The sequence below is a fragment of the Mustela erminea genome, chromosome 4 (genome assembly GCF_009829155.1).
Source record: "Mustela erminea isolate mMusErm1 chromosome 4, mMusErm1.Pri, whole genome shotgun sequence".
In the NCBI taxonomy this organism is placed as follows: Eukaryota; Metazoa; Chordata; class Mammalia; order Carnivora; family Mustelidae; genus Mustela; species Mustela erminea.
Genome location: NC_045617.1, coordinates 13,332,091 through 13,476,269, shown reverse-complemented (window position 1 = coordinate 13,476,269; position 144,179 = coordinate 13,332,091).

Sequence of the window (144,179 nt, the reverse complement as noted above, 5' to 3'; positions counted from 1 at the left end):
GCTCAGGTCATGATCTCAGGGTCCTGGGAGGGAGCTCTATCTTGGTCCCCTTGCTCAGTGCCAGGTCTGCCTGAGATTCTCTCTCCCTCTCCCTCTGCCTTTCCCACTTGTGCACTCTCTTTCTCTCTCTAAAGTAAATAAACAAATCTTTGAAAAACAAAACAGAAATACCTCTACTGCCATCACATAAGATAAAATGATCACTTGTTTCTTTAGTGATCAAAACCTTCTGTCATCTGATTTTAACATAACTATTTCTAGTGGCATCTCTTTTCCCTTCTCATACCCTTCTCTCCTCTACCATAGTGACTTCGAGATTCTTACTGTCCCTGAGGTATAGAGAGATTTTGAAGCTGTGCTATTCCTTTTATCTGGTGTATCTTTACTTATCCCTCTTTGCTTAGAAAGCTCCTAATCACACATTCATCTAGCTTCTTTGTGAGAACTCATTTGATTTTCCAATATGATATTTGTGTGGCTCGCTGTCTTTCCCTTACACTTTTTTGAAGACATCATAATTCAACATACCCTGCTTTTGTGTTCTATGACCTGCCACTTTGTCTCTCTTACGGTCTTTTTTTTTTTTTTTAATTTATTTATCTGACAGAGATCACAAGCAGGCAGAGAGGCAGACGGAGGGGGGGTGCGAGGGGGGAAGCAGGCTCCCTGCTGAGCAGAGAGCCCGATGCGGGACTCGATCCCAGGACTCTGAGTTCATGACCTGAGCTGCAGGCAGAGGATTTAACCCACTGAGCCACGCAGGCGCCCCTCTCTCTTACAGTCTTATAAATAACCTATGACAGGACCTATTGCACATTAATTACACACTCTAGCACTTTCCAGAAAAAATAGAAATATAGTACAGGTCTGATGATAAGATTGTCATCACTGATGACTTTATCCCATGAAATGAAGAGTTTAGGGTTGATTTAACAATTACCATACATAAATACACATGGAGTTATAACATACTTATCTGTATATATCATCTATACAATACAGAATAACCAATATCATGGATTTACTTATTATAAGTTTCTGTTATTATATAATAGACCTTTTGAACAATTAATTGGAAAGGTTTTATCTCAGCAGAACTAAAAGAAAATTCATGGTTTTAACTCTCCTCTATATTTGGATTAGTCGATTTAGTCATTTGGAAAATGTCACTTTCTTTGTTTAAATATTGATATTCTTCAAGAGTTAGAGACAGTTGAGAATTGTTCTGTCCTTCCCCACAACCTTGCTACCAAGTGGTAAATTATAATGTCAGTAAGCCCTAAACCAAATTCTGCCAAATCATGAATTCATACAAGTGGGCACAAACACAGCCACACAGTGAAGTACAGGGAAGTCTGTCCCTATGCCCAGGCATTGTAACTAAAACCTTAAGCGGAAAACATATGAGGCAGGCATGATGATATTCTAATGGCCAAACTGGCCAGACTTATGATCAAACCTGATGACAGAACCTCCATAAAACGGAAGGATGTGGGGACTCTGAACACTGCAGCCAAAGGTAATCTGTTGTATAACACTTCCATGCTTGTTAGATTCGTTTATTCCATTCCATGAGTTAATATTAACAATGCTTAAAGATGTTGATCCAAACCAGGCAAATTTTATGCTATTTAGACACCCCCCCACCTTTATTGTAATTTCTGATTGGGTTCTTCAAATATTAACTAACATTTGTAGACAAACATCAAACCACTTATCTAGAATTATCTTTGAAGTAAACTATAGCACAAATGATATAAAGATATTCTCTTTTATTATCACTGTTGTAACCCTGCATCCTTTCCCAACCATTTCCCATTCCACTGCAGTCCTTGAACAACAAAGGGAGTCTGTTGCTTCAGGGCTGATATTAGAAGTAGAAAGATAGTCCCTCTGTCTTTTGCTTACAGAATTTTCAGTTTGGACTGTCTTTTGACAATCTAGCATTTTCAGATTACATGAAATCTTATTTTTTTTTAAAGATTTCATTTATTTATTTGACAGAGAGAAATTACAAGTACACTGAGAAGCAGGCAGAGAGAGAGAGAGAGAGAGAAGGAAGCAGGCTCCCTGCTGAGCAGAGAGCCCGATGCGGGACTTGATCCCAGGACCCTGAGATCATGACCTGAGCCGAAGGCAGCGGCTTAACCCACTGAGCCACCCAGGCGCCCCGAAATCTTATTTTTTTGAGGACTAAAAGTGTGGGTAACTTTTACAAATGTCTTTGTCAAGTCTGCAGACCAACTGCTCTAGCTGTCCTGACTATTCCCTCTCCTGTTGCTGGAGTAAGTGGCAAAAGGAAAGTTTCATCTCCTTGACAATCAATACCCATGTATAGATAAGCATACATTCAGTCTACCTAGAAATCATCCTCTACCATTACGGAGAAGTACTTCACACTCTGTAAAAATGGACTATTTCATAAATTATTAAAATAAACTACTATGCAGACAATAGAAAGATATTCTTTGCTGCATTAACAAGTTCCCAGTTTGGAATCAGTGTCTGGAAACTTGAAAATTGTTCAATCTCTCTCTTCCCTGGTTGCTATTACTATTATTTGCATTTAATGGCCATTTATGTCAATATTATGAAAACAAAATGTGCTTATTTCCCAAACTAAGTGTTTGCTCTTAATTCATTTGGCAAATATTTACAAACGTGATAAAAAAAGAAAAACCTAAAACTTTAGTAGTCTTTTAAAAAGATAATTTTGACACTGATAAAAAAAGCAACAAAACATTTTATCTGAGGTTTTCTGAAGAAAATGAAGAATTGAGTTTTAAATACATCTGTTTTTGTCCAATTAAATCCTTTTTGAGAAAGAAAAATATGAAATCATCAATGTTAGTTTTTAAGTAGGGAAACAGATTTCACTAAAAGGAAAATTTGGAACCATTCTCACAAAACTAAAATAATGTTTTTTAATGACATTATATTGTGAATTACTTATATTAAAACTAATAAACCATAGATTAAGTGCTCACAATGCTAAACAGAGTATGTCTGTTAAATAAAAGTGCTGACATAACCTGTTAAGTGTAAAATTTGACTGTGATAGATTGAATAATAGTTTATATTGGGAACTCAATGTTTAAAAACTCCCAAAGGATTCCTTTGTTGTCAAATTGCTTTATTTCTGACATACAACTTTAACCTTTAGAGCTGTAGTATTTCTAAAAGGGTGTTTGCTTTGTTTGGGAAAAAAATTATATTGAGCCATGACATGATTTTCATAAAGTTTAAACAAAGCCCTGAAAAAATAAAGCTGAGGGTTTATACCAAACATAACCTTAAATTTTATTCATCCTTTGACAGGTGTCTGCAGGATACCAAATTTAATTACCGAACATGGAGTTGGTATAGTGTATCTGATGCTTCAAAAACAAGCTGTTGTTAGACATCTCCATGCTTTTGAAGTTTTGAAGTTATCTGCATAGAATTAATAACTGAATAAATAAATGACTAAATTTGAAGAGGCAAAAAGCATAGACAGAGGAAGGTGTATAGGCAAGTAAAAAATTTCCATTGTTATTTCTTTCTTTTCAGATATTATAGAGTCATGTTATCTTACATATTTAAGCATATTAAATTAACCAAGTAATTATTCTTCTCTTCAAATGAAGTTTTTAGCTAATGCAAACAAATTACCTTCAGTCATATTAAGGATTATATAGCTATGTGAAGGTGCTATGGAGATGCAAACTTGAAGGCAGTGCTAAGTCAGACAATGATGTGAATTAAATTTATTTACTTAGATTTATGTCTTTACTTCATGAAATTAAATTAAGATAGCTCATATGCCTGTTTTTTTATTTATTTAAAAAACATAATTAAGGTATAGTTTCAGATGAGTTTTGAAGGAAAAATTTTATTTTATATGTGCATTTTAAATAACATGATGATACTTATGACTTAAGGCTAGAAACATTCAGAGGAGAATTTCAAGTTGTCAAAGTATATACATGATATGTATGCTTATGTTAAAGGCAAAGGGTTGACTTTGACTAAGAAGGCCTTGGAAAACCACCCAAATTACCTAAGTTTAGTTTCTTGATGTTTAAACTATATTAGTTACTGATTTCTATATAACAAATCACCTAAACTTCAGTGGCTTAAACAGTAAGCATTCATTATTGCTTATGGATCTTTTGGTCAGATGGCTACTTCTTTCTTGGTTGCACTCATTCGTACATCTGCATTTGGCTACAATGGGAGTAGATGGGGGTACTGGGGGTACTGGTCTTGGGTGTCCTAAACTGGGACAGCTTGGACCATGAGATATATCTCCATGTGATCTTTCATTCTCTATAATGCTCACCTCAATTTGTTTTCATGGTGGTGGCAGGTTTCCAGGACAGTGAGCAAAAATGCTCAAGTCCTTTTAAGACCTAGGTTTGAGATTGGTACTCTGCCACTTCCATGGCATTTGATTAACCAAAGCAAGTTAAATTCAACAATGGAAAAATAAATTTTACCTATGGTTGGAAAGAACTAAAAAAATCACATCTCAAAGAGCATGGATATAAACAGCAGTGAGAAAAATTTGGCCCTTTTCTTAGTCAATCTGCATGAATTTGTTATTGAAGAATAACAAAGTAAGAAAGAGATGAAAAACACATCGATTAATGCTTCTCAGACTTTAATGTGAAAAAAGAACTGTCTCAGATATTCATTAAAATGCAAATCCCTGGGCCAGATCCCCCATTGTTATGATTCCAAGTCTGGGATATAGTCTAGAAGTTCTTAGTCAAACGGAATATCTCCTTCCCCAGTGATGCTGATGGAGATAGTCTAATCACTACGAGAAATATGAAGTTAAATGATGGAGGAAGAACTTTGATCCCATAATAATGAAGGTTGAGTTACAACAGGATAAAATAATGAAGCAAATAAAAACTATTCATTTGATACTGTTCTAGTTTTTAGTGTTCAGAGGGCTTCTATATATGTTATCTAAGACTCAATAAGCCCATGAATCAGATAGGAATGGGATATATTTTGATATAGCCATTCAATGACATTTATGAGACTTAAACATCAGACTTCTATCATAATAACATCCTTCTCATGATTTCAGTCTTGTGACTCAGGTAAATAAATAAAGATGGTGAAACTAAAAGCAGAATCTATTGTATTTATTCAAATTTTGACCCAGTGCATGAGCATTTGAAAAGGGAAAGATTGTGCTTATTGAAAATTATTTGAGAGTAATTGATTAATTTGGAGGGAAGGGATTTTTCTAATTCAAAAGTGAAAGAAAAAATGTAAATGGCTAGCTATAACTCAAATTCTGTCTTTAAGAAAAATGGGTACTGATATTATTAAGCTATAATATTTTGAAAGTATAATAATTATTATAGTAAAGTTCATTATTAAGTTTTTGCCTAATTTCTGTAGTATTAAATTGCATTTTAGTTTTCATTAAGCACACAAAATAATTGAACTGAGTATTTCATCATGTGGAACTAAACTTGAGAACTGCATTATGAGTAGGCAAATTTCACATAATTGGTATATAAAGAGGTCACTAAAGCTATTCAAGGAGTCTCATAAGAAAATAAACATAAGCAAAACTATATTTTAAAAATATCAAGTATAATTTGAAGTTGGAATATTAGTGAATTACTGAAGAATTCAGTACTTTTTAGTATTTAATGGTCAAAAGATAAGTTTACTCGGTAAAAGTCTAAGGGTATACACATTTAAGCTAATCATTTTTGACACAAGGAAATGAAAAATTACCAGTGCTAAAGAAAAGCACTGTCTTTGTTTCAAAGTTAGTAAGCTAACTAGCTTCAATGAATCAGGAGAGGGGAAAAAAAAAAAAAAAACTAGCATACTGGGCGCCTGGGTGGCTCAGTGGGTTAAGACGCTGCCTTCGGCTCAGGTCATGATCTCAGGGTCCTGGGATCGAGTCCCACATCGGGCTCTCTGCTCAGCAGGGAGCCTGTTTCCTCCTCTCTCTCTCTCTGCCTGCCTCTCTGCCTACTTGTGATCTCTCTCTGTCAAATAAATAAATAAAATCTTTAAAAAAAAAAAAAACTAGCATACTTTAAAGAAGATGCTACATAAAAGCCAGAATATTTGAATGACTAAGTGAAAAAATATTACAATGAAATTGATCATCTTTTGCCGAGGAGACAGAGTTGAAGATTTAAAAAGTTTTTCACACTCCTCATAGTGAACTAAGAAATAACAAGTGAAAATTAAGATGAATAATGAGGAGAATATGTAAAGAGGGAAATCTTGTGGGTCAGAGGAAATGTCAGAGACGGATGACTTTTTTTTCTTAAGAAAACGACAGAGAGGGGTGCCTGGGTGGCTCGGTGGGTTAAAGCCTCTGCCGTCGGCTCAGGTCATGATCCCAGGGTTCTGGTATCGAGCCCTGCATCGGTCTCTCTGCTCAGCAGGGAGCCTGCTTCCCTCTCTCTCTCTGCCTGCTTGTGATCTCTCTCTGTAAATAAATAAATAAAATCTTAAAAAAAAAAAAGAAAGAAAATGACAGAGATTGTCTAAGGACTTATAGAATATTTTCAGGTAAAATTGTACGCTTATTTAGGCATATTTTTGTGCAAGTAACTGTAAGTCTTGACAAGTTCTCTGAACTGTCTTCATCTCAGGGTATTATTTCACAAAGAGGACACAGGAAATTCTAGTACAAAAACCCAGAGATTTCATTTTGATCAGAATTGTGTAAACTCCCTTCTTCGGAGAAAACCTAATAGATAATCTAGTGATAAAGTTATTGGTGGGGCTTGACACATATTTTTTTGAGATTGGTTCATTAACCATTTTTTAAGACCCTTGTTGAATTTTTCAGTCTATTGTTTTTTTTTTTTAAAGTTTTTTTTTTTTTTAAGATTTTATTTATTTATTTGACAGAGAGAAATCACAAGTAGTCGGAGAGGCAGGCAGAGAGAGAGAGAGGGAAGCAGGCTCCCTGCTGAGCAGAGAGCCCGATGCGGGACTCGATCCCAGGACCCTGAGATCATGACCTGAGCCGAAGGCAGCGGCTTAACCCACTGAGCCACCCAGGTGCCCCATATTGTTTTAAGAGGCAGACCTAATCCTGTCTCAGGATGCTGTATTAGCTTGCTAGGGCTACGTATGTAACAAAATACCACTGATGGCGCAGTTTCAACAGCCATTTATTTTCTCACAGTTCTGCAGGCTGGAAGTTCAGGGTCTTGGTGTCTGAGGGTTTGGTTTCTCGTAAGGTCTCTGCCCTGGGCTTGCAGATGCCTGCTGTCTTGCTGTATCCTCATGTGACGCGTCCTCTGTGTGTACACATCCTTCATGTCTCTCTGTGTGTCCCGAGTTCTTCTTTTTATAAGGACACGGATCCGATTTGATTAGGGCCCACCCTATTGACCTCATTTTATCTTTTTTTTAAATTAATTAATTTATTTCAGAGACAGACAGAGTAAAAGCAGGGGGAGTGGCAGGCAGAGGAAGAAGCAGGCTCCTGCTGAGTACAGAACCCAACATGGGGCTCCATGCCAAGACCGTGGGAAGGCAGACGCTTAACAAACTGAGCCACCCAGGCACCCCAACCTCATTTTACCTTAATCAACCTCTTTAAAGCTCTATCTCCAAAATCGGTTTCATCTGAGGTACTGGGGATTGTTTGGTATATAAATTCTGGGGGACCCCATTGAGCCCCATCTTAACCAGTTTGGGGAGCTATAACTATAGATTAGGTGGCTTAAACAACAAGAATTTATTTGTCACAGTTAGGGAGACAGGGAAGCTCATGATTCTGTGTCTGGCAGATTCTGTGTCTGGAGAAAGCCTGCTTCCTGGTTCATAGACAGCAGCTGTCTTCTCTTGGTTAAACACATAGGAGGCAGGTTGTTAGGTGTGGTAAGTGTATGCTTAAGTTATACGTAACCATCACATTGCTTCCCACAGTGACTGTACCATTTCTCATTTCTATCCTCCTCTAGGAAGGGTCTCAGTTATTGCACATCTTCATCAGCATGTGGTATGATGTTTTTTATTTTCAATTTTAAACATTCTGATGTGTATGAGGTGATAGATATACCTTAATTTGATATATATATGTATATGTGTGTGTGTGTGTGTGTGTATATATATATATATATATATATATATATATATATTTGGTTAAGTGACTATTCAAGTCTTTTGCCTACATTTAATCAGGTATTTTTTTCCTTTTGTTTTGTTTTCTTGTTACTGAGTTTTGAGAATTTTTTTTTTAAACATTTTATTTATTTATTTGACAGACAGAGATCACAAGTAGGCAGAGAGGCAGACAGAGAGAGAGGAGGAAGCAGGGTCCCCGCTGAGCAGAGAGCCCGATGCGGGGCTCGATCCCAGGACCCTGGGATCATGACGAAGGCAGAGGCTTTAACCCACTGAGCCACCCAGGCGCCCCAGAGTTTTGAGAAATTTTTATATATATTGTGTATAAGGCTTTTCCCCCCAGATAGGTGTTTTACAAATATTTTACCATTCTGAGCCTCCCAACAGTATCTTTCAAAGAGCAGAAGTTTTTAATTTTGATGAAGTCCTAACTTATCAAATTTTTCATTTCATACCTACTGATTTTAATGTCTTATCTAAGAAATGTTTGCTTAACTCAGGACTGCAAAGATCAAATATGAACCTATTTACATGATCATATATGCTTTTTTAATGTAGACCTGATATGGTAAAATATATTGATTGATTTTCAAATATTGAGCAAGCCTGGTTCCCTGAGATAGAAGCACATAAATTATATTCCTCTACTAATAAAAAGTTACTTGTGTAACATATGAATCCATGGAACTGAGGGCAGAATCAAGGCCCCTGCAGTACAAATGTGGTTGAATCATCATTTATTTATTAAATTATCTAAACTGGTGAAATTGGTCTGAATGTTTAAAGGAGATAATCCGGTAAAATCACACTTCACATGAACTGCTTTTCTGGACAGGATCTCAGAAGAGAAACTTATTCTCAGCTAGTATAGCGTGCCTACCATCATGAAGTGTTTTCTTACACACCTTGGTTATTTTTTTCTACTGTCAGTCACTGAGTTAGAAAATAGAACTCCACACTGCTTTACTTCTGTATATAAATATATCATCATTCTATTTATGTTCCCCTGATAATGCAACAATGTGTCTCCAATAAATAGATAAATTTTTCATTATCTTTTAGTTAGTTAATTTCTCCTTTTGAAAGGCCTAATTAATTAATTAATAGTTAATTATAATTGATTTATGCACCTAAGAAAATAAAAATAGTTAATTAGAAGTGTTGGCATATTGCAGAAAGGTAGGTTTGACTTAATTTATTTGGCTATCATAAAATGATTTAAAGTTTTAAACATGCAAATGAACTGTGTGATAATGACATGTGAATTTGGAAAAAATCTGGGTTTCAGAGAAAATTGATAAATGTTATTTAATAAAATATCATTTTATTGGGAAAATATTTCCATATGCCTAATGGAACAGCTGAGTTAGGAAAAATGATAACTGAGCAATAATTCATAAAATTAGGTGAGTACCCATAACCTAAAGCAGTGTTTGATGAGTTGGGGTAGATAATATGAAGAATTCCCAGAACAAGAACTGTGCCTCAGAAGAAGAGATTACCAAGAAATAGAAAAAAAGGACAGACCCATCACCTGCTGGTTGATCAGCTGGAAACAGGTAACAACTTTTTCCGATGCAGTGCCCGGAGACTGCGTAGAGTCCTGACGCCCTGTACCACCTGATGAGCAATTATGTGACCTAACTACATTGGTTAATGGCACTCAGCACCGCCTAGAAGTCTGGCAACGTCTTGTCTCTTTCACCGACTCAAACTTATCTCCAGCCTTCCACCCGCAATGTTGTTTGAAGATCTTGCCTCATGCTTCCCTGAACAAAACAGGTTAAAATCAGACAGTAAATTCCATGTTTCTTCATCTCCCAAATTTCCATATCCTTCTTTATCTCTATTATTTATTATTTTTCTTTCTGTGTTTCCTCTTATTTACATAGACAGGCATGTCCCCTTTTCTGGAAAAAAAATCCCTCCTCTTATTGTCCGTCATTCTCTTTCACTTTAAAAAGACCATATTTTTTGTTTTACCCACTTGCCCTTGAGTCTTCAACTTATCTCTCATTCCCATAAGTATTCAATACTCAAGAATTCTTGACTCATTATTTCCTACTTGCTAACTTCCATTACTTCTCAAAACCACAGGTAAACTTCCGAGCTGATTTGTTAGTATGTCATATTAATTTTCTCTATCTATTCAGTCCTGTTTTTCCAATGAAATATATTTCAGACATAAATATAGAGAAACATGTAATACATATGTTATCGTACACATTGATAATTAGTGCCTCATGGTTAACTGCTTTTCAACTACACTCCTGCACATGCACTACCCTCTTCTGTTATCTAAAATTTATTCCTGGGCATCTGGGTGGTTCAGTGGGATAGGCCTCTGCCTTCGGCTCAGGTCATGTTTTCAGGGTCCTGGGATCGAGCCCCAACTCAGGCTCTTTGCTCAGCGGGGAGCCTGCTTCCCTTCCTCTCTCTCTGCCTGCCTCTCTGCCTATTTGTGATCTCGCTGTCAAATAAATAAATAAAATCTTTGAAAAAAATAAAATAAAATTTATTCCCAGATGTCAAATAATTTCATTTGCATATTTCTATGCCTCTCTAAAAGATTAGGACTTTAAAAAAGATTTAAGATTAGGATTTTAAAAAAACATAACCACAATATCACTTTCAGATTAGATTCCTTAAATGAAACTGTGGCATCAAGCAGGAAACAGAGGTACTTCAACATTTGGAAATGGGAAGTCAGGATTAACATGACTTACAGAACCCTAAGCCCCAAAGACTTCTGTTATACTGAATTGAGTTCCCTTTACCCTAGACTGAGACTCCCTTGTATCTCATTCCCTCTAGGTCTTTTATAGTCTTATTCTCCCACTGGACAGAGCTCTTTTAAAGGAAACTAATAATCCCAACCTGTAAAGTCATGAGGCCAGATCTCAGCTCTCCCTGGGAATTAAACAGAATTAGAGTGGAGAAGAAAAATTCATACACTCAGAGTTTTTATTTTTTTTTAAGATTTTATTTATTTATTTGACAGATAGAGATCACAAGTAGGCAGGGAGGCAGGCAGAGAGAGAGGGAAACAGGCTTCCTGCTGAGCAGAGAGCCCGATGTGGAGCTCAATCCCAGGACCCTGGGATCATGACCTGAGCCAAAGGCAGAGGCTTTAACCCACTGAGCCACCCAGATACCCCCAGATAATGCTATTTTTAAAAATCTCTCTGGTCCCCAAGAGAATGGAGTCCTTCTGGGTAGTCTACTAAATGTCTTATGAATTGTGAAGTGTCCCTTCTGGCTGGTGGGAATACACACTAATCTGTTACCTCAAATCCTTGGACTGTTTCTTTCCACAGCCTCAGGTGGCTTCGAGATACCCATATGCTCAACAGGATCCCACTGATCTCCAGAGGGACACTCTGCAGGTATAAAGAGCTTTTTCTCGGAGGGGCTCTCTCCTCTCCTGCTCTCTGTCCTGTGAACTGTATCCTTGGTCTCCCCATAGTGTCTGCAAAGGTTCTATCTCCTCCACTCAGAATCTGAGGAGTTCTGACGGCTTCCACCTTCCACTACATTTTGACTTGGAAAGTCTCTCAAAGCAAAAACTGGGGCATGTGAAGAACCTGTCTCCTTCGTTTCCCATTTCTGAGAGATCATATTCTTTCATTGCCTAATGTCAGTGTCTTAAAACTTGTTTTATATATCTTTTTTTTTTTTTTTTAATTTAAACAAAGATATATTTGCCCTGCATGCTTGCTAGTATTTTTTTTTTAATATTTAATTTATTTTTTATTTTTTTTTTTTATTTCCAGCATAACAGTATTCATTATTTTTGCATCACACCCCGTGCTCCATGCAATCCGTGCCCTCTATAATACCCACCACCTGGTACCCCAACCTCCCACCCCCCGTCCCTTCAAAACCCTCAGATTGTTTTTCAGAGTCCATAGTCTCTCATGGTTCACCTCCCCTTCCAATTTCCCCCAACTCCCTTCTCCACTCTAAGTCCCCATGTCCTCCATGCTATTTGTTATGCTCCACAAATAAGTGAAACCATATGATAATTGACTCTCTCTGCTTGACTTATTTCACTCAGCATAATCTCTTCCAGTCCCGTCCATGTTGCTACAAAAGTTGGGTATTCATCCTTTCTGATGGAGGCATAATACTCTATCCCCAGGGGTACAGGTTGTTTTATATATCTTGTCAAGCTTTGTTGTTATTTCGGGGAGGAGGGCAAATTAGTCCCTGTTACTCCATCTCAGAAGCGGAAGTTTCTGTGGTTTATTTAAAAGTGGGTTGAGTTCCCAATATATGGAATTTCTCTGATGTCTTTCTGTTTTTAGCTTTTTAAATTACATTTGGTGTGTGTCCCACCAAAATTATTAAGAGAGAAGTAATGGAATATCTATGAAGAGAAATAGCAACAACATTATCCATTTCTTTATCTCAAGGTTTATTTGTGATAAGCTTTGAGCTGAATGAAGATTTGATGTAGATCAGACTGGGTTTCTAATATCTGAAATAGGATTGTTTATCAATATCTGAAAGTGACCTAGAAGCTATGGAACCTACTTGTGTTATCACCTGGGTGCAGAGAATGTAAATCCAACAGACTGGATTTGAGGATAAACTAAGACAAAAAATTGCCTATATCGTACTCAATCCAATAGAGTCAATAAACCTGGAAATTGTGTTCATTTTCCCATTATCTACTTAATACATTTGTTATACCTTTATAATTAGACAGTGTTATTATCTTCTCACTATTGTCAGGTTTTCAAAACCTTTTATTGCTTATTGTTGGGAAGAAATAGAGAATCTGTGCTACAGTTACCATATTCCTATTAAAATACCCACCAAGGCCTAAGAAAATAATGCATTAATAGATATAATAATAATATAAAAATTAAGACTCAAAAACAGTGCCCAAATGAAGATTGGCCACCAAATTTCTTGCCAAAATCTGGGCAAACATACCCATGGAGATAGACGAGGACATGTGATGAATGAACAGTTTGAGAATGGTCAAAAGAGAGATGGGGATTTCTCCTACCGTTTGCCTAATGTCCTCAAGAATGAGAGGACACTTGTATGTCCCGAGGTGGTGTTTATGAAGTGGCCAGAATTGGGTTCTCCACTTCTCAATCAGACCTCTAAATAAATACTTCATTTTGGGCCTTCAATAGGTGATTATAACTCCAGTAGGAAGTCAAGGAATTGGTTCACTCTATCTGGAAAATTGGTCCCTGTAGTAAAGTTATTTAGATAAAAATGAGGCCCATGAAAGAATTTCCAAGACCTGTAGGTGACTATGGCAGAGGCTGTCCCTGGAGGTGCTGGTCAGGCAACGGTCTGAATCAGATCGTGCTTTTCTCCCTTTTTGTACCGTTTTCTGTTTACTATTTATTATCAAGTATTATTATTTGATGTGCTATTATAAGAACTATTTTAGGAAAAAGCACTCTGTTCTCATCACCACACCTAAAAACTAACAACTTTAGAGGGCATGGGAATAAAAATAGTTGATAAAACCAGTAGATGTAGATTTTGAACTACAGTATAACTTATAAATTGTATTATATAATTTGTTAAGTATGAAAATTAAGAAAGTATATTTTTACCATGATAGCCATTTCCTTTCCCTTTATTGGTCTTTATATTAAAATCTCATATATTAAGTACCAGTAATACACGAATGCACATGCTATTAAGAAGCCCTTCAGTTTCCATTACTAGGGAGGTTAGAACATCAGTTTTACCTCAGTTTTATATATTTATTTTACTTTGTAACAAGATCTAAATATAGAAATAAAATAAAATCATTACTGATATATCAGTAATGACTTGGGTAATTAAATAAGACACAGGATGACCACCACTGGCTTATTAAAATCTATTTGCAAAATCTATAATGTTATAACAAGTTCACAGTGAGAGAGAGGGGTTACTATTCTGTGCTCTGTTCTGAGAGTAAATCTTCTTATGCATACCCACAACTCTATCAAGAAAGAAAGAAAGAAAGAAGTAAATGATAGGATAAAAGTGGGTTTTGCAAAGGGTTATCTGGAAACATCAACTGAAGGAAGAGACTAGAGGTGAGTAGAGCAGAATCCACACCAGAGCAAACAGGAATGATAGATTTGCCTCATAACTGCATTTAGGAGTCAAAGACTACTCCAAAATGGTGAATCTAAATGATCCATGGAATGATAATGCCATTGGTTGTTTTGAAAGATGAAGATGAAGGCCATATTCCCCAGCTTCCCTAGCTTCAATTTGTTCTCTTGGCCACATTTTAATGAGCATCAGATTCACCTGGGAGTCTCCTCAAGAATGTGGATTCCCTCGTCCAACATCCAGAGAGCTTATGGTTTTAGATCTTACCTCAATCATGGCAATCTGCATCTTGAATCAGGAACCCAAGGTATTTGATGTCAGTGGTCCATGACCCCACTTAGAGAAGTAGTGCATGTTCTGACAGAGTTTAAGGAAAGTCAAATGATCTGCTTGCTAAAGTTAGAAAGAGTTCATTGTGAGGCTGGATACGGGAAGATAGCTAAACAAATAATTTCATGTTTTTCTCTTATTCATGCATGTGTTTCCACAAGTCAATTTTGATCATCATTTGATAAATGATTTTAACTCATTCAAACATTCAGCTCTATTAACATAGATATGCAAATATTTCCTCATGTTTCTTCCTTTATATTTCTCACCATTAGTCCTAAATTTGTGACTATGTATGTTTCCTCTTTTTATCCCATGCTAGCTAGTGGTTTCAAATTTGATGGGTCTTTTTTAAAAACTAGCTCTTAAATATATTTATCTTTTCTTCAAATACTTCAATACTTCTGATATATTTTCTTCAGATATTTCAGGAATCTTGTTAAAGATCATTGTTATATTCTTTTTTTTTTTTTAAATTTGGTGTATAATGAGAAAGCCTAAAGAAGGAAAATTTTGAATTAAATTTATTCAATATCCTAATTCATCTCTAACATAAGTGATTTATACCAATGAAGTCTATTAAAATATTAACAAAATATTTCACTGTTAGAGCCAAACAAGTAGCTGAGAAAAAATTCAAAAAGAATGATTTCTCTGCTACTAGGCTCAACTCACACAGTGTTATATTTAGTTTTTCCTCCATGGCAGTAAGAGCAGAATCTTTAGGGTATTAAATCCCACTACCTTTCCTTATCTATTTCAAACAATCACCCAACATCTCATTTTGCAGTTATGGAAATGAATTTATCTTTAAAAGACCATGTTTTGCCTTTTCCCCTCCACTTTGCCAGTTAACGAGAGTTCAAAATTTTTAATTTGCCATGATTTATCTCAGTTGTTAGAATTTGGACTTAATAAATTTGGTCTAAGCTGCTTTAGGTATTTGACAAAGAAAACGTGATGAAATCTTAAAATTAAAAAAAATACAAATGGGAGCTGGGAGCCAGAATACAACTCGTTATCACCTGCAAGAAAACCCACAATCTCACATTAAATAAAAAGGAATAGATGATTAGCTTCCTGCATTCAGAGAGCTCCCAAGTCTATTACCATGTGTGAAGAAGGGAGGTAAGTGAAGAGTCAGGGAGGGGACCTGGTTTCCAGTGTCTCACAATTCTGCGAATTGTAGCTGAGATAAGGCACTTGCTTTACATCATTAAGGATTCTTTATAAGATAGTTCTTGCTTCACTTAATTACTGTGAACGCTTTCCAAAAGATGCATAACACAGAATTTTATATGTATGTTAAAACACTTTCAGTCAAATACTATTTTTTGAATATCTGCAAGTACACACATGTACATCTTCTAGATGCTGGGGCTGTATCAGTGAGCAAAATAGGAAAAAAAAAATGCTCTTGTGAAGACCGCATTCTAATGGAACTTAACATTGATTGTGGACACTGATATATGTGGAGTTCTTCCTGTGGGTGGTGCGTCCCACTTTCCATGGTTCTTTTTCGCTCTTCATCTTCTGTCATTCCTTCTCCCGGATTATCAGGTTTTCTTTCTTCCTTCATTTTCTCTCTATTGATTTTGAGTATTTTTTCTTGTTCTTTCAGTGATTATCACTTTCAGTGATATCTGACTGTGACCCTTGGTGGGTTGCATTGTTTCATTTCCTCCTTGCTACAGGGATTTCATTTTTGTTTCTTGCCTTAATTTGCTGCATGCTTCTCAGCTTTATAAAGCTTCCTTTTATCCACAGTTATTTAAATAAAGATGCTAAGTACAGTTAGAATGTATAGTGCAGGTACCACAGTACCCAAAGAAGTTGACCAGATAAGGAGTGAAATGATTAGCAAGAGGTTGGCAATATTTGTTAAGGAAATTACAAATTATTTGGAAGATTATTAGTATATGAGCCATTTGATTATTCAGTTTTTTTTTTAAATAGCTTTGGCTCCTATGTCAATAATTTATATGAATAATGCAATGTTAGAGAATAACAAACTAAGCTGCAATAATCTCTTTCCCACTGGTGTTAAGTATGCTGAGGGCAGGGATTTGATCTGTTTTGATGATCCCTGTGTGTCCTAAGCCCCTAGAATGATGTCTGAACCATAGAAAATGTGAAGATTTTTGAATGAATATTAAGCACTAAAAATCGTAGTTCATATTGGCTTTTACTATAAGTGTATAAGCTACACTGTAAGTGTAGCAGTGAGGATGGGCAAAAGAGGAGGGGACTGATAGAAAATCAAGTGTAAGAATGATACGACTTTACAATTGGTTGTGTGTAGATGTTTCTTGAGGAAAAAGAGTTTAAAGATAATTTCTTAATTTTTGCTTTGGGCAATTTGCTGAATATGCCATTAAGTGACAGAGAAAATGCTAGAAAATGGGAAACAAGAAAAAGGTCAGTTTACTACAGTTTGTCGTAGTTGTTACCAAGGTGCCTAAAAGACATTCAGTGGAGAGAACCAGCAAGCAAATATACTGAAAAAATAACCAGAGAGGCAGCGTCAATCCAGGAGTGTGTGACGTGATGGAAACCAAGGGACAGCTGTGGCTTGAGAAAGAAGGAATAATCAACTATTTCACGGGTCGTTAAGGGAGCAAATGATAAATAAAAAGTTTTCAAAGTCTCCTTTAGATTTTCTAATCCATATGTAATTGCTTGGTGAGAGCATTTTCATCCTGAGAACATTTTAGAGGATTGGAACCGTGTTTATGGCAGGTTGAGGAGTTGGTGGAAGGTGAGGAAGTGGAGATAGTGAGTGTTGTGTGTCACACACACACACACACACACACACACACACACACAAAAGTTTGCATGTGAAAGGAGGCGATGAGGGGGAGAGGTCTGAAATGAATTAGTTCGGGTTCTGTCAGAAAGCAGCCAGAGGGAGGTGTCCAAAAGTGATAGGACATTGTTAGGACAACAGTGAAGAAAGAGGATTGCATTCAAAAACAAAAGATGAGGTGAGTTTTAAATAATAAGAAGGTCATCAAATTATTTAGAACAGGAAAGAGAGACAGAGGGCTTTAAGCAGAAGTGGGGCTATGCCTTTCTAATGCTTTCCCGATTTTCAATGAAGCAGAGTGAGACTTAAGTAATATTATGTTTAGTGGTTAAATTGCTTATAGTCTGTGTCCTTCACCGCCCGCCCCCCCCACCCCCAAAAAAGATTCATGAGTTTGTGAAGTTTTGTCTGTGGTTTTCTCTATAGCATCTCTAATGCCAGGAAGTATATCTGGCATAGAGTAGAAATAAATACTTTTCTGAATGAATATTTGTGAATCTATTGGACACTTTGAGTCAGAAATTTAAGAGCAAAGAACTTTCTGAGTAGAAGAGGAATAAAGCTACGTAAGACTACATGGAGCTTTTCAAACTGTGGTTGGAGGTTGGAGAAACAAGGAACCAAATTAGAGTTTTGTGATTTTTTCACACAGTTAAAATTGCCTTATGTGTAATTAATCACACCTTAAAAGAAAAACTGATTTCTCTTCAAGGATTTCTGCTCCCACTACAATTCCCAAAACTAGAAGATACAGTTGCAGTAAAAAATTGGACTTAATATTCAAATAAAATGATGCTTCACTAGGCATTTTAATGTAAGTAAAGTTCAACTCTTCTCCCCTCTTCTTTAAAGAAAGTTTAATATAATGAAATTCCATGAGACTCTTCTTGAAAAACATGAATAATGGAGATTCAAAGTAATTTTTATAGTTATTATTCATGAAGCAGTCATGAATTTTTAGTCTAGTCTATAACTCTCAAGGATTAGGATGTTTGGGCTCATGTGTATTTTAATGATATTCTTTTTTATCATACATATCCCATTATAGGCAATAAAGGTAGATTCTGTGTTACATAAATATAAAGATGAAAATTAAGTCAGAAATGCAGAGCTTTCCTTTTTTTCTTCTAGTGGCTCACTCAGTTTTATTATCTATGAAACAAGAACACTTTCCAGTGAATAATAGCAAATGGTATAACAGCGTGGTATTTTTTTTAACACTCCAAATTTCCATTTAAATGTTTAAAGTATCCTTCTTTGCAGCCTGCACTAATGTAATGCCTTGAGCATCAAAATCTGCTCAATCTTAAGAATAGTAAGTATACTCTGACTCTATTATTCTCATTTGCAAAATTCAATTAATTGCAGAACCATCTATCTCATGAGGATGACAAAAATGACACATTTTTCTTAGAAAACACATATTGGGTCCCCTATAAGAGTTTTTAATTTTTTTTTTTAACTGATCTGATACTCAAAAATTTTCTGGTTCTAAAATTATGATCCTGTGTACAGATAAGAAAGGTAAAGGCATAAAAATAAAGCACATTGCATAAAGTCCATTGATATTAATTGGACCTAACCTAAATATGAATCTATCTCCCCACCCTGTGTTTTACCTTACTGTTATTTTCCATGAGCTGAGCTCTGACTTTCAGTGCTGTAACATGGATACAATCTTCAAAATCACCAACAGTATTTCTTTGGCTGCTTAAATATCTTTTGAGTAGGGAAAATAAGGAAAAGTTATCTTGGATTTTGAGAATGATAAGGGGTTGATGAAATCATATCAACAGATCAGAAGAACTAAATAACGATACATAATGTCTACTTATTAGTTTTATTCGTAAGTAGAGACCCTTTTCATATTGGAACATAACTGACTTATCTGGGTGCAAGTCAGCAGCACCAGCAGCATTGTTTGAAATCATCTGAATTATCCTCTACTTAAAAACAAGAATATTAAAATAGCAAGCAAAAAAAATTCACAATTTTAACATCTATAATACTTCAAAATGATAATGTTCCCTAAAAAGCCTGAAAAGTCAAAATACCAATAATGAAAAAGAAGAGAATAGCCAGGTTACAACTTTTTCTATAATCATTTTAAATGCAAATATCTCAAACACACCCATTGAAAGATAGAGATTATCAAATCAGATATAAAAACAAGATCCAACTGCATGCTGTTTACAATACCCACTTGAAAATAAAGATTTAGATACATTTGAAGTAAAAAGATGGAGAAAGAGGTACCACACAAGCACTCACCAAAAGAAAGATCGAGTAGAAAATTCTGGAGAAAGTGGACCTCAAAATATTTTTATTGGGTATAAGTAAGTTTCTGACCTATGTCATAATCATTCTGCATAAAGAATTTTCCTTCACCTAAGAGTGTTTATGAATCTCCAGCTATCAACATGCTTAATGGCAAGAGAACGAATACTTTCCTAATAAGGTGTGGAACAAAAGAAGGGTGTTTTCTCTCATCTTTCCTATTCAAAACAGCACTGGAATCTTAGCTAGTTCGATAAAGCAAAAATAAATAAATAAATAAAAGACGTCAGATTGAAAAGAAAGAAATCTCTTATGTCAACCATATTCCAATAAGACAACTATACTTCACAGACAACGTATTGTATATGTAGAAAATTCAAAAGCATCCATACACACAAACACACAATTTTAGAATTAACTAAGTGAGTTTAGTAGGTTCGCAAGATACAAAGTTGATAGTAAAAAGTTGATTATTTGTATTTCTATATATTAACAATGAAAAACTGAAATATATTTAAAAATCAATATTATTTACAGAAACACAAAAAATGAAGTAGTTGACTACATATAGTGGATTATGAACTAGAGAGGTATGAAGGGTTAAAGAATAGAAGACTATGTATTATTAAGATATCGCTTCCCCCTGATTTGATCCATAAATGCAAAGCAAACTTTGTGGTAGATACTGACAGGGTCATTCTAAAGTACATTGGACAGACAATAGAAATAGAATAGCCATAATCATCTGAGCTCACATGAACTGGTCTCAGCACTCAAGCAGAACTCACATCACTTGATCTAAAACTTATTATACAGCTGCCCTAATTGGGACAGTGTGGTATTGGAGTGCTTGGAGCTGACATGTATAAAATCACAATACAGAGAACAAATACAGACTCACAAGCATAGTCAACTGATTTCTGACAAAGATGCAAAGACTATGGTGATACAATAGTGGTGTTGTGACAATTAGACATACTTTATGCAAAACAAAACAAAGCAAAACTTTGACATATACCTCAAGTCGTACACCAAGATTAACCTCAAATGGATTATAGAACTAAAAGGAAAATGTAAAGCTACAAATGTCTAAAAGAAAGTAGAGGTTATATATTAATTAAAAAAAAAGAAGAAGAAACTGAAGGAGAAATTCTATATGACCTTTGATTTGGCATTTAGTCTGTACACAAAACACCAAATGCATGATTCATTTTAAATGAGAAACAAGAAACCTATTACAAGAATTTGGCAGAAGAATAATGGATAAGACTGCTTCTTAAACCAAGATTAAGATTTTTTTTGGCAGAGTAAGTACCACTCAATGTCAAAACCTGGCAACTTACAGCATGATACTGAAGAAACAGGGAGCGAAAACAAAATTATGCTTCAAAAGCCAGAAGAAACATGGGATGTTGTTTCACATACTCTGTTCAAAAGGGCATAGCTATATTCAGTTATGACTTTCAATAAAGTATGGTTATGATAAGGAAGTAACAAAGCAAGAAAAGCCTTTAGTTTGCCAAAAAATATTGCTAGTAATTAATCACCTATAGGGAAAATTCACAATATATGTGAGTTTCTCATTCCCTGGTTTTATATGGACCTTTTATTAAGATTTTATTTATTTATTTTAGAGAGAGATAGAGCAGGAGTATGAGGAGGAGCAGAGGGGAGGGAGAGGAAAAGACACTCAAGCAGGCTTCACACTGAGACTGGATGTAGCCTGGAGCCCAATGTGGGGTTCAATCCCCTGACCCTGAGACCATGACCTTAGTTTAAACCAAGACTAAGACTCTTTTTTTTTTTTTAAAGATTTTATTTATTTATTTGACAAAGAGACAGAGATCGCAAGCAGGCAGAGAGGCAGGCAGAGAGAGAGGGGAAGGCAGGCTCCCCGCCAAGCAGAGAGCCCGATGCGGGGCTCGATCCCAGGACCCTGAGATCATGACCTGAGCCAAAGGCAGCGGCTTAACCTACTGAGCCAACCAGGTGCCCCTCAGACTCTTAACTAACTGAGCCACCCACCCACTGCTTATACAGATTTGTGATCTGACAGTAGAAATCACAATACTTTAGAAAGCTACTCAGAGTTGGTTTCCTATTCAATCTGCTCGATTTAATATCTCCTACAGGAGTTTAACTTACTAGACAGCAGAAACTGTCTGATGAATTTCATCTTATTGATCAGCTAATTCGTTGCCATTAGCACAGCAAATTGAATGCTTTCTCAAAGATAACATCTGCTGATGTTTTTTTAAACAATATTTTTATCTCCATCTAATTCCTGATTACAAAATAACACATTCTTAGAGCTTTGAATGTAAACTGGATGTATAATTTGCATAAATATCAATAAGAATTTTAAAAAGTTCATTCTTGTGACCCTGAATTAAAAAGAGAGGGAAATATTTTATTTATTCCTAGTTGTTTCCATTGATTTACTTTCATTAATATTTTTATGTTATTGTCACTGAAGCAGATTGTTTAATTTTGTTACTTTTGAATTCAATTTAATTAATTCTGAAGTTCTGACTGGGAAGATTTTTTGATTCAGAAGGTGAAAGTATTTCTTCTATGATAGTGACTACCATCCAGGGCATGCAAAAGAAAATTCTTTGCATAATATGATATTAAACTCAGAAATAATAAGAAAGTCAAAGATTAGGCCTGAAAAAAAAAAAAAACAGCTGAAAATTCAGGGGAAACAGATTAGAAGAATTTAATCTCTGCCCGAGTGAATCTCAGTTTGTGAAGAAAATCATGCCAGACCTTGGAAATGAGACTTTTAGTAAATTTTACAAATTAGGTAAAACAATCAGTTGTCTAATATGCTTGAACAGGAGAAATGTACCAAAATCTAAAAATTATATAACGCAGTAATGCCTGAATTGGTAAAGTTGAGATTTTAAATCAAATGTGCTGTGTTCGAATAACGACAACAGTCTATGTAGATTGATTTGGGCAAGTTTTTAAGCTTACTGAGGTAGCTTTTATTATCTGTAAAATAAGGATATTTCTGATTCACAATACTTGGTGAAGTTTAAAGGAGGTAAAGTATGTGAAGTCTTTACAAGTAAGATAATCATATAAGTATTGTCCAAATCAAAACACTTTTGAAAGCATAAAGGGTTGCTATTCATTATTATCCTAGGAAACTAGATGTAAACCAAAAGAGTCCCAATTATTAAATTACCTGACTTGTAATTCAAACATCTGTGTCCTTTCTGGGTGTGATTCTATGGACTGGACTTTTATCTTGACCATGGACTGTTTCCTTACTCTGTTCTTACTTTTTTGTATGTTTCATACATTTTTATTTAATGTTGGATATTGCCTATGCATTAACTAATAGTAAATACTGACGTCATTAGTACTCAGGCTCAGAAATGCACATGTCTCTTCCGCTGGAGGTCTTCAGCATGAGGTTTTGAATCAATCTGGCCAGTCGTTGGTCTGGGTTTCTGTTCAATTTTTGTTGTAATTGCCTTCACTGCACTGTGAATTACAAATTCCTTCAACGTGGACCACTGTTGCCTAGCCCTTGGCTTAAGACCAGGAGCGACAGATTTTTCCTTGATGTTCCTGCCCTACCTTCGACTTTCAGCAGCCCCTCCATGTCTTCCCTCCGAGGAGCTCTCTCTGTACATGCTTCCCCTCATCACACAACAGACCACTGTTGCTTCTTATTCAGTTCGAGGGCTGTGGTGAGGACTTTTATTCTAGTCTCAGTCTAGGCTGGGATTGTGTATTTGGGCCTCTCCTCTGAGACTTTCTCAGTCATCTCCTCTTTTCTTTCTTTTCTTTGCCTTTTATCAGGCAACTAACTTCTGTATGCATAAGATGGAGCTTGGCGTCATTGAGAGGTCTTAGGTAACAGTAATTTTCCTTCCACTCGCTATGCTACCGCAGACCTCTACCTGCTATGGACACAGGTTATAGCCTCAAATTGATTTTTCTTTTCCTACCCCTACCCACCAAAAGCAGACAACTTTTGCTTTTAGCCCTTTTCCAGAGTCACTGAATATTTCCTTTGTGCCAGGAATCAGGAGTGTTTTTTTCTTTTTTTTTTTTTTTTAATTTTCCCATTTCACTCGTTACTTATTGCTTAGCTTCAAAGGAAAGAAGGATATGGGAACCAAGCAAGGTTTCTTTCCTGTCACTGAGTATGATTCTTGCAAATCTGCTACTGTCTTGCCATTTCTTCTAAGTACTCAGCAGGAGCCTTGTGGAGAAGAGCTGGTGAGTGGGTTAGGACTGACCACCCTTGTGTCTCAAGAACTCCAGCATTACTAAAATATGCTAGCTCACACTTGGTCTTTAAGTATCCATTCAAGTTTAAGCTGTCTTCTTCCTGCTGGGTTTTTTTTTTTTTTTTAAAGATTTTATTTATTCATTAGACACAGAGAGATCACAAGTAGGCAGAGAGGCAGGCAGAGAGAGAGAGAGAGGAGGAAGCAGGCTCCCCGCGGAGCAGAGAACCCGATGCGGGACTCGATCCCAGGACCCTGAGATCATGACCTGAGCCGAAGGCAGCGGCTTAACCCACTGAGCCACCCAGGCGCCCTTCCTGCTGGGTTTTAATGAAGGTTCATCATCCTCCTGAACTCTGACAAAGATGAGAATTTCATGTGCCCCATTTTTTTTCTGGGGACCTGGCACCATTTAGAATTCAATATATCTGGCTGCTTGAGCAGTTCAGCTAACTAGCTTCAAGAGCACTTATGATCGACATTTATCCGGTTTCATCTAAACAACTGTAGAATCTCAGAATTTTCTCATGATTTAACGGTTTTACATAATGTCAGGGCTTGCTCTAAATTAAAGACAGTTACCAATCTTTTCACAGTCAAATTTGAATTAATATGTATAGCATCTTTATGCTATTTTTGTCATATAGAGTTCAACTATGTATATTAAAAACCGCACGAGACTGTTCTATAATATTCTTATTTTAACATTCTTATGTATTTTAAGTAAATTAAAAGACCAAGGGAATGTTTTATATTTTCCCAGATTCTTACCATTTCCATGGTCTTCATTAACTTATGAATATCCAAGTTTTATCTTTTAACATTTTTCTTACCTGAAGACTATTCTTAAGCAGTTTTGTGTAGTATGTGTTTAGCGGTGAAGAATTTTTTCAATTTTTTTTTTAATCTGAAAATGTGTTCCTATCTCTTTGAATCTAATAGGATGCTTTTACTGACAATAGAATTCTGTGTAGTTTTTTCTTTTCTTCAGCACTATAAAGATGTTGTTCCACTGTCTTTTCATTTTCATAGTTTCTGATAAAACATCCACGATCCTTTGGATTGCTGTTCCCTGTATATAATACATCATTTTTTCCTCTTCATTTTTTCAAGATTTTCTCTTGATATATTATAAGAATATGTTGTTAGACTTATGATTAGTTGCTTGAATCTGGAAATATGTGCTTTTCCACGATTTTGAGGATAATTCAGCCACTACTTCTTCAAAAATTTTCTGCCTCATTTTATCCTTTATCTCCTTCGGAGTCTATAATGATGGGAGGTGAAAAGTTTTCACAGGTTCTTTTCTTTTGTTTGAGAGCTTTCAGTATTTCTTCCTCATGTCAAATTTCTATTCTGTTTTAATTTATCCTTTCCTCTGTTATCACCATTGCGTTAATATAACCATGAATTCATTATTTTTAATTTCAAGCAATATATTTTTTGATTCCAAAACTTTCATTTGGTATTTTTTTATGTATTCTATTACTCTTGTGAGGTTTATTTTTTCAATTGTTGTAGAATACTTTTCCATTATTTTTTAACATAACTAGACTTGCTACTTTTAAAGTATATGATTAATAAATTCAAGTTATGTGTCATCTTATGCTTAACATCTCTTGTCTTTTCCTTCAGAATGAGTAACATATTCTTTCTTCTTGTTAAGTCATTTTGGATTTTAATCCTGGATATTGTGAATGCTGTGTTTGGAGATTCTGGACTCTACTATGTTGCTACAAAAATGCTGATGACTGGGGCACCTGGGTGGCTCAGTGGGTTAAAGCCTCTGCTTTCGGCTCAGGTCATGATCTCAGGGTCCTGGGATCGAGCCCCGCATCGGGCTCTCTGCTCAGCCAGGAGCCTGCTTCCTCCTCTCTCTCTGCCTGCCTCTCTGCTTACTTGTGATCTCTGTCTGTCAAAAAAATGAATAAAATCTTTTAAAAAAAATGCTGATGACTTTTATCAGGCAAGTAACTTGATCTGCAACTGTGTTTTTGGTACATGGTGGCGCTCTAATTTTAGACTTCTTGCTGTCTGCCTCACTCATCGTGATTCAGGATTCATTCATAGAGCTAGTCAGACTTCATATACAGGGTGACAAAAAGCCTAAGAGAGAGGCCAACTTTTGTTAAGTCATTTTTTAAACTTAGTTACATATTCAATGAGAATTCTGTCCACTGCACATGGATCTCAGGCACAAGCAGATAAAACCACACCTGAACCTAGAAATCCAGAGTGGAGGGCTTCCATACCTGTTCAGCTTATTTTTGGGAAGGACATATGATGTATTTTTATAGGTTCTTATTAAAACGTTTTTTGCAAGAATATTACAATAAAGACTTATATAACTTTTACCTATATTAAATGATTATTAGTAGTCTTTAAACATTTTATCTATTTCTCTAAATAATTTGTATTATTAATATTATTTTGGAGCACCTGGGTGGCTCAGTTGGTTAAGTGCCCAACTCTTGATTTTGGCTCAGGTCATGATCTGAGGGTGGTGAGATGAAGCCCTGCCTTGGGCTCTGCACTCATCATGGAGTCTGCTTAAGATTCTCTCTCTCCCTCTGCCTCTGGCCCTCCCCCTACTTATGCTCTGTTTCCTGATATAAATAAACAAATTCTTTTTTTTTTTTTTTTTTTTTTAAAGATTTTATTTATTTATTTGACAGGCAGAGATCACAAGTAGGCAGAGAGGCAGGCAGAGAGAGAGAGGAGGAAGCAGGCTCCCCACTGAGCAGAGAGCCCGATGCGGGGCTCGATCCCAGGACCCTGGGATCATGACCTGAGCCGAAGGCAGAGGCTTTAACCCACTGAGCCACCCAGGTGCCCCATAAATAAACAAATTCTTAAAACATATATATTAATACTATTTTCATTGAAATTTGGAGAATAAGATTCTGATTTTATGGCCTTTGATCTTTAAATATTTCAACACATGTGTCCTAAGAGCAAGGAATTTTCTTGCACAGCTATCATATACATAACTATTCAGAAAAGTTTATATAGATACAATATCATCTATGGTATGTAATAATTATATAATTATAAGATATAATATACAATCTATATTCATAGTTCACCACTCGCCTGATTATGTCCTTAAAGGATTTCTTTCTTGTCTTTATTCCTGGCTTATTCTAGTGCAACTATTAATCATAATACTTTGCTAAAAAATAAAAAAATCTGTACAAATACTATAATAAACCGAATACCAGGACTACGGTCTAATTAAAAAAAAGAGCTCTTGTTTACTCACTTCATGTGGTTAATTCCCATCTTAAATTATTTTCTCAACAGCTATTGCATCTATTTTTGTTCAGCTATCATGATTTACATAATTCTCAGACTTTGACCTAACCACTAACATAACTTATACTTTCTTCCTAGATCAGCAATATTAGACATTCAAATCAATACTTAATTCTATTTGTTGAGATTCCCAAATCTATAAAACTTGGACCCTGGGAGCTCCGCCTTTTCATGAAACTGAAAGAACTATTTCTTAGTAAGAATTATTTCATTATTATAAATGCTCTTTTATCCTCTTATCCCCTTATATCAGTGTGTAAGTGGATGTGAATCATAAGCAGGAGGATCTAACACAATAAATTTATAATGTAATATGCATTAAGATGTCCTCGCAGTTCCCACATTTATAGTCTGAGAATGGATAATCATAACAAATATAACTTGTGTTAATTTTTTTTTCTGCTTATGTGTAGAGACTGATCCTACACTGTAACAAAACAGAATGGTATGGACTCAATCTATGTATTTGCTATAATCACTTAGGAAATTTGATTTAAATTAAGTCTTCATTCAGTCAAATTAAATACAATTTCAAGAGACAAAATAAGTCCTTCTGAAACCTCACTAATATGAAGACCTTTAGATAATTAATGGGTAACTTTATTAAAAAAGAATTTTCAAGTACCAAATAAAAAGTACCTTCTATGATAAAAAAAGACTTTTCTTTTTTTTTTCTTTAAAGATTTTATTTATTTATTTGATGGAGAGAGATCGCAAGTAGGCAGAGAGGCAGCCAGAGAGAGAGAGGGAAGAAGGCTCCCCACCAAGCAGAGAGCCCGATGTGGGACTCGATCCCAGGACCCTAAGAACATGACCTGAGCCGAAGGCAGTGGCTTAACCACTGAGCCACCCAGGTGCCCGATAAAAAAGACTTTTCAAGAAAATCTTTGAATGTACCTTATATTATTCCTCATAATACTGTGTATACCTCTTATGTTACTGTGGATTACATTACTAATTGTACTGCATGGTACACTTTACTTTAGTATTTCAAACGTTAGATGTTATATAGTATGTTACATAAAATTTCATTTAATGCAGATTAAATGATATACTTGGGGCACAAAGCTATTCTCTGGCAATGCAAAGATTAGAACTGAGACTTCCTGACTCCCAGTGTGGGTGTGTCCCACAACACCAGGTCATTGGGTCCCTGCTAACTGATATACCAAAAAGAACCAGTTGAGTCTGGGGAAGATTTCTTCACCTTCAAATCTTTTGGAGAACTAAGTATTTTTTAAAACTATAGAAACACTGAAAACAAATTGGCTTCGATCATTAAAAATGCACAGATCATGAGTCTGTCAATTGTTTCAAATTTAAATTTATTTATCTTTTAATCTCTTATCAGGTTATATATTGCACAAATATCTTTGACTAATATGGCAATGTGTTTCTGTTAATTATTTTGATTGTTAGATTTTTTATTACTTTATTTAATACGTATTTCTAGTAGAACTTTGCTTTCCCATCAGTATGCTTTGTATTAACATAATTATTGGAAACAAAGTGTGTTTTTAAAGAACTATGCTAACCTGGGAGCAAGAGTGCAGACCTCCTTTTCCAGAATATGCCAACTGCTTTATGCATGTTCTTATATTTAAGGAGAACATTTGTTCTGTGATTTCCTTGTAAGATGAGTGGTAGGTAGGATAAACTATGATTAACTTTAGTCTAATAACCTGATTCAGATCTTTATCTCAACAAATGGGAATAGCAGAGCTATAAGGTTTGAAACTCCACATACTGCAGATCCTCTAAATAAAAAAATTAAAAATGTTAACCAAGCTTTATTAGCCTCATCCATATATCCTTTAGTTAAGAATGTTTCTCAGCATTAGCTCCAATTCTAGCCCAATGTGCATTCATTCATTCGTTCATTCACTTACAGAGTACATCAGAGGCATTTTCTTCTATAAACACTAACAAATCTATCGCCGTGTGTATTACTGTATGTCAGAACCCGTGACAGAAATAGAGATACGAAGAGAAATCAAACAGAATCTCATCCCCGGAGAAGAGACAGACAAGGAACTGATGATCACAACAGCAGAGGTGTTAAGAATTGTTCAGGGTGCCAAGGGAACATATATAAGCATAATGAACCCCAGAGATGGAAGCATGATTTGAAATAAGAGTTGATGCTTGAGCAATCTTGATGGACAAGTAAGAAATAGTCTGGTAAAGAAAACCAGAAGATCTCTCATGGGGAAAACTTGTTCTATAAAAGTATGGATGCAAGAGAGAGCATGATGTACTTTGGGAATCCAATGAGGGGGGTTTTACAAAGAGATACAAATGAATAAGATAAACACGTCAACATGAAGTTATTCAAAGAATTTTGACTTTGTCTTAAACAATATAAAGTTAAAATAATCTATCATAAAATAGACTCACGTATAGCGACTGATTATCAAAATTAAAGCAGAAAAGAGCCAGTGTTTACTTACTTTTGATGTAGACTTCTGGAATGGTTTGGAAGCAAAGATACTATATTCAAGTTGTGTATATTAATTGTAAGTAAAAAGTAGCCTTCTGTTCTGAGGAATTCTCTAGATGGAACTTCAAGTTTTCTGAGTACTTTTTTTCTTTTTAAAGTAGTACTGACCTCATTGTTACCCTTTCATGCTTTTCCTGTGACTCATTGTTTTTTTTTAGGTTTTACTGTATCATTCTTGCATAGAATGAAAGTTGTTTCAAGGATTTGAATTTTTGAATTTTTAATCATTGGAGTTAAAAGGAAGTGAAAGGTTTTCAAGATGGGAAGCACAGTTTGCTAATAATGTCAATGACTGATTCATTATTATAAAAATGTATTAAGTGGTGTGTATGTGTGTGTGTGTGTGTGTGTGTGTGTGTGTGTGATGTGGGTACTGGGGTCAGAGTGGTGAGAAATAATTCTTGTTTTCATGATGCTGACAGCAGAGTGGGTAAAATACACATGAATCACATACTTTTATAAATATAGTCGATCCTTATTTGCGGATTCCATATTTGTGAATTTTCCTACTTGCTAAATTTATTAGTAACCCTCAAATCAATACTCATTGCAGTTTTGCGTTCATTCATAGATGTGTGTGTGTAGAGCAGTGGGAAGTTTTAGTCTCCTGACAGGTACATTCTGCACTTGATCTTAGCCAAAAGGCCGAGAAGTGATGCTGACAGGTACATTCTGGACTGAGATAGAACAAAGTGACACTGCATTCTTATTTCACCTTTTGAACTGTAAATGAGCACCCTTTTTGTGGTCTACGTATTGCCATGTTTGGGGTTTTTTTTGTGTGCTTTTTATTGGTCATTTTGCTGCTTTGGCAGCCGCCAAGCCTAGTTCTGAAGTACCAGTGTTCCTAAGCACAAGGAATTTATGATGTGCCTTACAGAGAAAATACACGTGTGAATCACTCAGTCATGAGTTACAGTGATGGTTGCCATGAGTTCAATGGAAATGAGTCAGCAATATATATATATTAAGTCAGGTGTTGTTAACCAGAAACGCACATAAAACAAGATTATGTATTGATCAGGTGATCTTTGCACTGCAGGCTCACAAAAAAACCCAACCTTGTATTTTCCTTAGGAGCAATGGTTTAGTTATTTGCTAATTCAGTGCCCACAGTAACTTTACAAAACATAACTACTGTGGATAATGAGAATCAACTTTACACTAAAAAATTACAATTAAGATAAGTGATTTTACTTTATTTTCCTAATCTTTGGAGCTAGAAGCAATTGCTGATTAAATCCTTTAGTTTAAGATATTATATCCATATTTATTTTTGCTTTTAGATATTTGTTTTCAGAGAAACAAAAATCTTTCCCTACACATTATTATTACTTTTTTGTTCTAAAATTCTTGGTATATATTTTGGATTTTTATTTGCATGATTCATAATAGGTAAGGGTTTTTTGTGTGTGTGTGTGTTTTTTTAAAGAGTTATTTATTTATTTATTTGACAGAGAGAGAGATCACAAGTAGGTAGGGATCACAAGTAGGCAGATGCGGGGGGTGGGGACCAGTCTCCTTGCTCATCAGGGACTCGATCCCAGGACACTGCGATCATGACCTGAGCCAAAGGCAGAGGCATAACCCACTGAGCACCCAGGTGCCCCTCATAATAGGTAAGTTTCGACTCAGAGACTATTCATTAGAGATTATTTCTTTAAACTACGGATTTATATGCTTAGAAGTTCCTTTCAAGATCACCAAAGACAAAGCTGTAATTTTAGAGAGGAACACATGAAATTCCCAGAGATGAAGTGACTTTGAAGTTGAGAGTTAGTTTGTGGTATTCCTGGGACCAGACCCCATGCCTCCACATGGCGCAAATCAGCGGTCACTTTGGATATGCAGCGCATCCTTTGAGACGCCGAACACCAGCCCCAGTAAGTCCCAAATCCTGTCTTCTGAGACCAGTGTTCTTCTTCTACAGCAGGTGGTATGCCGGAGCCACTTGACCTACACGACCTAGCTCTCACTCTCACGTGAATCTGTAACATGCTCTTTGATTTACCCTGTGGAACTGGTACAGAGATACACGCGGGCCGATGACCGTCAGCGTGTAGGAAAAGAGGGTTCTCAGGTTCTGAGTGGCAAAATGAAGAACCGCAAATGAAAGAGGAAGTTCGGGCGAAGCCCAATTATCTAAAACACTTCCAAAATTCAACATGAATGGTTGGGGGCCTCATGCCTAGAAGGGGTTAACCCAATAGAGCAACAGTTCTTGGGAACCTCTTCAACCGAGGACCTTCACAGGTGGCGCGCTAGAGTGCCACCGTGTCTCCCTGGTGATTGTTATGAGAACATTCTGAGGTTTGGCTTGTTACCATTGCAGCTGCTGTCTCAAGACTAAGCTAATAAGGCTCCTGTGTTTTGTGAATATTGAGTTATGGCGTAAGTGTCCAAACCACGAAGGTCAAGGCTGTCTGATATCTCTGCATGGCCAGCTACTCTCAGGCCAAAATAAATCAGAGCTCTGCAAAATAAACTTGGGCGCTGTTGGACATCCTCCTTGGTGCTCCTCCTGCCCCCATTTCTTTGTCTCTTAATTTCTTTTCACCGTCCTCTTACCCTCACGTCCCTGGTGGATTTGTCGCGGCCGGCGGTGACAATGAATTTTAAGTTTCTGCTTTCAGAAATTCCTGACTTTTAAATTTCATGCTTCAGCCGTGCCAGCGATAAGAAAAAGAGGCTATGCTTTTTGTCAGGGCATGACGGGTCATGATTTCCTGAAGTGCAGATGATATTTTTCACAGATGAAACAATTATTTGGGCACTCTGTCCTATTTTTGTTTCAAATAATGTGCAATTAACTGCTAATCAGTTATCGTGCGTGATTCATGCCCTCTGATACAAGTTAAAACAAGGACGCTTGAAGAATGTTCGCCACAATTCATAGGTTTGATGTGCAGCAGCGAATTTACATATCAATCCCGAAATGGAAAGCAGGCATTTAGACTTTGTCAAGTGCAAAAAGTAAGTGATTCATAGGGGAAAGAAAAAGTTATTTTAGGGGAACAAATGAAATCAGAAGAAAGGAAAGAAGTATGCTTATGTTCTTCAAGGTTAGAGAATATATATTTTACATTCTCTAATAATATAATAATAATTCTCTAATAATATATAATATATAAATACATATATTAATATATAAATTTTTCATAAATATACAAGTACATATATTCATATATAAATAAATATATAATATATAAATATATGGGTATATATTTATATTCATATATATTTAATATATATGTTGAATATATATTTTGAAAAGTTTAAAATTCAATTTCGTAGAAAACATTCAAGTAAAGTTGATAAGCCTTACAGTAGGCTGCTGACTTCAAAAGCATTTTAGGTTTCATGTGAAGCTGATAGCTTTCTTTTATGGGATGGATTTTTCAAATGACATGCCATCTTCGCACTGGTTCCTAAACTGCCCAATTGCGGGGGTCTTCAACTCGTTCTCTTGTTACTGTCTCTGAAGGTCAGTTCACACGTGGTCGGAGTATTCATCACTGTGTAGCATTATTAAAGAATTGGAAAATACATAAAATCCTAACATCCCTCAATTAGTTCATACACTATAATTAGTTCATATACCATTTTATTTTTAGAGAGTATATTTAAATTAAAAGAATTTTTCATCTGCCCCATAGAAATGTTCCTGCCCTATAGAAATATATATATCTTCTTTCTATATGTAAATATATATTATAAATTTATAATGAAATACTACTCAACAATGAAAAATAATGGGATCTTGCCATTTACAGCAACATGAATGGATCTAGAGGCTATTATGCTCAGTGAAATAAGTCAGACAAAGACAAATACTCTATGACTTCACTTACATGTGGGCTCCATGAAGCAAAACAAATGAACAACCAATCAAACAAAACCCAGACCCATGAATAACAGAGAACAAACTGGTGGTTGCCAGAGGGGAGGGGAGTGGAGGATGGGCAAAGTGAGTAAAAGAGAGTGGGAGGTACAGGCTTCCAGTCTGGGAATGGTAAGTCACAAGGATGAAACGTACAACATAATTGTATTGTAATGGTGTAATATGATAACAGGTGGTAGCTACACTTGCCATGAGCATAATACAATGTTTAGAGTTGTCAAATCACTATTTTGTACCCCTGAAACTAATGTAATATTGCATATTAGCTGTACTTCAGTAAAAAAAAAAAAGAATATATTAACCATAGACATTCAATAATATCTATGCTCCAATTTATCAATTGCTCTTGAAAAGGACATTCAGAGACAAAGAAACTAAATTATCTAGAACTTGTTTTCTCCTTATAAATTACCTCTCCACTCCTATTAATTTAACTTATCTGTCTTTTCTTCCTCCTTTGTTCTTCCTAGATTATAATCGTGGGTTTTTTTCCCCCAAATCAATGTATTATTGTGTGTTTTCATATAGCTTGTGTCCTAATATAGGAAGAAATTGAAGGAAAATGCAAAACTTCACACTGGTTTTCATAAAAATAACCCAAGTCATCCTTTTGGCATTAAATACAATTAAATGCAATTACTTTTTTCAAGCTGGCATCTCTGGACTGGAAAAAAAAAAAAGGAAACTAAAAAAAAAACCTTTTATTTTATACAAACCATTTCTAACTCTTATAATGAGCTTTTCCACTGATATTCTATGGGCTCTCTGGCCTCTGTATAATTGAAGAAGGGTTTTTTATTTTTTTAGAGAGAAAGAGCAAGAGAGTGGGCAGGGGGAAGGGGAAGACAATGAGAGGGAGAGGGGAAGAGAAAAAATTAAGCAGACTGCACACCAAGTGCAGAGCCTGAGATGGGGCTCGATCTCACAACCCTAAGACCATGACCTGAGCTGAAATCAAGAATTGGATGCTTTATCAGCTGAGCCACCCAGGCACCCCGAAAGATAACTTTTGATGTTCATCTGTAGGCAGTAACTTCCTCATGGGCAAGAACTCTCCAGATTACTGAGTTTATACTTTTCACTTTAATATTAAAAATTTATTAAATGTACATAATTAAAGATCAAATAGGAGAAAAGAATAGATCTCTTACAAATGTTTAAAATTGCAGCACATAACCCAACTACAGGTGGTTTAATCTGTGAGGATGTTGATTTTTTTTTTTTCTTCTGTTCATGATGATTAAGGGTAGGTGACCATAAGATTGGACTAACAACTCACCATCTTTGATGTCCAGATTCATTTTCTGATGTGGTATGTTCATTAGATTGCTTTCATATTAAAAGTAGCATTTGGGGACATCTGGATGTCTCAGTTGGTTAGCTCAGGTCATGATCTCAGGGTTGTGAGATTGAGCCCACGCTCAGCGGAGAGTCTGCTTGTGATTCTCTCTCCCTCTGCCCCCAACTCTTGCTCTCTCTTTCTAAAATATATCTTCCAAAACTTTTTGGCTTATAGTTAAAAATCCTAGGTAATTTAGGATCAGATATTCTTCTACATTACATTATGTGAAATTTCAAATTTCTATTTCTTTATCCCACAAAGAAAGGCAATAAAATAATATTGAGTTACAAGGTAAGTTGAGGAACTGGAGAAAGGAAATGCCCTAAGCTTCCCTCCAAGTAGATAATCCCTGCGTCCCAGTATTAAAAAAAAAAAAAAAAAAAAAAAAAAAAAGCCACCTACAACTTGTTTTATCCATATCATTTTGATTTTACCTTATTCTCAAACAATAAGAGTGGTTTTTTTTCTTTTGTCTTTTTTTTTTTTTTTTAACAAATAAGAACATGTCTTAAGCAGAGTGAGTTCTAAATTCCTGGAAATGTTCCAGCACATGCTGCTGGCCTGGCCCCCACCTCTGACTACAGGCCAACTGCTTTCCCTCTGCTCCTTTTTGCTCCATCTGCCCTGGCTTCTCCCCCTGGGGCACATTGTATACACTCCCACGGTAGGATCCCGGCTGTTTCATCAGTGGCCTATAGTGTTCTTCCCCACCGACATCCTGACCTCTCTCCTCCCACTGTCTTCAGGTCATTTTACAAAGGTCTCTTCTCAGAGAGACTCAGTCTCACCAAATTTTCTACAATTGCAACCTCCCCAAACCCTGTACTCCTAGTTAAATATTTTCTGTCCCCTAAAGCAATGCATGCAGTTTCTGAAGGCTGGGATCTTGGTTTCTTTGTTCAGTGTGATAACTCTGGCACTGAGAACAGTTCCTAATTCGGGAAATTCCCAGAATTTGGGAAAATGGAGCTTTGTTTCAGGGTTTCCGACAGAGTGCAAGGTGAAGGTGACATAGCAACTGTGATTTGTTGCTAAGAGACTAAATATTTTGTACTATGTGTGGTTTTCCTTTCTCTCTCTTTCCAGATGGGACTCTGTAATACTGTTTTACATTTTCTTCTCAGCTCTTGAATATTGTGTGTGTTTAGGGAATGCTTTGGCTTACTTCAGATGGGAAAAATATCCAGACTTAACCAGCTATCCCAGTTGCTCTCCTTAGGGGAGCCCTATGCCTTAGCTCCTTAGCCCTATGCCTTTCCTATCTCCCAACCCAACTTCTGCCCCTGTCTATTCAAAAGAGGAACTAATCTGAGCAGTTTTCTCAATTTGCTTTTTTATTAACATATAATGTATTATTTGTTTCAAGGGTAGGGGTGTGTGATTCATCAGTCTTACACAATTCACAGCACTCACCATAGCACGTACCCTCCCCAGTGCCCATCACCCAGCCACTCCCACCCAAGCAGCAACCCTCCGTTTATTTTATGAGACCAAGTCTCTTAAGATTTGTCTCCCTCTCTGATTTGTCTTGTTTCATTTTCCTTCCTTTCCCCTATGATCTTCTGTTGTATTTCTCAAATTCTTCAAATCAGTGAGATCACATGATAATTGTCTTTCTCTGATTGACTTATTTCACTTAGCATAATACCCTCTAGTTCCATCTACATCATCACAAATGGCAAGATTTTGTGTTTTTGATGGCTGCATAATATTCCATTGTATATTTATATACCACATCTTCCTTACCTATTGACTTGTTGAAGGACATCTAGTCTCCTTCCATAGTTTGACTATTGTGGACATTGCTGCTATGAACATTGGGGTGCAAAAATTCTCACCGAAATACTAGCCAGTAGAACCAACAGTATATTAAAAGGATTATTCACCATGTCCTCAGTTTATTTTTAATGAAATCGATGCAGACTTTAGGAGTTGCCGGTATTCTTAATATCATCTTTCAACTTGGTATTAACAATAGTAGGGATACTAACAGTAACAAATTCCAACATAGTGTTTGCTGATGGTCAGGCGCTGGTCCACTTAACTTATATCAACTTACTGAATGTTTACTGCAACCTAATTAGGTGTATATCACTTTTACAACCATTTTATATATAAAGGCTTGTCACACAGAGTTAGGTAACTTGCCCAAGGTCACAATGAATTTGCTAGAGCCAGGAATTGCCCCAAGCAGTCTGGTTCTAGATTGGATGCTCTCACCCATTCTGAGACTATCATGCCTTTATTATTTCTGGCTTGTAGCTCTTTTATGTGTGTGTGGGTGGGTGCAAAATCGTAAACTTTATTTGGATTTGGTAATAACTTCATGTTCCTATTTTATTATAGCTGTTGGTTCATCAGGATTATATCTTAAATTTTAGCAAATAACAGCATCTGCTTTTATGCTCATTTAAAAATTTATTACTAAAATGCATTTTCTACTATTGCATTCCTAGAAAAAAAAATCACATATGGTCTTTTTGTGTTAAACTTCTAACAAACAATAGATTCTGTCTTCTAATATGTTATTTAGAATTTTGCATGTATCTTCTGTTGGTATGTGATTTTTCTTTTTATATAACACTTTTTTTGAGGTCTATATTAATATCATGGTCAAGTTTTCTTCTTTTCTTTGTGCTCTGGAGTCCAGAGAAGTTAAATTCCATGAGAAATATTTTTCCTTAAAGTTTTGGATGTTTTGCCTATGAAAATAATCTTATATTGACTACTTATCCAACCATCTGTCTTAAAATCTGGAACTATATCTACCTCATCACTCCTGGGAAAGTACAGCATTTTTTCTATCTTCTATTCCTATGTATATGCAAATCTCTCAGATGAATCCTGTTTCTGCCCCTCTTTGTTTACTTAATTCATTCTTGGGAAAACACTAGGTTTCTTGGTATTCGTTATCAGTTCTGTGAAGGCAAGTTGATAAACTTTCTCAAAGTGACAGATCTCATATTTTATCCAAAGTTTGCTCTGTAAGTGCATTAGGGGAAAAAAGAGGAATTGGGAGAGACAGAAAAATGTCAGCCACTTGAGTTCTTAGAAAATTCTATGAGAAATTACAATTTGTACAATATTTTCCTGAGTCATTTTAATTTCTCAATCACCAAATCAGTTGCTTCTTAATTCACAAAAGTAACGTGTTTTGCTTTACGATAAGGGGTATATACACATTTTTAAGAGTCAAATTCTCATTTTTATACATCCATGTATAGCATATGCATCTTTAGCAGAGTATTACAAAATATGACAATCCTAATAGCTGAGGATTAGATATTTAGGTGATGTTTTCTATTTTAATAATGTGACATATTTATAAATAATGTTTTAAAAAATTATCCAGAAGAAAAAGTTTAAAAATTCAATGATCCTATGCTATGAACTTAATGACAAAACTGGTACTATTTAATTTACAAGACTTTATGTAGATGTGTGGTTTTTTTCTTGGATAAATACCCCTGGGGATAAAAATATATGTTTATAAAAAATAAAAAAATTTAAAAAAATGCCTAATATAGAATTGTTAGGTCAGAGTAGGTATTGCCTTAATTTTATTAGAGACCATCAAAGAATATTCCAAAATGGTTGTGCATTTTTTCATTCACACCATCAATATCGCCCCTCACCCTTCCCCTCCTTGGTATTATCAGTTATTTAATTTAAGCTGTTTTAGTGAGGGGCAGATATATTTTGTTTTTCTTTTGTTTGCACTTTCTTGATGATTAAAGATGCTGAACACCTTTTTATATGTTTATTGGATGCTTATCTATTCTGCCTAATAAATTGTCAAAGTTTTGCCCATTTTTATTCAGTTTTGTCTTTCATACTTGTAGGAATTCTTTATATGTGCTTACTATGAGTCCTTGGTTAGATTTAAGTAGAGTGATTATATTCTCCCTGTATGTAGATTAACATTTCATTTTATTAACTATGATTTTCAGTGAGTAAAAGTTTTGATTTTGATGAAATTCATTACGTGAATTTATTTCTTTTTTGATATATCAGTTTTGTGAAGCAACAATTGTTAGTTTTTCAATTCAAACACTAATCTAATTATCACTGTGAAAGTATTTTGCAGATATAAATAAGGGAGATTATTCTAGAAAATCTAGGTGGGCCTGACTGAATCAATTAGGAGGACTTAGAACCTGGGTTAATGTAAGAAGAAAGAGAAAGATAGAACGTAAGAGAAAGGGGAGAGTTATTTTTTTATGTTTTCTTTTAGAAATGTTATCATTTTAGCTTATACATTTGCACTTGTGATCTATCTTGCAATAATTTTTTGTGTTTGTTGTGAGATAATGGGCTAGGCTTATTTTTCTCCTCATTTAGATTCTCACTTTTTTTCCAGTAACATTTTTGAAAGGTGTTTCCATTCTTGTTGAATTGCCTTATCAACTTTATAAAAATTAATTTATCAGGGATATCTGAGTGACTCAGTCCATTGAGCACTTGACTCATGATTTTGGCTCAGGTCATGATCTCAGGGTCATGAGATTGAGCCTCACATTGGGCTCTGCACTCAGAATGGAGTCTGCTTAGAATTCTCTCCACTGCTCCCTCTTCACACCCCTCCCCCCCCAACTCACTTTCTCTCTCTCTCTCTCTCAAAAAAACAAAAACCAAAAAACAACAATATTTTACCACATACTGGGCCTACATCTGGAGACACTATTCTGTTTTATTTCTCTATTATTTCAACCCTTGCTACAGTTCCTATCACTATAATTACTGTAACCTTATAATATTAAATCTTGAAACCGTTCTGTTTAAGATTTCCAAGTTTGTTTTTTTCCTTTTTCAAGGTCTTAACAATTCTGGGCACTTTGCATTTGTATATAAACTTTAGAATCAGCAGGTCAAATTCTACAAATGCACAATAGCATCTGAATTATTCCTATACAAATTTAAAGAAACAATGTAATCTTATTATAAGTGATTTTATACATTATCCTAAAATCTTCCATATCATTATATTATCTTTAATTCTTACAATAAGTTGTGTCAATTCAATAACCTCATGTATGTGGTTTCCATGGCTTTTTTTACAAAAAACTCAAGTAGATGAATAAAGAGGGAATTGGTTTTCATTTCTATTTTGTTTTTAATATTGGCAATCACCTTAGGACCAGCATTCTTTATGACCATTCGATCTTTAAAACTAATTTTCCAACTACAGTTCATAATTTGAATCAAATTCACAGTATGAATTTTGCCTCTTTAATCATTCTTTGATATTAAAATTATATTTGCCAGTTGGATGTTTTCAGGGATCCTGAAAGGAATACATTAATAAGAATGTCTGATAGAATGTCTACAATTTTTGCTTAAACTGGATTTATTCTGCTATTGAGACAAAAGGATATATCTTTGTGGAATAAATGTATAAATTCCACCCTGATTCACTTTAAATATTTAATACTTTAGTGCTTTCATGTAAACTTACTTCACCAAAAAAGAAATTACTTAAATTTTTATGGGGCAGTTTTATGCTTAATAGAATATAGAAACTGTTTCATTGGCATTATATCCATTTACTTTCCTCCTGAAGTCATAGCTAAACCACCTTTCAGAGCCTCTCTTACCATTATGTGTAGTTATATGACTATGTCTAGCCAAGGAGTTGCAGGTAGAACTAATAAGTGCTACCTCCATGCCTGGCCATATAATCTTCTGGTCCCTCTCTTCCCTGTAGGCCAGATTGATATAAGTGTCCAGTGTGACCGTGGAAACCATATGTTGAAGATGGTGAAGATTGCATTATTAGCTTGAGGCCCTGCAAAGATGACCCCTCTTTCTCTATCACCTCTACTTAGGCTTAAGTGAGTAATAAATAAACACTTATTATGATACACTACTGAGATTGGGTGGGGTTATTTATAATAGTAGTTAGAATTGTCTTAATTAATATAAAAGTGTTATCTTAATGTGGAGTGCTGCTATGATAAAAATCCGAGTGTATGACATTGGCTTGGTAATTTGGGGGCAAGAAGTACTTAAAGTGATATAAAAAGGTAGATGGCATTGTGGCTGGGATTGCAAAATGGAAGCACCAACCAATCTCAGCTTTCATATTCACATGGTGTTCTCTGTGTGTGTCTCTGTGTTCATATTTGTATCTTTAGGGTAAATACCCAATAGTGCAATTATTAATCCTCTTTATAAGGACACTAGTTATGTTGGATTAGACCACTCAACTACAATCAACTTTTAACTTAACTAATTGCATCTACAATGACCCTATTTCTGAAGAAGTCCACAGTTTGAGGTCCTGTGGGATAGACCTTCAACATATGAATTCTGTGGGAACACAATTCAACTCATAATTATATCCATCAAACCTAGAATTATAAGGGAAAAGATTGATATAGAATATTAGAAAGGTATTTTGGTTGTTATTAGCTGAGTGTAACAAGGAATATAAAGAAAAAGGTGGGCTTAAGTAACAATTGACTGGTACAGGTAGAGAGAATGTGGATAGAGTGTTTCTAGAAATACGGAGTTTCCAAGTGTTGGAAAACAACAAACATTAGGAAAAGAGATTGAAATAGCTTCCCACCGGAGCCTGAGGGTCTCAAGATTGCGGCTATAACGTTGAAGGAAATGGAATAGGGAGCATTAGCCAAAACCAATTTGGGCTTGATGTTATTTCTAGAAAAAAATTCGGAAACATTTTTAATATAGTTATTGGCAAATGGAATAGATTTAAAATATACACATAAGAAACCTATTAAGCCATTAAAGAAATGAGATCAATTTTCAAAAGGATCTAGCTATTCAAGTTCTAAAACAACTTTTATTTATTTATTTATTTATTTAAAGATTTTATTTATTCTTTTGACAGAGAGAGATCACAAGTCGGCAGAGAGGCAGGCAGAGAGAGAGGAGGAAACAGGCTCCCTACCAAGCAGAGAGCCCGATGCGGGACTCGATCCCAGGACCCTGAGATCATGACCTGAGCTGAAGGCAAAGACTTAACCCACTGAGCCACCCAGGCACCCTCTAAAACAACTTTTAGACTGACAAATACACCAACAGAAGCTAGGCCATGAACGTTTCTGTAGGTATTGTGATGGTTAATCCTATGGGCTAACTTGACTGAGCTAAGGATACCCAGATAGATGACAAAAATCATTATTTCTCTGTGTCTGGGAGATTGTTTCTGGGGATTAGCATTTGAATTGGTAAAGAAGACTGTCTTCCCCAGTGTGAGTGGGTGTCATTTAATTGTTGGGGGCCTGAACAGAACAAAGAGGTGGAAGGACCATGAGTTCTCCCTCCTTCTCTTTGAGCTGGTTCATCCATCTTCTTCTACTCACAGATGTTGGAACTTTGGGGTCTTGGGCCTTCAGATCCTATGACTAACACCAGCAGCACCCTGGCTCTAAGACCTTCAGACTTGTACTGAACTTTACCACTAACTTTCCTGCTTCTCCAGCTTGCAGGCAACAAATTGATGTATATCTCAGCCTTCATAATTATGTGATCCAATTCCTGTAATAAATCTCCTCTTACATATCCCTCTATATCCTATTGGTTCATTACTCTGGAGGGAGAGTGACTAATAAAGAGTTTATCTCCAAACTGACACCTTTGCTATGCTTTTAAAAGACTAGTCCTCCACATCTTTGGGGTAAATGCCTAGTAGGGCAATTGTTCGGTCGTAGGGTATCTCTATTTTTAACATCTTGAGGAACCTCCACACTCTTTTCCAGAGTGGCTGTTCCAGCTTGAATTCTCACCAATACTGTAAGAGGGTTCCCCTTTCTCCACATCCTCGTGAACATTTGTTGTTTCCTGTTTTTTGTTATTTGTTGCCATTCTAACTGATGTAAGGTGATATTTCATTGTGGTTTTGATTTGTATTTCCCTGATGACTAGTGAAGGGAGAGAAAACTGAAGGGGTTGAAATCAGAGAGGGAGATGAACCATGAGAGACTATGGACTCTGGGAAACAAACTGAGAGTTTCAGAAGGGAGTTTCAGAAGGGAGGGGTTTGGGGGGATGGGGTGCCAAGGTGATGGGTATTAAGGAGAGCACATGTTGTGATGAGCACAGGGTGATATATGCAATTAATGAGTCATTGAACACTATATCAAAAACTAATGATGTACTATATGGTGGCTAACTAAACATTAAAAAGAGAGAGAGAGAGAGAGACTGACTATTCCAGTATTCATGCAGGCAAACAGGTTCTGTTTGATACGGATCTACTGTAAATGGGATCCCATTACCATCTGTTCATTGTTGCAACTTCCTTTATCATAAAGTGGATCTCTTAGGTTGAAGTAATATTCTGCGGAATTTCATACCTGTAAATCAGATACTCTGTTGAGCCCTTGAATAGTGAGTAGTTCTGCCCTCAAAAGCTGCAGGCTATATTCCATATATTAAACATGTATCAGTTTCAATAAGGAAAGACTGTTGCTCTGTGTCAAAAATACTTCTACCATCAAGAAAATAAATGCCTAAAGTAACAGTGAGTTAGATTATGTATTATAAATGTTTCCTTCTTTTCCCCGTGAACACTTCTTTAATTAAAATCAGCTGACAGAAGATTAACATGAGCACCAAAATGTATGCTCAGATTAATGAAAATAATAAAATATCTCACTGGTTAGTGAATCAATGCATGAAATTAGAGCAATTTCAACATGAAATTTTAAGCTTTTTAAGACATAGCCAGTAGAAAAGATGTCATTTTTTTATTTTATTAAAAATTTTGAAAGAACTTATCATAGGAGGAAACATGCTATGCCATCATTAACCTCAAAATATATGTTTACTGCAGGGTTTCTTAAGAAAAATGCCACTTTATCTAAATATCAATGTGTTTATATACCAGATTATCTTATAAAAATTCTCCAGCTTTCAAAGATATAATGCATAACTTCATAAATGTCACATAGAAGATTTTATATTAATTTGTCAAAAACTTTTTTAGGTTATTTCACAGGCATATGTATTTTTCTTTAAATATATTATAGGGAATTATTGTTTTATAAGCATAGTTTGGAAAATATTAGTCCAATGTAATGCCTATTATCTAGCAATAAAAAATGAGACTATTCACTCTTTATTTTGTACATATTTTTCACATTTAAGAAAGTTATTTAATTTAGTTTCCTTAAAAAGGAAAGTTTAAGTTTCCCTAAAAAGGAAAATAAAATTAAAAAGCTATAATAGCAACAAAGTTATTTACCCAGCTCTTTAAAAGGCAAAATAATATCTGGGAAAGTAAATTAGATAAAATGTAAATACCCCAAGTATTTTTATTTTATTTTATTGATACTGCTTATTTTTATTCTTAAAAACTATCAAGTGTTTTTAGAAATTCATTTAGTTATGCAGAAAAAACCATTAAACTATTATGCATAGATAAAAATCACTTAGAGCTTCTGAACCTAATTTTTTGTGATTTTAGAAATGTTAAAGAAAAAATGACAGTTCTGATCATCTTCATTAAGTTATAATTTACATAAAATAAAATATATTTTCATAAATGTGACCCTCTGTAAGCAAGTCAATCAAGTATACCGATACCCTTTTGCATTCAATACCTATTAGGTTCATATCATACCTTCTTCCTCAGGAAACCACTGCTCTGATTTTTATCAGAACACTATATACTTTAATATCTGGCTTCTTTCACTCAATAAATTGTCTGTGAGAGTCATCCATGTTGACACACACACACACACACACGCACACACACGCACACACATGCACACACACACTTATCAGCAATACATTCATTCCTGCTGAGTAGTGTTCCATTTTAAGAATAAGACAAAATTATTACTTTTTTTTTTTTTTTTTTTTTTTTTTTTTTTTTTACAGAGAGAAATCACAAGTAGATGGAGAGGCAGGCAGAGAGAGAGAGAGAGAGGGAAGCAGGCTCCCTGCTGAGCAGAGAGCCTGATGCGGGGCTCAATCCCAGGACCCTGAGATCATGACCTGAGCCGAAGGCAGCGGCTTAACCCACTGAGCCACCCAGGCGCCCCAAGACAAAATTATTGATCTATTATTTGTTGATGGACATTTGGGTTCCAATTTTTAGTTATTATTTCCACTTTTTTGTTATCACCAGTAAAGCTATTATAAAAATTCTTTGCTCAAGACTTTGTGTGGACATTAATATCATTTTATAACAAACTGAAAAAAACTTGTCCAGGGTAGATGTATTATATTACACTCTCCCTGTCAACACATGTCTCAATTGTTCTATGTCCTTGTAAATACTGGGTTTTAGGGGTACCTGGGTGGGTCAGTTGGTTAAGCCACTGCCTTCGGCTCAGGTCATGATCCTGAAGATCTTGGGTCAAGTACCGCATTGGGCTCCCAGCTCTGCAGGGAGTCTGCTTCTCCCTCTGACCTTCTCCCTCTCATGCTCTCTCTCTCTCTCTCTCTCAGTCTCTCAAAAAATAAAATCTTAAAAAAAAAAATACTCCGTTTTGTCAGTCTTCTCGATTTTAACTCTTCTTAGGAATGTAGCTAGTATCTAACTGTGCCTATAATTTGCCTAAGGATGTTATTTTCTTAGGAAATTTTGGTCCTAGAATGTTATAAAAAATGTGTTTTTTTTTTAAGAAAAAGTAAAATTTTAGGATAAGAAAATATAAGACAAAGTGGCATTAGATACTGTGAAGTAGATATGTGGGGGAAAACAGCAGCTAGAAATATTTAAATAATGATGAGATATTTATTTATTCAAAATAAGATATTTATAATGAAATGAGTAGTTTTTATTTAAAATTATACACACACACACACACACACACACACACACAAACACACACACCCTTGTACAGCGAACCTTAAAATTTTTGAAGCAAATTTAGAGGGGATAACACTATGATTTCAGGGTAAGGAGAAAAAAAAATTAAAGAAATTTTATTTATTTGAAAGAGAGAGAAACAGCTAGAGAGGGAACACAAGCACGGGGAGCGGGAGGGGGAGAAGCAGGCTTCCTGCTGACCAGAGAGACGATGCAGGGCTGGGATCATGACCTGCGCAGAAGGCAGATGCTTAATGACTGAGCCCCCAGGTGCCCCCAGGGAGAAAATTCTTAAGCTATATATTTTTATGCACAAGTCATAAAGGAAAAGATTCATGTATTTTTTTCTAATGGAAAATATTCATAAAAGTTTCTGTTCATCAAAAGACGACATAAAAAATTAAAAAGAGGAAAAGAGTGGGAGAAAGTACTTGCAATGTAGTTTCTGAATACTAAAGAAAAAAAAAAAAGAATCATCCTACTCTCCAATTAGAAAAAGACTCAATGTTATGAATAGATAATTTCCCAAAAATGGGAAACGCAGTGCAGATGAAAAGCTCATGGCAAAAGGCTGCCAAATCTAAAATATGCCTCAGAGGAGAGCAAGGGACAGCTGCCCTACACCCCAGTGGACGTGTAAACTGGTAGCACAATTCTGGAGAGGAGCCTGGCAATATTTAAAGGAATTAATGGTGGATATACCTTATGAAGCAGCCATCCTATTCTAAGACCTATAACTCAAAAACTATCACGCGTCACTAGAGCGACGTACATGAGTATGTCTATCAGAGCATTATTGATCACCGTGGGATCAGTAGACAAGCTGAAGTGCTATCTGTAGTAGTGCACGGGGGCTGTTGTAACAAAGTCACACAAACTGGGTGGCTTACACAACAGAGATGTGTTGTGTCACAGTTCTGGAGGCTGGAAGCCTGAGATCAAGGTGTCAGCTGGGTTGGTTGTGCCTGAGGACTCTGAGGAAGAATTTGTTCCTTGCCTTCCTCTACAATCTGCTGCTCGCTGGTAGTCTGCAGCATTCCTTGGCTTGTAGAAGCATCATCTCACCTCTTTTTTTCATCTTCACATGGTGTTCATCCCATGTGTATATACGTCACTGCATCCAAATGCCTCCACCTTTTTTTTTTTCCCATGGGCTTTTTTTTTTTAATTTTTTATTTTTTATAAACATATATTTTTATCCCCAGGGGTACAGGTCTGTGAATCACCAGGTTTACACACTTCACAGCACTCACCAAAGCACATACCCTCCCCAATGTCCATAATCCCACTCCCTTCTCCCAAACCCCCTCCCCCCAGCAACCCTCAGTTTGTTTTGTGAGAATAAGAGTCACTTATGGTTTGTCTCCCTCCCAATCCCATCTTGTTTCATTTATTCTTCTCCTACCCACTTAAAGATTTTATTTATTTATTCCAGAGAGAGAAGAGGGAGTAAACACACTTGCAGGAAGGAGCAGGGAGGAGAAGCAGACTCGAGAAGCAGACTCCACGCTGTGCAAGAAGCCCAAAGCAGGACTTGATCCCAGGACTCTGGGATCATGACCTGAGCCCTAGACAGATGCTTAACCAGACTGAGCCACCCAGGTACCCTAAATGTCTCCTTCTTTTAAGGGTATCAAACATACTGGGTTCTAATGCTAGTGCACCCAAATGATCTCACCTTAACTTGCTTAATTCTGCAGTAACAGCATTCTGCTGTCTTGGGAGTCAGGACGTCAGCATTTCTTTTATGGGGATGGATGTAATTTAACCCATAATATTACCACTAAGGATATCAGCGACTAAAACAAAGAAGGTGTGTCAAAGGAGTACATGAGGAGTGAAAGGAATTTGTGCCCAGAATAGGAGTGAAGGGCATAATAAAATAAAATGAAACAGTTAAACTGGATTAAAAATAAAATATAATGAAATACAAAAATGAAGCAAATAAAACAAGATCTAGGACTTAGAGAATTGGTTACAGCTCTATATCGTATGCTGAGTAATATTATTCATTTAAACTCTGTGCTCCTGAATTCTGAAGATAAAACCCAATACACTGAAATATCGGGAGATTCATGCAAGCAGTTCTATTTCTACCTTTTCTTGAGAAACTCAAAACCTGACTGTACTAGGTCTTCCTTCCTCTGTGGCAACCAAAATGCTGTGTTGAGTAGCAGCCACACCTTTGAGAAGGGGCTTATGTTCTTGCCATAGCGTTCAACAGGGCTTCACTGAGCTCAGCTATCAGCCTGGTCCGAGTAAGAATTCGAGCTTCTGACTCTATTTCAAGGTGTCCACCAGGACAGGAGAGACAATATAGATCATGGAAAAATTTGATCTTGACCAGAATATATCATTCTGAAGATATATATTTTTTTAAAAGATTTTATTTATTTATTTGACAAGACAGAGATCAAAGTAGTCAGAGAGGCAGACAGAGAGAGAGGAGGAGGCAGGCTCCCCACTGAGTGGAGAGCCTGATGCGGGGCGAGATCCCAGGACCCTGGGATCATGACCTGAGCCAAAGGCAGAGGCTTAACCCACTGAGCCAGCCAGGCACCCTGAAGATGTATTTTTAAACCTGAATTCAGGTGCAGTAAATTTGCAAATTCATTAATCCAAGCCCTTTACCTATAGTCTTAACCACATTAGTACTGCCTTCAATTCAGAGCTCTCTCTTTTGGTCTCAAATGTTATTTATTTCATTTGCAGACATTTTTTTACTACTGTATGTTGTGCACATAAGAAGTGGTTATAGTAACTAGAATTATTGGAAATAATATCTTTGTTTTAGAATGCTTTGCTCGTTTGTTATAATGCATTTTATTTCTGACTGATAAAATCCAATCCTCCCTCACCTGCCCGTCTTTCTAAATTTCATAATGCCATTTTCAAATAAAAACAATTTATACTTAAGTTACCTAAACACTGTCAGAATGACTGCAGTGGTTCCAATTTCTGGGAACAGTACACAAATGTGTCCCTTTGTTTACATTTCCTCTTCTGATGCCTGATTCCTATTTGTTATTACTTTTTAAAATATGCAAAATTTTCTGCCTGTCCCCAGTAATTATTGTAAGATAATGCAACACACATACACACACACACAATCTCACATTTGGCAACGCTCACATGTTTTCTCCCAAGTTTTCATTTTATAGTGCTGGTGAATTTGATTTAATGAGAACATTCAAAAGAGACTCAAGGATATTTACACAAATGGTATTTTATTAGAGGTCAGCTCTCTTTAGATTTTGTGAAAGCCAGGAAAGAAGCCTTTAGGCTTATTACTTTGGGAATGATTTAACCAAACTTGCCTCTCTTTTTCTAGAGATGAGTGATGAATCACAGAGGTGATATAATTCTAAATCTCATCAAAGCAAAACCGCATACTTTTATATTTAGAAATAAATGAATCATTAGGAAAAAGAAGAATAATATATTACTGGAATAAAAAAGACAACAGTATCAAAGCTTTTTCCTCCTGTTCAGTGAGGAGTAAATTCAAACTATATTTTTTGCAAATAATTTACAGATTACATTTAATTTAGGTATGTTTGTTTGTTTTTAATTCAGAGCTCCTCTAAGAAATGGCTGTTATTTTGGACTACAGTGGATAGACCCAATTTGCTTACAGAATTTGTCCGAAGTATTCAACCATGTGATTCGGTTCATAGGTAGAACACAGAGGTGTGATACAAGCAAGGCGTTGATGTGTGATTGTGTGTTTGAATGTGCCCTTTGTGTCTTTGCTATGGCCATGAGAAGAGCAATTGTGGGAGGTACCTAACCCTTCAGCCTAGGTCTCAGGACAAAATGTGCATCAGACCTGTGATGGCCAATCTGCCGAGCCCCACCTGGATGAGTCCGCACCTCCTCCCAGATAACTCACACTTGGGATCACAGGGCTGCCCCAGCAGATCCACAGACACATAAAGTGTTCTTGCTATTTGCCTCTGGGATTTGGGGTTGTAGATGTGAAACAATAACTCTCAGCTCTAGGCTGGTTAGAAGTTTTGGGTATTTTTGGTTGCTAGATGTATAATGAGTTCCTTCTTCATGTAGTTCCTGATTTTTCCTCATCTCAGAAAAACATCCTTTTATTATTTCTTTCATTATTATTTCTAAATTATTTGTTGTACTTTCTTAAGGAAACTCAAGCATGTCTGTGTTGAATTTTTATTCTCTGTCTTGTGATTGTGTCTCTTCACTGGCATTATTTTCATCTGAATTCGGAATGGATTTTTTGTTTTTCTTCAACATTATTGAATGAATTTTCTGTAAGCCAGTTGGAATAGAGTTTAATCCTTCATTGTGCATTTTCTTTTTAAATTATACATTGGGACTTTTCTCTTATTAATATTTTATTCCAACATTTTATTCCTCACTTTTATTTTTCCTTATTTTGGTCTGAAAATACAAGTTGTTTTTGCACATTTTTCTATCTTCCGCAATAAGTTCCCATTAATGCACCCTAGTGGTCTCATGATTTCTGTTGAATTCCTTTTTAGATCATAAGCTCAACATGGGTTGTTAGTCGCTGTCCTAGTCAAATGCAGATCTTCAATTTTTTTGTGTGTGTCTACTACCCTAAGGAGGAAACTCCTAGTTTCTATTCTGCCTTTGTTTCTGGTCCATGATGTCCCTTTATGTTCCCAAATATAGAACATGAGGGGAGGGGGGTGGAGAGAGGCCTAGCATTATGAATAGCAGTTTTCAATACTAGCCTATTAATAAAGCATTTAATACATTTTTCCTTGAAATTTGCACTTGTTTTTCTGTTAATTACAGATGCTCTAGCTTCCTGAAGCACTGTGGTTATTTAACACATGTTTTTAAAGAAATGCATAAATACATATGTCAGTGAGTTTCCAATTTGACTTATGAGAGAAAAAGCCATTTTATTACTTAAAGTTTCTTTGACTCTTTAGTGGTCATTTCTTCTGGAAAACTGTGGCAAATAATTCCCCTGCACTCATTCCTGGAAATTCATTGAGAACAGGTTATCAATATCTCCATTTATCACTTGGTCTACTTTCCTAGTTTTTACCACACATAAGCTGGAAAAAATGTGTGTTTAATAAAGTGAAGTATATTACACATGAAGCTCTTTTAAGAGAACTATAGCTATGATGAAGTCTTGAAACCTTAAGTTAGAATTTTTCTTAATTGTGTTATAATTTCTTATCTAAAAAGAAGTAAAATTTTTAAAAGAGCTAAACTGAAAGTCTTGGCCAACAGAAAAATGTAGACATCGTCAGATTCTCCTCTATATCTGTTCTTAAGTCTTTTCTACCCTCATCCGTGGTCCAAAAAACTGATTTCAAACAAACAAAAGAAAGAAAGAAAGAAAGGAAGAAAGAAAGAAAGAAAGAAAAGATAGATAGCTAGATAAAGGACAGATAAGTCTAAGGGAGGAGAATGTGAGTAGACCTTTAAAAGTGACCCAACTGTGAAGATATTTTCTTTTCCTCAAATTAAACATTTAATTTTTAATGAGGAAACTAAGGGAAACATTTAATTAACTTGCTCAAAGCCACAAAATGGAATACATTATCAATTCATACATGGAGAAAATGCCTTCACTTTTAACTTAATATTTAAATGACTGCAAACCCTTCCAGGGTGCAAAGAATTTGCAGACAGTTGGAATAACATATTCAGACTGCATACAGGAGAAAATATGGCTAGAGGTCTAGGTCTAAGAGTCAATAAGAAGTGAACCTTGAACTCCTCCCATGAGAGCAGCCAGAAGGAGATGGAGACAGTTGTGTTAGCAGTAGTCAAAGAAGTGGTACAGCAACAGACACTGAAAAAGACCAAATAGGAAGGACCTACAGATTCACAGGACAGAGACAAAGTCATGAGCAAGAACCACACCATAAACGTGGAGGGGAAAGAGAAGACATGGGACATGGGAACCAGAGGCTATGGAGATATGAGAAAGCCCATCTAATCCTGGAAACAAAGTTCTGCTATTATAGGGATATCTTTAGAGAGAGATAAATGAAACTTTTCATCCATGCTAGACCTTAGTGTTAATACTTGTCAAGTACCATAGAAAATGTAGAAGGGAGGAAGATTAAGAAGATACCACTGGATTCTAATAACTATAAAATATTTGAGATCATTATATGAGTACATTCTGCCTTGGAGTCTAATGAAAGATACAAAGGAGTAGAGGGGTGAGTGACAACAATTAGCACTCTAATAATCTCTATGGCAATGTGGTAGTGCCATTTGTTTACACATTAGACAAGATAAGTAATAAATCTAATGCAACCCTGTATTCCTACAGCATAGTCATTCAAGGAAAGTTAGTTTTCTGAATCTTGAATAAGAGTGGAAGCAAAGAGTATAAGCTTGGGGCACCTGGGTGGCTCAGCCAACTGAGTGTCCAACTCCTTATTTCAGCTCAGGTCATGATCTCAGGGTTGTGGGATCCAACCCCATGATGGCTCTATGCTCCGTGCAAAATTCACTTGTCCCTCTTCCTCCTCCTCTGCCCCTCTCTCTTTTTGCCCCACTCTACTCTATCACTCTCTCAAATGAAATAATAAAATCTTAAAAAAAAAAAAGAGTATAAATTCTATGTCCTATATGTCTCTGTGAAAGAAAAGGGAGGAGTCAGAGCAAACCATGAGGAAGGGACAGGATCACTGCATTTAATTCCTAAAAATCAATATATTTTTTAAAAGCAGCATTTAAAAAAAAAAGTATTTTCTAGTGAGAAGGGTATGCTGCATAAGATTTTGTCTACCCATCAGAAAATGGAGAACTTCTAAATAAAGCTTTTGAAATATCATCATCATCATTATCACAATTGAAATAAAGTAATTTTTATTGCCTTTGAAATGTGTATGTTAGAATAAAAATGATTCTGTTTGATAAGATGTTTTCTCTCAAGAACTAATAAGTCCCCTAAGTTTTTGTTGTAGAAAGTCCAAAGTTGAAGTAATAATGCAACTACAAATCTAATGTCAAGAACAGTATGTGATTATTTTATTTAATGTACCTGCCAACAACTAACTGTTTTTAGCACAGGGGGCTTAACTATTTATTGTGTTGTTTAATGCATTATTTAATACAAGAGCTTCCTTTCCATGGTGTTTGCTCTTTGGAGCATTTAATAATGGGAACTATTTAATCATCTCAAAGCAATGCCTGGACCGTGAATTATATGAATTTATAAGATATATAAGTCAAATTTCCTTTAAAACCCTCACATTAACATTTTTAAATTAAGAACAAGGATGGACTACAAAATAATACATTGAAGGATTAAGTTCTAGAAAATTTAGAAGGAATTATAAGTGCAGTTAACAATAAAAGAAAAGCAAAAGCCCCTCAGACATCAGCAAGGAGCCTCCCATGGCTCTCACAAATGGAATTACACAGCAGTGGAGGTTTTTATCCCTCTATTTTCCACTGTGCATGTTTTCTCCTTTGGGGAATTGTTCTTGTTTTTCCTTCCTGACTCAGGTCTTCACCTCTCCCATAATATCTTAGTCAGTAAACACCGAATGTCTGAATATGGTCCACATGGAGTTGTTTCCTCCAGTCCTCTGTGGTATGCCTAGAATATTTTGCATAATGGGTAGCTGGCAGAGTGCAGGGCAGAAATTATTTCTGGCCACAAGAGATAGCGTGTCCTGACTGAAATTCAGTATCCAGAATTATCCAACATTAGCTTAATCTGTTCATCATGCCTTTTTTCTGACTATCCCTCTACTCAACAGATACTCTTTTAGTGAATCTTCATCCTCTCAGGGAATCTCTTTTAACATCAGTTAATAGATTAAATTGTCCAGAAAATAAACAAACAAAAAAGGCAGGAAGTAGGACATGAAGAAAGGAGTAGTAGCATATGCCTTTGTATTCTAGAAAAAGTAGTCATTAAATACAAAATACCTGATGAAGTAGAGTAGCAAATAAGAACTTTGATAATAATACACATGAAAATTAATGTTCTTCATGAATTCCAATGGTTCAAATAGAGATTCATGCATTAAAGGTGGAAGCGCATTTGTTTTATTCCAGAACAATCTCAAAAGATAAACCTACAGGATTCTAGAATGTAACAAATCTCTCTGAAGTTCAGAGTACAGAGTAAAACAATACAGACCTTCTGGTTCCTGAAACATTCTATCTTTAGCTAGAGCTCTCTTTGTCTAAGGAATGGCGAACTAAAACAAAACAAAACAACAATTGTATGTATGCCAAATATGTATGTATGAGGAAATAGAGTTATCATCCCAAAGAAAGGGAAAAGCATACCACAAATATGTATGTATGAGGAAATAGAGTTATCATCCCAAAGAAAGGGAAAAGCATACCACAAGCATTTTAGTTGATATGTCAAAAGTACAAATTATATAGTATTAAACAAAAAGAAAGAAGGTATTTGTTCATGTAAACAAATTGCAGATAATATTGTTTTTCATTCAACAGATATTTGTGTATACCTTTTTCTTTTCTATTCTAGGCATGTCCAGAGAATAAAGGAGATTTCCTTGCGTGGTGGATATTGCAATTTAGGAAGGAAGATAAAAGTTTTTATAGATATACTCTTAGACATATAAGCATATAATTACAAGCTGTAATTTCTTTGGACCCCAGGACTGTGCTTACCAGAGTTATCTCTTATCTATATACTCTCCTCCTTCTCTAGTGGTGTTTGCGATGTGTAGGAAAAAACAATTGCCACCTGTGGGATCACACCCCTGTAGCACTGGGATCAAAAAGGAAAAATAGATTCCTTTGTAGTGCATTTTGGAAAAAAATCTCAGGAAGGAACTTTGAAGGACATGACTGAGTCCGTAAGCAAGCAAAATTGATTAAAAACTTAAAAAATGAAACATAAAGCAGGAAAGTAAAAATTTAAGACCCTAGCAAAATGTAGATGCATAGTAGACAGGTGAGTGCTGGGAAGAACTATCTAAACATAGTATCAATGGGGAAAAATCATATAAAAAACTATAGCAGTGTTTTTAATCCTTCCAAATTAAAAATAGAAGACCAGAAATAAATGTAAGTGTAAATGTGGGAAATATAGAAAAAAATAATGAAGTGTGTACCTTAAGAAGAAAAACATTAACCACCCAAAATAAAATAGGTAAAAAATTAAACACACACACACACACACACACACACACACACACGAAACAAAATAAAAAGAGCCAATGAATGTGTGGAAAAATGTGGGCAAATAAAAAAAATAATTTCCTACTGTAATCAAGACAATATGGTATTGGCATAAAAATAGACATTGAAGAATGAAAGAGAATAGAGTGCAGAAATAGACCCACGCATCTCTGGCCAAGTGATTTTGACACACATGTCAAATTACCTCAATGGGAAACAGGCAGCCTTTTCAATAAATGGTGCTGGAATAATTGTGCATCTTTAGGCAAAAAGGAACACATCCCTAATCTTACACCATATATAACAATTAAAATGGATCAGAGATTCAAATATAATAGCTAAAATCACAAAACTTCTAAGAAGAATCAGAGGAAAAAATCTTTGTAATATTGGATTAAATCCAAATTTTTTAGGCAGGATGTGAAAAGTCTAGACCATGAGAGAATGTTGACTTTGCATTCATCTAATATTCCATTATTTTTTCTTCCATTATTGTGCATCTATTTCTTCAGTTTTCTCCCACAGGAATCCTTACCAAATACATCTTGACAGTTTGTATATGTCTTTCCTTACCTCTTACTTTCTCTGCCTTATTTTCCGTTTCCTTTTACTTGTCTTGTGTGATATATTTGTTCACATGATTTTTCTCATATAATCTTCATGAATATTTCTGAGAACATTAATTACATGTCTTAATGTCAGCTTCTATTTTAATAATTTTTCCTGTAAATTCTTCTATGTACGTTTTTTTTTAATTTCATGCTGTTACTCTATTGAAATGTTTGTTGATTTTCATTTGTTTTCCTTTCATGGAAGAACTTAGTCCTCAACATTCTGTAGGCCCAGATTAGCAGAATGCCTACAGGACTTTGGTGGCTTCCTTCTATGGTATAAATATAAGCAGATTCCTGCCTTGATTTTAAATTATCATTTCTCAGGAGCTCAGCTGAGCTGGAAGACAGCTGAGCTCTGGGTCTTGCAGCAGCTGATTATAGTAATGATGAGTTAAAAAATGGAGAGTCAGTGTTTGTGGTTTTAGGGATCACCACCAAATTATCTCTTCCACCAAGGTAATTTTCTGTTTGCTTATTAATTTTTATAATGGCAATGTGTTCATTAACTTGCTTTAAGTATTTTTAGCATTTCTATTGACTTGATGCATTTGAATAAGCATGAACACATATTTGATAGGTATGTTCCTCCATCTCATTGTTCACTGTAGTTATCTCTGCAGAGTGGGAGGAAAGAGGTAATGCCCTCAGTTGATAGCTAAGACACTTCTACATTATTTGAGTGCCTTTCAATTTTGATGTAGTAATTTTGCAATTAGAAAAAAGTAAGAAAAAAACATCAGCAAGGTCAAATGCTACTGGAAGTTTAAATAAGATTAAGTGCCGATTTATTTTTTATTTAACAACAGAAAGTAAGTAGGTCACTGGTAACCTTGACAACAATTTTAGTGAGTTTAGTAAAGTCAAATGAAAACTTTAAATTGTTAGGCAGTTAAGTCTAATTTAGTCAAACTATTTTAATATTGATTAAGACAATTTACAACAAAGACAGATTCCTAAATAAGCAAAATTTTAAGGCAGAGAATATAAAGACACAGTGATCACAAGATTTTATGCTTCTCTAGATAGTACATGCTAATAATGTATAAAGGAAAATTCTGATAAATTATATTTTAAATATCTGCATTTAATATTTAATTATTAGATTTAATATTAATGGATATCAGATGTGAAAACTTTTATGAGTCTAATTTTAAGTGCATACATTCTTTTTGACATAAATTTTGAATATTTAATTGAACTTAGTATTTGAAAATTAAACTTACGTTATCATGCTGCTGATTCCAAATCATGAGTTTCTATAAGGTTATATATTAACTGTATGAAATATATATTTTCAACATAAAACAGATCACATAATTAATTATTTGAGATGATTTTTGTATAAGGATGAGACTACACTATATTTTCTTTAGTATTGTTTAATTGCTAATATTTGAGCAGCACTTAGCAAGTCAGGCAATTAATTTGTTGGTGTGTAAGACTAAACTTATCAGCACTCCTCATCCAGATATTTTTTTTCTCCTATGGGCCACTATTGTTTATAAGATTCCTGTTGAGGAAAGAAAAATAGTTCAATTTAATGAACCAGTGGAAGAGGAGGGTTTGTTTATTAATCAGAAGGATTCAGAAATTTGAAGTCAATGCAAGGTTAGCATTTGTTTTAAATGAGGTTAAGAGAATAATGGAAAAGAAGTAAACCAAATGAATATCTCAACATTCTCCACCAAGGTAAATAATTTTTGGCAGAACATGAATATCTAGAGAGTGCAGATTTAAAGAGTAGGCGTCACTAGCCTACAGTCCCATTTTACCTGTTATCCAGCTGTCCTTGATGAAGATTAGATCGGATTCCTCAGCATCTCCTCAGAATCCCGGCTGGGATTGACAAACTGGCTTCAGCAAAAGTAATTAAACTTTGTTATTCCCCCGGGGTTTTCTGTGAAGAAAGTTTTTCACTACCAAATTGTTTCAAATACTAAAAATAATAAAATTGAGACCATTTCTCCTATTACCATTCTTTTTCTCTTTTCCTTTTACACAATTACACTACTTTGTGGCATTTTTAATATTTCTGATACATAAAAAAAGTAATTATTTCCTCTGCTAATTAACTCTTAAAAAACTTCTATGAGGTAAAGTGAGTAGACTGAGGCACAGCGAGTTTAAATAACTTGATGAAAGACACATATCGTGTAAGTGGAGAAGTCCAAAGTCTATACTGACTGTCTGCCTCTAGAACTGATGTAGTTAAACACCATTCTGAACTGCTCTCAAAGGCTAAACAGTAGTTTTACATTAGCAGGTAGAAATTCATTTGTGGGTTAAAAAATCATTTCTAATCTTCTTTTAAAAAACACAATAAACTAGAATAAAGTGGAATAAATCAGAACAAACTTCAAGTAGAAAAGCTATGTTGGGGTGCCTGGGTGTCTCAGTGGGTTAAGCAACTGCTTTTGTCTGAAGTCATGATCCTGGGGTCCGTGATCAAGCCCGGAGTTGGCTTCCCTGCTCAGCAAGGAGCCTACTTCTCAAGGGGCGGAGGGTGGGAGGTTGGGGGAACCAGGTGGTGGGTATTAGAGACGGCACGGATTGCATGGAGCACTGGGTGTGGTGCAAAAACTATGAATAGTGTTATGCTGAAAAGAAATAAAAAATTAAAAAAAAAAAAAGAAAAAAAAAGGAACCTGCTTCTCCCTCTCGCTCTGCTTGCTGCTCTTCATGCTTGTGCTCTCTCTGTCAAATAAATAAAATCTTAAAAACAAAAAGAAAGTCTATGTTATATTCTTTCCGCTATACGTGTGTGTAAGTGATAATGATACATATTTCTTCTTTCTCCAGAGCAGCCAGAATAATTCTGTTAAAAGGTAATTCATCACAGTCATTAGGATGGTTATAATTAAACAAACAAACAAAAACAAGACACCAAAATGACAAAACAAGAGCTGGTGATGATGTGGAGAACCTGAAGCCCTTGCGTGCTGTTGCTTGGAATGTAAAATGGAGCAGACATTAAGGAAAATGGCATAAAACATTTCCTCAAAAAAATTAAAAGTAAAATTGCCATATGATCCACATTCCATTTCTGGGTATGTATCCAAAATAATTGAAAGCTGGGTCTCAAAGAAATACTCTCAAAGAGCACAATCATGTTAAAAGAATCTGAATGTCTAATGGAAGGATGAATGAGTGCATAAAATGTGAAACAGGCAAAATGTGAAAGAAGCCAATCACAAAGAGACAAACACTATTTGATTCTCTTTATGTGAGGTATCTACAGAAGTCTTACTCAAAGAAACAAAGTAGAATGGGGATTTCCAGGGGCTGGAAGGCAGTTTTGCAAGGTAGAAAAGTTCTGAAGACTGGTTGCACAACAGTGTGAATATGCTTATCATTACTAAAGTCTACACTTAAAAATGATTAAGATGGTAATTTTTTTGTTATGTACATACCAGCCACAATTCTTTTTAAAAATTATTTATTTATTTTAAAGATTTTATTTATTTATTTGATAGACAGAGATCACAAGAAGGCAGAGAGGCAGGCAGAGAGAGAGGAGGAAGCAGGCTCCCCGCTGAGCAGAAAGCCCTACGCAGGGCTCTATCCCATTACCCTGGGATCATGACCTGAGTCAAGGCAGAAGCTTTAACCCACTGAGCCACCCAGGTGCCCCCACAATTAAAAAAATTTTAAATGGAGTTTGATAACTAGAGAAAGCTGTCCTCAAATAAATCCTTATTTAAAAAAAAAAAAAAAAGCAATTCAGGACAGTTGATCCTCTGCTCAGAGTCATCCAATGATTTTCTGTGTCAGTTAGGGTGAGTCTCTACCATGGCCCTAAAGCATCCAACCTCATGCTATATTTCCTCTTCACCGGATCATTCTGCTCATTTTTGCTCATTTCCGTGCTGTTTTTTTTTTTGAACATTTCAGGCAATCTTCTCCTTCAAGATCTGAACACTTGCTCCCCTTCACTTGTCTCATAACCCCTAGATATATTCTAGGGCTCGGCAAACTGGGGGGAAAACACAACAATATGAAGCTGAGAATCATAAATTATAGATTTCAGAAGAAAGTCAATCAATGTATTAGCCTTCTGTAAAAGGAAAGACTTTAGTATATTGTGTATACTTACACGATCTTGGTTGTACCAGCTGCAAAGGAGATTGGCATTTGCGTTTTTTTATTCTAGGAAACTATGTGCCAGACAAAGAGTTGGAAGAGTAAATTAACAGATATCAGGTGATAACTAACATTCAATACCCAAGACATATTATATTAAAGGTGATGACCTACCTTTTGTCTAGTATGTCATTCCTAAAAAATTTCTATCTTATCTGTTTGGTTATCACCCACTACATCCAAAGTGACATATTCCAGGACAAACATTCATAAATCAGTGATTGACTGTTTGCATCTAACATTATTAGAGTTGTTATTAGAGTACCTTGTTATTAGAGTACTCATATTCTAGAATCTACTATTCAGGGAAAGATTTCCATATTTTATGCAGTAAGTTTTTACATTGCCTATAAACATAGATGTATATCTACAAACTTCCCAAAATGGCTCTAATATCTGAATGGGATATACACTTAGTTTTAGAAACTGTATTTCTTTATATAATCATTGCAAAATATCCTTTAATAGTTGCTTTCTATCTCTATACTGAGTTATTACAAAATTTTCATCCCTCTTGTTCATTTCCCACCTCAAAGCTATAAAAAAAAATGAGTAATATTTGTATGATTTCTAGGTCCAAAGATTTTTTTTTAATGGAATATGACCATCTAGATTATTAGCAGGTCAGCAACAGAGATTTCTTTTTTATCTTAAGAAGCTTAGAAAACATATTTTTGGTTGTATACTTGTCTTAGCAATGATAGTTATTTTGTGTTCATTCATTTGATAGCCCATATTTAAAACTCTAAAGATAGGAAACAATGGATTTGTTTCAAATCTATCCCCAAAGAAATAAGGTTTTTCAAAATATATTTATTTATATTTATTAAAAGCTGTCACCTTTCTCCCAGAGGAAGAAAATAGATCTATTCTGAGTGTATAAAAGATGGGGGCACAAGTAATAAAAGAAGAAATAAGTGAAGATTTATTTCAGTCTTTAGAGATACACTTAATTTTATGGTCTTACTTTTTTTTTTCTGTTCTATTTCCTACACAACATGAATTTGAAGACTTACGTCATGTAATGAGCTTGTTATGTTTCTAGCCTATGTATGGTAATTAACTCCGAGTTTTAATGTCCCATGATACACTTTTATAGTGCGGAATGAACACTTGCTTCTAAATGCATAAATCATCTACATTAAATAGAATTCAGAATGCTATCCTTTAAAAAATGACATTAAAACATTGTATTATGTACAAAATATCATTCTTTAATATATTTTGTATGAAATTAGAATTTTGTCACATCTTAAGCTATAAATATTAATTGTTATAGTCTAAAATTTTAAAAATGTGCATTTAGGTACACATGAACACATTCCTAAGCAATTTAATCCAAAGAAAACCTCTTCAGAAACAAATGAAGACAAACACATCCCCCCTTTCCTTATTCAATAAAAATCATGAAATATATTAGGACAGCCATTAAGCAAACAAAAGCAAAAAATATATAAAATTATATTAATTATTACTTATAAAAATTAAGTATTATGATCCCCAATCTTACCCACTTGTACTTAGCATCAAATAGATGTACTTCCCGGGACATTTGATCCAGAGAACAACCCACGTAGGCAGACAAAAACAAATGTACACAGATCACCCTTCGCTGCCCTGCCACCCCATTCCTAGATGTTTATTTATTTATTTATTTATTTATTGTGTGTTATGCACAGTGCATCATTAGTTTTTGATGCACTGTTCCATGATTCATTGTTTGCACATTCCTAGGTCTTTAAATGACAAAGGGATCATCAGATGACTAGATCATTAGATAGATTATCAATATTGTAGTAGTGAGTAAATATTGGGTACTACTGCATGATATAGAATACAATAATCCTACACACACACACACACACACACACACACACAGAATACCTTGCATAAGAGTACACAAAGACTTAGCAGTATGAAAGAAAATAAAAGCAAAACCCTAAATGTGCATCAATAAGAAAATAATCAACAATGTAAAATATAGTCACACTCATACAGTACAATACTATAAACCTCAGATAAAATGAACTACTATTAGTAGATAAATCTCAGAATTTGTTAAAAAAAAAAAGGTATTGTAGAAACACAAAGCCATCAATATAAAGCTTACAAGTAAGCAAATAAATAATACATACAGTTTCAGGTTTTTACTGCTGTGTAAGAAACCATCATAAAACATATTGACTAAAAACAACTATTCACCCTACAAGATTCATCGTATTTCACGTAAATGGTTATCGTTCTATTTGTGCAATTTGCTACCCTCAACCAATAAATGGCAGACCTGGAATAAACATGGAATTTTAACTGTAACTGTGAACTTTTTTTTTTTTTTTAAAGAATGTACTTATTTATTTGACACACACACACAGAGAGAGAGAGAGTGAGCGAGCACAGGTAGGGGAAGCTGCAGAGGGGGAGGGAGAAGCCAGCTCCGACTGAGAAGGGAGACTGCCAAGGTTGGGGAAGAGCTCCAACCCAGGACCCTGGGATCATGACTTGAGCAGAAGGCAATTGTTTAACAGATTGAGCCGCTCAAACACCTCTATAACTGTAAACTTCTATTTTATATTTCTGAAGTCTGAAACAATATTAGAACTAAGTGCTATTATATTATCTTTATATTTTATATTATTTGAACTAATTCAAAATAAAAATCTTGCTAAGACTGGTTAATTAAAGATCTACTAATAACACTTTCACAGAGATATTTACATTTCAATAAGGGTCACTTGGAGACCAAAAACAGACATGGCTAATATAATAAAATCATCATAATAGAACGACAGGATATGAAGTAGATTTCTTCTTTTCTTTTTCTTTTAATTTTATAGTTACCATGTTGCACGTTAGATCTCTAGAATGTATTCATCTTATAACTGGAAGTGTGTGCCATTTGAGAAATGTCTCCCACTTCCTCTACCCCTGACAGAGAGAGAGAGACAGCGAGAGAGAGGCAACACAAGCAGGGGAGTGCGAGAGGGAGAAGCAGGTTTCCCACAGAGCAGGGAGCTTGATGCGATGCCAAGCTTGTTCCCAGGACCCTGGGATTGATAAGGGAAAAACTGTACTCTAAGCTGCCTGACCACACCAGCAAACAAATTCCAATCCCTATCTCAGAGCCCTTCTAGGGGTGTCTGGGTGGCTCAGTGGGTTAAAGCTTCTGCCTTCCGCTGGGGTCATGATCCCAGGGTCCTGGGATCAAGCCCCACATGGGCTCTCTGCTCCACAGGAAGCCTGTTTCCCCCTTTCTCTGTCTCTGCCTGCCTCTCTGCCTACTTGTGATCTGTCAAATAAATAAGTGAAATTTAAAAAAAAAAAAAAAAAAAAAAAGCCCTTCTAGGTTCTTCTTTCCTACCCCGTTTCCCATGCATGCCCAAACTACCAAGTATGCAGAAGTAGAATGGTATAAACTACCCTCCCTTCTTGAGCTCGGGGCTCAGACCTTCGGAGAACAGTCTCCTCTGAGCCCTCCAGGGTTAAATAAACCTCCGAGCCTCCAAAGTCTCCGAGTACCACTTGGTTCTTCCATCAGGAACCAGTCCAGGTTCCGTAATAGGATCAGGACCTGAGCGGAAGGCAAATGCTTAACGACTGAGTCAGGCACTGCTGGCTGAATTATTATTGATGTGAGTGGAGTCTCATTCTTTCACTCACTAATTTTGGAAAACTATACAGTTTGCTGAAACTATTTGTCCTTTGTATTACTCATCTCTAAAATGACAGTAGTAAAAGTACTTGTGTCGTAGTGTTTTAATTATTCAATCAAACAATTTACACGCTGCACTTAGCACAATGTTTTATAAATAGTAAGCAGGGAAGTCCTCCTCCACATCTCAGGGATATCATTCACTTTGGATGGTATTTTTTATCATTCAATTAATGTTGGTATTTATTATTTTCATTTTTTAAAAATTTCTTATTAGCATTATTCTGGGAGATCTACCTCTGTATACCAAATAAAACCTAGTTTAAATTTAACTTCAGACAATATCAAATATTTACTTATCTCTGCAAGTTGAGCATTTTATTCTCAAAATTTACTTTTAACATTTAAAAAAGATTTTTTGTCTTAAAAATTGTCTCTATTTCGTCATCTAAGTTTTCTTATTTTCAAAAAATGGTGATATTACCATAGGTTTTTTCTTCATTTTGTGCATTATAAATATGCTCCTGTAAAGTTACACTGTATTCAAATGTTTGAAACTGTTGAAAACCTTACAAGTAATTGAAATCATGAAGTGATTGTTTAGACAATCAAGTAAAATTTTTCCGTAACTTAATTGTTGCCCATTCAGCATTTTTCTATGTTTCTCCCTAATTGCTATTATAGCTGCCACAGAGAAAAAGACTGATTACTTACAAGAGAAAGGTAATTTGATATATAACAAATTTATCAACCACAACACTGGAAGCAGAGCACAATATAATACATGAGAAAAAAGGTCAAAATAAAACAGTAAAGCCAATGAGAAGGAATGCCACAAAAAGAGTGTGCCCAGTTGTCTCAGATGGTTTTGACTTAGAATCTATCATTGCATATGAAAATATCAAGTCATAAGTGACCTTAATAAGCAATTCTGATGGAGTGATTAGAAAAAAAATATTATTTGCTTCTATTAAAGTAGAATTTAAAAAGAAATATAGGACATAAATGTATGAAACTTATTTTATACTGTTTTACATTAAGAGATGAAGAAATATGGACTTTAGCTAGAATAAAAGTGGAGTAAATAAAGTGTGTGTGTGTGTGTGTGCGCGCGCGCTTGTGCGCGCTTTCCTCGTGAAAGAGAGAACAGCATAGCTGAATCGGAATAGTGTTGATTTAGTAAAGAGAGAAAAACTGACATAAGATAGTCAGGAAAAATAAAATGCAAAAACATCTTTGATGTTTTTTGTGTAAAGCTGTTGATACTAGATTGTGGAAATGTTTTTCCAGTTACTGCACATTTCTCAGTGACATAGGAAGAAAGGTCACTCGTTGTGGCTGAGGATGGGGAAGAGATTTGGGGTTTAATGAGAGAAAAGAAGGTATGGAAAAGTTATCTATTAGAGTGGAAAAATGAATGGACCCCCAAAATAAAGTAAGGTAACTAACTGGAGGTTACTTAGTAATAATGACTTCAAAGTGAAAAGAGGCATCATCAGTGAGTGTTTTCCACTGTGCTCCACCATGTGGAGTGGGCCACAGACATTCAGTTGTAGGGGTGTGTAAAGAGATACTTTCATGAGAGATGCACTTTTACCAATGACGTGCAAAAATGGGTAAAGCATGCAAGAAAGGGAATAATTACAGTGATAGTGATCAGGTTAAGAAAGAACACAAGAGCAAACGGTAGAGATGTAAGAGGTACAGAAAATGCGGTAGGGTCCAAGTATTGGAGATATAGTGAGCTTGTTGCAGTCCTGTAAGTAGGTTGCCCACGTTGACAATGACAAGGTCAAGGGATAACCACAAGTGTTAATGAGTACAGTGGAATGGAGGTCATGATCTCTGGAGAAAATACAGGAATGAAGGTTAAAAGTATTAGAAAGAATCAGAAAAATGGATATTGGACTCATTTTAAGAACTGTGACAATTGTTCTGCTGGAAAGAGTAAAAGTGATCCAATGGTTAAGCATCTCCGAGGAGTAAAGCAAGGTGGTTGGTAGTGCAGTCTGAGGACATGAAGATTACTGGTTTTTATACAGGCAAGGGGGGCAATAGAGGCAATGAAAAGCAAAAAGGACATTGATCTCACCTCCAGATATGATCTTCAAGCATGAAGTACAGGGCAATTTGAGAAAGAAAACCACTACCACCTGAGATTAACATGAATACTGAGTGCTCATTTAGACAGACACACACACACACATGCACATCTCACTTAGCCACAAAAATCTCAATAAATTCCAACAAACTCAAAATATATAAACCATGCTGTCTAACCACTATGCAATAAAACTGGAGAATAATGCAATCAAACTTACCCTCAAGTTTCCCATATATTTAGAAAGTAGAAATCACATTTTAAATTGAGGGTTAGAGAATAAATTGTTATAATTATGCAAGATTTAGACAATCAAATCATCATATATAAAAGCAAGAGATATGGAGCAAAAATTACACTTAGAGGAAAATGTGTAACTATAAATGTACATATTAATATAGAAGAATGAATACCATTATTTTCTAAAAAATATAAGCACCCTGTTAGGGCCTTTACACTTCTTACAGAAATCTCACATTATAGATATTTAGTCCATTTTATTAAAAAGCCTAAGACTCAAGATAGAAGACTCAGATAGACTTAATTATCTGCCACTCATACTGCATAGGAATATTGTTACCAGTTCTGAACTAAGTTACTAATACTTCTTCCCACCAAACTCCCACTCTTCTTTTCCTCTGAGAATGATTTAATCTTGACCCTAAAGTGCAGTCAGGGGTTGGTCTCTACCCTAATATTCAGACATCAACTCTAACAGTTTGTGAATATATGTATACATATGTTGGATCTGATTGTAATTCTCTCCTCTGTTCTTCCTGCCCCAAACTGTTCTGTGATAGGAAATGGATGACTCCATCTGATGGAAGATCTTTGGTTGGTTTAACATTGAAGAGACTATATAATGTCTGAAAGTTCCTCAGATAAAGTAAGTCAGAACTTTGTGTCTGATCAGTCCGAGCTGTTACTGTCTGAGAGTTCAAATTTCTTGGTCCGCGTTGACTAGAATATTATAAAACCTGGATTAATTTACCACTTCCTTATCTAAAGTGCATTGTTGCTACTTCCCTAGTTGTCTTGCTCCCTACAGAGCACTGTGGATTTTATGATGCATTTTGTTTTCAGAGAAACAATATTTTCATAGCTTGAAATCATTGCTTGGTAAGGAAAAACCTGACATTTATTCCATTAAATGGTTAGTGCATTTGACTTAGAAAACCCAAGTTTCTCTTTTCTTATTTTTCCTTCTCTACAAAACTTTAACTGTAATTAGGAAATGTGTTTGTTCCCGACCACCCTATTTTTCCCTTGCTGTAGATGAACCCATGAATAAGAACTAAAAGCAAAACAAAAACAACAAAATATTTTAAATAAAAAGAAAAAGAGCAAGTTTTAAATATGCTTATTAAAAATTCAGAGACTGCAAAACAGGCCTGTTGTCCTCCTTGGTGTATTTTAATTGGTGTTAGCATTTAGACAATATTGGGTAAAAAAAGCTCATCTACATTATTACATCCTGTTTAGATAGCAAAAAACCATAACTTTCTTTGTAGAAAACATGTACTTTTCAGAACTATGGTTGTTTTCAATGAAATTACTAAATCAAAATTAATGAAAACTGGCAATTTCTTAGTATAATTACTGAATATAAAACTTAGAAACCTAAATCACTGTATTTCAAAAATTCCAATTCCCAAATATTTGGAATGTTTCAAACTAAATATTTAAATATTTTTTCTTTTATTGATCATTTATAAAAACTTCTACAAGTAATAAGAAACTATATTTTACAGTCAACTAATCTTAGACAAAGCAGGAAAGAATGTCCAATGGAAAAAAGACAACCTCTTCAATAAATGGTGCTGGGAAAATTGGACAGCCACATGCAGAAAAATGAAATTGGACCATTTCCTTACACCACACACAAAAATAGACTCAAAATGGCTAAAGGACCTCAATGTGCGAAAGGAATCCATCAAAATCCTTGAGGAGAACACAGGCAGCAACCTCTTTGACCTCAGCAGCAGCAATATCTTCCTAGGAACAACGCCAAAGGCAAGGGAAGCAAGGGCCAAAATGAACTATTGGGATTTCATCAAGATCAAGCTTTTGCACAGCAAAGGAAACAGTTAACAAAATCAAAAGACAACTGACAGAATGGGAGAAGATATTTGCAAACGACATATCAGATAAAGGACTAGCGTCCAGAATCTATAAAGAACTTAGCAAACTCAACACCCAAAGAACAAATAATCCAATCAAGAAATGGGCAGAGGACATGAACAGACATTTCTGCAAAGAAGACATCCAGATGGCCAACAGACACATGAAAAAGTGCTCCATATCACTCGGCATTAGGGAAATACAAATATATTTTACTATGAAGTGACACCAAGAGATGTTGAATGACTTGAGTTTTATACATTTTTACTAGTTGTTTTGGAATGAATTATTTTCCCTTAGTGTCTTTCAGCAAAAATCTCAATATGAAAAATATCTTTGTTTACTTACATGATTTCTATTTTAGTTATTTAGTAGGTTTTGTGCTTATTACCTGAGTTTTTTAAAAAAAAAATTGTGTAATTTAAACAGGCAAGTCTGAATATGTAACAGAGTTTAAAAGATTTGAAAAAATATAGCAAGTTGAGTATAAGTCCCTTCCTCCCTATGAACACCAATTTCCTAGTATCTGTCCCTAGAATTAAACACTAATGTACTTTTGGGGGGATCATTCTAGAAATATGTGAAATATATTCTTTTGATAGCATACTTCTCTATGAGTTACTTTTTCACTTAATAAAATAAGTAAGATAATTTTATACTCTAAGAGTGACTCTTTCCTTAGATATGATGTAATCTGAAATAAGTATAGTCCCTATTGATTGCTTACTTTAAATTATTTTCTATTACCAAAAATGCCACCAGGGATATATACCTGTTACTCAATATGAACATCTTTATGTAAGTGTGAACTAGTAAATGTGTCTGAAGTATTATTACTGACTGTATTCCAGGGGGATGGGCTGGTAACAGTAAGAATAATCAAAAAGCCAAAAAAGAGGAAGAAGAAGAAGAAGATGATGACGAAGAAGAAGAAGAAGGAGGAGGAGGAGGAGGAAGAGGAGGAGAAGAAGAAGGGGAAAGAAAGACTGTGCAATATAACTACTGATTTGGGATATACAAGTGAGTGCATGTGTGTGTGTGTGTGTGTGTGTATGCATATATACATATATACATATATGTATGCATATAATCAGAAAATGTGTATATGTATATTATATTATCAGTACATTTTGTTCATATATAATAAGTATATAAATACATGTCATTAGTGTGTATATATATATTCCTAGAATATGTATATTTTACCCTATAAAACTTTTATAAAAGTTTTATAAAAACTTTATAAAAAAATAAAAACTTTTATAAAAAAATTTGTATGTATGCAAATATCAGTACATTATATGCATATATGTATAGAATATAATCATAAAATTATAAATTAATATATCTGTATATGTGTATCCATAATACATACATGTGTTTATATGTATGTATCCATAAATATGGAGGGAGACAGACAAAATTTTCAGTGTAAATTTTGTCATTGATAAAATATTATATAACACAAAAACATAAATAATTAAATAACAAAGCAGGGATTTGTATGGAGCTGACCCAAACACTTGGTTTGGTAGGCTGGGACTACACAAAAATGGGCAACATATTAGCACTGGCTTCTACTTCTCATCCCAATTCTTATTCTGTACTGTAGGATTATGTAACAGTTTCTGAAAGTCAGTTTGTCCATATGTAATATAGGCAATTTTTTTGGCCTTTCCTAAGAATTGGAAGGAAACCAAATGGAGACAGATTGTTGAAAAGCATTTCTGGAACACTGTTTTCAAATGGTGTGATCTCAGACCATTCATATGAGAACCATCTTAAACTACTTACTGAAAAAATTTTCAATTAGGATTAGAAGCAGTTTTCCTTAGATGAATTTCCCCCTATCCTGCTCTTGTAAAAGTATTGCCTTGTCACAACCATTTTCTTTTTGTCTTAAATATGTGAAGTGAGAAATTCAGCCAGCTTATTCTAGGTAACACTTAGCTACCTCATTGTCCTGGGCATATCTGAAAGACATTCACTATTGAGGGAGTTTCTAATGTTTGTGCATTATCAGCATTTCATTCAATCTCACATATTCTCACAGGAGTAAGAAGACCCATCCATCATCTAAAGTTCTCTCCAGGTCTTAATGCTGCATTGGGAAATAGGCATTTGACCTTATAGTTTTATTTTGTTTTGTTTTTAAAGTAGTTGACATTTATTTCTTTCAACTCCTACCATTTGCCATTTATTTAAATAATTGCTCCATTCCAGAGTGCAGATATAGTGGTTTCAGAATTGCTAGCTAATATTCCATCAAAATGAACCTGACCATATAGAACCCACCGTGTGTGTGTAGTACACTTTACAGTCAGTCTGCAGATTCCATTCATTTCTGAAGTTACTTAGGTCAGCACATCTTGTCTCACTCCTTTATCCCAGTCCACAGGTGTTTGTTACTCCTGAAAAACCTTACCAATTAAAATACCTTTTTGCATTTCAACTTCTTATTTAAATTTTAGTTAGTTAATATATAGTATAAAGTTGGTTTCAGGAGTAGAATTTATTGCTTCATTCCTTACATATAGCACCTAGTGTTCATCATAATTGCTCTCCTTCACCCCATCACTATTTAGCCCGGCCCACCTCCCTTCCAGCAACCCTCAGTTTGTTCTCTATAGTTAAAAGTCTCTTATGGTTTGTCTCTCTCTTTTTTTCTTTCTTCTTCTATGTTCATCTGTTTTGTTTCTTAAATTCCACATATGAGTGAAATCATATGGTATTTGTCTTTCTCTGACTGACTTATTTCTCTTAGCACAATACTCTCTAGCTCCATCCACATCATTGCAAATGACAAGCTCTCATTCTTTTTGGTGGCTGAGTATTTTATTCCATTGTATATCACAGTTTCTTTATCCATTCATCAGATGATGTGCATTTGGTTTTTTTCCATAATTTGGCTAGTGTTGATGATGTTACTATAAACATCGTGGTGCATGTGTACCTTTGAATCAGTATTTTTGCATCTTTTGGGTAAATACCTATAGTTATAGGATTACTTCATATAATCTTTTTCAGCATGTGATGAAGCATCTACAGGAAAACAGCAGACTGCATTAAGCCCAAGCACATTGTGATTATTTATACAGAAGAGAGATGTAAGGTTCACATTTATCATCACAAGTAAAATACCTCTACTCCCTCTGAAAAGTTTTCATTTGCTCCTCATATAATGTGACTTAATATCAAAGCCTAAATTTTGGGTAAAGACACTCACCTAGTAATTAAAATCCTCTGATTATTACCCAGCAGAAGACTGAACATCTCTTCTGGCCAGAATGCCAATGATAGTTAATGATATGAGTCCTAGAAACAGATTGGCTTGGTCTGATTCTTGCTATCTCAGATATGAGCTATGCTATCTTAGACAATGCAAGTGTTTTTTTTTTTTTTTTCCTTTGGGCTTAGATTTCCTAAACTGTAAATGGGTGTGATAAATATATGAATCTCATAGACCAGTTCTGACAATCAATTGAATTAATACATAAAACACCCAGAATTGCCTGGCACAGAGTTAATGCAAAAAGAAAATCAGTATTATGATGATTAAATTGAATCCAATAGATATGAAAGGCCAGGTTTAATGTAGCCAGAAACACAGGAACTATTTCCATGATAAAATAAAGATAGACTAAATTATGAAGGAATATGAAAATATCTACATAGGTATTTTGTCAAGAAGAGTTGAAAATTAGAATAAATAATTTATTTAATTATTTATTTTAAAATGTTTTATCTATTTATTTTAGAGAGAGAGAGTAAGAGCAGAGGGAAGAGACAGAAGGAGAAGCAGTCTCCACACTGAGCAGGGAGCCCAATGTAGGACTTGATTCCAGGACCCTGGGATCATGACCTAAACTTAAGGCAGACACTTAACTGGCTGAGCCAGCCAGATATCCTTAGAATGAAAAATTTGAGTAGGTCAAAGCACAACAAAATACAATTAGAAAAATAAGAAATGTTGATCTTAAAAGTGAGTTTATTTGATTGTTTGCCAAGACATTCTGCGAATTTCAATATAATATAAATTTTCATCTAGCAAATATTTTAAAATATAACATAGTATTTACATATAAATATAAACATATATATATAATTGTGTAAAATGCACATATGGCCTACTTATTGACATGAAGATATGTTTTAATATTTTCAGATAAAGAATAATTATGAGGTATTATTTTATAAAATTGGATATAAGAACTATTTTTAGTGTAAATTAAAACATGTGTCCCACACTTACAACTGGGTTTTACATTTTTTCAAAATCAGAGAAGTCATTATTTATATAGTAATAGCTAGATTTTAACATAACCATTTTCTTCCTGAGTGTAAATTCTCACTCTGAAACTTGCAAAAATAAGTATTTGACATTCTATGATTAGAATTATTATTATTTATGACCCTTTTTCAGACCATTATCTATTTGCTTGCTCTGCCATTCAGTGGAGATGAAATTATCAATCTTTTCTCTGGGTTTGCCTGCTTTTCATCTGCATTTATCTGTGTTTTGAATGGTTCATTACACAGACCTGAACTGGTTTCCTAAATGTGCCAGTAGGTATAAAAGAGAAAGGTTATATTGTACTCTTTTGATCTTTTGAAAGTGTTTCTTTTCTTTTTTCCTTCTTTAAATTTTCTGGCAGAGGATACAAAATTGTAAAATACTAAGGAAAACACAGCAAATAATTGTACTTTGTTTTTGAAATGAAAAGGAAGGCAGTTTTGAAAATTCTTGAATAAATTCTGAAAGGTATTTGCCTTGAATTTGCCTGTGATCAGCAGTAGAAAATGCCTTAGGTTAGATTTAGAAATTTTTAGAAACAAACAAACAAACAAATAATAACAAAGACTCATCAAAGAGGAAATCTTTTTGTGACCAACTAGTACACATTTATATCTAAAGGAGAAAATGGGGTGCCTGGGTGGCTCAGTCATTAAGCGTCTGCTTCAGCTCAGGTCATGATCCCAGGGTCCTGGGATGGAGCCCCATGTCGGGCTCTTGTTCAGTGGGAAGCCTGCTTTTCTCTCTCCCACTCGCCCTGTTTGTGTTCCCTCTCTCGCTGAGTCTCTGTCAAATAAATAAATAAAATCTTTAAAAAATAATAAAAATAAAAGAGAAAATGAATCCCATTTTATTTTAGTCAAAAGGAGGTTTTAGCAACTTGAAATCTGCTAATAATTTATCTCCTTATGAAAGCCAATTGCTTTTTCACTGCTATCCCACCTTGAAAAAAATCTAACAAAAATAACATTTTTATTTCTTTTGACATTATAAAATCCTGGAGGTATCTTTCATAAAACGTCAAGGGCAGCATTTATCAAAAGACTAATAGGTAAACATGTTTTTAAAATGTAAATAATAAATGAAAATGAATAATATTAATTATTAATATATATTTGAACTTGAAAATAAGCCTCATAATTGCTACAGTCTGTGTCACTACATAATTGGTACTTTGTAAATAACTAATTGCTTCATTCATATATCTATAGTATGGCAAAAAAGCACAATCTTTTCATAATTTCTTCACAATTTTAGCATCTGTAAATACTAATATTATGATTACATATGCACAATATCTTAGAATATGTATTCAAATGAATTTCAGAAAAAACTATAACGAATATTTTCTAAATGCAATGACAATTATTTAGAGTAAACTTTAACTTCATTTTTGTTTATTCATGAAGTCATTAGACTTAAGACATGTATATAGTAAAACTTTGAGGTTATAATAATATTTTTTGAGTTCAGAGGAAAAGAAGCTCCAGCCTCCTCAACCAGGGCTGCTCTCTCCATGTGCAGGGCCCTGCGTAAACATTTTGTGTGGAGGGGCTTCTCTATATAAATAATTTAACTAAAAAAAATTATTACAAAGGTCATGGCCCCATGTAAGATGAAAGGTATTTTTATCCATGAAGACTAGAAAAATGAGAAAAGAAGAGGTACTTATCTGATGTTTATTTTTCAATACATGCAGATGAAGATTATTCACAATCTGTAGGCATCATTTCTTCCTGTTCATCTTCAAGAACCAATGTTCCCTCCTTTATTCCAAAAGCACCATTCTTGGCTACTTTTATGTCTTCCACCATGAGTAGAAGGTAATAATGCTGTTTTAACTGAAAACGTCATGGCTCTTTGGACTCTGTTGATATTAAATCAGCACAGATGTTGGTGTCTCTGCAGTTCCCTAATCCATCTATTTCATGCTGGATACATTATTACACAAGACACTGCATTCATGCAGCCCATGAATGATGTTTCCAATGACTCTCAAAGACTGATACCTGGCTTTGATGTTGATGGTTAAAAATGCAAGTCTCAACTTGTAGGGAGAAAAATGAGAGTGAGAATTCTTTTTCTGGTCATGGTAAATTTTCCACTCAGAATTTTATAGCATAAACATAGAACAAAACATCTTCCAATCCTATCTTGCCTTGAACTTTCTGGTTTGGGGGGTTCTGTTTTTGTTTTTGTTTTTCTGCATTTCTGAAATGTAATCTCTTTACATGTTGCCCTTACTTCTGCATTCCACATGCCACCATCAGCTGAGAGGATAAACAACAGACCCATGGGCAGAGCAAGAAGACCAGTCCCATTCCTGCAAGAAACATCCATTCTTCCTTAGTACTGGTTAATGTTGACCTGAGAGAACACAGCCTCACCATGTCAGTCAGCGTCAGGAAAGGCCTAATTAGAAAGTCTGCTAGTGTTATGGAGCAAAACCAACAAAGCAACTGGCATTCTAGTTAAATAAAAAAGAGTTCCACAGTACCTTCTGATATAAAATCAACCTACAAAAAAATAAAAAAAATGTTTGGCAATGATAATCAACCATAAACTAAAAAGTCATGCTATTCCGACAATAAAAAGCATAAATTCTATGATAATTAATTTAGCCAGGAAGATATTAATACTATATAATAAAACTTTAAAACATCTAATAAAGAATTTAGGGAGTAACATGATGAAGTGAAATTCCATTTTTTGGAGTAACCTCAGTGCTCAACATGGAGCTCAAACTCACGACCCCAAGATCAAGAGTCACAGGCTCTACAAATTCAGCCAGCCCGGTGTCATGAAACATTCAATTTTTGGACTACAAGATTCACTGCTAAAAGGGTACCAATTATTCTCAAACTAATCTTTAATCTGCAATTCCATAATCTATAATGAAATCCCAGTGGGTTTTTTGAGGGATTTTATAAACTTATAATAAAATGCAAAGTGGAAAAATAATGTCCACAAGTAGCTAACTAAATTTTAACAACTAGAGATAGGGGTAACTTACCTTAGTAAATATCGCAACCTTCTAGAAAGAGTAATGTATGTGGAAAGTATCACACTACACGCACACAAAAAGAAAACTAGACCAAGATGCATATGTAAGCATGCATAAACACCCAAACCTGTAATATACAAGATTGTATCACAAGTTAATTAGAAAGTTCAGATTGTGTAATTGGGAAGCTTGTTCAATTTATGTAAAAAAAAGTCAAATGACCTCAATGGAAAGATGGGCTCTGCATAGATGAAAAGACTGAGTGTAAAAAAATTAAAACATAGAACATAAGAAAAACCTAAAAGACTGTCTTTACTGTCTTTATCTCTAGGCAGGGCACAGGACTTCTAAGTCATAAAAACATAGTAAAAGACTGATGAATTTGATGCACAACTTTAAAGAATTTCAGTGAATGAAGAATACCATGGGCAATTTTAATGGAGAGAGAACGGACTGGAAGAAGGGGATGGCAGTACCTAGAACCAATGAAGACATTATCTGGATGATGCAATAAATCAACAAATAAGCAATAAATCAAGAAACAGTGAGAAGTATCATAGAAAAGAGGGCAATTTAAAGAAGAGAAAACATCAAGGCTCTAAACCTATAAAGACATGCTCAAACACATGCAGAATCAGAGATACAAATTAAAGCAACACAAAGCTATCATTTTACATCTATTTGCCGATGATGAAGCTGTGATAACTTCTCCAGTTGAAAAGTATTCAGAATTCACATTAAGCTTCCACATCATTCCTCTGGACTGTCATTTTTCCCACTGTTTTGTCATAGTAAGCATAATTACATTCATTATGACTAGCATTTTAACGCCTTTTGTAAATTGGTATTTACCATTTGTCCCCTCCTTCTGCATGACTTAAAGATATAACTTTCTCATGAAATTGGTAAAAGTAACTAACTCCAAGTCTTCCAGTGGATAACTAAGTTGGATATACTCTTGCAGAACACCCCAATTGTCTTGGTCAGCCTTCTTTTCCCTTGTGCTTCATGCACTGACACCTTTAGACTTTCTTCTGAATAACTAAATCACCAGACTAGCTTGATCACAAAAGAATCAAGGACTCTCCTTAATTTTTGGGAAATCAATGAATTCAGTTGTTATCCATAATTATTATTAAATATAATAAGTCAGTTTGATGTGTTTAATCTGCTTTCAGGAACCTACAGGTGATAATATTACCGATTTGGGAAATCCTCCAATTTACAACAATAAACTGTAAACTAGGCATGCTAGCAGAGGAACAATCAGGTGTTTATTTAATAATTTTTATTTTCTCAAAGGAAATAAGTGATTATTTTATAAATCTCTTAATATGAAGTAGTTTTAATAATGGGAAACAATGTCAACTATGATAAATATTGATGCCTTTATTTAAACTTGACTTAAAAATGATTGTGAGACATATTCTTTACCATGGCTAAGAAAGGAGCAATTATTGAAAAGCAATGGATTTGAATTAAATTCCCCTGAAGAAAACAATAAACAGTTAAACAGTTAAAAATTATGAGGCTTGTTTATTTCCCAAGTGAGCCAAAGCAATTAGATAGCCTGCTTTTTCAGCGGCCTATAGGATATAACAAATCATCCAAATAATTACTCGTTTGGAAAAGCATGTACTGTTTTTCTTCCATACTCTATTCAAGAAATTCACTTTTTCTGATTTTGGGGTCAAATTTTCATTTACAGTAAAAGTATTCCTAACTGTGAGTAGAAAAGACTCTCCAGCTACACTTCCTGTACTCAAACACTACTTCTTTCTAGATTTTTTAAATTAATTTTTTTTTTTTTTTTTGAGAAAGAGAGTGAGTGCAGGAGCAGGAATGGGAGGGAGCCGGAGAAGGACAAGCAGACTCCCTGTGGAGCACAAAGTCTGGGGCTTTAGGACCCTGGAGCCCAGGACCCTGAGATCATGACCTGGGCAGAAGTCAGATAGATGCTCAACTGACTGAGCCACCAAGGCATCCTACTCAAACACTACTTCCCATGGACAGACATTACTTAACTAGGAGCAACAATGACAAGAATTTATGAATGAGGCTGCCACCTGAAAGGACAGCAAATGCTAAGAAACGTTGAGGATCATGAGCAATTTCCTTTTGTAGCATGATGGTCAGAATTCCCTTTATAGTTCTTGAAGAAATATATGAGGAAGCAAACTCTTTATTCCTGTTTTATTTTCCCTATGAGAAGTTTCCCTTTGCAGGTTTTTTAAGAACAGATGAACAACAGAGAAATAAACATGAATTCCTTTAACTAACGTTCATCAAATACTGTTCTTTGTTTCTTGTTTTGTTTTGTTTTGTTTTTTGGCCTTCCACTCTTTTTTTGTGCCTTTCCTGATTTTAATGAGTTTTAATATGATTCTATCTTCTTTCCTATTTTAGCATATTAAGTGTACTTCTCTGTAAATTTTTTTTAGTAGTTGCTCAAGTTTGCAGCATCCACTTACAATTTATACCAGTTCATTTAAAAAAAAAAGCTATACCACTTCACAGATAGACTAGTACCCATGACAAGAGCATTCCCAGTTCCACTTGCCCATTCGTTGTGACAGAGCTGCCATTCATTTCATTTATCCAGAAGCTATCATTATCAAATACATTGTTGCTATTATTATTTTAAATGAATGTCAGATCAATAAAGAATAAGAAAACTAAGAGAGTTTATTTTATCTTAATGTATTCCTCCTTGAGTGCTCTTCCTTTCTATAAGTCTGGGTTTCTGACCTATATTATTTCTTTCTCCCTGGATATCCTTTAATATTTCTCGCAAGGCAAGTCCACTGGTGACACATTCCCTCAATTTTTATTGGTCTGAGAAATTTTTTTTCCTTCTTTTCTTTTAAAGGATAGAATCCATGATACAGAATTAAAGTTGGTGATTTTTTTCTTTCAATGCATTAAGTATTTTATTCCAATCTCTTTTTACTTGCAGAGTTTCTGAGGATAAGTCTTATGTAATTCTTATTTTTCTTTCTCTGTAGGAAATAGAAAGTTATAAAAATAATTGACCTGTCTTAATGCTTTGTGGACTTTGCTCTCTTCACCCAGTTCTGGCAGCACCAAGTGGTTTCGTAGAGTTCTGGAGGATGGAGAGAGCACAGTCTGACCTCCTGCGATCCCCAGGAGTTGACTCAAGCAGGGCCCAGCAACCTTGCCACCCCTTCCCTCAAGATGGGTTCTAAGAGACTCAAGAGGAGGGACAGTTCTCTGCACTCTGTCCACCCTGATAGCAAAGCACATTGCACTTGGTAGCCGGATTTCCAAGTGGAAAGATGGGTAACTGAATTCTCTGTGGACCTTTTTGGTTTGTGGGAGTTTGGGTTGTGTTTCTTGGTAATAGTGCAGCCACACATGTCTGCTTTTCATTTCTTAAATTTTTAAGATTAGTGATATATATAGAGAGAGAGAGCGAGAGAGAGAGATCATTATATATCTATATATATTCTTAATATACATAATACATACATATATATTCACCATTTAAATGTAAATGTTTAAAAGTAGGCACTTTACAAGTTTCCACAACTGATATTGACGTGGACCTCATTTCCTCCCGTTCTTCCACCCTCCTCTTGTTCCTCTTTTCACACACTTGTACTGGTTCTAATAAAGGGTTCCTTTAAAAAAAAAATGACCTAGATAAGGGAGGAAAAGGACACAATCCAAAAGATGTAGGAAAGGAGGGTATAAAATGTGATAAAAAATGAAAAACATTAAAATGTATGATACAGACAATCTAAATATATAAAGACCATTTATTATAAATTATTATAAATATAATTGAATAAATCCTTATTAAAAAATAGAAATCACCATTTTGTTCAGAAATAAAAATTCAGTTATAGTCTATTTGCAACAAATCCAACTAAGTGATAAGTGCTTGAGAATCAGAATATCCATGATCATAGGCAGTTGCAAGTCCAACCACAGAGAAAGTTCTAGTGGGCAAACAGTAACCCCTGAAATGTTGATAGAGCCTTCATAACATATATTTTACTAAAACAAAATCAAGAAAAATTAAGAAATCTGAATTACACTATAATTATTAGGAGACTTGAATCATTATCTAAGTTTTAGCAGAGAAAACACAAAGCCCAGAGAGATTTATACTGTTTTACCAATTATTCAAGGAACAGAAAAATAAAGTAACACAAAAAATTTTTGAGAGAAAAAAAATGAAGATACCTGACTCATATTACAAAGTCTAGCACAGCTTTCACTCCAAAATAAAATTGAGTACAATATACAAAAGGAGATTGTTACATAGACTAGGAAAAATTGAATATTAGTGCAAGCACAATAATATATAAAATAAAGTATATAATAAAAAGTTGTGGTGGGGTGCCTGAGCGGCTCAGTTGGTGAAATGTCTGCCTTTAGCTCAGATCATGATCCCAGAATCCTGGAATCGAGCCTTGCTCTGGGTGCCTTACCCCGCCGGGAGTCTGCTTTTCTCCCTCTCCCACTCCCCCTGCTTGTGTTCCCTCTCTAGTTGTGTCTCTTTCTGCCAAATAAATAAATAAAATCTTAAAAAAAAAATCTGTGGCTTATCTCTGGAATGCATGTTAAGTTTAAATATTAAATATATTTAATTCATGACATTAATACATTAAAGATGAAAAATCAATATAATTAACCCATATCTGGGGGGGGGACCAGTTTGACAGAATTTACCATTTAGTTAGTATAAAATAAAAATCTGAGGGAATTCTCTTAACCCTATAAAAGGTATTTCTAAAACAGACATTAAATAAAAAAATACTTTGCCTTTACTATTACCATTAACTATTGTGATGTAAGTATATATGGGGAAGAAAGAATGCATAAGAAGATAAAAGACACCAAAAGGATTATGATTCAAATTATATCCTATCTGCTTGAAATAAAAAAGCATTACTAAAATAAAAGTGATAGTATATTGATGTCAAAAAGGTAAACTGGTGTTAGGAAAATAACACACATCATAGAGCATTAATACCAATTTCAATATTATTGCTTTAGGACTTTTTTATGCAATTCCAAATAAATATTTGGGTTTTAAAGTCATTTATGTGCAAAAAAATCCTTTTTTTTCATTAAAATACTTACTACATTGCTTATATTTGAGAAACTGCTTAGGAGGGAGACAAACCATAAGTGACTCTTAATCTCACAAAACAAACTGAGGGTTGCTGGGGGGAGGGGGTTTGGGAGAAGGGGGGTGGATTATGGACATTGGGGAGGGTATGTGCTTTGGTGAGTGCTGTGAAGTGTGTAAACCTGGTGATTCACAGACCTGTACCCCTGGGGATAAAAATATATGTTTATAAAAAATAAAAAATTAATTTAAAAAATTATAGAGGGCACGGATTGCATGGAGCACGGGGTGTGGTGCAAAAATAATGAATACTGTTATGCTGGAAATAAAAATAAATAAAAAAAAATTAAAAAAAAGAATATTTACCTATTCACCATTAAGATTTTTTTCCTTTTTATATTTTATGAACAGCCTCAAATCATGTCCCTGACACCAAATTTAAATTTTTAAATATTTAGGGTTATCCAAACCAAGAAACCACTTTTATGTTCTGAAATGCTAAGATCTTTTTAAGAAATCATAGTTGAACTTTCTAGTAAATAAAGTAATAACCATGTGATTCAGGAATAGAAGACCACAAATTATCTTTCTTGCTGAGGCACATGGTGAAAAAATCCCATAATCCACATAAAATTAGGACAAATATGTATCATAAAAAATGTAACTGAAAGAATCTGTTCTTTTTCCCTATGAGGTCTCTTAACTTTGCAGGGTAAATGAATGTTTTCAAGAAACTACAAATTGCTTCTTAGCCTTTATAATTTATTCTTGAATTCTAATTTATTATGGAAGCAATGTAAGAAAATGATCTTGGATTATAAAGAATAAGCTCCCATCTATTTGTGGCGCATACTTATTTAGTGTACCTTACAAAATCATCATTTCTTTTAAAACCAGCTGACTTTTTAAATTTTTTTTTTTAACTGTTGGAGAACACATGGTACAGTGTTATAAGGACTTTTGTCAGTATTTCAAAGCAGGGCTGTTTTCTCTTAATCACAACTCTGAATCATAAGAAAAACAGAACCAAACAAAGCAAAAATGTAAGAATTTGCAGATTGCCTTCCACTATAAGGCAAGCAAGCACTGCATCTAAGAATGAAAAATACAGGTGTCTGGAGAAACTTCTGGTTTGAGGAAGACACATACAGTAGATGTACTTTTCCCTATACTCCCTGCTAAGTATAATTACCACCATGGATATTATACATAATTTAAACATAAAATGTTTCCAAATGGTGGAGAGAAGAAGGCAGATTAGCTAGGAAGCTTGAGATCCAAGGAATGCATGGTGGTGAGATCCACGTGTCTCCCTACTGCCCTCAGATATCCCAGACTGGAGGTGAAGAAGTCTGCAGCCCAGTGATACCAAAGGATACAAAAAGAATCCACACAAAATTGGGCTTTAACAATGAAAGGATTAGGGAAAAAGCTACCAAGAAAGAAAAGGTTTTGATAGTAATGGTGCTAGTCCAGCCAAATGCTAGCAAAAATTGGGATCCAATCCCTACCCTATCAGCAAATGCCTAGAAGGGAATCTGGGCTTACACTCAGGACCAGCTGTGAGGAGGCCCTTGACCTCCTGCAGGATGGGCTCTGATCCTGCTGGGTGGTAATGTGGCTCATTCTATGATATCACGTTCCCCAGGGTGGGATTATGATCTCCTGCTGCATCATCTCAAGAAGCCAGAGGCAGCCCCTTGTCTCCTAAAGCTAACCTTCATTTAAGAGGGACATACAAAAAGGAAGTGACTGTTATTTTGTGAGATTCCAAACCTCTATATACTGAATTTTAAACTTTATGACACTATCTATCTAATATAACACACCTGCATATTCTGATTTGACTGTGCTTGTTGGCAACAGGTTGGCTGGTTTTATCTTTCTTGCAGAAGGAGATAGAGAGAGAAAAAATAAAAACCCACAAATGTTATGTGAACAATGCTATGATGAATTATCTTTGCCTTGCTCTGTTATTAATAATGCTAAGGCTCTTTGTCACATGTAGTTTCCTTTTTTATAGCTTTTTTGGATATTGGAGGAACTGCTCCTAGCACGGTTCTTTTCTTTTCTCCTTTTCAATCTTTTGATTAAGGGCTGCCAGCTAAGAACCCCAGGGTGAGGCCATTGATTCAGAGACTCTAATAGAGCTGCAAACTAGTAAATTGGATTGTCGGAAGCTTGTAGGGCTCGCCCAGCTTAATACCTGCAGACTTGTGGTCCAGGCTAGACAGAGGATCTTATGATGAAAAGATACAGTCCAGCTAATACAGGGAGCTTCTGGCAGGCTGGCTTCTTTCATGCTCCCTGATATTGTGTTTGTTTCTCTGTGTGTTTTATTTGTTTACCATTCCTGCTAAGTTTAGGTAATTGCTGGAACTATTCCCTTGCTAACTCAACAAGTCCCTTTTCCTACTCGGGGTGTACTATCTGCCTGGCAAATGTTTTTCCACTCTGATTTCTAGGGTAGTTCTTGTGCAGATGTTCCTGATGATGGGAGCCAAGGTACATGACACTAGCCAGGATTTCTTTCTTGCCTTCAGACTCCCCAAATGAATCACTGTAATCAGAGCATTTCTTCACCAAGCCCTCCTTAGTTAAAGCTTTGCCAATTGCCTTTCTGTTGGCCTGTAAATACTTCAGTCTGTGAGACACTGGGTGGTATATTTGTACTAAAAGTAGCCTTTCCTCCTTTCCAAGCCCTTGCAATTCTTGTCATCCTCCCCATCTTTCCTGACTTCTTTCTTCTCTTTCTAATTCCCTCCTCGTCTTTCCTTTGCTGATACAAAGCAATTCTTCATCGGTGCAATCATTATTGGCACATTTTAGGAGTCCGTCATCCCTGCCCAAGTAATTATTCTTATTCTTTCTTCTGAAAATGACATTTATTTACTGGTAGAAGACATAATTTCAAGTGATCATATTCCACACTTGACCCTGCATTCAATTACTTGGGTCCACATTCTCTCCAAGAAGCACCGTGGCTATAGCTCAGTTCAGTACTGAAATAACACATCCTTCTGAAGACATTCTAGAACAGGATCTTTCTCCTATTTCTTGCCTTATGCAGAGTAGATAACTTTGAGAACTCAGCAGGATTTCACAAAGTCCAGTGCGCATAGCACTACAGGGTGGGAAGATGTCCTACAGCTGTATAATCTCCGTGTTCTTGCCCCAGCGGGGCAGCACTGCTGCAGTCCCTGGTCCACATCCAGCCTTCTGCCCCAACTCTGCGGGGGTCCAAGCGACTCAGGAGGTCAGAATCGGAATAATGAATCACAAAAGCCTGTTGACCTTAAACTCATACTCATTTAGTTAAATGCCACAGAAGCAATTAAGATGAGACCCCTTCTCATCCTAGAGGTACCTATGCTCTAAACTGAAGATCTAATTCGAAAGCATTTTAATGAATGTCACTTCCTGCGACAGGCAAGGATCATGCTGTTGGCAAGAAGAACCCATAGAGTTAATGGTTAGTCACAACTTCAGATCAGCACTACCCTTATTTTGTCTTCTGGGAGTTTCTCCATCTGCGAATCATCACAGATCACAAGCACCCAGCAGACTGATTGCAGGAATGGGCACCACTTCCTCTGCAAACGAATAACCGGATGGGAATGAAAGGGGTCCTACCACTGCCATTTCTTCACTCACACAGGATATATTCTAGATGCTGGAGACAATTTCATAATTACTTTCTTTAAAAAATTACCCTTGTGAGTTTGTGTCCTGAGACTCAAGGGGAGCTACAAAGGAATCTATATGTTTTCCAGTGAAAACTATTGTTACCATTAGGATATCAAGTCAAAACATAAAGAAATATATTTATTTAAATGTTGCCAATCGATACATAAAATTACATGGTGTGCACATAAAAACAATGGCTGCATCAATTAATTTTTATTTACCTTCTCTGCAGTATTGACACATTTGTTGACTCTTTGAAACATATACCGACAGGTATTGAGTACTTAATACAGATTTTTTTAAAACTTCAGTGAAGATTCCTGCTTTTCTTGTAACAGTCCTTTCTCACATGCTTCTCTATCTTATTAAATAATATATGTGATATGCAAATATATTTTCATGGAAAATTGGAAGCCCCCCATGAATCCCCATCCTTCTTTCCACCTTATCTTCCCGAGTTAGTGCTGTGTAAATTTATTGTGCTCTGCTCTGTGCCACTGTTTCAAAAGGAGAGGTTTCAGGTTCTCATTAAAAAATGTATCCAAGGGCGCCTGGGTGGCTCAGTGGGTTAAGCCGCTGCCTTTGGCTCAGGTCATGATCTCAGGGTCTTGGGATCAAGTCCCGCATTGGGCTCTCTGCTCGGCAGGGAGCCTGTTCCTCCTCTCTCTCTCTCTCTCTCTGCCTACTTGTGATCTCCCTCTGTCAAATAAATAATAAATAAAATCTTTAAAAAAAAAAAAATGTATCCAAGAAGGGGGTGGGATTATGGACATTGGGGAGGGTATGTGCTTTGGTGAGTGCTGTGAAGTGTGTAAACCTGGTGATTCACAGACCTGTACCCCTGGGGATAAAAATATATGTTTATAAAAAATAAGAAATTAATTAAAAAAAAATTAAAAATGTATCCAAATATATAATTACCATATCGTTCAGATTAGCCAAAAAATACATCTGTCATTATTTACTTTTTGAGAATGTTCTTAACATGGGCAAAAAAACCCCATAAATATACATGATACGATTGATATGAATGTACTACATTCTAGCTGAAAATAGTAATATATATTAATTTAGCAAACAAAGTTGTGGTTAAACACGTGAAACTCAGAAATGATATACTTGATGTCTGAAAAAGACTGCTTTCTAATATTTTTTAAAAGTTTAATTAGTATAAAAATGATTAAATGATTAAATTATTACATGATAAAATTACATTTCATATTTTTTCTGAATTTAAATGTAAAAAAATAACTCAGTGATGTTGAAATTGAAGTTTTCATATATAAAATAGTTTATATGTTAATAGAAGAAGTAGCATAAAATATTAACTACTTTATCTCCCAATATATAATACATAGATCACAGTAGTCTTGGATGATTATATAAGGAATATATTTGCATGTTTTCATGTTATACTAAAATGTTAGTCTCAACACTACCAACTATCAACACTACAGAACATGTCATGTGTTATCAAAAAATGTAAAAGGCACTGAAAAGAATGATTATTTCTTGCATGTATGTCAACGAGTGAAAAGCTTTCCACCTGAATCATACATGCAAGTTTTACTTTATTATAAAATACGTTAGTAAAGGGATGCCTGGGTGGCTCAGTCAGTTAAACCTTTGCCTTTGGTTCGGGTTATGATCCCAAGGTCCTGGGATCAAGTCCTGTGTTGGGCTCCTTCCTCAGCAGGGACCCTGCTTCTCCCTCTCACTCTGCCATTCTCCCTGCTTGTGCACACTCTCTCTCTGACAAATAAATAAAATCTTAAAAAAAAAATCAATAGAAAAATTTACTCTGATATTCTATTTATGGAATATTAAGAAAGATGCTTAAAAAGGATAATGCTTTAATTTGTAATTACTACTTATATAGCACTTAATTTAAAACATATATGTGTGTTCATATATAAAAATACACATACATAAACACATATAAATACTCAGACATACATATACATTTAATCCTCACAACAATTTTGAAATAGGTGAGCATATTATCCCCACTTTAGAGAAGAGAAGGCAGGGCATAGACAGATTAAGCAACTTGTCCAAGATCATACAGGTAATAAATAGGCTGAGTTTCATCCTAAGACAATTTGGCTTCAGACACTTTACTCTTCCCCACCTTCTTCAAAGAATTCTTTTAAAAAAATGCATTCTTTAAAAAATAAAATCATTATTTAATTTCAGGTGTCAATTAAAGATTCTAGAAAAGCTGTCCTTGTCTGCGTGTGTTTCAAAAGAATCAGCAAACTCACCAATACTGTAGAGAAAGCAAATAAAATGAAATAAATACTGCCATTATTTGTGCACACCATGTATTAATTTTTTTTTATTGATTGGCAACTCAATTTAATGAAGTAATGGTTCTGAGGTCCAATGATCTAAATGTTCTACCTCTTCCTTACCTTTATCCCATTCATTTCTCTGAGGAAAATGCTGTGATGATATTGTACCAGATCAACTTATTTATACTGGAGCTGTTTTGTTTCCCACTCCCCACTCCCCCCACCCCTCCCGAATTCCTTTCCTTGCATGGTTCAGAGAGATGTTGGCCACAAAAAAATTCTGCATGGATTTGGAAGGCAGAAAGGAAGGACCTATAGCTTCTGGAAGGGTCAGTGTGCGTTGCCGGGCTTGCCGGGCACTGCCGGAGCTCACGTACATTGTTGCTTATTTGCTGGGGCACCACTGGGCGGAGGTAGCAGGGTAGTCCATGGTTTTTCCAGCAACAATAGAAATCATTTTTTAGTATTATCCATCCTGCACTATGTGTGGAGCTCCATTACGGAGGGTGCCAAGTTTTTTTGCAGGTCATCTACGTGGGTAACGTTGAAGGCCATTGACGTCCTCGTGGGTTATACTTTCTCCTTGTGGGATCCATTATAAATTGATGGATCCCATTCTGCTTACTTTTCTCCCTCAGGCCTCACAATTTTTCCCAGCTCCCAGCTCAGTTGCCTCAGAGGCTTCAAGCTCTTCACCAGACATAAAGGCAAGAACCCTCACAGCTTCTTCACAAGTTGTCACAACTGTGGAAATCCATTATTCCATACTACCTGCAGTGATGCTGCTTTTCTGATCAAACTCTGAAACGATCAATGCCAGAAATGGTTTCAGGAGAACAAAACTTAAAAAAAAAAAATGGTTTCTTTGATTTAGATTTAGGTTATATAAAATGGGTCTTCTAATCTGACTTGATTGAAAGGCATTAATGACTCATCTGCCATTGGAAAAAGGGAACTGGTAGTCTATGGTATGGGTTGGCAGAAGTGTTGCTTAAATCACAACCGGTAGACACCTGTAACAATACCCACAGATAGCAATGTTTTGGATAACCAAGTAATTGTGGCCAAAGGATGTTTTTATTGAAAATAAACTAATAAAGCTGGTTATTTGTTTTTAAGTGCCTGAGGAATTTGGGGGAGAAAACACTGAGTTTAGGCTTTTATAGTCTCATCTCAAGGCCCAAATAAAAAGGAAAATGTAAGAAAGTTTCTTTTATTATCCTGAAAGAAACCCTCATTCCTCATAGCCATAGGGCTGCAATTGCTGAAACTAAACTCAAGGTATAAACCTGTGAGTAGTTGAATCATTATGCGAATTGAATTCACAATTGCACAACATCCTATTTGTTAGATTTAGGGCATTGGTTGGGAAGGAAGGAGATTTTGAAGAGTGGGATGGAGACATATGAGTCTCTGTAAAACCTCAAACTCTCAATTCTTCCCAGCTTTCTTTGACAGAAGAAGCAGACACTTGAGGAAGTTCAGCTTCCTCAAGTCTGAAGAAACCTGAATGTCCTCTTCTGAGATAGTTGCCTCCAAGGGGTAGGCTGATCCTCCTCAGGACCTGTTCCTACCAACTGTCACTGCTTCTAGACTGACAAAGAGCCCCATGATCCTCAGATCCCAGGAGGGAAGTACAAAGAATGTAATTGGGATCCACAAGGAGATACAATACACATCAACAGAATGCTTCCACAAAGCCTCCATCTGTGGCTATGCAGGGAGAATTATATGCCAGCATGGTATTCCAACCACATTTTCCATCACCATAAAACTATTTGATGAAGTGTGGCAATGGACTCCTGATGAATTCTTATCTTTATTTTACTTATTATTTTTTTTCAAAGGTCAAACCTACACTAACCCATCATAATCACCGAAAGGCCATATTGTACCTTAGGGTTCACTCTTGGTGCTATACATTCTACGGGTCTGGACAAGTATATGCTGACATGTTTCTGTTATTATAGCATGCAGAGTATTTTTTATATTTTTTGCACAAGCTAAAACAGGAGAACTGATATGTGCATCTTATCGGGAAACATGGGATGTCAGTTCATTCCATTCCCGTTGTTGTTAATTTTGCTTCCCTTGATAGGTGGCTTCTGCCAGGCTTCTCCACTGTCGAGTTACTATGGTTTTTTTCTCTGCAATTAATAATTAATCTGTTGAGGGCTACCTACAGTCACTGCACATCATACTTTCACCTAATAGTTTAACATCCATCAATGATGCTTGCATGAATCATTTATTACCATAGTGGGGAAAAAATGATTTTCAAATTCCATCATTCCATCATTTGTTATTTGGCATGTCTGTTAAGGTGAGATTTTCCTTCTTCTGTGTTTGCATTATTTATGTGTGGGTATATATATCTGCATGTGTATACACACATATACATATGGTTGCACATATATATGCATTTGATATAAGTATGGATTTATGAATTCTTATTTTATTGGACTATAGTTCAGTAATGTCTAAATTCATATCAATGCTCAATTTTTCCTGATTTGACTGCCAGAACTTCTTTAAGCAGCTTGTGTGTCATTTGACTTGTTTTTATCATTTTGGAGGAGTACCTACTAAAACTGCCACAAAATAAAATGTACATTTTATGTTGCTTCTGCTCTGGTTGAAGCCATTTTTCCAATGATCCCAGGTTCCTTTTCATGGTATATGCCATTTAGAAACAGACCTGAACACTAAGAGCCCTTTCTCTGTGACATGCCACTTTTTTCCCTCCCAGTTTGGTACTTGCCTTTTGAATTTTCTAATGGTGCTTTTTGTTTTATTCCAGTTCCACGCCAAATGTGTGAGTATGAGGAAATTAATCATTTATCCTCCTGAGTCCAGATGGTAAGGCCTAGGAAGTCTTTCCCAAGAAAGTTATACAGTCTTTCACCTACACTTTCCAGTGGCACTTGTATTCCTTTTTTTTTTTTTTTTTTTAACATTTAGATCTATAATCCTTTTGGAATTTACTCTTGTGAATGGCACGAAAAATGGCTCAAATTAATTTTTTTGCAATTGGTTTTCCGGTTATCCCAACATTTTATTAAAAGTTTACCTTTCCCCAATGATTTGCTATGTCAACTTTATTATATTTAAATTTCTGTATCTTCTATTTCTACATTCTCTCTTTCATTCAAAGGCTTGCTTGTCTAGTCCTGTTACCATACTTTTAAGTATAGAGGAATAATATTATAATATATTAATATTAATTTAATATAAAGTATTAAGTATATGATTTATATTTGACACATTGAAGATATAATATTTCCCTTGATAACACTTTCTCTTCATCTATTCATGCATGCTTATTTTTTCTGTATTATTCTCCCTTATTGCCAACCCCTCTAGGTCAGAAAACAAAAACAAAAACAAAAAACTAAGGGAAAACTTAAAGTACGACAAAACTCTTTTGTTCAAGAATGTTTTGTTTCATTTTACCTTTGTAGATATTATCACTCTCTAGAAAAAAATATGCATTTTTCTATCAGTAACCTAAAATTACTTTCATGTTGAGATATTTCAATAAAATTGAATTTCTAACATAATCATATATAGGACAAATTTAAATCTATTTGATGAAGTATATAGAATGGTTTCTTAAAGTGGTAGTCCATGCCTATCTTACCTTCTATTGAATTTTTGGAGCTAATATATTTTGGAACACAATACATACCCAATGCATGTTTATTGACTGAATAAAACTATGTCACCATGTACTTGGATATTTTTTCTCACTCCACTTAACTACTGTTAAATAAATAGGTACCATATGAATTATAATTTTTTATTATTTAATCATTTATAGAAAAAGGAAATAATGTGTATAATGTATATAATTATACATATAATGTACATAATTCAATGGAATTATATACAATATTTCAATATTTCAACTATATACAATAATTCAGTAGAATTATTGACATTGTTAATCATATTCTGCCTATAATTATGAAATGTACATGGTGAATAAAGAGTGAGAAAAGATACAAAATGAAGTCAGTTGAAGAGAAAACTCTTTTTAAAAAGGAATTTGATTAGTTCAATTTACCTTAAAGCTAAACTCATTAAGCTGAAAAGATGAAAATGCTCCAGAGCATGGGAAGTAGAACTGGTAAATTACAGTGGTGAATTGTGCACTACAACAAAATGATCTAATAAACTAGTAATTTGCCATATTATTATGACCTAGAAAGACAATTTAATAAAAACAATTTCGTTTATATTGCTTCTAGCCTAGTTGAGTAGTTTCAAAATCTTTGTTTTTTAAAAAGACTATTTTCAGTTGTGAAACTACATTTTTACAAATTAAAATTTATGCTGCTAAAATTATTATTAAAACTACCTTGGTAATGACCATCATTATAAAGGCATCTACTCAAATACCACAATAAATTAAGACATAGTTATAATCTTACCATTATTTTAATCTTTCTGCATATGCCTTTCTGTTTTGGGAATGGATTTTTTTTTTTTCTAAAATAATCAATGAAGAAACTTTTCTATTTTTTTTCCTGAACTGAAATTTCTGAAATAATTAAAGTTATAAGGGCTTTTTTATACATTCTTCAGTGAGCATTAAGGGATTAGTTAATAATAAAGAGCAATTCTCATGTTCTAAAATTTCCATAATGTTAGAATGAATTACTTAAAAAGCAATAGAACCAAAAATATCCTAAAGTGATTTATGCTATTCTGGGGCAATTAAATGTGCAGAAACTTCTAATTTAGTAAAATTTTAGAATTAAACTCATACTTTCATTTTTTAACTATAAAATGACCACTGTTTGGCTGTTATTAAAGTATGACAGAGATGATAATCCCTCCATGAAGTTTATGTTTCTAAAACTATTTCATTAAGTGTGATGCTTTCTCCAAAATATCTATAGAAAATAGTATACATCATGATGAAATGTTGAACACATCTCTTTAGTTTACTAATATGTCAATTCTCCCACACCATTTATGTTTATATTTATGTTTACATGTATATTTATAGTGGAGACATTAGCTATTGCAGTAAGATATGAAAGAGAAGGCTTAAGATCCTGAAAAGGCAAGCATATGGAAAGATTGGAATTCTCTTACATTGCTGGGACAAATTAAATCTTAGCTCTGATATATAAACTACCTAGGAATCATCATTCCTATATGTACAAGAGAAATCTGAACAAATTAAAAATCAAGTTTTTATTTTTTGGACCTATCAGAGAACTAAGGTTCCCAGGGCTAATCACCACCCTGAATTCTGAAGAGAGAAATTCAGGGAGAAATAGCTGAGGCCTGCTTACCTAGAACAAAGGTAACTATAGCAATAAACTGGTAGGTACACTTAAATGGATATTTTCTAAAATTGTGGTATAATATAAATAACATAAAAGTTATAGTGTTTAACCCTTTTAAAATTGCAGTTATTGGTATTAAGTACATTCACATTGTTGTGCAACCATCATACTATCCATTTCCAGAACATTTTTATCTCCTCAAATGAAAACTCTGTACCCATTAAACAACAAATTACTTCTCACCCTAGTCCCTGGAAACCACTGTTCTTTTTTTTTTTTTTTTTTTTTTTTTGTTCTCTATGATTTTAACTTTATATATCTCATTTAAGTGGAATTATATAACATTTGTCCTTTTGAAGTGGGAAACTAAGGCAGAAAAATTTTTAAATTTCTTTACTACTGCAGTCCATTGACAAGCCCTTGAAACAGGCCGAGGAACATTCCTTTAGGGACTCAACTGACTTGATACTGATACTTTGCTAAGGGCAAAAAGCAATCTTAGCCCAACCTCCAGGATCCTATAAGTCTACTTTAATGGGTAAAAATCCCTTTGGAAACTTCCATTACCTCTACCCGCTAAGATACCTGTTGGCATTCACCCCCTAAGTATATGACCTACCAATATACATCTGAAGGGTTTCTTAATGGAGTTTTTACTAAATAGTAATAAATGACCTTTCCTGACAATAGCTAGCTCCCTCAGGATCCTGGAAACCTTGTTCCAAAGTACCCAAGAGGTTTACATTGTCCGTCATCTCCTCCCAACTTGAAGGTATATAATGGGCCATTCTTCATGACCCCAGTGCAGCTCTTTCTTCCCATGGGTCCCATCCTGTACTTTAATAAAACTACCTTTTTAAAAAATTTTAATTTTATTTTTTCAGTGTTCCAAGATTGATTGTTTATGCACCACACCCAGTACTTCATGCAATACATGCCTTCCTTAATATCCACCACCAGCTTACCAAACCCCCTACCCCCCTCATTTTTTTTCTCAGAGTCCACAGTCTCTCATGGTTTGTCTCCCCCTCCAATTTCCCCCAACTCATTTCTCCTCCCCATCTCGCAATGTCCTCTGTGTTATTACTTATGCTCCACAAGTAAGTGAAATCATAAGATAATTGACTCTCTGCTTGACTTACTTCACTCAGCATAATCTCCTCCAGTCCCGTCCATGTTGATACAAAAGTTGGGTATTCACCCTTTCTGATGGAGGCATAATACTCCATTAGTCTGTTGAAGAGCATCCTGGCTCTTTCCAGTTTGGTAACTGTGGCCATTGCTCCTATGAACTTTGGGGTACAGATGGCCCTTCTTTTCACTACATCTGTATCTTTGGGGTAAATACCCAGTAGTGCAATTGCAGGGTCATAGGGAAGCTCTATTTTTAATCTCTTAAGGAATCTCCACACTGTTTTCCAAAGTGGCTGCACCAACTTGCATTCCCACCAACAGTGTAAGAGGGTTCCCCTTTCTCCACATCCTCTCCAACACATGTTATTTACTGTCTTGTTAATTTTGGCCATTCCAACTGGTGTAACGTAGTATCTCAATGTGGTTTTGATTTGAATCTCCCTGATGGTTAATGATGATAAACATTTTTTCATGTGTCTGTTAGCTATTTGTATGTCTTCTTTGGAGTGAAACCACCTTTTTTTTTTTTTAACCAAAGACATCTCAAGAATTCTTTCTTGGCTGTCAGCTTTGAACCCTAACATCTTTTCTATCTCACTTTTGTTTCAGTTTATTTCACTTAGCATATCAAGATTCATCTATTTTGGAGCATATGTCAGAATTTCCTTCCTTCTTAAGGCTGCATAAATTTCATTGTGTGTTTATATAATGTTTCTTTACTTGTTCACTCAACCATAGACATTGGTTTGCTTCTGTCTTTTAGCTATTGTGAATATTCAGTGCAGCTATATGCATTGTGTACAAGTGCTTTCAATTTTTTTGAAATAGAATTGCTGACTTACAATACTGCCACGTTTGATATTTTGAGGAACCACTATGGTTCCACAGTGGCTGTACCATTTTATATTCCCACTAGCACTGCACAAAGGTCCTAACTTCTCCATATCCTCACCAATGCTAACTATTTTCTGTTTGGGATTGGTCTGCTTTATAGTTCACCAATTTATACACCAGTAAGTGTGAAGTGGTTTCTCATTGTGGTTTAATTTGCATTTCTCTGATGATTATGATGTTGAGAGCATCTTTTCCTTGCTCACTGGCTATGTGTATATCTTCTTTGAAGAAATATCTATTTAAGTCTTTTGCCCAAGTTTTAATTATATGTTTAGGTTTTTGATATTGATCAATGGTAATTTTTAGAATTGTTAAAGACTGATTGTAAACTAGGAGGAGACGGAGAACTCCTGAAGGTTGAAATCTTAGGGAGCCCTCCATACCTTGATGTGCATTACCTTCAGAAAGCTTGCCAGGTTCTCATGGAAAAGATCAAATAAAAGATTCCCTATGGCTCAGAGAGGAGGAAGCAAAAAGTGATCTTTGGGAACTATGCCGACGGCCTTCTCCATAACAAAACCTACTCTCCAGAATCAGGTCAAAGTCTTATTCCAATTCAGGGAAGAGAATTTCTCCCACTCTAACTCTCTGTAGGCCTTCTTCCACATCTAAAGGAGAAGAAAAAGCTTAACAGAGGTCAAGGTTGCAAGGAAATAGATTGGAATGTTGTAGTCAAGGAAAAGAACAAGGGATTAGGGAGGAAAAAAAGTTGTCCCCTAGGGACACAGTTGTGAGGGTACAGTCCAGAGACCTAGACCTTTTAAGAAACAAATGATTTAATTGAAAGATTATGAAATACCCTCTCTTTCTCTCAATACACTTTATCATAACATTAACAAATCTCCAGCATAACAGAGGACTTTAGCTGAAATATTTAAAAAATACAGACTCTCTCTGAGGAGGAGTACTTAGGGAATTCCAAAACTAAGAGGGAAGACAAAAACAAGGACCCGAGAGGAATTTTAAGCCTGTGGTGCATATAGCTACTAGAAACAGTAAATACAGCCCAACTCCTAGCCAGATTAACATAAACCTCACACAAGGTTTATTTACTTCACTTTCTATTACCACATACAACATAGTTGGCTATTAACAATCACAAGCTATGAAAGAAGGCAAGAAGAAAACAAAAGTATGAAGATAAAAATCAAGCATCAAAAAAAAAAGGCTCAGCTATAACACAGATTTTAGAATCTTCAGACAAAGACAAAGGGCTTTAATGAAGAAAGTAGAGATCAGGCAAGCAGAAAGATAGAAACTTAAAAAAATAAAAAGGAAGTACATGACATCAATCAAAAACATTATATAGAAATGAAGAATACCCTTGATGGGTTTATCAGTAGACTAGACATAACTAAGAAAAGAATGAGCTTGAAAATTTGCCATTGAAATCTTTCCATGCTGAAATGCAAAGAGAAAATAGAATAAAAAATAAACAGAACATCAAAGAACTGTGGGATAATTTTAAAAGATATGTGTAATTCGAACACCAGAAAAAGAAAAAAGAGAGAATGGCTCAGAAGATCTATTTGAAGCTACAATGGCCAAGAACTTCCTAAAATGGCACACTTTTGAAACATTCTGATAGTTTCTCAAAACACTGAACATGGAGTTACCATATGACCAAGTAATTCCATTTCTTGGGTTATAGCCAAAATAAATAATAATAACTGTCTACATAAACACTTGCACATAACTGTTCAGAGCAGCATTATTCATAAGAAAAAGTGGAAGCAATTCAAATATCTATGGTAAATGAATAAACAAAATGTATATCCTACAATAGAATATCATTTGGCACTAAAAAACAATGAACTTCTGATATAATGCTTCAACATGAATTATCTTGAAACTAATATGCTGAGTAAAAGAAAGAGGGCATGTGCATGCATGCGCACACACACACACACACACATAATATATTGAATAATTCTACTTAAGTGAAATGTCCAGGATAGGTAAATCCATAAGGAATAAGAGTGGCAGCTAATAGGCACATTCTACAATTAGGTCATGGCAATAGTGTCACAGTTGTGTAAGTATACTGAAAACACTGTATTTTGAAAGGGTACATTTTATGATATATGAATTATATCATAACAAAGCTACTCTTTTTTAAAAAATATCCTGAAAAAAGATATAAAACTGTTTAATGGTGTAATTATCGTGTATAAACATCTTCAAATCAATGAAAATTATAATTAGAGTTAATAGTTTGTCTACTTTTCTAGGTAAAAACATAGGAAATGAAATAACAGTAATGATCAGAAACAGAATGTATCTTTTTTTTTTTTTTAAAGATTTTAATTATTTTTATTTGAGAGCGTGGAAGCACGAGGTGGGAGGAAGAGGCAGAAGGAGAGGGAGAAGCAGGGAGCCAAACTCAGGGCTCGATCCTAGGACTCCGGGCACATGACTTGCGCCGAAGACAGATGCTTAACTGACTAAGTCACCTAGGCTCCCCAAGATAATGCAATTTAAATAAGTATGACACTTATGATAATAACAAATAGAGTACTTAACAATTACCTAATCAAGACTGTGCAAAAATATTATAGTTAGAAATGATAAATTATTATTTAAAAAACATTAAGATGTGCTATAAAAATGGAGAAATATACTGTTTTCTTGAAAAGGAAGTCTACTTTCTTGAAAACAGAAATATACTGTTTTCTTGAAAAGGAATCTACTATTTTTGGCAAGCCCAAAAATTAGTGAGATATTCTTGAACTCCAAGAAACAGATAGGAGAATTTATACTTGTGGTTATCAATAATTACAAAGCAATTCATTTTAGAAAGACGCAAGACAGATAAATAGAACACTAGAACACAATAAAAGTGAGAAGTAAAAACAAAAAGGTAGGAAATCTGAGAGCAAATTCTGCAGGTCATTGGCAAAATCATGGGGCTAGTACAATCAGTTATCTACATGAGAAAGAAAAATAAAAAGAAACTGGATTTTTTGAGACACTACCCAAAAGGAACAGGGAGATGAAAATCTACAAATATGAAAGACAACTCTATAGGTTTTCTGAAGCCAAATAAGGAGAATATCTTCATAAACTTTGGTGTGGCAAAGATATTTAAACAAAACCCAAACATTTTTAAAACAAATCAAATGATTCATCATTTTCATGTAATTAAAAGTAAAAACTTCTTTTGCTCACAAGATAACTTCAAAGAGTGTAAAAGTAAGGCACACATTTGCAAAAGATTCTTGAAACATTTATACAGCAGAAAAGAATAGCATCTTCAATACATAAAATATCTTAGTAGTCTATATGAAGAAGATAAACAGTCCAGGAAAAATGGGCCAAAGATATGATCCCGAAGAGGAAATTCAAATGGCCCACAAATAAATGAAAATATGTACAACTTCATTAATGATCAGGGAACTTTATATTATTACCATAATGAAATATACCATCAGACCCATCCGACTGTCAAGATTAAGTTTATCTATTGCAAATTTTTTATGAGGCAATGGTAATTCCCATTCAATATTGGTCCCAGTATATATTGGTATACCCACTTGGGAAAACTGGTGAAATCTAATAGATTTAAATCAGTAAACTTCGTGTACCAACAGTTCCAATCCTGGATATACATCCTAGAACTCGAGGTCCAAAGGACTATGAACTTCTTTGCACATGTATATTACATCTTTTACATATTCATATGTAAAAATATTTGTAGCAATATTGTTTGCAAGAATAGAAAACTAAAAATGCCAAAATGTTCATCAACAGAAGAATGTTGTTTAAACAGTGGAACCCTGCATCACAGGCAAAACAAGTAACTGTAGTGGAACACCGCATCACAGTGAAAATAAGTAATTATGTCCATATCACTAATGAGAATAATTCTCAAAAACATAATGCAGAGCATAAAATCAAAACCATGGAAAAATATAGGCAATAACAAAAATTTCATTACTTACCAATTTCATTACTTACCAATACATATATTGATAGCAAATCACAGAATGATTAACATAATATCTGATATAATTCTTTCCTCTGTGGGCAAGAAGGTATATTATATTGATTCCGGCAGAAGGGGGATTCTATACTATAAGCTCTATTATTTCTCGCTCGCTCTCTTTTGTTCTTTTTCTTTCTTTCTTTTAGAAAGACAGAGAGTGTACATGTGCAAGTAGGGTGAAGGGTAGAGGGAGAGGGAGAATCTCAAGCGGTTTCCATGCTCGGGCTTGGAGCTGGGAGTCCCAGCTTGGCATGGAGTCCCTGCACAGGGCTGGACCCTGAGATCACAGCCTGAGCCAAAATCAAGAGTGCGACACTTAACCAATTGAGCCACCTAGGTGCCTCTCTATTATTTCTTAAGCTCTGTGGTGAGTATAGCCACATTTATTGTTATCTTATAAATTCTACCTATATGTTGTGTATACTCATTCACTCATTTACATAATACATTTCACTGTTTTTAAGTGAGCAGAAAAACCGCAATGTGGATACCTTTAGGATATGAGCCAGAGGTTGAGGGAACTATTTCCACAACAATACAGTTTGTTACTACTTCAGGCACTCTTAGAGAAGAATATGTGGTAGCAGTATTTTAAAATCTTCATTTTTAAAATAGATTTTTAAGAGTGTTCAGGGAGGGGGAGATTGTATTTCCCATACAAATGTTGAATTCATATAACTGTTCTTCACAAAACGTCCTTAACTTTCTTTATTCACATCTTTGCATTGGCGTTGGTGACAACCAGAATAGGCTTTATCTGTTTATCAGACCACAGTTCTATGCCCAGAGGCAGTAAATAAGTTACCACATAGCCAAGTAATTGATAGGACTTGGGAGAGCCCTGAGGCTTAAAGCCAACAAAAATGCCAGTATTTCTTTCTCCCATCATCACATTTACAACTAATAACAATTAAATGCCAGGTAAGTAGTATATATAATTATGCTGGGTAAATATCTTTCTGCCATTTTACCACCGGAGCCCATATTATGATGAAACTTTGTCCTTTATGTAGTCCTAAGAGATACACCTAATTTTATAGACCAAAAGCTGAAAACAGTAATGCCTGATTCATAAGTTTGTTAAAATAATTTTATTATCTCTATAAAACCATGACTTTTTTCTTCCCTATTAAAAGGTTAAGCACGACAGCAAAAATAAAAATGTTATTTTTTAAAGAAACTGAAAACATTTCATATCATAAAATCTTTAATTAGTTTTGAAAACTTAAATATGATTTAGGTTTGGTAAAATATTTTTTTTTCACTTTTGCAACCAAACAAGTCTGATTGATGTTAATATGTGTGGAATATAAGTTTTAAAATAATGCTTTGAAATCAATATTCACTTCATTTTTGTATAAAATTGAAAATAGAGTTAGCTCCTCCAGATTTGGGTCAACATGGCATTTCCTTCAGCATGAACAGAACCAAGCAAAATCCATTATATTGAAGTAAAAGCATATCTCTCAATAATTGATCCGTGTCTGTAATGAGTAAGGGACAAGCAAGGCTAGGCAGGGAGAGCCCTGAGGGAGAGCCCTGAGGCTTAAAGCCAACAAAAATGCCAGTATTTCTTTCTCCCTTCATCACATTTACAACTAATAATTAAATGCCAGGTAAGTAGTATATATAATTATGCTGGGAAAATATCTTTCTGCCATTTTACCACCAGAGCCCATATTATGATGAAACTTTGTCCTTTATGTAGTCCTAAGAGATACATCTAATTTTATAGACCAAAAACTGGGAGGTAAGGAGGTTCAGGCAGGGGGCTAAGAAAGCAGGCTCACAGAAATCCCAGATCTTGTGAAGTGTTTTAAAGGAGATATTAACCTGAGAGAAGGGAACACCTTTTTTGTTCTCATAATATTTACAAGAATACCATGTTGGTTCTAAATATAGGCAGGATGTTCTCATGATATCAAGAACACCTTGTTTGTTCTCATGATGGTAACAAGTCCACCACCTTTGTTCTAAATATGGACAGGCTATTCTCATGCTAGTTACAAATCCACTATGATATTGACAAGAAATTTACCAAGTTCCCTGGTCACTTTTCTATAAAACACCACCATAAAACTCTTCAATGGCAACCCATGGAGTGTCCTCTCATGTTAGCTTTTTTCTTTCCTTTCTGTTCTTAACTTCACTCAATCAGCTCTCACTTCACTTCACCCTTTTGTGTCCAGGAGATTCATTCCTTCCTCAGTGAGACAAGAGCCCTGCAACTCTGCAACAGTGAGAAGTACAACCGGCAGAATAGTGAGAGAATCCAGGAAGATGAAGCCATCAGATCTGGTTTGTGAATGTCTGTGACTTAACAGTAGAGGAAGAGAGAAAAGCTTACTAACCTAGCTTCTTCCCCCTGAAGCTGCTCTTTCAAGAATAGGAATGGCCTTCATGTTGCCAAAATAAACAAAGATGAAACATTCCTCATTTCACTAATCTTTTCAGCAGATTAGACACCTCCGATCATTTTCTACTTCCTGAAAGAAACTACTTATTTTCATGTCTGCACTTTCAGGGTTACTATTGCAGAGAGATAAAGACTCATTTCTTATCTCATCTGAAATAACAACCCTGCTATTCTCCCATAAGAAAAAAAATTACTTTCATCTACTCCACATCACAATTTCAATTATGAGTTTTATTTATTGTTTGTTGTCTTCTTAACCCAGATTTTGAGTTCCTAAAGATCATGGACCAAATTGGCATAATATTTAGTGAAATTCACCTCTTGGGGATTATTCAAGTTGATTCATTTCACTACTTTGTTGTTGCAGTTACCAATTTATTACCTTTCTGTCCCAAATGTTCCTTTCAATGTATTTGTGATGATAGAAAGAGTCCTTTAGCCATCTTTCTATCTATCTCTTTTGAAGTGAGCATATTAAGCTTTCTCAGTAGAGGGCACTAGAAGGACATTTGAGGCTTTCCTGAGGTTTGGGATGCATGGAAGGACATCTAATGGAGCTGTGCCCCATCCAAGAATGTATGGTCCCAGTTATTTTGTAGCTTTGGTCTGAAGACAACCTTCCTTTTGTCTTCTTGACACAACACTGGTACTCTGAAGGATTTTTGGTTGCATAGGGACCTGAAGGCCTCCTGCCTGTTCTGGCATTTCAGTTACTTCTTCAGGTCCCTGCAGAGCTCTCTTGTAGCCCAGAAGTTTTCCACTCCCTCTGCCACGTGTGCTAATTGCATGCGCCTGCCTGCACTCTGGAAAGTTGCTGCTTGCTTGTCCAGTGACTGCAGACCAGTTCCAGCTTCAGAAAATGCAGTGACCTTCTCTACTTTTCGGTGGGATGAGCTACACTTCTCCAAAGTCCGAAACACTTTCCAAGTTTGTCCTTCTTTGAGTACTCCTCTTCACCCACAGAGTACCATTTAGAGTTTCCTGATATTTTCCTGTTATTTTTTAAATCGTAGTTTAATAATTCTTTATATTAAGCTTCTCTTGTTTAACCTATTGTGTCGGTCTGTCTCCTGATTGGACCCAGACTGATATATTTGTATACTATTTAGATGTACCAAAATATTATGATTTTAAAAATTGTCTATTGATTAATGAAAATGAAATTAATGATTATACTTTTGCATGCTTTGAGATTTATTTCCAGCTTAAAAAGGAGGGAAATTGAAGGCCTTCGCATTTATGGCATAATATCCAAATGTTCTCCTAAGTAGCTTTGCACCTTCCAGGAAAATGTGTGAGTTTATAGAAACCTACATTGTTGTCAAGCATTTAATTCTGCCAATCTGATAGAAGTAATTGTATATCACTTATATTTTAATTTGCATTTTACTGATTACTAAGAAGGTTGAGTATTTTTATATATTTATTTACCTTTTAGTTCTTGTGTATGCAAAGTGCTTATGCATATTCTTTGATCATTTTTAATTAGATTGTTGTCTTTTTAAAACTACTTTGCAAATGACTGACATATATTCTTGATGCTGATTTTTGATGTCTTGTATGTTATAAATATTTCCTATTGTTTCTCTTCTAATTTGGTTTTAGGTTTTTTTTCTTTATACACATGTTCTTTATTTTTAAAACAAATATATTGAGTCACCCACTAAAAGTTTAGCCAGTTTATTGCATGAGCTGTATCTGGCATGGTACAAACTGAAATGACTTTAATATTTGTTATCATGCCCATTTAAACTCCCTTGCGAAAAATATCTTTTCTACCCTTGACTGAGATCTCAGGACAATTTCGTGTATTTTCCAGTTATTCTAAAGTATGAAAAGTTCTGGTGTAGAGTAATATGAAAGTTTCAGTATAAAGTTCATTTTCTGCCCTCACTCAGACATGACTTAGGCAAAGAATCATATCAAAACAAGGTGAGGTGTGGTGGTAACTGCCAATTTCTTCCTTTTTTCAGTCTTGATTGCCACCTTCTGCTTATTCTTACTATTTTTGGGAAACTTCACAGTTTGGTTATGGAACATATGGGGAGCGTTTGAAGAAAAGATAAGAATCTCAAGTAGCTTTTGAGGCTGTAAACAGGCATTAAGACTTTTGGTGTATCATATGTTTAAATGTTGGCTGACTCCTCATGAAGGCATCTTCCTCACTTTCTTTGGAGGACTACCAATCATAGTGGCATGATATCAGCAATATTCTTTGCAAAGTGCTTTTCAAAGCCTTTGACTTCTTGTAGTCCATCCTCCTTATCTGTTAGGTCCACTATTTTCTTTCAGTGATTCCTCAGAAATGGATATTTTTCAAGAAGAATTAGATCCCTATTCCTTCAGAAGGACCACATTCGGTCTATGGAAACATACCCCCTTTCTATGATGGAGTAGGGTCTTACCTCAGTGGTAGGAACTAATTAGCACTGGTTTGAACATTTATCTGGTCTCATCTAACAAATCTGAAAGTAAGATCAGAATGTTCCATAAGGTTTCCATCTACTTCAGTGCCTCCCCAAACAAAGCTCAAGGATATTTATAGGAATACAAATATCTACAACACTGGACAAGATAAAATTTAAATGTCTATCTAACACCTTATCAAAAGACATGGGGAAGAGCCTGGATATAGAAGCTATAACAAGGAGAAAAGCTAATCAAATGATACTGACTCAAAACTGATGGATATGTAAAATTAGTAGACAAATATATTGTAATTATAATTATTTTTATTGTAATTCTATTCCAAATTGTAATTATATTGTAATTATATACCATATACTCAAAATGTTAAGTTGAGTCACAGAAGATATTTTAAAAGTACTAAATTTAACTCCTAGAATTAAAAACGAAAAGATCTGTGAGAAAAAATACCCTGGAGGAGGGGACCTGGTTGGTTCAGTCCACAGAGCATGTGATTCTTGATCTCTGGATCGTAAGTTCCAGCCCCATGCTGGGAGTAGAGTTTACAGGAGAAAAAACAAACAAACAAACAAACAAAACTCTGGATGAGAGTAACAGACTTGGCATTCACAAGAAATAATTAGTGGACCTGAAGACATAGAATAAAATTTGTCTAAAATGAATTAAGAGAAGATTGAAATAAAAATAAGAGAAAACAGTATCAATGAGTTCTTGACAGTTCGGGTAGCCTAAAGTATTGTAACTGGATTCAAAAAGAAGGAGGGAAGGTGTAGGGGGAGTTGGAAAAAAAAAAAAGAGAGAGAGAGAGAGATAATGGGTGAAGTTTTTCAAATTTAATGAGAACAATAAAGTTATAGACCCAAGAAGGTCAATAAACCAAAACTATCATGAAATAAGCTAGAGAAGAGACAATCATAAGTTAATAGCTCAAAACAAATGATAAGGAATGATAAGGCTCTCTCTCTCCCTCTCTCTTAAATATATAAATCTCTAAAAAAAAGATGGGGTAGCTTACTAAGAATTGATATTTTTATAATATGCATCTTCTTATCTAAGAGCAAGCTATATTTTAATATTGTCCTGCATTATAACTCCCTCTTTAAAATCAGAAACATTTTAAAAAAGTGAAAATGAGAAGAAATTTTTGAAACCTGTATCAGTAAATACAGAAAGGGGGATACTATACCTAATCCTATAAGAAAAATTAAAAGCTTCTAGGAAAAAGGACAAAGTATATCAATAGCTCATTCTCAAAAATAAAATTTTAAATGGGCTGAATGGTGGCCCCCTATTCAGTCCTAATTCCTGGAAACTATGAATGTTAACTTACGTCATACAGTTCTGCAGATGTGAAGAAGATAAGGATTTTAAGATGAGATTACCTTGGATTAACCAGGTGGGTACTTAATGCCACCACAGTACCTATATAAGACGTCACAGTGACTCAGCCACAGCCAGTGAATTCTGGCGGCCACCAGAAGCTGGAAAGGAAACGGATTGTCCACTTGAGCCTCGGAGGGAATCCGGCTCTACCAATACCTTGATTTGGGCTCAGTGAAACTGATTTCAGACTTCTGGTCTCCATAATTTCAAGAGAATAAATTTTTATAGTTTTATGTCACCAAGTTTGTCATGACTTGTTATAGCAGCCACAAAAAACTAATACAAGTAGGTAATAAACATTAAAAACAATTTCTTTTTTTTTTTTTTAAGATTTTATTTATTAATTTGACAGACAGGGATCACAAGTAGGTAGAGAGGCAGGTGGGGATGGGGGAAGCAGGCTCCCTGCTGAGCGGAGACCAATGCAGGGGCTCGATCCCAGGACCCTGGAATCATGACCTGAGCCAAAGGCAGAGGCTTTAACGCACTGAGCCACCCAGGCACCCCTAAAAACAATTTCTACTGCATTAGTAATCTAAAAATATAGATTAAAAGAGATACATTTTTACTCCAAACTTTTTTAAAAAATTAAATAAATGATAATATCAAGTTAACATGAAAGTGGTTTTTTCTGGATGGCTCTGTTCCTGTATTTCTGTTTTATATAATTTCCTAAAGCAAAAAGGTTTCCACACAGATACATGGGATGTAATAGGACTTACTCAGGAGGGGTGCCTGGGTGGCTCAGTAAGTTAAAGCCTCTTTCTTCAGTTGAGGTCATGATGTCAGGGTCCTGGGATCGAGCCCCTGTATTGGTCTCTCTGCTCAGCAGGGAGCCTGCTTCCCCTTCTTTCTCTGCCTGCCTCTCTGCCTACTTGTGATCTCTGTCTGTCAAATAAAACCTTAAAAAAAGAAAAAAAGTACTCAGGAAAAGATAAATGGAGCGGGCTTGCTGAGTTTACCCCTAATTTAGCAAAAACTTATCTTTTGTGTTCTAAAATAATCCCATTTAGATATATGCTATAAAAATCAATATCCCCTATGTCCACTTTGCAGCATACCCCTTAGAAAATCTGAGGCTATTGTAGGCTACTGATCAATGATTCAAAGATTTAAAATCCAAATGAACTTAAGAGATATGGCTTCACCAGCCCTCCCACATAGCTGGCAGATGTATTGATTAGTACTTTTTCTTTCTTTTTTTTTTTTAACCATAATGATTTTAACATCTGTCTGCTTCAGCTAGCAAGAATTTTTAAGTAAATAATCAGACTTTTGAACAAGGATTGTTATTTAAGAATATAAGCCATAGGTAATTTAAAATAGTGAAAAGCTAGATAGTCCTTGAATGTTCAATACCCTCAAAGGATGGGTATATAAACTGTGACATAGACAAACCAGGAAATATTATGCAATTATTAAAAACCATACTTGCCATGTTTAATCATGTACATGGAGAAATACTCTCAAAAACATGTTCCATTAAAAGAACAAAGTCATTATAACTAGCCTTATTGAGTACTCTCCAAGCACTTTAAAAAATATTATTTCTTTTTATGCTTATAACATCATTATTAGGTAGGTAGGTATATATGTGTATATATATATATAAATATATTATTTCCAATTGAATGAACAAGGAAACCAAGCTACCAAAAAACCAAAACTTGCTCAAAGTTACAAAGCCAGAATTAGAAAGGCTGATTCTATAGGTCAGCCTGTTGACCAACATGCTATATCAGATTGTAAACAAAATAAATATAGAGCCCAACTTTTTATCAAGAAGTCCTCCCTAATTTCCAATACCCAGTCACCACATCGGTTTCAAAGACATCTGTTGGAGGCAGGCCCCTGGCCAGGGCGGCCTCCGCCATTAAAAGATGGCGCCTGGCTAGTTGCCAGGTTAGGATGGCCTCGTGAGACTAAGCGGAACGCCCAAAGAGGAAGTAAACAGCATTGGTTGCTAGCGAAGTTGTTCGTTTAGGTGCACAGCCTGATTCGCTCCCTTCTGTATCCTGCTCGCTGATTGGTCATGTAAGCGTATATAAGTGTGTAGACTTGCGGAAATAAAGAGAGAGAAGAGAGAGAAGATGCATCCGAACCAGGGCGTCTTGTCGTCCTTGTGCGCCGAGGGGGATAAATGGCGCCGGCACCCGGGAACTAAATAAAGGAATCTTGCAAGGTAATCAGCAGGAAAGCGGGGAGTAAAGGTCCGCAGGTAAGCGGGGACATTAGCCACGTTCAAAAGTGGGAATTCCACGGTAAAGCGGGGAGTAAAAATAGAAAAACCTTGCAAGGGAGAAGTCCACAGGTAAGTGGGGTAAAACCACGACAAAGGTGGTGGGAAACTTGTACAAGTCCGCAATAAGAAGCGGGGCGGCCTTAGAGCCGAGATTTTACAAGTCCGCAATAAGAAGCGGGGCGACCTTAAAGCTGGAATTTAGCGGCGAGTCTTTAACGTCCATGTCTGTTGTCTGTGTGTTCATAATGGGATCTGAAGTATCTGAAGTGCGGTTGGAAGGGTCTTTAGAAGACCTGCTGAAAGCCAATGGAACTCCACTAAAAGCAAAAACTGCTCGGGCCTTCTTGAATACAGTGGAAAAGGCGGCTCCATGGTTCCTAGATGAAGGCTTGCTAAACATACCTCAATGGGACCACTTAGGGGAGGATTTGAAGAAACAGGACAATAAAACGCCTTTGCCACCCGGGACCCTGGCAATATGGACCTTAGTCCGGGGATGCCTGGTGGGGCCTAAACCCAAATGTGAATCAGCTCTACAAGAGGGAGCAGAGGCATTGGAGGAAGTGAAAGAGGAGAATTTGTCTTTGCCATTGAGGACCCGGTGCAACAGGCGAGACATTATCATAAGCTGTTCCATGTGAATGCTTTAACTCTTCACCTCAAATTTAACATAACAAAAGCACAGGCACGGGACATAGTAGTCTCCTGCAGAAATTGCGTGATCTTACTACCTGCACCGTCCTTGGGGGTTAATCCTAAGGGTTTGTTACCTAATCATATATGGCAAATGGATGTCACACATGTTTCAGAATTTGGAAAGTTAAGATATGTTCATGTCTGTAGATACCTGCTCTGGAATAATTTTCGCCTCAGTGCATACAGGGGAAAAATCCAGAGATGTTATCACCCATTGCCTACAGGCTTTTGTGGCATGGGGAAAGCCACGCCAATTAAAGACAGATAATGGTCCAGCCTATAGCCCACAACCCTTTAAAGCCTTCCTACAACAACCTGACATTGACTCGATACATGGAATACCCTATAACCCACAAGGACAGGGTGTTGTGGAGCGTGCGCATCTTACAATAAAAAATGCGCTTTATAAACAAAAAGGGGGAATAGGGGACACCTTCAGGTCCCCTAAAGATAAGCTCAACACCATTCTCTTTAGTTTGAATTTTTTAACGTTGGACAAAACGGGTAAATCAGCTGCAGACAGACATGCAAGTGATGCTGCTGCTTCCCCTAAGCCTTTAGTACTTTGGATGGACATCCTCACAGGAAAGTGGAATGGACCAGATCCAGTGTTAGTATGGAGTAGGGGGTCTGTATGTGTTTTTCCACAGGAAAAGGAGGCTCCAATTCGGATCCCAGAGCAGCTGGTGCATGCAGCCTTGCTTCCAAACAACAGTCATGATGCTGAAGATGCTGATGATAACTCTGGGGATGCTACACCTCCTGTGGCAGACTCAAGCCAGAGAGCTGTGAGCAGTGGTTAAAGCATGGCTATATCCTTTACCAGTGACTAACTCTTCTCTCATATTTCCTCCTCTCCCTTTGATGCATGGTAGGTCTGTAACTTGCTAGGAGCATGTACTGATATCTCAGCAGTATCCATGTTAAATGGTGGCAAATTCCGCAACTGTTCTTATAAACAAAATGACTCTAGTATCTTTGAGACAACAGTTAATGTGTCTTGTCCCAATAATATTACTTATCAGCCCACTCCCATATGCGTCTGGCCACCGTTCCCTTTCCCTCATAACAAATGCTAGCGAGCTGAATGATATATTGAATTGCACAAAGAATTGCTATCTTTCCCAGTGCTGGAATTTCACGGCCTTCAAGCTGGCTGTGATTATGCGTATCCCTACCCATGTTCCTACCCATGTTCCTATTCCAGAGGACAAGTTACCGGTGGTGCTATCCAGAAAGAAGAAAGATTTTGGTATCACAGCTGCCGTTGTGACAGCGTTGGCTATATCTACAGCAGCTGCCACAGCAGCAGCAGTCTCGCTTGCTGCAACTATACCCACTGTGGAAGCCGTGAACACCCTTGCAGAAGGAACGGCGGCTGCCCTTCAAACACAGACTCAGATCAATGCACATCTGCAAGCAGGAATCCTGATAGTCAACCAGAGAGTGGATTTGGTTCAAGAACAAGTGGACATATGGGGGGCCCTATTGGGACTGGGATGTATAGTACCCTTCCTGGCGATTTTTGTAACTCCCATAGCCTATACTAATGTGAGTGACTTACAGAATGTCTCCTGACAGCTCTCCCAATACTTGCGGGGGAATTAGTCTGCAGAATTCCAAAACTATACTCAGCACCTGCTACTAGGCATAACAAGGATAAATAACACCAGAGTTGAGCTTGCAACCCTCCCAGAGATAATCAAAACATTGCAAGATGTGTTAACCTTTACGAAACAATGGGCTAGCATAATTGGTCTGATGATAATCCTCGTAGTGGGCTTGATTCTGCTAGTAAGGAAACTGCAAATTTGGAGGCGACAGCAACCTAGGCAACAGCAAGCCATGGTGTAGGCCTTGTTAGCCACTGAGGCTGGAACATCCCCCCAAGTGTGGCTAAGTATGCTGGATCGGTAGTCAACGACGGGTAAGATTGGTGGGGGAAATATACCAACCTAAGACAGGACGCAGATCATTGATATCTGCCGTCTGATGACGGGTAAGGATATTCCCCGCCACTGACAACCTAAGACAGGCACGATCCCTGCCATAAAAGAAAAAAGGGGGAGATGTCGGAGGCAGGCCCCTGGCCAGGGCGGCCTCCGCCATTAAAAGATGGCGCCTGGCTAGTTGCCAGGTTAGGATGGCCTCGTGAGACTAAGCGGAACGCCCAAAGAGGAAGTAAACAGCATTGGTTGCTAGCGAAGTTGTTCGTTTAGGTGCACAGCCTGATTCGCTCCCTCCTGTATCCTGCTCGCTGATTGGTCATGTAAGCGTATATAAGTGTGTAGACTTGCGGAAATAAAGAGAGAGCAGAGAGAGAAGATGCATCCGAACCAGGGCGTCTTGTCGTCCTTGCGGGGCGAGGGCGATAGACATCACCTCAGTGTCAGCTTCACCTCAACCAAACTCCCTCCAGGACTTGAGCATGAGCTTACGTGAACCATGTCATCAATGGCTTCCTGCCCAGGGTCTGGCATAGCTGTACACCAAGATATAAAGTGTGTCAAAACTATGGACTCACACTTTGGATATTTACCAAATAGGATACATAAACATATGTCTAGAGAATCTCAAATTCATGAAATAAAATATAATATTTTATTTTATTTTTTAAATTAAATTTAATTTTTTCAGTGTTCCAAGTTTCATTGTTTATACACCACACCCAGTGCTCCATGGAATATCACCACCAGGCTAAATAGGGGAAAATAAAAGGCAACTCAAAGAGCAGCAAATCTGTAGCAGAAAACATAGGGCAGCAGAGCAGTCCTCCAGTTGCTTCCAGGATCCAGCTACTCAGGAGGTGTGAGCTCCCAGGGCCTCGCTTAATGCTTCCTGAGTCCTGAGCTGGAACTTTTCATCATTTCTACAATGCTTATTACTTTATTAAAAACATGCAAACATCACAGGGCACTGAATTTGAAGAGATAAATATGTTTAATACTTTGACACTGGAGGCTCTTTCCAGATGCAGAGTAAATAATGCCTGGAGGCCTTTCAATATTTTTGGAGTTTTAATAACAAGAATCTGGGGATAAGTGAGGCATCTACACCCACAATTTATTGTGTTTTCTCTTCTCTGGCATGTGGGTCTCACATTTCTCACATGAAGGAGTGTTAGGAAGTGGTTTGCAGGTTGCTCTGCTGATCACAATGAATTGCATTATTTTACTTTTGTAAAAATGATTACATCTACTTCCTAGGTCAGTATCTATATTTTTTGTTCCTTCTTCTAGTAAGGTCTTCTCTCTTTCTGTTTCTATCTCTGTCTCCCTTTCTCTCAGCAAGGCGTGTGTATGCATGTACAGGTGGGCGAGCAGGTTCGTGCATATGTATATGACTAGATATGTATGTACTGAACTCCATCATCCAGTTGTCGTGAATTTTATCAGCTTGATTTTGGAGTTGACTGCAAATTTCAGATCTCAGCAGTGCCCGGTTTAGGATCTTGAAATATACAAACACTATCCATAGCGATAAAAGCCATGAGGCATAGCGCAATGCTTTTCAAGATTTCATATGCACATGAATCACCTGGGAAACTTGTTAAAATGCAAATTCTGATTCGGTAGGTCTCAGATGGTCCCTGAGATTCTGCTTTTCTCCCAAGTTCTCGGGTGATAGCAATACTGCTGCTCCACAAATCACACTCAGAATAGCAAAGGCGAAGTAGAAATCACATAGAATATGACAGACCTGAGCCCAAATCTCTGCTCAGCACTTAGTGGATATGTAACTTCTCTCTGTTTTCAGCAGCTCTTTTGCTGTATAAAGTGGAAAATAAAAACTAATACAATGGGTTGCTGCTGTGACATAATGACATTGTGTCTGGATAAGCACCTGCTAAACAGTCCGTGTGGAATGAATGACAGGCGCTTTTTAACCTCTCTCCATGCTAGGACCATGAAAGGTCTAGGAAGAATTGTCTAGGAAGAATGTCACAGTCTTAAAGGTCCAAGAAAGCATTTTTCAGAATTCTCTCTCTATATATATATATGTATATATACATATATACAGATATGTATATATATGTATATATACATATATATATATATATTTAACGTCAGCCTTACACTGTCTCTAAGAAAGAAAAAAAAAATTCTACTGTTGCAATGAACCATTTTATTTCACAGGTCTCAGTCCATGAGAAATTTTTGGCAAAAGTACTTTCTACAGATAGTTTCAGGCTGGACATAGTGTCAAAGAAATGATTTGTGTGCACATAAGCATCCAGAGGAAAATAACAAGTGTTTTGAATACTATGTAACACTAATGCTAGAAACGCATTGCTGTCATCACTATGAATGGTTTCCGGTGGCACAATTGGTATTGCCTATGGCCACCTTCAGCCTAAATAAGTAGCAGAAAAAATAATTTTAAAATTTTGTTCCACTTCATGAATCATAACTCAGCAGAGTTGGAAAGAGTCTAAGTCTCTGATCCAATTTACTTATTTAATAAATAAGGAAATTGGGCCCAGAGGATTTCATGGTTTTTCTCAATGTTACAACTGATAGCCATAAAGGGAGCCAGGAATGGCTGTTAAGTGAACAGAAAGCCAATCTAATGCTTTGGGGTATTATAACTTCCTAATAGGAACAGATTTTCCTATCCGTTCCTAACAAAACAGCCAGTGTGATATATTTAAATCTTAGATTACATCATGTTACCCTACTTGTGTCACAGCAGTAGATTTCCATATTATGCAGGGGGACGGGGGCGGGGGAAGCAAGGAAGTAAGGAAGAAAGAAAGGAGAGATATAGGTCTTGCTTGGATTGAAAAGTCTCCACGTGGTGTGGCTGGGACACCCATCTGATCACCTCCAGCTGCACACCCTCTGTTCTCTCCACGCGGTCCCACTGAAGCCACACTGTTCCTTGAACATGTCAGGGACTTCCAGCGTCCGGCTGACTATGCCCTCCAATGGGACCCTCTTGCCCTACCCGGCTGGATGGCTACTTCTCCCCTTCTGGTCCTTTCTCAGCAATCCTTTTCCCTCCGAGACATTTCCTAACCCCCTTCTCTGAAGTTCATTTTCCCTTCCTCTGATGACTTTTTTATCCTCTCAACTACTTGAGCTTCTTTATTCCCCCATCCTTAGCGTATTTATTGTCCAGCATATATTTTTTGGCTATTGAGTTCTTGAGTAAAGATAAGACTTTTTCTTTCCCCTGAGACTATAAGCTTCATAAGGAAGGGATTTTCATTTTTGACTGTTTTATTTATTACTATATCCCTGGTATTTAGCAATCTGCTCAAAACATGTTAACTACTTAATAAGCGCTTGTTGAATTAATAAATAAATTTTACTTCTGTTTTGAATTTGTTTTACTTTATATGACTCTTCGTGATTCTCATTTCTCTACTAACATTATCTTCTTCCAGTTACTATATATATAAGTATATATGTAAAATATATATACATTTATGTATGTGTACATATATGTGTTTATATTGTACTATATATATGATATTACTCAAAAATTTCTATTTCCTATTTGCATTCAATATCATGATGTATTACATTACCTACCAACAAACTGCCAGACATTTATGGTAATATTTATATTTGTTTAAAAATGGTTTAAGAATTACTCTGAGAATACAATCTTTTTAGTTGCTGGAAGTGAGAGAGCTGTGGAGAAATCAGCATACAGAAAATCAAAAGAAAAGCAGATGAAAAGAAAATGAACCTGATTGTATTTAATATCCTGTAAAGTGAAATCACCTCAAAGGACTAGACTCACATAACTGAGGCTCACCTGCTACGCTCTCTGTTATGGTCAACCCTTCCCTTTCTTCTCTGTATGTTACTGGTGGCTGTGAAAATAAACATGTGAAATAAGACATCATCCTTAAAAATAGCTTTTATTTCTCTTTGTATTTTATGACCATCCTTAAAAATAAATAACAACTTAGACTATGTAAGAAAGGAAAGTTTAAAATTCCTTTTATGTCTTCCAGGACCTTGTTTCCATGGAAATAATGTCAACAATGAAAGAGAAGAAAGAATCTCAAGAAGTGTAATAGGAAATGCTTTCTAGCATCTTTTGGCTACTTTGTTAAGCACTTAATACATTATATCCTTTAATCCTATTAGATCCATTTTAGAGGAAAATTGAAGCTCAAGGAAAAGTAAGAAGTTTTCTCAAGGTCACAGATTGAGCAAGTCTTAGAATTTTATAAATTAAGCTAAAATCTTTCTGGCCAGAGTGTGAGCTAATACCTAGACTATATCTTCCAAACTTAATTTTTTTTTACCCAAATAAATATTTGATTTCAGATAAAAAGTTCCAAGACAAGCAATAATTTGCACATTAGAAATTTCACTTAATTTACATAATATGATTTTTTTCTAATGAAAAGATAGATGTCACTTTAACATTTTTCATTAAGGCTCTATTAAAAAAAATCACATTCCACAATTTACTGAATATTGTAATAATAGTGGAGAAATTATAAAACATATAAGTAAACCTTTCATGAATTCATAAAGCAATTTGTTCCATAAATTTGTAGAGCAAAAATATGTGTAATACAGAAAGTCAATAACTTTGAATTCTGGAAATTATTCTGGTAATTATTTAATTACTCAAATATTTATACTGGATCTGAATTTTTTATTGTAGATTTTCAACATTCTCTTTTTCCTGAATCTGCTCTAAATCATTTTTTTACCTATATGAGTAAATTTACCACTCTTTTGGTTCATTTCATATCTTTTCCTGAGTTCTTTTAAGATTCTTCACAACCATTATATTGGATTCTCTCTTCCTTTGGCAAAATAGCCACAAACTTGAGACTTGTTTTTAATATATACCTTATTTCAACTCAGCACATACTTGTCAAATTAAAATTAAATTTTCAGCAATTTAAAAATCAACAATTTCTGCCCCAAACAAGGAAATTAAACAATGCTTTTTAAAATAATCATCATTAAAAAAATAAACTAATCATTTTATTGAGTATTGGGGAAAACACTTTTTATAAAAACGTGCAGATTCAGGGTTCACATATTGTCAAGCTGGAAGGAGGCAACAATTTTTTTGAATCAACCTTCTTTTTGTAAATAAGAAATATGTGCCAGGAGAGATGTGGCAATTCCATGAAGGTCATATTGATAACCAGGAAAAGAGTTAAGGAAGAACATGGAGAAACTGAAAGTCAGTTGTTTCTCTTTAGAATAAACTTCTTGCCCTAAATTGGGCTCCCTGTTTAGCTGCTCAGCGGGGAGCCTGCTTCTCCCTCTCCCTCTGTCTCTCCCCACTGGTGCTCACTCTTTCTCTCTTGTGCTCTCTCGCCTCTCTCTCTCAAATAAATAAATAAAATCTTAAAACAAAACAAAACATATAACTTCCTAAGAACTAACTCTGCTTCTGGTCTTGACCTCCAAAGGCTATCTGCACCACTGCAGTGGGGATCAACTCTTTAAAATGAGTCTCAGCTCACGTCACTTTTCTGGTGAACCCTTGAAACTGGCTTCCCATCTCAGCATAAAAGCGAAAGTCTGAAGATGCCAGTAAGAACCTACATAATCTAGTCTCCTGTCTTTCTCCAACTCCATTGTCTAATCTTATAGCCATGGCTCACATTCCTTTAGTTATATTTAGCTTCTAGATGACTGTTGGCCTCTTCCAGAAACTCTTGCACCATATTGTGACATGTCCAACATCCCCTCAAGTTTTAGTACAAATACTACTTTGTCAATGAATTTTGTTGTAACCAACATGTTTCAAAGTACAACCCACGTCTCTGTTGCAGCCAACACTTCTCATTCCTTCTACGTGCCTTTATTTTTTCATAACCTCTAACATCTTCACACACGTACGTATTCATTGTATTTGTTGTTTTTTATCTCTCCTCCTTTGCTATATTAAGCGAATTTGGGAGTTTAGTTCTCTGGTATATCCCAAGCCCCAGGATAGTCCCAGGCACTGAATAACTATTTGATGAATCAGTAAATGCATGAATAGGCTGACAACAGTTGTTTTAATATTAATGTAAATTTGAGCTTAATAATATTGAAGTCTAGAAAATTAGAAGTTACATCAGCACATTGCTTTTTTTTTTTTTTAATTTTATTTATTTGCTTGAGAGAGAGAGCACAGAGGGACAGGGAGAAGCAGACTCCCCCTGAGCAGAGAGCCCCATATGGGACTCAATGCCAGAGTCTGAGATCATGATGTGAGCCAAAGACAGATTTTTTTTTTTTAAGATTTTATTTATTTATTTGACAGAGAGAGAGATCACAAATAGGCAGAGAGACAGACAGAGAGAGAGATGAGGAGAAGCAGGCTCCCTGCTGAGCAGAGAGCCCTATGCGGGACTCGATCCCAGGCCCCTGGGATCATGACCTGAGCCGAAGGTAGAGGCTTAACCCACTGAGCCACCCAGGGGCCCCAAGACAGATGTTTAATCAACTGAGCCACCCAGGCAAACCCAAACCACTATTGTACATTTGCTTTAAATGCTCAGGAGGGAGAACATTATTCATATTACAGTATAACCGGTATGTATGGTGTTCTAGAATGTACAACTATCCAAAGCTATTTCTTGGGATTTAGAAAAGTATAAAAGGACTTAATTTAGCCGTATGATGTTTAGAATAAGAAACCGACACTGCTAATGAAATGTGTCTGTAATGGTTAATGTTTTACTGCAAATGACCCTCCAGACGTCAGTTTTTCAGGCACAGGCTGGTGAAGATGGAAACATTGGTTTAACCTCTAGGACGATGTATTTTCTTCGACTTCAAGTCATTCTGTGCAGTTCGAAGCTCGGGAAACAGTTCCACGTGGAGTATATCATGTAGTGCCCACAAATTTGCGAAATAAACAGAGAAGAATCATCCCTTTCCACAAAGCAATCTTCCAGGCTGGACCACTAGGCACTTCATGAAGAGGTGCCCAAATGATTACGCACACCTCTGAGAGTATGAGTCAATGGAAAATAGTTCATAAGCAATTCTGTACTGGCAAGGTCTAGCTGCCACCTCTCCACTAATTAAGCACTATTTATTTTTCCACAAATAATTCAAATGTTACCTCATTGGTTCATGTATTCCTTTTTCCTCACTATTCCCATGACACTTTGTAGTGCTAATACTGGAGACTGCAGATTCAGAGACACATTAGGTCAGATTTTCGCTTGTACTCATCTCTGTTTCTCCCATTAAAAAGTGATCTTCTTAAGGCTATAGATCATGTAATGGAAAAAGTGGAGGTTTTGGAACACAATAGATTTAAAAATGCCAGCTCCACCATTCAGTAAATAAATAATCATTAGATTCTGGAAGGTCTCCAAGCTTTGGTTTCTTATTTGGAAAAAAGCAAATTCTACTGTCTCCACAAGACTGTCATAAGACTTAAAGAATGTATTTATGTAAAGCATCTGGCCCGTTTATTACCAAGTGCTAATATAGTGCTTACGGAGTACCAGGCAATGTTTTAAGTACTTTGCATTGATTCATTTTAATCGCCACAATATGTTCCTGAGTTAAGACTTCTATTTACTTCATTTTACAGATGAGGACATGGTGCATAGAGAGGTTAAGTAAACTTCAGAAAGTCATCCAAGCAAAAGGCAATAAAACCTTTTAAATAAAATACCCGTGTAGACTGGCTTCAGGGTTTCTGCCATCCTGCTTTTTTAGGAGAAGAGAAATGCAGTGAGGGCAAGTGTCGTGCTCAAGGTCACACAGCCAAAGGTAATGTGAATAGAATTAGGATCTTCATGTTCTTACTACTGAATGAAAGCATGGTCCAATATATCATTCTTCTACCAATTAAATACATGTGATTCATTTAAGTGCATCCTAACTAAGGATGCACTTGCTCAACCAAACAGTAGCTCTTCTTCCTCTGCGGAGATCATGGGAATAGTATCTACCTCCCCAAACCAGGTTGTATCATTAAATAAGCCCATTCATGGTTAGATGTGAAGTGCTATATTACCAAATGTCTTCATTACCAAAATTACTAATATTCATGTCATACCACCTTCTAACAAGTGGGTTAGAGTATGTGGGAAAAAATAACTGAACTTAAGAGGAGGAAAGAAATGAGAAAAACATGCCATTTCTCTCAGGGATATGATCATAAACCATTCCCAGAAAGGTTGTTTTTAATTTATGTGAGATTTCAGTATTCCCCTGAAAATAAGTACTGATTGAAATGAACAGACAAAGACAGATGAATTTTAACTTTGAGAGTTTGAAACTATCTAGAAAAGATTGTTTTAGATTTACTTATTCTTTTTCCTATAATTTTTTCTTTTTAATCTTTTCAAAACAAACTTGACTGTAACACTGATTATTAGATTTTTCACAGCCAGTGTGTGTGAGGATTGCCACTGTGAAGATTATGAACTTTCATCATAAGGAGATTTCAAATATTGTGTTTTTCCCCTAGGAAATTTGAGAAGAGTTTAAGTTCTTGATTTAAAAAACAACAAAATCAATTTCTCTTACATTGCCATTTTGCATACTAATTTACTGGGTGTCTAATAATTTTTAAAAGTCAGAAGTGGCTTTTAAGCCCATTTTAATTTAATGGCAAGGTTTTATAATTTTTTAATTTTTAAAATATTATGCATATTTGTTTTTACTTTCTTGAGAGTCAGAATCATGTGAATTTCAAGTGGAATTAGTAAAATACACTAAAATATGACAAGAATTTTTAAATTTAACTTTACTTTATAAACACATAAATACTAACATATAAACACATAAAATCTTAAGCATAGATTACACAGAGATTAAGTTTAGTTTTGCTGTTCTAAAAGACATTAATTTTTGTTTTCTTCGTTATAGCAGTTAATCTGCATTGACTGCCATAAGAAAATCACAATCTTTATTGTATTATATTTTTAGGGAGACCAAAGTATTTGGTCACTCTAATAATATAGAAGACTTTCAAAGAAGACATATAAATTATTCAAATATGTATAGAAACATATTTAAAGGAAAGGAGACGTCAATAGCTAGATTAGTCTATAATATACTGTAGTTCTAGCAGTAGTTATGATTTTACTGACAGTTACAGGGAAATATGTGCCCATATTATATTCATGTACCAGGTTTGCTAAGATAGAAAACCAGTAATACTACAGTGACCTTAGCTTCATTAACATACTGCCAAATAATTAAGTTATAATAGTTTACTTAACAAAAATATCATATTAGAAATTTATGCATTGTAATAAATCAAAAGAACTGTCTCTGAGACAGGTACCTTGTTTTTGAGAACAATGGAACCATTTCTGTTTCTGTAAATTTTTGCCTAAAAAATACACTCATGTCAGATTAAGTGGGGGAGTTGGATGTCTTCTGTTACATCCCTATCATCTGTGTTTCTTTGATCCTTTGCCAAGAACACCTGATATTTATTGAAAATTCTAGAATAGCCAATCAACACACTCCATATCCCTGCCCATATTTATGAATGAAGTGGTTAACAGATTACCTTTATAAAACGTCCTTTTCATAGTACATCTTAAATCCTTGACTTTGAGAATATAAAGTGTTGTCCTTTAGTGGCCCAGTCTGGTATTTCATTCTGGCAGCGGTAGCAGACCAATGCAGCAGGTGTTGAGAAATTGATATAAGATTATTTCAATATTTAGATCAGTTGTCAATGTTTATAAGAAATTCTGAACTTTAAAGAGAGATCAAAAGCACCATTCCTTCTACTCTACTGGAAAACTGGATGTGTTTAAAAAACAAAATAGAATCATCAAGGGCACAAGTCGAGGCAACTACATTAGATGTCTGTGGCGAAGTGGATTTGAAGGAGATGAAGCCGCCCCCCCCCCCCCCACCATGAGGGGATTCAGTGCAGTTTGTTTGGGTCAGGATATGGAGTCCTGCTTAGAAGCCCTGGGCCCTTAGTAGATGAGGTGGGACCTGGTACAGAGTTTAAAGAACAATCACATGAAACGGGAAATTCAGACCAAGTTCTCTTTTCTCTTAGTACTCTGACCATTGAAACGGTCATTCACAAATCTTAGGGGCTTTTACAGGTCTTCTCCATTATCTTTTTCCTTCTAAAGGTGTCACAAGTCCACCACCAGCACTGCTTCAGCCCCAGCGCAGGGATGGGATCCAGCAGAGCCAGAGCTCTAGCAGATGCTCAGTCTTGTTGCTGCAGCTCACTGGATCAGCTGAAGAATCCAGCTCCATGGATTTGAAAACCTGGGGCTACTCCATCGTTCACAGCCTCCACCCAGAGCCTCTCGGCATCCGTCCTCCCTCTAACTCCAGACTTGGATGAAATTCCAACCTGTGCTCACATGAGGTATGCCTTCCTGTGCAGATCTGAGAGACCATGTACTAACTCCCAGGTAGGTGAGGAGCTGAATTGCATAGCTGACGAGAAGCAGGAAGCATGAAACGGGGCAGATGAAATCTCCCTCTCTGGTCTGTGACACAGTGTGCTTTTTCTTTGTAACTCTTCGAGAGACATCTCCAGTACCATATAGAGCAGAAATACCAACAAAGCAACTGGCCCATCTTACATCTCATCTTAAAACACGTTACTTACTTCACTCTTTTAATTACTTCAATTCTTGTCTCTTAATAATTTTTTTCCTCCTTAGGTTTGACCTTCCCAAATAGAATATCGTAACTTTAATTTAGGGCCTGTCACAGGTCCTGTGTTCTAAAGGAACAAGTAAGATGTAAAATCATGAATATCAGAGGGGAAAATCAAGACACTGGTATGTGGGTCACACTGTGGAGACATGACTTTAGACTAAACCTTAAGAAAATGGGGCAACGAGAAGACTCAGGTCTCATATATTCCCCATTCTCATTTACCATTATAGATCAAAGCCTGTCCTAGTTGGTCAGGTCTGGGATAAATCTTAGAGAATATCTCATTCAATCTCTTCCTTTTAGAAAAGAACACTGAAGCTAAGAAAATCAATGTTTTGAAAGGCTTACATAATTAGTAGGTAACAGGACCAGAACAGAAACTCTGTCACCTTACTCTGAGTCCTATGTGTTGGTCATCAAATCATGTCAATTGTCATTGATAATACCATTTTTTCAGAAACAGAAAGTTATAATCATTTTTCCTCATAGTTCTGCCTCTTCTTATATCTATGCTTTTGGCATGTTACTTCAACTCTTAGAACCACATTTTCTTTTCTAATGTAAAAAAAAAAAAAAAAAAAAACAGACAAGAAGATGTATAAAGCCTTCCACTCCTTCCAAATAGTGATTGGAATATATTTTTTTCAGTGTCAGTCTCGGATGATTTCCCAATTCCACAGTATTAGTTTCCAAGGGCTGCCAAAGCAAAGTGCCACAAACTTGGTGGCTTAAAACAAAAGAAATTTATTTCCTCACAGTTCTGAGGGCTTAGTCTGAAATCAAGATGTGACCAGGGCCATGCTCTCTCTGAAGGCTCTAGGGGAGAATGCGCTTTACACCTGTCTCCGAGCTCCTGGTGTCCCCGAAAAGCCTTGGCTTGTAGATGCTTCACCTCAGTCTTCACCTGTTTTCACTCCGTGCCTCTGTGTCCCTTCTCTCTCCTGGGATGGACACCATTCATGTTGGATTAAGGCATCACTCACCGCCAGTATAATCTCAACTCCCATTTTAACTACATCTCCAAAAACTCTGTTTCCAAGTAAATTTTCATTTCGTTGCATTCAGAGTAAGAGGACTTCAATATACTTTTTCGGGATACACAATTAAACACAAAACATACATTAATGTTATTTCGAGATGATTGTTGTGATTGACGCTCTGTGATTTCTCCTGACATTGTTGATATATGGTCCCATGTCACAAAGCATAGACAGAATGAACATAAATAGAATGGGATAGGTATTATCATAGTAATAAAATAAATCATTCATTTATTTTTAGTGGGCAATTAGAGCTTTGTACTCTATGATACTAATTCGAGGTGCTATCTTAGTTTACCATTTATATATATATATATTTTTTTAATTTTAAAAAAGATTTTTATTTATTTATTTGAGAGAAAGATAGTGAGCAGGAGGGAGAGGGAAAGAGAATTGAAAGCCAACTCTGGACTCAGCATAGAAACTGGTGTGGGGCTCAATCCCACAGTTATGAGATCACACATGACCTGAGCAGAAACCAAGAGTCAGATGCTTAACACCACCTACTTGACCCTACCATTTATCATTTAATTAAAATTTGCTCCTGGATATGGGCTACTGTATTTAATTTCTGTCATGTTTTCAGTTGGCAGCACTTAGGAATTCATAAAAACAAACTGCAGTCAACTACACAACAACTTGTTCTTTAAATATTCATTGTCTACAATACTTTCAAGAATTCTCACTTAGCTAAGAAAAATGTTGCACTCCAGTTGCCGAATTTCAAAGCTGTTCTAAAAATTAAGGAAAATAATGTATTGTGTGAAAGAATGTGTTCTTTTCATGAAAAAGTGTTGAAGTATGCCATCTTGAATTTTTACTTATGCATTGTGAGTATTTTCAAACAAAAAACATCACACAGACTCTGTAGTAAATGAAAACAATGAAACAGAATATCAATTGATGTAGCAAAGCAGCAACCAATAATGTATCATAACTAGTATTACTTAAATTCTTAGTCTGGCTCTGTTTCTTAAGGATCATCTCACAAGTACAATGAATTATCAAAATATTAAGAAACGGGCTAACTTATACAGCAATTCAGCAATGTGGCAGGATACAAAGTCAATGTACGGAAATCAGTGGCTTTCTATACACTAACAATGAAAATATAGAAGGGGAAATTAGAGAATCGATTCCATTTAGTATAGCACCAAGAACCGTAAGATACATGGGAATAAACCTAACCAAAGAGGTAAAGGATCTGTGCTCGATGAACTACAGAACACTCATGAAAGAAATCGAAGAAGACACAAAAAGATGGAAGACCATTCCATGCTCTTGGATCGGAAGAATAAACATTGTTAAAATGTCTACACTGCCTAGAGCAATCTATACTTTTAATGTCATTCCGATCAAAATTCCACGGGTATTTTTCAAGGAGCTGGAGCAAATAATCCAAAAATTTCTATGGAATCAGAAGAGACCCCGAATCACTAAGGAAATGTTGAAAAACAAAAATAAAACTGGGGGCATCACGCTACCTGATTTCAAGCTTTACTACAAAGCTGTGATCACCAAGACAGCATGGTACTGGCATAGAAACAGACACATAGACCAGTGGAACAGAGTAGAGAGCCCAGATATGGACCCTCAACTCTACGGTCAAATAATCTTCGACAAAACAGGAAAAAATATACAGTGGAAAAAAGATAGTCTCTTCAACATATGATGCTGGTAAAACTGGACAGCTATTTGTAGAAGAATGAAACTCGACCATTCTCTTAGACCGTACACAAAGATAAACTCAAAATGGATAAAAGACCTCAACATGAGACAGGAACCCATTAGAATCCTGGAGGAGAACATAGGCAGTAGCCTCTTCAATATCAGCCACAGCAACTTCTTTCAAGATATGTCTCCAAAGGCAAAGGAAACAAAAGCAAAAATGAATTTTGGGGATTTCATCAAGATCAAAAGTGTCTGCACAGCAAAGGAAACAGTAAACAAAACAAAGAGGCAACCCACGGAATGGGAGAAGATATTTGCAAATGACAGTACAGACAAAAGGTTGATATCCAGGATCTATAAAGAACTCCTCAAACTCAACACACACAAAACAGACAATCATGTCAAAAAATGGGCAGAAGATATGAACAGACACTTCTCCAATGAAGACATACAAATGGCTATCAGACACATGAAAAAATGTTCATCATCACTAGCCATCAGGGAGATTCAAATTAAAACCACATTGGGATACCACCTTACACCAGTTAGAATGGCCAAAATTGGCAAGACAGAAAACAACGTGTGTTGGAGACGATGTGGAGAAAGGGGAACCCTCTTCCACTGTTGGTGGGAATGCAAGTTGGTGCAGCCACTCTGGAAAACAGTGTGGACATTTGTCAAGAAATTAAAAATAGAGCTTCCCTATGACCCTGTTATTGCACTACTGGGTATTTACCCCAAAGATACAGATGTAGTGAAAAGAAGGGCCATCTGTACCCCAATGTTTATAGCAGCAATGGCCACGGTTGCCAAACTGTGGAAAGAACCAAGATGCCCTTCAATAGACGAATGGATAAGGAAGATGTGGTCCATATACACTATGGAGTATTATGTCTCCATCAGAAAGGATGAATACCCAGCTTTTGTAGCAACATGGATGGGACTGGAAGAGATTATGCTGAGTGAAATAAGTCAAGCAGAGAGAGTCAATTATCATATGGTTTCACTTATTTATGGGGCATAACAAATGGCATGGAGGACAAGGGGAGATAGAGAGGAGAAGGGAGTTGAGGGAAATTGGAAGGGGAGGTGAACCATGAAAGACTATGGACACTGAAAACAATCTGAGGGTTTTGAAGGGGTTGGGGGGTGGGAGGTTGGGGGAATCAGGTGATGGGTATTAGAGAAGGCATGGTTTGCATGGAGCACTGGGTGAGGTGCGAAAACAATGAATACTGTTACGCTGAAAAGAAATAAAAAATTTAAAAAATTAAAAAAAATTAAACACACACACACACACACACACACAAAGAAACGGGCTAACTTTCCTGTAGACCCCAACATCTACATGCCAAATTTCAGCACTTATGTAACACAAATAAACAAAAGAAAACTAAACAAAAGTCTTTGCTATTGAGAGCTTTCTTTAAAACTGAAACAAAAAAAATTTTTTTAATCTTTTTTTAAAGACTTTATTTATTTATTTGACAGAGAAATCACAAGTAAGTAGAGAGGCAGGCAGAGAGAGAGAGAGGAGGAAGCAGGCTCCCTGCCAAGCAGAGAGCCCAATGCAGGACTCGATCCCAGGACCCTGAGATCATGACCTGAGCCAAAAACAGAGGCTTAAGCCACTGAGCTACCCAGGCACCCAAGAAAATAATTTTATCTGGAGTTTTACCTCTATACAAACTCTAGTCTAAAATGACCATAATCTTCCTTCTAATTTTACTTATTCTTTTCCCAGTGATTTTAATGTTTATATTTTTGCTCAGTTTCCATATATTACTTGTTTGATGCCAGAAGAGAATTTCTTCCCATTTATTCATGAATTATATATTCTTTCTCTGCGGACACTCACCTCAGCTTTATCTCACCTTGGCTTTATCCACTATTCCCCATCTACTCAGTCAAATGTGAAACCCTGGCATTTCTAACATTTCATTCTAACTTTTTCATTCTTAATGCTCTTTTTGTGATTGCAACTAATTTCGCTCAGTTTATGCATAAAATATTATAAGAGTTTCTTGGCATCTCCGTAACCTTCAGGTTCTGTCGTCAGGTCCTATCTCAACTCTGGTGTCAAATAAATTATATTATTATGTCATTTTACATTAGGATTCCTTCTCATTACTAATCCTTTGGTGACATTTATTTGCTTATGTGCTGTAACCAAAGATATTAAACTGGCATATTAAAGCTTTCAAAATAGGGCCTCATGTTGCCTTTATGAATTTTCTCCTTATGAATTCACATAAGAAATAAACTGGTTATTTGAGTCTGAATATATTATAAACATTCTGCATTGCATGCATTGCTTACAGAAGTCCCGTTATCTGAAATTCTTGTACTCACCTAAGTTTCTCATTTTAAAAAATATGCTGTGTTATCAGGACTGAAATACAAAAAAGGACAAAAATACAGTTTTCTAGCAATATATCAAAAGAATTATTTTGGAGGAATCCTTTACTAAAAATATAAGGTCGAAACATTTGAATATATATTTCATTATATACATTTAATTATACTAGAACTAACTTTTCCATAAAACACACTTAAAGAACATCACTAGAGTCACAAGAAGTAGGGAAAACAGCTAAAGACAAAAACAAAACACAAAAACAAAGAACTCATAAGTTAGAAGAGTTAAGGTTTTCCTGGGGACAACATGTTTCAGTTCTAGGTTTAAGACATAATACTGGACCCATGGAAGACAAGAAATCTCAGCCTCAGGATTTTGTTCCAAGATGGGCCATGGTCTGAAGTGGTCCCCTGGCTCATGTCATAAGAAAAACTAGCCTTTTTGTGAGAGACCTATCCCAAATTAGGCCCCCAGTGTAATATTAATAAAAAATGAAGCCATAAAATATAAGATACAATAAACAAGAATCAACATTATATCTCTAAGTTCTTTAGAAACAGAAATTGTTGATTGAATGTAAAATATCTGATATTACAATGTTTAATAAATAATAATACAGTAAATTTGAGCAGGGTACAGGTTCAATATGGAGATTTGGAAAGTTGGAAAGAATAGGTTGTCCATCCTTTTAATGGCAAAACACTGGGGAACTTGCAAAGTGGTGGCTTTGCTTGAACCTATCATGGAACCGAGTTCTCAGGGCAAACAACTGGAAATCTGGTGAGAGACAAGGGCCTCCAGGGAGAAACCAGACCCAAGCATTTACTTACCTAGGACAGATGCCACTAAATGCTGTATAAACTGGCAAGAATTTTTACCTACAAAAGGGTTTTTTTTTTTTTTTACTTTTTTTTTTTAATTCCAGTATAGTTAACATATAGTGTTATACTCATTTCAGCTGTTTAACAAATTGCTAAAAGCAAGTGTAGGCGAGAGTGAGTAAGAAGCCCTGAGAGAGGAGAGGTGCAGACGCAGGGAGTCTGCCTCCCCTCAGATGCCCTGCGAGCTCTCACAGTGAGGGCCCAGAGACCCGGAGGGAGGGAGCTCTGCCGCTGCCCTCCCCCCACCCCTGCAAGTCTGACTCGAGAGGAGAACAGCAGATGCTGCTTCATCTGCCCAGACTTTTTCCAGACTCTTCTTTCAATTCCATTGCTTTATCAGTTATGAACCAGTGGTTTTTACACTAAGGCATTTTCTTGAGTGAAACACAAAAATAATACCTCTGCTTTTCTTCCAGATAATACGTCTTTTCCACACTTCAATATTGATATCATTTTCAGATATGTTTTTATATGTACATATATATGTATAGATATATAATTGTTCATTAATAACTTTCCAGTTGCATATTTCTCTCAAGTCAGTCATTATTTCCTTTTTTTAAAAAATATTTTATTTATTTATTTGACAGAGAGAGAGAGATCACAAGTAGGCAGAGAGGCAAGCAGAGAGAGAGGAGGAAGCAGGAGGAAAGAGGAGGAAGCAGGCTCTCTGCGGGGCTCGATCCCAGGACCCTGAGATCATGACCCCAGCCGAAGGCAGAGGCTTAACCCACTGAGCCACCCAGGCGCCCCAAGTCAGTCATTATTTCTGATGTTGCTTTTTGCCATCACTATTTATTTGGATTTTCTCTGAAATTGATCGCTGATTTTGCGCCTCACTCCGTTGCTAATTTCAATTTTCTTCCTCCTTAAGAGCATTTTTTTTTACCAGATTCTTTAGTGACTAGAATAATCTGGTTGGGCTGCTGTAACAGAATAACACAGGTTGATTTGTTTATGCAACGAAAATGTATTTCCTCACAGTTCTGGAAAGTCAAAGATCAAGGTGCCATCGGTGTTGGTTTCTGGTGAAAGCTGCTTCCTGGTTTGTGGATGGCTGATTTCATCCTGTGTTCTGTCCTGCCCTCTTCTCTATGTGCATGCAGAGAGAGAGAGAAAGAGCAAGCAAACTGGTGTCTCTTTTTCTTCTTATAAGGACACGAGTCTTATCAAATTAGGGCCCCACTATTATGATCTTATTCAAACTTAATTATCTCCCCAAAGTCTCTGTCTTCAAATACTGGCACACTGGGGGCTGGCATTTTAATACATAAATTTGGGGGGCATACAATTCAACCCGTACAGTGAGATATATTAGAAACATACTCAATTTTAGTTTTCTGGTGAACGAAAAGTATTTATTTCCCTTTTTTAAGAATGAAGATGGAGTGGCATATAAAATTCTAAGTCGATATTTCTTCTCTCTCAACATGAGAATACTATAATTATACCCTCACAAACTAGCTTTATTTTGGAATTAAATTTGGCAACTAATTCCTTTGAATTTGTGACTGACAATCCTCCTTTTCCCCTTTCATCATTATTTTTAAATTTTTAAGTTAACCTTTTAAAAAACTTTTGATTTTGAGGTTTACATGCTGTTGTGGAAAATAATACAGAGCAATCCTGGTAAACTTTCTGCCTAGTTTCCCCCAGTGGTGCCATTTTGCATAATTATAGAACAATAGCGCAATGGGAAACTGATGCTGATACACTCCATCAACCTTATTTGGAAATCGGCCATTTCCCATACACACATTTTTGTGTGTATTTTTTCTATGCAGTTCTAACATCTGTGTGGTTTGTGTCCATCAACACAGTCAAAACACTGGATGGTTTTCTTATAAGCACAGCCCTCCATCCCCTCCCTACAGCACCAAGGAATCTCGATTAGTGGTTCTTCATTTCACCAATTTTGCCATTTCATGAATGTCAATACAGAATGGAATCACAAGGCATATTACCTTTTGAGCCTGACTTTTTTTTTATTCAGCATATTTTCCTTGCAATCCATCTAAGCCCTTATGTATTTCAATGGTCTGTTCCTTTTTAAAACTGAGTGGTGTTTCATGGTGTAGATGTCTATAGCTAGTTTAACCAGTCATCCTTTTAAGGACATTTTGGTTGTTTCTGATATTTAAAAACTTTTTAAGATTTTGTTTAGTTGACAGAGAGAGAGAGAGAGAGCACGTGTGTGCACAAGCAGGGGGAAGGGAGGCAAAGGGAGAAGCAGACTCCCTCCTGAGCAGGGAGCCCTACAAGTGGGGCTTGATCCCAGGACCCTGAGATTATGACCTGAGCCAAAGGCAGACGCTTGACTGACTGAGACACCCAGGCACTTCTCTGTTATTTAACTATTAAAATGAAGTCACCACAAACATTTGTGTATAGGATTTTGTGTGAACATGAGTTTTTATTTCTCTGGGATAAATGCCCAAGAGTGCTCATGCTGGATTACAAGCTAAGTGCATGTTCAATTTTTTTAAGAAACTGTCTACTCTTGTCCAGATATCTGCACAATTTTACATCCTCATATTCTCTTATATTTTGACTTCTATCATTGCTTTTTAACAAATTCACTGCAGTCTTGTTATCTTTGCTTTATGGTCAATCTGCCTTTTATTTATGGCCTTTAGCTTTTTTTGTCCTTGTCATCATGAGGTCACCTGCAAGTGGGTTTATATTTGTTTATTGTGCCTAATATTTATTGTGTTTCCTCTATCTGAAAATTAATGTAAATCCTTAATTCTGGAAAAATTTCAGCCAATACAAATTTAACACTTTCCTTCTCCTAAATCTGTCAGATGTATATTAGATCTTCTTCTTCTTTTTCTTTTCTTTTTTTTTCCTCTCCTCCTCTGGGTCTTATTTTCTGTACCAGAGTTCTCAGCACCCACTTGGTTTCCTCCAAGGACATAAGATTGTTTATCTCCTGTGCTAATAGCTAAATGAAAAATTTAAGACACTAAAGTCTCCAGGGACTGCTTCTGACCATGTTTAATGTTAGAAAGCTCAAGAAATCTCAAGCCAGTTTCTGATACAAACAACAGAGGTGACACATTGTATTGTTAATCACTCAGCTTTGGAAACAGCTTAGTCATTAGGACAAACGGGGAAATTAGTGGAAGCAATAAGGCCACGAAACTTAGTGCCAGAATGAAAAAACACAATGTCCTTGTTCTGAAAAAACAAAGCATCTAATCATCTTGGGGAAGATGATGATTAGATACCCCGATGCATGCCCACGATTCCCGCATCTTTTCAGATGAAGATGCTTTATTAATTTTCATTTTCTCTTCATCAACTCTAACATGTTCATGCTAGGTATTTTCAATTTGATTTTTATTGCAAATCTTGGGTCATAAAGTTTTAATCTTACACAAATAAAATGTTTTACACCTTACCTACTTCCTTCACATACCTCCTCTTTCAACCTGAACTTCCTGTTTAATTGAATCATCTATTATGCGTAATTTGAGAAGTTATGGATCATTTAAAATACACCTACATTCTGCAAACATGTATTGCGGGGGATTTTCCAAACATATAGTCATATCAAGTCTGATCCAAAGTAATTAAATCATTATTTGAATACCAGCAAATTTGTCTGCTTGTAAAACAGATAATTTGAGATCCAATTTCTTAGAAGACACCGATTGGATGCAATTGGAATACAGAGGAATGGTTAAAATTGCTTGGCTTTCCAGTGATTTTCATATAAATTAACTGGATGAACATAAAAGAAGGCTACTGTATGAAATACACATAGCTCTTCTGCAAATTCAACCACCTCTGGGGGTCTGCTCTACCTCTGCTCCAGGGAAACACTCAGGTTTGGCCAGTGCTGCCCAAGGAAAAAGGTTTGTGGCATGTCTGCTCTGAGGCACTCTTCATTGTGCTATGATGTCCCAAATATGCACTTTCTCGGATACTTTCTTCAAGAATTTCTAGTATAGTAGAGGAGAGTTGAAAAACTGCATCCCTCAATGTTTGTAGTTATGAGCTTCAAGAGTGGAGCTGGAAGGAAAATATATAAAAGTTATTTCCTTAATCTCACTTCTCAGATTTAAAGAATTCTGAAGAGGAGCTATCACTTAGTGCACATTGATGGGGTAAGAAGAATACTACCTTACAGCACTCGGAAGTGTTCTATCCCCCAGACACTGTAGAAAATTTTTATAAGAACCTGATTGAGTTTTAATGGCTAGATGAGATAAACTCTCAAGCTTTGCCATTGTAACTCATGGTTATTTTTTATCTTTGGAGTATTTTTTATTATGCAAGACATTTCACCATTTATTTTTTTTAAAGATTTTTATTTATTTATTTGACAGACAGAGATAACAAGCAGGCAGGCAGAGAGAGAGGAGGAAGCAGGCTCCCCGCGGAGCAGAGAGCCCAATGTGGGTCTCCATCCCAGGACCCTGGGACCATGACCGGAGCCAAAGGCAGAGGCTTTAATCCACTGATCCACCCAGGTGCCCTGACATTTCACCATTTAAAATGTGCCAGTGGATTCATGTTTCCTTGACAGAATAAAAAATAATACTTTAAAAAATATTTCAAATTTCATAATTCTAGGTACATACTATTATATATACATATTTAATTTGACATAACTGAGAAAAATCCATTATGGGATGTTGAAGGACTCTAAACAAGCATCAGGTACTCTAAAAATGAAAGTAATGGGGTAAATTTTGATGTAGACAATTGAGAAGGAGATTAAATTTCTTCAGAAAAGGAAAGATAAAATGATCTATATATCCTCACCAGTAACAAGTCAGGTGCTAATGAACAACCAGGAAGTTTAACGTTATATTACTAAGGATTACTCTGACAAATAGATAAAGGATGTAATGTTTAGGACAGAAAAGTCTTCTATTCCCATAATCTTCAGAAAATAATACATTTATCCCCATGAGAACAAAAGTAAACACGTATAAATACCATGGCCTATTTCAAATGTTTCAATTACAGGCTGGGATATGTGGAAAATAGAAATATAATAGAGTAGGAGAAACTGGGTGGCTCAGTTAGTTAAATGTCCAACTCATGATTTTGGCTCAAGTCACGATCTCAGGTTCCTGGGATCCAACCCAGTGTCAGGCTTCACACTCAGTGGGGAGTGTGCTTAGGATTCTCCCCCTCCATCTCCCTCTGTCCCTGCCTCTTCCCCAGCTTGCACTCACTCTCTCTCTAAAATAAATAAATAAATAAATCTTCTTCTTAAGAAAAGAAATAGATTAGAATTACGAATATGTCAAAGATCTGTGTACTACCACATATATTTATCTATATCTGGGGGAATAGTGTTTGGATACTGTGCCTACTGGTCTACTTTGCCTATATAATGGAATGGCAACAGTGGAAAACTAAAAATCTGAAATTAATAATTTATAGAAGATTGCAAAATATTTAGGAATAATTAGCTGGACTATCTTGACAATCATCAACTTATTTTTAAAAGACATGGTCTTTTCAAAGAATGAAAACACTTTTAGGGCTTTATATTTTTAAAGATAATTATGAAAGGGGGACTTACATAGTATTTTAAATTATATGCATTTGACAATGAACCTGCAATAATATTTAATAGCAGAACTTATGCACTTACATGAATTTAGTGAATTTTTTAAAAATTAAAAGCAAATTGATTAAAATCAAATGCCTTAGTAGGCTTTAATTACAGCTAGTCATAAATCTGAGTCTACTGAGACACTTGAGATCAATGGTATGCCCTCTAGCAGATATGGTACAATTCACTTTACCATGGACTGATTTGCAGCTAAAATATTTCTTTCCTCAGTCAGAATGCAAACAGATATTAATAACAGTGACTTATTTGTATTGTGTTTGAGTATTTACAAGGCCTTCTCTATCTCACTGTCTTTTAGTCTTCACAACATAGGTAGATCAATGAAACTTTACCATTGCTTTCATTTTTTTCTGATTGAAAAGTGAAACTCTGAGATTATGTGGCTTGTCCAAGGTCATATAACTAATTAATGAAAGAGACTAAATTCTAGTTATAGTAGTCTATCCCTTAATTCACCTTCATTCTATATATTCTTCTATAATACAGAACGTCTCAGAAGAATAAATTTTTTTTATTCTATATGTTCTTCTATAATACAGAACGTCTCAGAAGAATAAAATTTTTCTTCAGAATTTTCTTCCCATTATTAATACTTGCTTTTTTGAATTGAAGATTTTTTTTTTAAAATCTGGTCTTTATTATATGTATTTACTTGCAAAATAAATTACTGTTAAGCTAGATTGAGGGATATGGTGGCCTGGAGGATATTAACAAACAAAGAAGGAAGGCTTTATTTTTATCCTCAAACTAAACATACACCTAACTGATACCTACTTATCACTGTCTATAAAAAACTTCTTTAAAAAATTTAACTTCGTATAAATCTGTGTCTTGTTGCAGTTGGAGCTCATAAGTTAACTTAATGAATGTCCTGAGAGGGACACCCTAAAAGAGATAAATTATGTCAGCAGTATGAAGCACATGTGATAAGGTTAATTTTCTGTTGCACTTTTATTTTTACATATAATCACCACACATTATTCTTTTTTTTTTTTTGTGAACTTTTCTATTTTATTTTATTTTATTTATTTATTTTTTTTTATTTCCAGCATAACAGTATTCATTATTCTAAGTCAAAACACTCTCCTCTACAGTTGATCCGAAGAAAAGGTATCCAGTCCTACGGTTTCTGCAGTTTCGAGTGCGGACAGGCTAATTTCCCTTGACCATTACACACGGATGAACAACTTACAGTCAGATGGAAATGTTCACATTTTCTTTGTTTATTTCAAAAGTCATCTCCATGGTGATCTTTCCAAGTGTTAGTTTTGTGGGCAGCCTGTCTGTGACACTCAAGTACCACTGGGCCAAACCAGTCCCCAAACTTCCACTGTAATCACAGCCAGTGCTCCTGCCCTTCACAGCTTTCAGTAACACTTGGCCCAGCAGCTGTTTGCCATTGCCACATGCAAGGCTTTTGCATATTAACTGAGTGTCACATACTTTTAACTTTCTGATAGACACAAATCTAATAGTTAATGTTTTGAGAAAAAATACATAAATTCTTGAGGACCCAAGAGACTAAAAAGAGAGAGAGGACATGTCTTTACTTAGAGCTACTTCTGTTGACTTCTAACAATTTAGTTTAGGATTTTGTAGGCTCAGATTTGGTGTGCCATAAAAGCTACATTCATCTTTCTTTCTTTTTTTTTTATTTTTTAAAGATTTTATTTATTTATTTGACAGAAAGAGATCACAAGTAGGCAGAGAGGCAGGCAGAGAGAGAGGAGGAAGCAGGCTCCCTGCTGAGCAGAGATTCCCGAAGTGGGGCTCGATCCCAGCACCCTGAGATCATGACCTGAGCCGAAGGCAGAGGCTTAACCCACTGAGCCACTCAGGCGCCCTACATTCATCTTTCTTGGTAGAATGAGATTTGAAGAAAACGATGGATTTTAAAAAAGATACTACGAGGGCATGTGGGTGGCTCAGTTGGTTAAGCATCTGACTCTTGGTTTGGGCTCAGGTCATGATCTCACAGTTACGGGATTGAGCCCCACATTGGCTCTGCATTCAGTGCAGAGTCCGCTTCAGATTCTTTCTCCCTCTCCCTCCCTGTCTCTCCCTTTCCACTTGTGCACGCAATTGCTCTCTCTCTCTCCAAAATAAATAAATAAAATCTTTTAAAAATGTACTTAAAAATGATACTACAAAGTTGACAATGTCAGCATAAAAAGAGTCATACAGAGCAACCATAAATCCAGAGATTTTTTTGAAAATTTCATTTTCAAAAATATTAAAAATATAAATAAAAAATACAAATACAAATACTTCTCATTTTCCTTGGATGCTTCAAAGAATGATTTTTGTTCTAATGGCTCTAACAGTCCCATTAAGTTCTAGCCAGCCAGCCCTGTCACTGTGACTATTCAGAGGATATGGAGTATAGCATGGCCTATCTATGGTAACCCATCATCAAGTTAGCACAAGAGCCATAATAACGTGCTCAAAGTAACACCACCTAAATCAAAATACTTCACATGTCCTCGCCTAAGGTTACTTCTTAGCCCTCTCCCCTTCACTCAGAAGTTGTTCTTTTAAGATGAATACATCCTATAGTGCATTCCTAAGCAAAAGTGCGGTAGGGCTGTCAGAATTCTGAGATTAGAGCTAGTCACAGTTTCAACAGAAGGGCCAGGGTGTACATCTCTTAGAATGTTGCATTTGGGCCAGTACTCAAAGGAAGTGAATTCTATGGGACAAACTTCACCATGTCACACATGTTACCTTATTTCTGGAGTTAGTTGAGGATTGAAAATCCCTTATATGCAGGATGAGAGCAACCTCAGTGCCTATGTCAATGCCCTGATAAAAAATAGTTGCCAAAGTATATTTACAATTTTAATAAATCACTCATAAAAATATTTTTCTATATTTCATCGAATATATTTATGGTACAATAGCCCATAGCACAGATCTGAGTTTATTTCATTCATGGGTTTATTTTTACAGTTTTCATATTCTACTTTTCCCTGTCTCCATTTCCCTATTTTTAACATCTTGCATTGGTGTGGTAGCTTTATTAAAATTGATGGACCAATGTTGATAACATCATTATTAAGTTTAGTTCTTAAGTTACATTAGGGTTTCTTCTTTGTGTCATTGAGTTTTATGGGTTCTTCCAAATGCACCATGTCATGTATCCTCCATTACAATTGCAAATAGAATAGTTTCAGTGCCCTAAAAATCTCCCATGGTCCACCTATTCATCTATCTTTCCCTGTCCTCAAACCACTGGCAACCATTGATCATTTTACTGCCTCAATAGTTTTATCTTTACGTCATACAGTTGAAGTCATAGAGTTTGTAACATTTTCAGACTGGCTTCTTCCACTTAGCAATATGCATTTAAGGCTCCTATACGACCTTTCTTGGCTTGATGGCTCATTTGGAACCCTTTATGTTGTGTCTTTCAAACCATACACATCATATGTCTCCTAACCTATTTAGGTTTCCTTTGATATATTTCGTCAGAATTTTCAGATAATATTATGCACAACTTTTGTTAGATTTATGTCTAAGTACCTCATTTTCTTTGGATGAATTATAAGTGATATTCTGTTTTTAATTTTGGTTTTACATGTAAGGTGTTAATGTATGTAGGTATTGATTGTTGTGCATTGATCTTATATTTCACAACTAATCTAAACTTACTGTTAACAGATTATGTCAGATAGAAAATGAATTTTATGTAAATCGAAATTAGGTATATCAAATCAAAAATTTATGTATATAAATCAAAATTTATGTATATCAAAATTAAAAAATATAGATCAAAATAGATTATATTCTTAAATATATCCACTTGAACTAGAAAACTCTAAAAGAAGTCGTAGTAAAAAATCTTTGAGACTATATGACACTCGACTGTGGAAGGGGAGGTGGGCGGGGGGATGGGACAACTGGGTGATGGACATTAAGGAGGTCACGTGATATGAAGAGCACTGGTATTATACTAAACTGATGAATCCTTGAACATCATATCAAAAGTCAATGATGCATTATCCCTTGGCTAACTAATTTAAATAAATTAAAAAAAAAGAAATAGAAAAAATAAAAATAGTTACAAAAAAACTTTGTAACCTTGGGTTAGGAAAAAATTTCTTAGATATAAAAATGGGAACTTTGGGGCACCTGGGTGACTCAGTGGGTTAAAACCTAGAAAAGAATATATTTGATAAAAGACTTTTATCCAATATATAAAAAGAGTTCTTACAGTTTAATTATAAATAAAACAAAAAGTTTTAAAGACAAAATGTATCAGTAGACACTTCACTACAGAAGATGTACAAATAGCAAATAAGTACATAAAAAGATGCTAAAGATCATTTATTATAAAAATGCACATTAACATCAAAATGAAGTACTATTAAATGTATACTAGAATGACCAAAATATAAAAGACAGACAAGACCCATGCGTTGGTGAGGTGGAGAACTTACAACCCTTACACATAGCTTTATAACCCTTACACATAGCTGTGGGGATTTAGACGACATGGTTACTTTGAAAAGGATTTGGCAGTTTGCTGAAAATGGAAAGTACACTTACCTTGCTACTCAGTGATCCAACTTTCAGGTTTCTAAACAAGAAAAATGAAAACATAATTACACAAAAGTTTGAATATAAATGTTCATAAATAGCATTAATCATATTAGGCAACTGGTAAATGTAGGAACATAATATGGAATATCCAAATGATGGCATACTCTGTAACATGAAAAAGACATGAACCACTGAGTGATATAAAAATATGAATGAACATGAAAAACATGCTCTGGTAAAGAAACCACACATGAAAGACACATATTGTATTATTCTCTCTATATGAAATACATAGAAAAGGCAAAGACTATAGAAACAGAAGCAGAAAGCAGATATGTGTTTGCTTAGGACTAAACATAAATATGAGGATTTATTATGGACCCTTGAGGGGGGAATTTGGGGAGGTAATGGAGCTGCTCTAAAACTGAATTTGGTGATGATGGTATCACTCTACAAATATATCAGAAGTCACTGAAATGTACAATTAAAATAGGTAATTATAAGGCTATGAAAATAAACAATATATTATTCAGTGATCCATCCATAGAAGATAAACCGCATTTAAAAATTCCCAGTAAGTGGGTACCTGGGTGGCTCAGTGGGTCAAGCCGCTGCCTTCGGCTCAGGTCATCATCTTAAGGTCCTGGGATCGAGTCCCGCATAGAGCTTTCTGCTCAGCAGGGGGCCTGCTCCCCCTGCCCTGTTTCCCTGCGTGCCTCTCTGCCTTGGGATCTCTCTCTGTCAAATAAATAAATAAAATATTAAAAAAAAAATCCCCAGTAAATGATGAAACAAAATTCACTGTAGTGATGAACTCTGAAGGAAGAATAGAGGGGAATGAAATCATGAGGGATGATAGCAGATTTGTCAGATACTGTTAGGATAAACTGTATTAATTAATCTGGTTGATGAGTCTATCAGTATTAATTAAAAAATAAGCAAGTGTATTTGTGTGTGCTATGTTATTTTTCACCTTAAAACATTAAATTAAGTTGTACTACATATTATAATAAAGGTGTACACAAACTGTTTAAGAAGCCCCTAGAATACTAGAATAAAACAATTGACTCCTCCTGAAATATAGGAGATTTTGGGTTAAATCATTGGATATAAAAAGGTATGTGTCATATGTGACATTTTATCATGCAAGGATTCTCTGACATCCCTTTCCCTCAGTTAACCATTTCACAGATAGTTAAATGTGTCTTTCAGTCTCTCAACATATAAAATCAGAATATGAAAAGTAATAGAGTTGTAGGAATTTGTTATGCAAATTTCCAAAAATTCCAAAAATGTTCCATATGACATTTGTTCTATCTGTCTATACCTGATTGATTGAAAGTCAATTAAAGAAAGCTAAAGAGATTTTTTATTTTTTCTGCAGGTAAGTGGATGTCAAGAGCATAGAAAGGAGGGTGGGCAGTAAGTTTTATTCACAAGTTGATTTATCTACTCAACCTCTTCTCAACAAGTATCACACAGAACAAGTGCTCTCAAAACACAGATTGAGGTATGCACTGTCTGATGAACTTGCAAGATTTGCACCCCCCACATTTTGTAGATTGAAATTTCAGACATTTCTGCCATTATTAACTAAAAACCTTGACAGAAAGATTAATCAGGTTTATAAAGATTTTTTTCTTCTAATCCTTTTCTCAATTTAGTTACCTTGTAAATAGCCAGTTTACCTTGCTCATTATTAGTGTTCTTGTTTCCCTTCTAGTTTGACAAAATGTAGGCGTAACAATAAAAATGACACATTACATTTTTTAGTACCTAGTAACAATTTTAGTGATGGTTTATTTTCCATTAAAAAATTCCAATTAATGCTTGACTGGCTATCATGGAGATTTTATCTGAGCAGTATCCTCAGATATGAAAAATTAGCTGTTCCAGTCAAAATCTTATATCAGCCATAAATTTTTAAGGAAGATTATCTGGCAAGTGAACCAAGGTTCTTTCACCTCTGGTAGCTATTTTATTAATAGGTCTGTGTCTTCACACACAGAGATCAGTGTGTGCACACACACTTACATACTTGCTTATTTCTGCATTCATAACACATCCTCTAAAACACCATTGATGTGTGTAGTTGCTGTTTTTTTTCATATTTCCTTTTATTAGTGGTCATTTGACTGAGAACATGTTAAACCTTGTAGAGTTGCTTTTGTAAAATAAAATTAAAACAAAAAACAAAAGAGAAAGTCTTATACCCACATAAATAACCACTATAAACATTAAAGAGCAGGGAGCACTGGAGACATATAATTAACACTTCATAACAGAAAATTTGAGGTATCTTTTCATTTTTATGAGGTGCAATCAAATGCCAAAAATCTTAGTTATTTGCTTTGAAAGATTTATATATGTCTTTTCCTGAGGCTTTGATAAGTTCTTTACACAATAGATAGTAAGTACCCAATTGTGCTAATTCTAAATTACTCTTTGGCACATTGTCAGGTAGACTGCCAGGGCTCCTTCTGATGGAACAGCATGTTCTGAACTGGTTTCAACAAAACTTCTAATTTACTTTGATATGAATTATGTCTCCTCTAATTGGAATCCCAATCAAATAGAAAATGTTGTATTGAATTTGAATACCATGAGGCCGAATTCAGTTGTAATGGATTTCAAACTGTTGATTAAATACTGAGTAATTCTGGAGGTGGTCACTGATGAATTTATAGTTTAATAGTTTCATATATTACTGAACCTAAGTATGCATGTATGTTTCAATTCTTCCATTTTTGTATATTATATTCCACGATAAAGTAAGAACAAAATGAGAAAACCCCAAATTTTAGAAAGAATATGAGATGTTTAACTTTATTCCTAAACATAATTAAGGCCACATCTCTTTCTGAAACTTGATGGTGCAGAAACATAATAACCTGTGAAATTTTAGATGATGGATATATTAATATCCTGTGATTCTTGAGGCATGAAGTAAAGCATCAAGAAATGAACTGAGATCTATAATCTGAATCCTGGATACCTTCTTTCCTAATTTTTTTACATTGAGAACAGTTTGTAAATTATGACCATTGCTTCTTTCACTTTCATTTCCAACTCTCACCTACTTCCCTCCCTTGAGGCAGAAAGCTGTGAAAACTGCATGGTACTGATTATAAGTGAGGTAGACAGCTCTGTTGAGAATCTGGAGAGAGAGCTGGCATGGGGTCCTCTCCTTCACAGTCTGAAAAATTTCACAAATTGCTGTGAGAAAGACCAGGAGCTTAGAGTGGAGCAATAATGGGGGCTGTGGATGCTCAGAATTTAGGTTCCTCGGGTTAGTGAGCTTAAGAAATAAACTTAACCATAGAGTTAAAAGACCTGTATTCTATAAGCTATAAAACAGGACTCTGTAAACTATAAACCATTGATTAAAGAAATTGAAGACAACACAAACAAATGGAAAGTTATTACATGCTCGCAGATTAAAAGAACAAATATTGTTAAAATGTCCATACTCTCCAAAGCAATCTGCAGATTTAATGCAATCCTTATAAAAATATCAATAGCATTTTTCATAGAACTAGGACAAATAATGCCCAAATTTGTATAGAACCACAAAAAAACCCCAAAAAGTCAACAAAAATTTGAAAAAGAAAAACAAAACTGAAGGCACTACAATCCCAGATTTCAGGATATACTACAAAGCTGTGGCAATCAAAATAGTATGGTACTGGCACAAAAAATAGATAACTATATCAATAGAATAGAATAGAAAGCCCAGAAATGAGCCCAATTTATATGGTCAATTAATCTTCAACAAAAGAGGCAAGAATATGCAAAAGGAAAATGCAGATTCTTGAACAAATAGTGTTGGGAAAACTGGTCAGCTCCATACTAAAGAATGAAACTGGACCACTTTCTTACACCATGCTCAAAAATAAGATCTTAGTGGATTAAGTGCCTAAATATGATATCTGAAACCATAAAAATCCTAGAAGAGGACGCGGGCAGTAATCTCTGATATTGGTGGTAGCAACATTTTTCTAGCTAGATCCCCTTAGGAGAGAGAAACAAATACAAAAATAAGCTATCAGGACTACACCAAAATAAAAAAGTTTATGCACAGCAAAGGAAACAACAAGCAAAACTGAAAGACAACATACTGAATGGGAGAAGATATTTGCAAATGACATAACTGATCAAGGACTAGTATCTGATATACATAAAGAACTTATACAACTCAACAGCAAAAAACACAAATAACCCAATTAAAAATGAGCTGAAGGCATAAACAGACATTTCTCCCAAGAAGACATACAGATGGCTAATAGACACATGAAAAGATGTTCAAAATCATTCATCAAAACCACAATGCATATCAAAACCACAATGAGCTATTGCCTTGCACCTGTCAGAATAGCTTATAAACTGAAGAAACAGGTGTTGGGGAGGTTGTGGAGAAAAAGGAACCCTTGTGCACTGTTGGTGGGAATGAAAACTGGGTGAAACCTCTGTGGAAGACACTATGGAGGTCCTCAAAAAGTTAAAAATATAAATACTATATGATCCAGTAATTCCACTAGTGGGTATTTACCCAAAGAATACAAAAATACTAATTCAAAAGGATATATGCACCCTAATGTTTTTAATAGCAATGTCTGCAATAACCAAAATATGGAACTAGACCAGATTTCCTTCAACACATGAATGGATAAAGAAGTTGCAGTATACAAATATACAATGGAATATTACTTAGCCACCAAAAAGAATGAAATCTTGCCATTTGCAATGATATGGATAGAACTAGAAGGTATGCTAAGCGAAATAAGCCAGAGAAAGAAAAATATCATACAATTTCACTCATATGTGGAATTTAAGAAACAAAACAAATACAGGGGAAGGGAAGGGAAAATAAAATAAGATGAAAAGAGGGGGAGGCAAATCATAGAAGATTCCTTATAAACGGAAACAAACAGGGTTACTAGAGGGGTGGTGTATGGGCAGATGGGGTAATTGGGTGATGGGCATTAAGGGCACTTGATGTAATGAGAATTGAATGTTATATGCATCTGATGAATCACTAAAATCTACCCCTGAAACTAATAACATGCTAGATGTTAACTAAATTGAATTTAAATTAAAAAATTTTTTAAAGATTTTATTTATTTGTTTGACAGAGAGAGAGAGATCACAAGTAGGCAGAGAGAGAGGGAAGGAAACAGGTTCCCTGTTGAGCAGAGAGCCTGACGTGGGACTCGATCTCAGGACCCTGAGATCATGACCTGAGCTGAAGGCAGAGGCTTTAACCCACTGAACCATCCAAGCACCCTAAATTTAAAAAAATTTTTTAAAGGAAGGAATATTTGTTCGAATTGAACTCCAGATAGTTCCATCATTGAAAAATAATCTGGAATTTCTAAATATTTCTGGAAGAAATTTAATAAACGAATGAATAAACAAACAAACAAATATTTCTGGGGAAATTTAATAAATAAATAAATATTTTTGGAAGAAACATTTTAGTGTAAATTTTTTCTCCTCTTTTAAATTTTTTTCCTAAGGGAGAGGTAGCCAAGCCAATGTTTTAGAATACTAACATAAAAGTAATAGCAACTGTATCTGTGTATAATATTCATGACCATAAAAATATGGCACACACAGAAATTTATATTTAAAACTAAGAGAACATTTAGTTGAAACTGAAACATTTTGGTATTTCCTTTTTTTGCTTGCCAATGGGATTATCTAGTCACATCTCAAAAAATGTAATCTTTTTTATGGGATCTATCTAATCTAAAGTCAATTTTACAGTTCAGTTAAAGTTAGCATTAAGAAATGGTAATGAAGTAGTTGATACAAGAACTTCTGTCAACAATGCTTTCTGACTGCCTGTGCTATCCACTCAATCATTTGTATTCCTCTTTCTGTCAGATGTTCAGGATGTGAACAGAAAGAAACTTCACTATGACAGAATAGAAATAAAAGGCCTGTTGGTGAGGCTTCAGGAAAGAATTGTGACTTTCATTTCCAGAAACCCAAGAGTCAAGAAAACCACAAACTAAATACTTACCTTCAAAACTCCTTCAGCAGGGGTGCCTGGATGGCTCAGTGAGTTAAAGCCTCTTCCTTCTGCTCGGGTCATGATCCCAGGGTCCTGGGATCGAGTCCCACATTGGGGGGGGGGGTCTCTGCTCAGCAGGAGGCCTGCTTCACTCCCCTGCCCCCGCCTGCCTCTTTGCCTACTTGTGATCTCTGTCTGTCAAATAAATAAATAAAATTAAAAAAAAAATTTCTTCATCAATCAGTGGGTGTAGTTATGACCCCCAGCATAGTATAAAATTATAAACACAGAATTGTTGAATCCTCTAACAGAACTGGTTTTACAGAGCACCTAACTTGAATCCACTAAAATGACTAATTCCTACAACATTATGAGCCCTGCAAAAACATTGATCTCCAAAGTGATAATCTCATGGGGAAAGGACCGCTGCCCAGAGCATTAGACTAGACTGTTAGTTTCACACCACTCATGACATAAACTGATTTTTGAGAGGAAGTAAGAGCTTGGCATTAATCATTTAAAACAAAACATAACTTTTTTCATTTTGCTGTATCTTAGGAGGAGTTGACTCTTGATGTATACACACTGGAATGACTTAATATAAGACAACTCATAATGAAAGAAAAAGAAATGCTCATTTGGGCTCAATGCTTGTTTAGCAAAGAATTCATTATCCTTTCTCATGTCAAAGGAATCTGAAATGCCCAGAGATCAATCAAATATCTGGAGAAATGAATACACTGTAGACACTGGAGAGATTATAATTAAAGAGGAGATATTTCTATAGTCTTTTCAAAATGAGACTTTCATGCCAAGAAAGAAGAATCTTAAATTGACTCTGTTGGGGATGGGTCCAGCCTCTCTGCTTAGAATCATTTTCTCATAAACTCCAGGGAAGAAAGATTGTCAGGGAATTGGCATGGCCACTCACTGGTCCTCACAAGCTGGACAGAGGCTGCTTCACATAGGAAGATGTGACCATCTTATTTGAACCCTCAGGAGATGCAGAAAGAGACAGCTAGAAAGAAAAATATGACTCTCATGTGGGAATTGCTATGTATTTCCTCCTACTGAGAAAGAAATCACATTTTCCTCAATCTCTGAGGAGTTTCCCTTATAGAATAGCATAATATGAACAGACATCCTGAATTAATCAGAACAACTCTGAATTTTGAAATTTGTTTTGCTTCATTTAATACACATTTCATTTGTCACTTGTCTTTCCCTTTTATCTCCTTCTTATTGTCTTCATATTTTTATGTTCGCTCTTTTAACTTGTATTATGACTTGTCAAATCACTCATAGCTCTACTTTACACCAGGATGATTATAGCTGGTTTTCATCCAGTTTTCCTAATTGCTCCCATTTCTCTGGATTCACCAACTCTGCTGGACTGAATTCTTTCCAACTCTAATCTAGTCATAAACCCCACTGGGGACACTCTCTCTTTCTTCTCAAGTCACAGCACAAGACTCTTTAGGCTACCTCTTATTCGCATGTTGTGGACTTCAGAAACCCTGTCTTTTTTGGTTTATCCATCTGTATTTTTGTATTTTGTTGAAACATAATTTTTGATGCCCCTGTTCGCTCATCTTTAAGATGAGCATCTTTACTCATCATTTGGCTCCCTCAGACTCGCTCCCGCTCTACAAGTAGTCCACAACCCACTTCTCTCCTTTCCCAGATTTTGTTCAAGCTCCAAACTTCTCTCACTTAGACATAAAGTTTCTCTTTGTCACCTTTATCTCTCCATAATCAGTCATACTGACCTCAGAGTGATATTTGTATATCATAGTCTTATTTTATTATTCACCTGTGTAAGAATATTAAAGGAATCCTTATATTCAGAGCAAATCTTTATACCTCTGCATTGTACCCAAGTTAATAGAAGAAGATCTAATATCTACCCAATTCCTTACCTTAATTACTCCTTATATATATTTTCTAATACAAAACAACTTAAATACCAGAGAATACCCTAGTTCTCCCATGACAAATTCACATTAGGAATTTCCTGTAAGTAAATTCATGCTTCTGACAATCCTAAAGGAACTGAAAATTTGGAATTCTATGTTGTTATATTTATCCAATTATCTGATAAATCTACCAGACTGTGTCTTTCTCAAAGATATGAACTAAATGTTAGCAAGCTTGTATTGCTGTTCTAAAACATTTTCAATTTACTATTAATTTAAAATAAATCTATGACCTGAGTTAGATTTCCAGTGTGATACTGGCATTTTAATCAATGGCATTATCCACACTCTGAAATAAAAGTTCCTGCATAAGAAACAAAATGTGTACTGGGAATAAACTATTTATCCACATAATTCAAATGCATGTTTTTTAGGTTGTAGGTAATTTCAAAGCCTTGGAGGTCTGTCAAGAGATATCAAGAAAACATGATTTTCAAAGGGAAAATTGAAAAGCCATCAATGAGAAGCTGAGAAAGGACAATGAAGAATGAACTCTCTTCCCCTCAGCCTGATGGTAGATTCCAGAAATGGTGAAGTCTGAGGCTGTTCACTGATTTCTACATTGTTAATGTACAGGAATCTTCGAGAACAGAAGATTTCACTACGTCTCCTTTATCTAAACATCACTGATGTGCATATCTAATATCTGTTTATTAAACATTGTGTTATTAATTGTATTCCTAGTTGAATATAATGAAAAACACAGAGCCATTCATTGGGACACATGAATTCTTGTCCCAGACTTGTTATTTACCAGTTCTGTGACCTTGGCCAAATTAATGACTCTTAATTTTTTTGGTGTTCTTCATGTCCCAGATGAAGAGGATGAGGTTTGCCCTTTCTCTATAGAAGTGTTGTGAGGAACACATAATATAATGGCTCCAAATTATTTTGAAAATGCCAGTGTATGGCATCACCATGAGGACTTATTATTTATCTGCCTGCTTCTTTCTTACTGTCTTCCCCCAAACTTTCCCTCCTATGTTCCCTCTGTTTGATTAAAGACATCACTCTTCTCCTGACCTGCAGGCTGAAAGCATGAGTCATTGTTCATTCCCTTCTCCTTCCTTCCCTGCATCAGTTCACCCTGGACCCCATTCAATTAGGCCTAAGCAGTAGCTATCAGGTTATTTCCCTCTTACTGCTTCCCCTCCCCAGCCAAAACTTTCAGGG